This window comes from Ammospiza nelsoni, chromosome 1 (assembly GCF_027579445.1).
Source record: "Ammospiza nelsoni isolate bAmmNel1 chromosome 1, bAmmNel1.pri, whole genome shotgun sequence".
Classification (NCBI taxonomy): domain Eukaryota; kingdom Metazoa; phylum Chordata; class Aves; order Passeriformes; family Passerellidae; genus Ammospiza; species Ammospiza nelsoni.
Window position 1 is genome coordinate 709072 of NC_080633.1, and position 121403 is coordinate 830474.

The window sequence follows — 121403 nt, forward strand, 5'->3', positions numbered from 1 at the left end:
CCATGCCTTTACCTGTCCTCATCCCACCCTTTCCATTGCAGTGTCCACGTTCCCAGTGCTTTATCCATGCCTTTACCTGTCCTCATGCCACCCTTTCCATTGCCGTGTCCACGTTCCCAGTGCTTTATCCATGCCTTTACCTGTCCTCATCCCACCCTTTCCATTGCACGTTCCCAGTGCTTTATCCATGGTTTTACCTGTCCTAGAGCTCCCGTCCTGCGCTGGAAGGGGCTGGCAGAGCCCACACCCGCCGGTTTCTTGCAGCAGTTTGTGGCAGGTGATGGAAATGCTGCAGCCAGGGAGGAGATCTGAGGATCCCACACCGGTGAGCCCGCCGGGGTCGGCTGCCGGTCCCAACACCGCTCCTCGTTCTTAATGTCCCCAGCAAGGCGCGAATTGATTATTCAGCGGCTCCCAGGACGCCTCGGAGCATCCGTGCCCGCGGGGCTGTGGCTGCCCTGGCCCCGAGGTGCCGCACCCCTCCCTCCGTGCCGTGATGGATGGATTCGTGTCGGTGATGGATGGATGGATGGATTCGTGTCCCCTCTCCAGGGAACCCCGAGCGCTGGCACGGGGCTGAATCCCAACCCAGGAGAGATCGGTTCCTGCTGGAAGCAAGAGGGAGCCACGAGGGGAGGGTGGTGGCAGTGCTGGGGTCCCTGGGGAGATCCCTGTGCCATGCTCGGTGCCAGGGGATGGCCACAGGGACCTGGCCTTGCCAAAGCCACTGGGACGGCGGCACCGGTTCCTCTCCATGCAGATGGAAACTGGGAGCTGGGGGGGGATAACCCTGGGAGAGCCCAAATCCGACCCTGGGCAGCTCCACTGAAGGAGGAGCAGGAGTGGCTGGGAGCCATCACCCCGTGTGCAGCCACCTTGTTTGGGGGTACCTTATGGGGACAGGGCTGGAGCAAAAACCCCTGGAGCAGCCCAGGCACCTCCACCAGGCATCCCAGGGTGTCCCAGCTGCTCCCAAGCGTGTCCAGGGTGGCAGGATGGGCTGCACCCTGGCCTGGCAGAGGCAGGAAGGTGCCTGCAGAGGGTGACAAGGGGGGACCAGGCACCCACACCCCCGGTGATGCTCAGATGGGACCCTGTGGAAGCAGGGCCTCAATCCCCATCGGGAGACATGAATGGCCATGCTGGGAGATCGCAGGCACCGGCAAGAGGCTTAACTTTAAAAAAAAAAAAAGGTTTATTTATTTCAAGATCTTACTTTTTTTTTCACCTTTTTTGTTGGTTTTTACCTGTATTTCAAAAAAAGTGGGGCAAAAGTACAAAAAAAGTCAGTTGCGGGACGGCAAAGGTTTAGAAATCACAGCGCGGAACGAACCCAAGCGAGAGACACGGAGCACGAACCAAACACCCCCACGACACGGCCGAATTATCACTGGAATTTTTGTTTTCCTCGGTACAAAACACACCAAAGCATGCCACGGAGCGGGAGGGACGCGGGGCGGAGGGGAGGCTGCGCTGTGGGGACCCGAGCGCGGCTCCCCGCTCTGCGCCGCCCCGGGCCCGCCGCTCACGTCAGGTTGTTCTGGAGGCAGTTCAGCTCCCCGGCCTCCTGCTCGCCCTTGCCGCCCTCGTGCTTGGGCGACGTCGAGTTGTGGATGTTGAACGGCTCCTCGTCCTTCAGGCAGGATTTCAGCGAGTCCTGCAGCTTGTGGGGAGCGCTGGGGTCGTCCTGCGGGAGAGAGGGGGGTCAGGGCAGGGCGGGCATGGGGCGAGGCACAGCGAGGGCACCACGTCCCCTTGCAGGGAGCCACCGGGGGGGACAAATGTCCCCTCCCAGCCCGGATGGCGGCACGGGGGGCCCGCGGTGCTCGCAGCACAGGGACAGGGTCCGACCCCCCCGCGGTGGCGCCGTCCCCAGCACAGCCTCCCCACCTCGGCTCCCAAAGCGCCCCGGAGCTGTGCCAGCCTGGAGCCCGTGCCAGCCTCGGGCACCGCATCCCCCCGGCCACCCGCCACCGTCCCCGCCCGGTTCCCGCTGCCGTTCGCATCCCCTCGTTCCCGCGACAAGCAGCCACCGGCGGCTTTGGCAGGAGCCCAGAGGGGGCGGCTTTATTGCGGTTCCTCAGCGTACAGCCCGTGCCCCCGCGCCGCGCCGCTGGCAAAGCCGGGCACGCCTCTTCCCGGGGTGCCCCCGCTGCAGCATCCTCCGCTCCGGGGCCGGGCCCGCACCCCCGGCAGGCACGGGCGGCACCGGCACTGGCACCCGCTGTGGGCACCGGCACCGGCTGTGGGGCAGGGCAGGGCTGGGCAGGGCAGGGCAGGGCAGGGCAAGGCAGGGCAGGGCAGGGCAGGGCAGGGCAGGGCAGGGCAGGGCAGGGCAGGGCAGGGCAGGGCCGGGAAGGGCAGGGCAGGGCAGGGCAGGGCAGGGCAGGGCAGGGCCGGGCAGGGCAGAGCAGGGCAGGGCAGGGCAGGGCAGGGCAGGGCAGGGCAGGGCAGAGCAGGGCAGAGCAGGGCAGGGCTGGGCTGGGCTGGGCAGGGCAGGGCAGAGCAGGGCAGGGCAGGGCAGGGCTGGGCAGGGCAGGGCTGGGCAGGGCAGGGCTGGGCAGGGCAGGGCTGGGCAGGGCAGGGCCGCGCAGGGCAGGGCAGGGCAGGGCAGAGCAGGGCAGGCAGAGCAGGGCAGGGCCGGGCAGGGCCAGGAAGGGCTGGGCAGGCAGGGCAGGGCCGGGCAGGGCTGGGAAGGGCAGGGCAGGGCAGGGCGAGCCCGCCAGGCCGGGCCGGGCCGTGCTGGTTCCGGTGCTGTCGGTGCCACGCAGAGAGCGGCAGATGGACGGGGACACCCAAGGGCCGGCGTCACACGGGGACAGGAGCCCATCTCCTGGGCAGTGACCAGTCCGGAGCTGGTGCCATTGGCTGCAGGACCCCCAAAAACCCCTTTCCGGAGGGCGCTGACCCTGCTGACCCCTCCTCATCCTCGCAGTGCTGCCGCGTCCCAGGCACCGTGTGCCGAGCCCCCAGCCCCGGAGGGCCGGGGACGCGCGGGGAGCGGCACCGAGCGCATCCCGAGGCTGATCCCGTCTTCAGCGGGGACGGAGCCGGCCCCGGAGCCTCCTGCCAGGGCGGCTAGGGCTGCTAAAGGCGGTCGTACACGGGGAACACCGGCCGTGGGTGGGGGAGGCTAAAGGGACCTACGCTCCTCCTCCGGCTCCGCAAAGCCCTTCGCTTCTCTCTGTTCCGAGTCAAAGACAGCAGGTTGGGTGCCGGGGGTGCCGGGGGGCGCCCCAACGAGGGCAGCACCCGGAGCGTGTCACCCTCCAGCACCCGCGGCCATGCCACAGCCAGGGAGCATCGCCTGCCCCGCTGTCCCCTCCCTGAACGTGGCACAGCCACCCCCGCCACCCCCACACCGAGCCAAGGCCTTCGGGAGCTCGGGATGGCGGCTCCCGGGGAGCCACACGGGCAGCAGGGGACGGGGAAGGGACAGGGGGTGACACTGCCCCCCTGCCCGGCCTGGGCACAGTGTAGGTCAGCGGGGACCCAGCAGCGAGGGGACAGAGCTGTGACCAGGGCAGGATGGGGACAGGAGCGCATGGCTGGGATCCGGGAGGGGTCAGAGGTCACCGGACAGAGGGACAGGGATGGGACAGGAAGAGGGACGGGGGGACGGTGCCACACAGCTCCTTACGTTTGGGTGGGAGCCCTCGGCGATGGTGGACAGGGAGAAGTTGTCGTTGTGCAGCTCGGACGGGGTGCGGTATCTGTGGGGCAGGAGAGTGGGGTGAGAGCAGGACCCCCCCGCAGCCCCACCCGCGTTTTGGGGTCACCGTGGGTTGGGAGGGGTTAATTGTTCCCAGCCCTGGAGGTCTGGGGGGGTAAATGTCCCCAGAGATGGAAGTCTGGGCTAAATACCCAAATCTAAGGGCTTTGGAGAGATAAATCTTCCCTGCCCTGGGGGTTTGGGGGTTTGTACCCCCAGCTCCGAGGATCTGGGGAGCTAAACGCTTCCAAGTCAGGGGGGCTTGGAGACTCAGTACATCCAGAGATGGAGATCTACGGGATTAAATGTCCTGAACTCCGGAGGTTGGGGACTAAATGTCCCCAGGGATTGAGCTAAAGGAGCCCAGTGTGACATTTTGGGGGGCTCGGTGCCCCCAGCTCTGGGGTTTGGGGGTAGCTGGGCTCTGGGCAGCAGCCCGGGGCAGGGCTGGAGAGGCAGACCCGGGAGCTGGCACGGAGCCTCCCTGCTAATTGCACTTGGCATTTCCAAACACTAATTAACAGCTCATTAGGGACCGGGCTGGGCAGGCTCCCTCCTCCCTGCTCCAGGAGCTGGCCAGCAGTGGCCGGGGCGGGGGGGTGACCCCGAACCCTTCCCCGTCACCCCCAGCCCTGTCCCCAGCCCTGTCCCCAGCCCTGTCCCCGATGGCCGCCCCGGCGCTGTCCCCAGCTCCCAGCGGAGCAGATTAACCGGTGCCGGTCAGGAGCGGCTTGGAGGGATTACCGGCGGAGCAGGAGCCGCGTCCCCGCCTCCGGCAGCTCTGCCACCCACCGTCCCCGCGTCCCCGGGGCACCAGCAGGGCAGGGGGGCGCGGGGCCGGCCCGGGGGTCCCCAGTGTCACTCACTTGGTCTTGCGCAGCTTGCTGTTCTCCGTCTTGAGCAGGTAGAGCTTCTTGGCGAAGAACACGGTGAGCATGAAGAGCAGCAGCACCACGAGCGCGGCCGAGCCCACGGCCACGCACATCACCTGGAAGTCGGTGACGATGGACTCGCAGCGAGTGCCCTTGTGCCACGTGTAGTCCTGCGTGTTGCACCTGCCGGGGGACGCGCTCAGAGGCGTCCCCCGCCCCCAAACGCGTCCCCCGCCCCAAAACGCGTCCCCCGCCCCAAAACCTGCCCTGAGCATCCTCGGGGGATGCGGCGTTTGTACCTGCGGGGGTTACGGGGGTCTGGGGTGATGGGATGAGCGGGTGACACCCGAGGGGGTGACACCGACCGAGATGGGGACACTGGGGCAGCCGGGAGCGGGCTCGGGGTCTCCGGACGGTGCTGACGCCCCGCAGCAGCGGCTCCCAGCCCCGGCGGGAGCAGGGAGGGTCCCGCGCCCCCCGCGTGCCCCGGGCGCGGTGCCAGCCGGGGGCACACCCGGTGCGTGCGGCACAGCCGGCGGCGCCTCCCGGCGCAATCTGCCGGGCCCGATTAGCGCGGCCGCCCCGCAGGCTCGGCCCTGACCTAATTCCTGGGCAGCCGCCGCCCGGGGGCAGGGAAACAGGGAAACGGGGAAACAGGGAAACCCCGCTCGATGCCGGGAGTGGGGCTGCGGGCACCCAGAGCCCGGGAACGGGGTGGGCAGGGGGTGGAAAAGGTGCAGAATGGAGTGAAAAAGGATGGAAAGGCTGGGAACGGGATGTCAGGGGCATGGAGAGCCCAGGGATGGAGCACAGAGAGTGGAGAGCCCAGGGATGGAGCACAGAGAGTGGAGAGCTCAGGGATGGAGCACAGAGAATGGACAGACCAGGGATGAAATACAGAGAATGGAGAGCCCGGGGATGAGGAGCATGGAGGATGGAGAGCCCCGGGATGGGGCAGAGGGAATGGAGAGCCCAGGGATGGGTACAGGGGGTGGGATACACCAGGAATGGGGTGAAAGGGGTGGAGAGGCCAGGAATGGGTTGCAGGAGATGGAAGCGCCGGGATTAAGGTGCATGGGTGGGGGAGATCCCAGGGGTGGGTACAGGGGGATGAAGAGCCCAGGCATGGGAGGCATGGAGTATGCAGAGACTGAAAGTGGGGGCGCACAAGGGCTGGAAAAACTGGGAATGGAATACATGGGAATGGAGAGCCTGGGGATGGGAGCACTGGGCATGGGGTATAGGGGATGGTGAGCCCAGGGATGGGGTACAGGGATGGTGAGGAGGGGATGTGGTGCAGGGATGAAGACCTCAGGGGTGAAGTGCAGGGGATGGAGAACCCCAGGATGGGGTGTAGGGATGGTGAGCCCCAGGGATGGCGAGCCCAGGGATGGCGAGCCCAGGGATGACGAGCCCCACACCCCAGCCCAGCGGGCCCGTCCCTTACCGGCAGAAGGCCCCGTGGCTCTCCACCAGGTAGCACTGGCCGCCGTTGTGGCAGTAGCTGGGGACGAGGTCGCACAGGGAGCGGCAGGAGCTGTTGTGCCGCACGTAGCCGCTCCGGCACTCGGAGCCGTTGTCGGGCGGGCCCCGCTCCCCGGGCCGCGGCCAGGCCGTGGGGCTGCCCCCGGGCAGCCCGGGCGGCGGCGGGGCGGCGGCGGCGCGGTGCCCGGTGGGCCGGGGCTCCGGCGGGGCGGGCGCGGCCGAGGCGGGCGCTCTGTAGCCGTTCTCGTCCTCCAGCCCGCCGTCTTCCTCCTCCTCCTCCTCGTCCTCCAGCTCGTCCTCGTCGTCCCCGTCGGCGTAGAAGGAGGTGGTGGGGTAGAAATCGGCGTCGTCGAAGGGCGTGAAGTCGTCGTAGAGCTCGTGCAGGGCCCAGGGCGTGGCCGCCCCCTCGGGCTCCCGGCGCCGCGCCGAGCCCGCCGCGCCCCGGCCGGCCCCGGGGAGGGCCCCCAGTCCCTCGCCCCCCTCGAACAGGTCGTAGTAATCGACGTCGATGATGTCGGAGCCCGCGCGGTCGGCCGGGGGCTCGGGCGGGCCGGTGGCGGCCGTGACCGGCTCCCGCAGCCACGTCAGGTCGGTCCAGCCGCGGGCGCCCTGCGCCGGGGCCGGGCTGGAGGCGGCGGCCCAGAGCTCGGGGGCGCCCCCCGAGTCCCCCCCGGCGGCGCCGGGCCGGCCCAGCACGGGGGTGCGCGGCGCGGCCGAGCCCCCGGCCGCCAGCAGCAGCTCGGACTCGGACTCGGCCGGGCCGGTGGCGAGGCGGGGCCCGGCGGGGCTCGGCGGCGCGGCCGGGAGCCCCCCGGAGCCCCCCGGCGTGGGGCGGTCACCGCTGCCCGGCTCCTCGGGGCTGCCCGGCGCCACCGGCACCGCGCCCCCGGCCCCGGCCCCGGGCCAGGTGACGGCTCGGGGGGGCGCGGCGCTGGCCTCGCCCTCCGCGCCGCAGCCCGGGCACCCGTCGGGCACGGCCGAGGGCTCCGTGGTGGCCGTGCCGCCCCCGGGGGGCTCTAGCTGCGCTCCTGCCGCCGCCCCCCCGGCGCTCGTGCTGTTGCTGGGTGCCCCCGGGGGGTCTCCGCTCGCCAGGTCCCATTTCGGGGCGCTGCTCTCCAACGAGCCCTCCCAGGCTCTCCCCTCGCCAGCGCTGGAGTTCTGGGGGGGCCACGCGGATCCTGGCGGGGAGCAAGGAGAGAAAGAGGTGTCAGAGGTGCCCCCGCACCCCTGGGAGGATGTGACAGTCTGGGGGGGTCCAACAGGTCCCCGACCTGCTCCACCTTGCACCCGCCTGGATACACCACAAGGACCTGGGGGGCAGGGGGGGCCGCACCCCCAATCCTTGAGCCTCTCCCGGGGACCGATGGGGGGAACCCCAAAGAAGCCCCCCAGCTCTGTGGGTGCCCTCACACCCAACTCTGTGATCCCTCCTTCTCAGCACAGCCCCCCCAACACAAGCTGTCCCCGGCCCTGCCCCCTCAGCTGCCCTTCAAGGGGATCCATCCCCCTGCAAAGGGATCCAGTCCTCCCCCAAAGGGATCCAGCCCCACTGCAAGGACAGCCAGCCCTCCCCAGAAGAAATCAGCCCCCCAAAAGGGGATCCAGCCCCCCCCCCCCCCCGGTAGATCCAACCCCCTGTGGTTCTCGTGAGTGCTCTGCACACACACAAGGGGCTGCAGCTCCCCGTGCTGGGATCCAGCCCCGCTCCCGCCCCATCCCCGCGAGGGGATCCAGCCCCGCTGCGGCTCCACACAACGGGATCGGCCCCTGCGGCGGGATCGGCCCCTCCGCAATGGAATCCGGCCCCTTGCGCGGGGATCAGCCCCGTGTGCCGCCCGCCTGTCCATCCGGACACACGGAGCAGCACCCAGCCCTCCCCACGCCGGGATCCAGCCCCCTGCAAGCGGACCCAGCCCTCTCCCGGTTCCTGCGAGTGCGCCCCATAGCCAGCCCCACATCCCGCCCCTGCAAGGGGATCCGGCCCTTTCCAAGGGTACCCGACTGCCCCTGCAATGGAATCCAGCCCCTTCCAAGGGGATCCACCCCCCTCCGGCTCCTGCAAGTGCACCCCGTAATCCCGAGAGGATCCAGCCCCTGCAAGGGAATCCGCTCCCTCCTGCTCGGGCTCCAGCCCTTCCCTGGCTCCTGCAGATGCTCCCCCTGCACACGCGGGGATCCAGCCCTGCCGCAAGGGGATCCAGCCCCGGCAAGGGGATCCCGCCCGCCCTGCAGGGAGATCCAGCCCCACGCACGGGATCCAGCCCTGCCGCAAGGGATCCGGCCCCGGCAGGGGGATCCAGCCCCACGCACGGCATCCCGCCCGCCCTGCAGGGAGATCCAGCCCCACGCACGGGATCCAGCCCTTCCGGCAAGGGGATCCCGCCCGCCCCGCAGGCAGATCCAGCCCTTCCCTGGCTCCTGCAGATGGCCCCCCTCCCCATGAAGGGATCCAGCCCCGGCCGCAGGATCAACAGCATCTCCCCCCCCGCACTGGGATCAGCCCCCGCCCGGGGGGATCCTCCTTCCTTGCCCGGGTGCAGCCCCCCCGGCGGCAGCAGCACCGGGATCCGGCCCCGGCGAGGGGATCCCCCCGCCCCCCCCAGCCCGCAGCCCCCCCGGGACCCCCCCCCCCGCCCCGGATCCGCCCCCCGCCCGTGCCCCGGCCGCGTGTCCCCGGTCCCGGTACGCACCGAGGGCGCCGATCGCCAGCAGCAGGGCCAGGGCGCGGGGGGCGCGGGGGGCGCGGGGGGCCATGGCGGCATGGAGGGACCCCGGCTCCGCCACGGGGCCGGCACCGGCAGCGGCTCCGCCCGCCCCGCTCCGAGCGAGCCGCGCCGCGCCGAGCCGAGCGGAGCCGCGCCGAGCCGGGGGGCCGGGCCGGGCGGCGGGGGCGGGACCGCGGACGCGGCGGCGGCTCCGGGCACGGGCACGGGCACGGCACCCCCCCGGCACCCCGCGGGCAGCGCCGGGGAGCAAATCCCGGGAGCCCCGGCAGCGGGGCGACACAGCCCGGGACCCCCGGCTTTGGGGGGACACAGACCGGGACCCCCGGCATCGGGGGGAACACAGACCGCGACCCCCGGCTTTGGGGCGACACAGCCCGGGACCCCCAACATCGGGGGGAACACAGACCGCGACCCCCGACTTTGGGGGGACACAGCCCGGGACCCCCGGCTTTGGGGGGACACAGACCGGGACCCCCGGCATCGGGGGGACACAGACCGGGACCCCCAGCATCGGGGGGAACACAGACCGCGACCCCCGGCATGGGGGAACACACAGCCCGCTACCCCCAAATGGGGGGGACACAGCCCAGTACCCCCAGCATCGGCATCCCCGGAGGGGGACACATCCCGACAGCCCCCAACACCGAGGGACACACACACCCTGGCACCCCCAGCATGGGCATCCTGTGGGGGCACCGGGGGGCACACCCTGGCACCACTGTCCCTGGGGGAACACAGAGGGCACACCCCACACTGTCCCTGCGGGGACACCAGGGACACATCCTGCCACCCCAGCATGGGCACCCCTGGCGCAGGACACCGGGGACACGTCCTGCCCCCCAGCAGAGGGGGAGCCTATCCCGCACCCCCCCACAGCCCTCATCCCTCTCTGACCCCCAAACTGCTCCTGCATAGGGCGGGGACCCCCCTGCTCCGGCCCAGGACCCCCTCCCCGCACCCCCAGCCCGCTCCGAGGGCACCGCGGGGCTCCGGCCCCCCCAGCAGGGTTGGACCCTCCTGTGCCCAGGGCCTGGCATTGCTGGCCAGTGCCAGACTGGCCCAGATGCCACCAGCTGCCACCACGGCCGCTGTCACCGCTGGCCTGTCCCGGGGGCACCGCGGGCAGGGGGGACAGGGGTGGGCAGGGGGGACAGGGGGGGCTCCAGGGGCAGGGTCCGCATGGGGCCGGGGAGGAGCCGGGATCGGAGCGCGGCGCGGGCTCGGCCCCAGGTGCGACCGGCGCAGGGTGGGGATGGCACTGGGACAGCGCCGGGGACAGCCCGGGCCGCCCTGGGGACAGAGCCCGGCCCCGCGGTGGCACAGCGGCTGCTCCCGGGCTGTCCCTGCGCCGCGGGCTCCATGGAGACTGCCAAGGTCACCCAGCGTCCTTGGGCACCTCCACCTGCAGCACGGCGGGAATGTGTCTGTGATGGCTGCTCCACAGCCTGCATCCCACCCCGGGCATTCTGCATCCTGCACCGGGCACCCTGCCCTGGGCATCCCAAACCCTGTGCTCGGCATCCCACCCTGGGCATTCTGCATCCTGCACCGGGCATCCTGCCCTGGGCATCCCAAACCCTGTGCTCGGCATCCCACCCTGGGCATTCTGCATCCTGCACCGGGCACCCTGCCCTGGGCATCCCAAACCCTGTGCTCGGCATCCCACCCTGGGCATTCTGCATCCTGCACCGGGCACCCTGCCCTGGGCATCCCAAACCCTGCACCAGGCATCCCACCCTGGGCATTCTGCATCCTGCACTGGGCATCCTGCCCTGGCCATCCCACATCCTCTACCAGGCATCCCACCTCGGGCATCCCACATCCTGTACCGGGCATCCCACATCCTCTGCCAGGCATCCCACATCCCAAATCTCACATCCCACATCCCAAATCTCACATCCCACATCCCAAATCTCACATCTCATATCCCAAATCCCACCTCAGGGTCCCCCATCACACTTCCCTTACCCCACGCCCCGCACCAGCGCGGGACTCTGGGGCGGTGCTGGGGGCTCCCAGGGTCCCCATTGCAGCGCCCCCAGGGCCACATGGGACCCCCTCATGTCCCCCCTGCCCCCCGGGCCGTGTGTGTGGGGCTGGGCTGGGGGGCTGGGGCCGGAACGGGGTCCCCTCTCCCCCAGCAGCGGCTCCGGGCCGGGCTCGGGCTGGGAACAAGGGAACAAGGGAAGAAGGGAACAAGCCCCGCTCTGTGCAGCTCTCACAGGCACGGAGGGGCTGCACCTGCTTTGCATTCCCCGCGCTTCCGCCGCTGGGTGCGTTTCCAAGGGGACCGGCCCGGGGCTGCCGGACGGACAGAGGGACACGGCCCTGGCGGCTGGGAAGGGCTGGGAAAGGCTGGGAAAGGCTGGGGGTGCCACGGGATGGGTGTGCCATGGGCTGGGGGTGCCACGGGATGGGGAATCCCAGTGCCAGGGCCTGGCCGGGCAGCAAGAGGCCGAGGGAAGATGGATGGGATGAAAGGAGCTGGATCCAGGCATGGGGATGGGGATGATTCTGGGATGGAGGCTGGGATGGAGGCTGGGCGGGGCAGCAGCCCTGGAACCTTCCGGCCCATGGAAGTTTCCAGCCCCCACAGTAACCCCTGGGGGCAGGAAGCTCGTGGGGCTGGCAGGGTCACCCCAGGATCCCCGTTCCAGGCCTGGAGCCACCCAGGGTCACATCTGGGGCACCTCCATGGCTGGAGGCTCCCATGGCTCTGGATCAGCCAGGGTGTGCAGGAGGGTGTGACCCCACGTGGGGCAGAGCTCAGGGGGCACTGGGTGCTGTGTGCCTGCCCAGGGGGCACAGGGGGGCACTGGGTGCTGTGTGCCTGCCCAGGGGGCACAGGGGGGCACTGGGTGCTGTGTCCCTGCCCAGGGGGCACAGGGGGGCACTGGGTGCTGTGTCCCTGCCCAGGGTGCTGTACCGAGCAGGAACATCCAGCTGGGACCATTCCAGAGCCTCCCTGTTCCCACAGCCCCGGGGCAAAGCGGGGCTGAGCCTTTCCAGCCCTGTGCCCAAAGCTGGAGCAGCCCAGCCCAGCCCAGCCCAGCCCGGGGTCAGAGCCAGATCCCCCCAGATTCCTACAAACCTGCCCTGGGCCGGCCTTCCCCAGCAGCACAGGGTGGGGAGAGGGATGGCAGGACAGACAGACAGACAGACAGACGGACGGACAGCCATGGCTCTTCAGTCCCGAAGGAGAAATCCAGCACCAACTCCCTCACTCGGGAAGAACCAGCTGCTGCTGCCAAGCCTGGGTTTTCCTGGGGGAATTACTCAGAATGTTAAAGATGATTTTAAAGACAGAATTGCAGCCACCATTTGGGGCCCTTCCAGAGCAAATCCCTGAGCCCTGTCCATCCTGCAGGGGTCTGGGCAGGGATCTGGGCCGGGATCTCATCCCAATCCCCCTCCCTGCCCATTTCAGCACTGGGGGTGGCTCCTGCCCTGCCTCGGGATCCCCAAAACCCCAGGGGAGAGGCTTTGCTCCCCAGTCCTGCTCCTGCCAGAGCTCGGCTCAGTCCCACCTTGGGCAGCCTCAGCTCCATCCCTCAGCCCATCCCAGCCCATCCCAGCCGGCATCTCCCCATGTCCCAGGGCACCTCCCTCCTCCCTCGGGGCACCACTGGCTGCAGGTGCCAGCCTGGATCGTGATCCAGGATCCCGTGGGGATGGACAGACAGACAAAGGCCCGAGGGAGGCCCGGGCTGGGCTGGGATCCCCACCTGCCCAGCTCCCTGCCCCAGCTGAGCACCAGGAATTGCCCCATTCCTGTGTCCAGTGGGGATCCCGGGGGCATCCAGAGCCATGGGATAACACTGTGGGGGATGATATTTCCCCCCAGCTTCTGCTCCTCCCTTCTCCTCTCCCTGGGCTGCCTTTCCCAGGCTCAAATCACCTTTTACCCGCATTTCTTTCATTACCAATATTGGAAAAGTGCAAAGAAAAGGAAGAACTGGAACAAGGAGCCAGGACTGAGGTTGGCGTTTCCTGGGTGCTGAGCTGAGCCCGGCTCAGCCAGGCGGGGTTTGGGGACGGCTTCGTCCTTGATCGGGGCTGGCACCGCCCGGCCTGGCTCCGAGGTGACGATTCCCGATGCGACACCGATCCCTGGGGGAGCCGCTGCCGCTCCGACCCTCGGCCTCGCCGGAGCCAGCCCGCACCTGCCTGGGGCTTCCCGCAGGAACAGAGAGCCCTGCCCGACCAGGCACGGCCAGGCTGATCCCACACCGGCTGATCCCACACCGGCTGATCCCACAGCTCCAACCCTTCCCGCAGGAACAGAGAGCCCTGCCCGACCAGGCACGGCCAGGCTGATCCCACAGCTCCAACCCCTCCTGCAGGAACAGACACCCTCTGCCCGACCAGGCACGGCCAGGCTGCTCCCACACCGGCTGCTCCCACACCGGCTGCTCCCACAGTTCCCAACCCCTTCCTGCAGGAACAGAGACCCCCTGCCCGACCAGGCACGGCCAGGCTGCCCCCACACCGGCTGCTCCCACACCGGCTGCTCCCACAATCACCCTAATTCACAGTGCCCGGAGCCGGGATGTTTGGGATGGCAGGAGCAGTTTGGGGAAGGAGGCTGGAGGCACAGAAATCCACAGATCCACATCCTCCGCCTGTCCTGTGGTGCTGGAGCTGGGATCTTCCCAAAAACCCTTCCTGAGCTGCCCATGGGCTGGGACATTGGGTCTGCAGGGGCAGGGCCCAGGCAGGGGCAGGGTCCCGGTGTGTGAGCCTCCTCCAGCTCTGCTGGACCTGCCCGAGGGGCAGAGCCCCTGCATCCTGCAATCCCTGCCGTTCCCGAGCCACATTCCCCGGGGCTGAGAGGGAAAAGGGGGGAGAGGTTTGATAATCACCTGTCACAGCTCTGAGCTGCAGGGAGCAAGGGGAACCCTGAGGAAAGCAAGGGTGAGCTTTGGGGAGAGGAGCTGGCAGGGAGCTGTACATCCAGGGATGGAGCAGTACATCCCAGGATGGAGCTGTACATCCCAGGGATGGAGCTGTACATTCCAGGGATGGAGCTGTGCATCCAGGGATGGAGCTGTACATCCCAGGGATGGAGCTGTACATCCCAGGATGGAGCTGTACATCCCAGGATGGAGCCGTGCATCCAGGGATGGAGCTGTGCATCCCAGGGATGGAGCTGTACATCCCAGGGATGGAGCTGTGCATCCCAGGATGGAGCTGTACATCGCAGGGATGGAGCAGTACATCCCAGGGATGGAGCTGTGCATCCCAGATGGAGCTGTACATCCCAGGATGGAGCTGTGCATCCCAGGGATGGAGCTGTGCATCCCAGATGGAGCTGTACATCCAAGGATGGAGCTGTACATCCCAGATGGAGCTGTGCATCCCAGGATGGAGCAGTACATCTCAGGGATGGAGCTGTACATCCAGGGATGGAGCTGTGCATCCCAGGGATGGAGCTGTACATCCCAGATGGAGCAGTACATCCCAGGATGGAGCTGTGCATCCAAGGATGGAGCTGTGCATCCCAGGATGGAGCTGTGCATCCCAGGGATGGAGCTGTGCATCCCAGATGGAGCTGTACATCCAAGGATGGAGCTGTGCATCCCAGATGGAGCTGTGCATCCAAGGATGGAGCTGTGCATCCAAGGATGGAGCTGTACATCCAGGGATGGAGCTGTACATCCAGGGATGGAGCTGTACATCCCAGGATGGAGCTGTGCATCCCAGGGATGGAGCTGTACATCCCAGGATGGAGCTATACATCCCAGGATGGAGCTGTGCATCCCAGGATGGAGCTGTACATCCAGGGATGGAGCTGTGCATCCCAGGATGGAGCTGTACATCCCAGATGGAGCTGTACATCCCAGATGGAGCTGTACATCCCAGATGGAGCAGTACATCCCAGGATGGAGCTGTATATCCCAGGATGGAGCTGTGCATCCCAGATGGAGCTGTGCATCCCAGGGATGGAGCTGTACATCCCAGGGATGGAGCTGTGCATCCCAGGATGGAGCTGTACATCCCAGGATGGAGCTGTGCATCCAAGGATGGAGCTGTACATCCCAGGATGGAGTTGTACATCCCAGGGATGGAGCTGTGCATCCCAGGGATGGAGCTGTACATCCCAGATGGAGCTGTGCATCCCAGGGATGGAGCTGTGCATCCCAGATGCAGCTGTACATCCCAGGGATGGAGCTGTGCATCCCAGGATGGAGCTGTATATCCCAGGATGGAGCTGTACATCCAGGGATGGAGCTGTACATCCCAGATGGAGCTGTGCATCCCAGGGATGGAGCTGTGCATCCAAGGCCACATCCCAGCTGTGCCAGCTGCTGTGTCTGAGCAGGTGCAGCGTGCCCAGGTGACACATGAAGCTGTCCCCGAGCAGGATCAGCCACCCTGAGTGCCAGCACCGCTCCCACGCCTCCCTCCTCCCGCCTGGAGGAGCCGCTTTAGTTCTTGTGATTTTGCCAAGAGGGCACCAAAGGCCCTTCAGAGAGGTTTTCACCTCCGAGGCTTCGCTCTCATTAACGCGGCTGAGCCAGGGCGGCTCTCACACTGTCGGGAGGAGCAGTGGAGACAAAACTTCCCCCGGGATGAAGGGAAAGGCTCGGGACAGACTCAGCCTCATCCCGGGATGGAGGGAAGGGCTCGGGACAGACTCAGCCCATCCCGGGATGGAGGGAAAGGCTCGGGACAGACTCAGCCTCATCCCGGGATGGAGGGAAAGGCTCGGGACAGACTCAGCCTCATCCCGGGATGGAGGGAAAGGCTCGGGACAGACTCAGCCTCATCCCGGGATGGAGGGAAAGGCTCGGGACAGACTCAGCCTCATCCCGGGATGGAGGGAAGGGCTCGGGACAGACTCAGCCTCATCCCGGGATGGAGGGAAAGGCTCGGGACAGACTCAGCCTCATCCCGGGATGGAGGGCAGGGCTCGGGGAGGGCTGGGCTGAGCTCGGAGGGTGAACACGAGCCCGTCCCTCCCAGGGCTGTTCAACCTCCACAGGAAGGAGCCCCAAATGGAGCAGCGGACAGAGCCGGACCTGCAGGGCACCGAGGGCACCCGGAGCATCCCCCGAGGGCAGTGCCCAGGGCACCACAGCATCCTGGGGAATTCAGGGAATGGATCCCGGGGGTCTGGAGGCTCCCCAGCAGCAGCTGGAGCACAGCCCAGCCAGGAGATGTCCCTCAGGTCCCTCTGGGCTGGTGCTGTGCCCGGAGGTGGCCCCAGCTCTCTGTGGGCTCGGTGACACGGAGCTGGCTGGGCATCCTTGGTCCTGGCACATGGGGACACCAGCTCCATCCCAGGGCTGGAATTCTGGGAACAAACCCGGAGGGCTGCTGGCTCTGACGGACACCAGGTTATTTACATCAGGCTGCAACTTAAAAAGACAGAAAATGAGAGATTTGGGGGGGAAAATTCCCAATAACCAGCCCTCAGTTTGTCCAGGTGCTGCTGGAAGGGTCCCTGGGGTTCCTGGGGAAGGGGCAATTCCCAGCACAGGCAGCTGGGGGGGAGCTGGTGCACACAAAGGGGGACAGTGAGTGGGCAGGGATGGCCCTGGCACGGCCCTGGCACTGCCCAGCCCTTGGCAGGTCACCCAGAGCCACCATCAGCCCTGTCTGGGGCTGCTGCTCGGGCTGGGATCGGGGGGATTATCCAGGTGGGCACCGGGGTCAGCCCTGCACTGGTTCCTGTCAAACCCGGAGTGAGAGAAGGAGCTGCCAGCCTCCAATCCTCCCTGTGGAGGTTTCCGGTGCTAAAGGCACAGGGTTGGAACAGCAGTGAGGGGACAGCGAGCACTCTGCCACCTCAAACTCTCCATGAGCCCCAAGGTGCGTTTTGGCTTTAAATCGGCCTGAAAAGGACAAAAACGCAGCTTTCCAGGCAGCTGGGGTGGACTTGGTACCCGAGGCAGGACGGGGAGGTTGAGGGTGGTTTTGGGATGGACAAAGGCTGTGCCAGTGCCTGAGTGGTGCAGAGAACAATGCCGGATCAGGATCCCTCTCCCCTGCACACGGGATGAAGATCCAAACCCCTCCCAGCTGCGCGGGCAGGAGGGACCGGGAATGTTCTGGAGCAGGGAGAGGAGCTCACCCTGAGCAGGTAATTCCCTTTGTCTAAGGACATCTGGGATTGACGTGACCCCAAGGGAGGCTTTGGAGCAGACACTCAGCCAGCTCCGAGCCCTGTGAACCCCCCTTCCAGTGCTGTACCTGCACCAGGAACTGAGAACAGCCACAAATTCACCCCTAATCCACTCCCTGCTCCAGCCCCAGCCCCACCCTGTGCCAGCCCAGCTGTGGGGATCCAAACCCCCAGGATGGTTTGGGTGGGGTTGGAGGGACCTCAGAGCCCACCCAGTGCCAGCCCTGCCATGGCAGGGACACCTCCCACTGTCCCAAGGTGTCCCAATGTCCAGCCTGGCCTTGGGCACTGCCAGGGATCCAGGGCAGCCACAGCTGCTCTGGGAATTCCATCCCAGCCAGGAATTCCCAATGTCCCATCCATCCCTGCCCTCTGGCACTGGGAGCCATTCCCTGTGTCCTGTCCCTCCATCCTTGTCCCCAGTCCCTCTCCAGCTCTCCTGGAGCCCCTTCAGGCCCTGCCAGGGGCTCTGAGCTCTCCCTGGAGCTTCTCCTCTCCAGATGAACATTCCCAGCTCTCCCAGCCTGGCTCCAGCTCCCTGTGCTGCTGGCTCTGGGGCAGCTCTGCAGTGGGGTCTCACCTGAGGGGCACAATCCCCATTTCCTGCTGCCCAGGCTGGGATCAGCCCAGGCACAGGGGGTCTCTGGCCACTCCCTCAGCCACCAGCATTCCCAAACTGGACCCCAAAGCCCACCCAATGGGCCCCAAAGCCCATCCATTCTTCCCTCTCTCACCCCAGCCCGGCCTCGGCAGCTGCTCTGACCATGAAGATTTGAAGTCTGTAAAAAGAAAACTTCCAAACCTGCCATTTATGATTTAGCAGTTTCTGTGCATCCTTCAGGAAAACGATCTTCAGGGTGAGGAGGAGAAGTGACCATTGCTGGGACAAGGCTTGCTGGAACGCAAAGATCCAAGAGCTCCTTCCCTTTTCCTGCTGCCCCGAGTCGAGCAGCTCCAAGCAGCCCAACCAGAGGGTGTTGAGCAGGAGAGCCCAGCCCTGGAGCCCCCCCAGCCTGTCCGAGGGGAATGTGCCTTTCACGGCACGTCCCGAGCCCAGGACACAGCTCTGCACCCCGAGCACATCCCCAGTGTGGGAAGGGTCTGTTGTGCTCCCCTGTGGCTTCCATGCCTCCCCCACGCTCAGGGTTTGTGTTTGCTCCTCTGGAGCTCACACCCAGCCCAGTTCCCACACAGCAACAATTCCCAGCTCTTCCCACCACAGAGGCAAAGGAGACTCCACAAACTCCACAGGCTTTGTACAAAAACCGCTTTTTTTTCCTTTTATTTCACAAAATTGGGTGGCTGCTGCAGGAATCAAACCGGCCCTATACAGAGATCAGGTGAAAAAGTGGGCACAGGGATTATTTATACAGAAACAAAACAGAGTCCAGGACCCAGGTCCTCGGCAGGATCAGCACTAGGACAGTAAAAAATAGTCTCCACCTGGATCCTGGGAACTGCTCACGCTAAAAACAACCTGAGGTTACTCTAAACTGGACTAAGGGCTGCACCAGAAATCCCACGCTCACCCCAAAGAGCCTGGAGGGGAAGGAAGCCTTGGGAAGGGGAATGGGAAGGCCCCTGTGCTGGAAGACCTGGCAAAGCCTGAAGTTTTAAATGCTGGAAGCAGCTCTGGAGGTTCCAGAGGTTTTGGGAGCCTCTCTCCAGCCCAACCTGGACAAAAGCCACCCCTGAGGTCAAGGAGCAGCGTCCAGACCCTCAGCAGGAAAACCCCAAACATTCCTGGGCCGGGAGAGGGCAGAGAACCCGAACCATGGGCAGAAAAGGACTTTTTGCAGGAATTTTCCCCAAGTTGTGGCAGCCTGGAGGAGCAGCAGCAGCTCTGGAGGGCTCCCAGATGTGCCAGATGTGCTGCAGCTGCTCCCCTCCCACCCTGCAGCTGCCCTGGGGTGACAGGAGCTGTCCCAGCTGCTGCCCTGGCCGTCCAGAGGTAGTTCTGCCATTCCCATCCCAGCCATCCCAACCCAATCCCAAATTCTAGCACTTCTTCGCTACCTACTTTAATTTTTTTTTGTTTTGTTTTGTTTGTTTTCTTCATTTTAAAAAGTACAAAGTATATGCTCCAAAAAGAGGGACTAAAAACGGGGGGTTATTCCTCAGTTGGCTACTGCACCAAACTACTCAGGGAAGGTCCAACTACCACCTCCAAAGGCAAAGGGAAGGTACAAACTGGAGCAAGAGAACTCCTACCATTGAGTGGTTTTATTCTGATTGATTCACTCCTGGTTTCACTGCCATGGATCAATATTTCCTGTAATAAGTTAGAGGCTGCAGCCACCAGGAATCCCTGCAGGCTTGGCTGCTGGGCTGTGCCTCCCCTGCTCTGCCCCAAGCTCTGGTTTGGCCTCTCCTCTGGGGGCTTTGCTCTGCCCAGAGACCCCAGAACACCCAATCCCCCGGGGTGGGCACGTCCTAAAGCTCAGCTCCTGCCCTAAAACCTGGATTGTTCTGCCCCAAAGGAGGAGCCCAAAGCACCAAGAGGAAGGAAACCAGCGTGGAGCTCTGCAAGGCCAGCAGCAAGGTGGAGGCGCTCCTGGCACCCGTACCTGCAGCTTTCCCTGGGGACACCGAGCCCTGGGGGCTGCAGGGGACAGGGGACACCAACCGTGCCACCAACCATGCCAGCTGTGCCCGCGGCCGGGAGGGGAGGGGACGCCGCCCCGGGGACAGAAGGGAACTGAGGAATTCTCTTTTGGTCACCACTCCGCTGCTCGGGAAGCTCCTTCTCCTCCTCGGGGCTGCCTTAGGGGGCGGCTGAGGCCGGCGGGGCCCCGGCCGGGGGCGGCGTCACTCCTTCGGCGGGGGGCGGCGGCGCCGGGCCGGGGTCTGCGGGGCACAACGGGACAGTCAGGGACGGGAGGGGACACAACGGGACAGGGAGGGACAGCAAGGGACACAACGGGACAGGGAGGGACAGCAGGGGCGCTGCACCGGGCCGGGGTCTGCGGGGCACAACGGGACAGTCAGGGACAGCAGGGGACACAACGGGACAGTCAGGGACAGGGAGGGACAGGGAAGGACACAACAGGATGCTGGAAAAGCAGTGAGGGGGGACAGCAGGAGGGGCTGGACGCAGAGAAGGGATGTCACAGACATCTTTTATGAGAAATCCTTTCCTTAGGATTTTTCCTCCTGAGAAGCTGGGAAGCCTCAGGAACAAAATGCAAACATTGATTATCTGCTGCTGTGGAATGCAACAGGTGCATCTGTGATTGTGTGTGGTTGTTTCTAATTAATGGCCAATCACAGTCAGCTGGCTCAGACAGAGAGTCCGAGACAGAGCCTTTCTTATTCATTCCTTCCTATTCTATTCTTAGCCAGCCTTCTGATGAAATCCTTTCTTCTATTCTTTTAGTATAGTTTTAATGTAACAAATATCATAAAATAATAAATCAGCCTTCTGAAACATGGAGTCAGATCCTCGTCTCTTCCCTCATCCTGGGACCCCTGTGAACACTGTCACAAAGGGACACAACACCCGTGTCTCCAGGCCACAGGACAGTCTGTCCGAGGGCAATTCCTGCAGCCAGGACCCAGGAATGGCTCCTGAAGCTCTGCTGCACCTTCAGTTTGCCTTTCCACCACCCAGCACCACACGGACTCGGTGAAAGAGCAAAAAACTCCCATATTTTTATGGACAAGATGCCAGGGATGCAGCTCAGCACTGGCAAACCCATGCCAAGCAACTTGCAGAGCTGGAATTGGCACCTCTCACCTGCCAGCTCTGTGTAGAGCCCAAACTACAGCTCTGCTCTGTTTAAAACAGATGGAACAATAGGTGTGGTACCAACAGAGGCTGCTCCTGCCTCTGAAGGATGGATGTAGGTTAAAGCAGAGCAATCCATGGATGCAGAGAGGAGGGAAGGAAGGAGGGTACAAAGGGCCAGCCTCGTGCCCAGAGAGGAGATGCTAATAGAACACGACTGACTTGTTTAGCAGGGGAGGAAAAAAGGAGAAATTAAGGGAAGGGAAGAGAGCAAACAGGAATACAACCTGACACAAGACATTCCCAGTGGTAAAGGCCCGGGGAAAAGCAGGGAACAGGAGGGCTGGGGAGCAGAGAACAGGAGCAGTGCCCGAGCAGAAATAGCACAGAGCTCTCCTGCTGGGGCTGGGAACGCCCTGAGTCACAGCTCACAGCAGCTCCTGCTGCTCAAGCCAAAATCTAAAGGGCTTTTCCCAATTATTTTTTGGGAGAGGTGCTACAAGTGATGGCAGTTCCTGCTCGTCTGGTGAGAACCACACTGAGCATTTTGGGGTGAGGATTCCTGAGCAGCACTGAGCTGGGCCAGGCTGCAATTAATAATGGCAAATTTATTGAGGAATTCCTGATGGAGAATTCCCCAGTCATTCCTCCCTGTGCCAGCTTGTCTGCTGCCTTCTGGGCTTGGCCACACTCTCACACTCATTCAAGCAACTCCCACACCATGGCTCCTGATCCAGCTGCTTTTTTGGCTGCCATAAATCAGCTTCATTTGTGGAGGTACAGATTTTATACTGGGAATGTTCTTTACATGGTTTATCCTCTCCTTCCTCCTAATCATGATTTCCATGCTCCAGTTCCAGGGTGCCAAGTTTTCAGTATGGAATTATTGAACTGGATCCTACTCTGACCTCCACTACTTATAAATTACAGTTAATTCCTGACCCTCCACTTAGTCAGGAGAGGCTTTTGATCATCACCACCAAGCCTCTGTATGGTTATAAATAAAATAAGGGATGTTATAAATAAAATAAATGACAATGGGATGTGTTGGGATGCCCAGAGGGCTGAAGAGCACTTAAAGCTTCCAGCACATCCCTGGCAGCACTCTGGGGCTGGCAGTGTGCTTAGATCCTGATATTCCCACAGGGAGAAGGGGTTTGCAGGGCAGGGGAGCCCAGGATTGTTCCAGTGTGCTCAGATCCTGATATTCCTGCAGGGAGCAGGGGTTTGTAGGGCAGGGGAGCCCAGGATGGACCATCCCAGTGTGCTCAGATCCGGGTATTCCTGCAGGAAGGAGGGGTTTGGAGGGCAGGGGAGCCCAGGACTATCAGGATTACCCTTTCAGTCTGCACTTACACATCCCACTGGGGGCTGTCAGAGGGTTTGGAAAGCAAGAGACCCCAGGATTACCCTGTCAGTCTGCACTTACACATTCTGTTGGGGGCAGCCAGGGGGTTTAGGGGGCAGCCAGGGGGTCTGGGGGGCAGGGGAGCCCAGGATTATCTATCCCATCCCATCCCATCCCACCCCTGTCAGGCTACACTTACACATTCTGTTGGGGCAGCCAGGGAGTTCGGGGAACAGGGGAGCCCAGGACTATCAGGGTTACCCTTTCAGTCTGCACTTACACATCCCATTGGGGGCAGCCAGGGGGTTTGGGGGGCAGGGGACCCCAGGATTACGGGGATTACCCACCCCTTTGTAGGCTGCACTTACACATTCCGTGGGGGGCAGGGGACCCCAGGGTTACCCACACTTACACATTCCGTGGGGGGCAGGGGACCCCAGGGTTACCCACACTTACACATTCCGTGGGGGGCAGGGGACCCCAGGGTTACCCACACTTACACATTCCGTTGGGGGCGGCCAGCGGCACTCTGGGCCCCAGCAGGTTCCCGGCCATCGGGGCCATGCCGGGCGGGGCAGGGATCATGCGGCCTGGCAGGGGCTGGCCCGGCAGCAGGGAGCCGGGCAGCTGGCCTGCGGGGAGGGAGGGACACGGTGAGGGGCCGGGCAGGGACGGGCGGCAGCGCCGTGCCCCCAGCGTGGCACTGCCCGGGGGCACGGGCGGCTGCAGGGGTGCCCACAGCCCGGGGAACGGCAGGAGAGCCCAGGCATAGAGACACCAGCCATGGGGAGCACAGCCATGGAGACACCCCCCAGCCATGGGGAGCACAGCCATGGAGACACCCCCCAGCCATGGAGAGCCCAGCCATGGAGACACCCCCCAACCATGGAGAGCCCAGCCATGGAGACACCCCCCAACCATGGAGAGCACAGCCATGGAGACACCCCCCAACCATGGAGAGCACAGCCATGGAGACACCCCCCAGCCATGGAGAGCACAGCCATGGAGACACCCCCCAGCCATGGAGAGCACAGCCATGGAGACACCCCCCAGCCATGGAGAGCACAGCCATGGAGACACCCCCCAGCCATGGAGAGCACAGCCATGGAGACACCCCCCAGCCATGGAGACACCCCCCAGCCATGGAGAGCACAGCCATGGAGACACCCCCCAACCATGGAGAGCACAGCCATGGAGACACCCCCCAGCCATGGAGAGCACAGCCATGGAGACACCCCCCAGCCATGGAGAGCACAGCCATGGAGACACCCCCCAGCCATGGAGACACCCCCCAGCCATGGAGAGCACAGCCATGGAGACACCCCCCAACCATGGAGAGCACAGCCATGGAGACACCCCCCAGCCTATCCAAGGGGGAATTCCCTTCTCACCTCCAGCACATCCCAGGAAACACCTTCTCACTCCCCCCAGCACACCCCAGGAAATGCCTTCTGACCCCCCAGGAAATGCCTTCTCACCCCCAGCATACTCCCCAGCAAACACCTTCTGACACCCAGCACACCCCCAGGAAATGCATTCTCACCCCCCCTAGCACATATCCCAGGAAATGCCTTCTGACCCCCAGCACACCCCAGGAAATGCCTTCTGACCCCCCAGGAAATGCCTTCTGATCCCCCAGGAAATGCCTTTCTGACCCCCAGACACCCCCAGCAGGGCCAGGGGCACCTGGAAGCTCTCCACAAGGGATAAGTGGGACACAGCACAGTAAAACCCACTGCAGGCAGGATGGGCATCCATGGAATGCAGGCACTGGGAAGCAAACGGAGTCACAAGGCAGCAGAGGAAGAGCCTTGATGGAAAGGAGCAGCCATGGAGCCTCCTCGTGGATAGATTTCATGGGAGAACTGAAATCATCCAGTTAAAACTGGGCTGCACAGGAATCCCTACCATGATTCCCTGCTTTACTGTGAGGGAGGATTCAAGGCTCCTCCTCACAAACCAGCTCTGTGGGAGAGCTCCCTGCTCCAGGGAAGGAACAGGTTTCCCATGCTTTAAAATCTCATTTGAGGGGTGGTTTGGCACAATCCAATTCCATTTCCTTCATCACACTTGCACGGAGGGACAGGGTTTTAATGAGACTGGGATGGAAGCAGCTCCTGCCCCCTAACCCCAGGCAAAGGGGGAAGCACTGAGAGCCAAAGGGGATCCAGGAGAGCTGGAGAGGGTCTTGGGACATGGGACAGGACCCAGGGAATGGCTTCTCACTGCCAGAGGAATGGGGTATTGGGGAAATCACCCAGTTCCAAGCTCCCAAACACTCAGAGGCTTTGTAGCAGGAGATATTCACAGCTACGAGGGGTGTCATTCACTGGCAAAATAAAGGTTGATCAGGGAATAAAACTATAAAAACTGGAACAATAACAATACAGCTGTGTTTGAGAGGCCCAGGAAAGGTAGGAACTGAGGAATTCCCAGCCTGGGAGCTGCCACCTGACAGGAGCCTCAATAATTTGGCCATCCCTGAACACCACAGGCGTGCGAGAGTCTCTCTCACTAATGAAGTGATTAATATTAAAATCCCTCTCCTGAAACACCTGAAGCTGAATCAGACTTTGCTGCAGTCTGAGTGGCTCCAGTGAAACTCCAGCAGTGGGCAGGACTTCCTTCAGGGAAAGGCTGCCAAACCCACAGCGACGTGAGGATTCAAGGATGGTTTATATGCACATCAACCCCAGCTGAGCTAAAACCACCACTGAACAGAAACTAAATCTACTTTATAAAGTGTCTTTTCCTCATAAATGCAAAGTGTGCCCCATCCCTGGCAGGGTGCAGGGCTTGGAGCAGCCTGGGACAGTGGGAGGTGTCCCTGCCATGGCAGGGGTGGCACTGGATCATCCTTAAGGTCTCTTCCAGCCCAAATCAACCCCAAATGTCCCAGCAATGCTCACTGGGAAGCTCCTCCTCCCTGGGCCATGGAGTGTCCTGAGCTTTTCTCTCTGTTAAACCTTGAAGGGTTAAAACCAAGCAGTTGAAGCTGAAGTTGTGCAGAAGCTGAGAGGCTCCTCTGTGTGGGGCTTTGGCCGCCCATTTTTCCCCTTCCTGACACAGGATGCAACATTTTCATCCCAAAATTAACTGAGGGGGCTGGCAGAGGAACAAGCCCATCCCACCCCAGCTCCAAAACACCCAGCTGAGAGCACCCAGGCACTGACACCATGCTGGTGGGATTAACAAGGGGAATCACTGCTGCCACCACAGCACAGCCACAGCCCTGCTTCACAGAGATGTTTTTCTTTTTTCCAAGAGAAAGCGCTCCAAGAAAGCGGCTCAAGCAGAAAATGTGCAAGTGTGACCTACATAGGGGGGAGAGCTGAGGAGCAGCAGCTGCAGGAAGAGATCCAGCCCAAAGGTTCAACACAACGAGATTGAACTGACTGAAAGCCCCTCACCCAGAGGGACAGGGCAGGTTCACCTTCCCCTGCAGCCAGAGCAGCTGCACAGCCCAGGGACACGGGCAGGAGCTGCCTTCAGAGGCTCTCCAAGGTATTTATCTCCATTAAAAAGCCTCTCCCTCTATTAAATCAGCACTTGAGGAGCGCTGGGCTGATAAGCAGCCAGAGGGGTTTTGTTTTGATGCATGAGGCTTGGAGCTGGTCCAAATCCTCCAGCACCTCTCCCTGCCCAGGCTGTGCAGGGGAAAGCTGTGGACACAGCCAGGGCTCAGTGCAGGATGGCCTGGGGAGGGCAGGGAGCAGCTCTGGGCTGAGCCTGGCTGACACCCTGCCCGCTGCTGCTGCTGAGGAGCTGCTTCCCAGCCCTGACACGGGACAGGCACAGGACAGCTCCAGGGAACGGCTGCTGGCACCCCAAGGTGTGCTCCTGCCCACTGGGAACAGGCTCCACAGGCTCTGGGAGTCTGGAATGGTTGGGGTTGGAAGGGACCCTAAAGCTGATCCCATCCCACCCCTGCCATGGGCAGGGATATTCCAACAGCAAACCCACCTTCCCTCCCCCTGCCCAGGCAAGCAGTGTGAATAATTAACCACAACAACTCACTGAGCCTGTGTCTGGGGAAGGAGAGGCACAGTTTCCACTTCACTGGCACCCAGCACTTCTGTTCCTGCCCCTCCCTCCAGAGCCAGAGCCAGCCCTGCTTGGGGCACCATTCCCAGGGGCACCATTCACAGACTCCTGAGAGGCATGTAGGAGACACGGGAACATCTCTGGGGAGCTGCTGCTGTCCCCATTCCACAGAAAGGATCCTGCCCCCAGCATCCCCAGGAGAGCTCAGCCCTCAGGAGGGGAGGGGAGGGCAGTGCTGGCTGTTCCAGAGGAGCCACTGTCCTGGGGTCACTCTGATTGACTGCTTGGATTAGATCCTTCCCTGCATCCAGGAATTCTGTAATGTGTCAGGTATTTACTGCTTCTGTTCACTACTCCAGCCCCAAACAGCCCAACTGCAGCAGAGGGAGCCCAAGGTGGTGTCACTGTTCCTGTGTCACCAACCACCCTGACAGCTCCCATCCCAAATTACACCGGTGTCACTGTTCCTGTGTCACCAACCACCCTGACAGCTCCCATCCCAAATTACACTGGTGTCACTGTTCCTGTGTCTCCAACCACCCTGACAGCTCCCATCCCAAATTACACCGGTGTCACTGTTCCTGTGTCACCAACCACCCTGACAGCTCCCATCCCAAATTACAGCCTGCTTGCAAGGATCAGCTCCAGCCCCTTTCACCACCCCTGACTTGGATTTCCTCTCATCCCACTGCTCCCTGCCCCTCCCCAGCAAGCTCTGCACATCTGATGGAGAAATGGGAGGCACTGACAGCTGACAGGGAATATTTACCTAAAGGAACTGAGCTCAAAATCCTTTTCTGTACCCAAAAAGCCCCTGGAATCATCACCAGTCCAATATGGAAGCAAACAGCATCCAGCAACTCAATTTAAACCCACAAATAATGAAATGCTCAGCAGCTGAAAAAACCCAAGCCTAAAATTCCTGACAAAGTCTTTTTTTTTGAGTATTTCAACCACTGACAGAAAATGAGGTAAAATCTATCAGGGAAAAGTTATTAAAGTTGCTAATCCAGCTGTGGTGGGAAGTGTATCCTGCCCTCCTCATTCCACTTCTGCCTTAGGTGAGAAATTATTTACCAGCTGAAAATCCCACCTGAAGGAAGAGTTAACAATGACAGCTGCTAATTCCCAGCTATCTCTTCCTCCAAGGATTTCCAGAAGTTTCTCCCATTCCACACCATGGGTATCACCAGAACCAGGAGTTCTCATCCCACTGATCACCAGCCCAGAGCTTGAAGGGAAATCAATGCAGGGCCCAAAGTGGTACCACGGGAAGGAACTGGGAATTTGATTTCCTATTGCAATGACAAGGGGCAGCTTTTCACAGTGAAATCGGAACTCAACTCTGCTTTCCTATTCTAAAAGTTTTCATTCCAGGGCAAAGGAATAAATAAGCTCAGGGAAAATGAATTCTATGGTCCAGCAGAGCCAGGCACAGCCATGCCAAGGAGAAGTGGGTGACCCTTGGCTGGAGTTGGTCTCCAGGTGGCTCCAGCACTGGAGATGTTCTCCACCACCACATCCAGACTGACACCTGAGCTAAAAACCAGACTTCTGGGAAAATCCTCACTTTTAACTCTTAGGTAAGAGCTTGACTTTACTGCTCCTGCCCTGAGCAGGGATTTATCCTCCTCTCTTCCCTCTCCAATGCCATCTCAGATCCTTCCCTCCCTTTGCTTCCCACCATCCCTGCAGCTCCTGCTGAGCTCAGAACCTGTCAGGGACCAGCACTGAGCACCAAGGTGAGGTGTGCAGTGAAACCTGGCAGGTCTTCCCAGCCCAGCTGCTCCATGGTGCCCCTGGATCAGCCTCAGGGGTTTGGGGGGTTCTCCTCCCCACCCCTGGCAGTGTCCCAGGCCAGGCTGGACATTGGGGCTTGGAGCACCTGGGACAGGGAAGGTGTCCCTGCCATGGCAGGGGTGGCACTGGGTGATTTTCAAGGTCCAACCCAAACCATTGCAGGACTCCACGATCTCCTCACACTCACCAAATTTTGGGATCTCCACAGAGGCTGCAGGAGACTTGGGGGCAGATCCACTGAGGGAACTCACAGGTGTGGGGTGACCAAGCTGAAGTTCACCAGTTTCCCATTTCCTCTCCATGCTCCCAAGCTGGAGTAACTCTGCTGTGCAGCCAAAGAGCTCTGGCACCCCTGGGTTTTCCTAACCCCAGGAATTACTAACGAACTTCCTCTGGAGAACCCAAGGCAAGGAGCCTCCTCTGCTTTCTAGGCAAGACCAGCTGGGCTCTGGCTGGGGACACAGGGGGGTTGCTCCAAGCTTCGAGTGGGCCTCAAGTTCTTCCCTTTACAAGAGCATCAAAGCAGAGAAGTGTCAGAGGAGGGGAGGGCAGATCCTGGTCCTGGGGGCCAGCAATGAGATGGCACTCCAGCTCTGGATGCTGCTGGGAGCCAGCAGAGCTGAGCCTCAGCCAGGGGAGGTGCTGCTGGGAAAGTCAATCTATTGAGCAGCTTTAATCAAACCTGGAAGGGGGACGTTGTGACTAATGAACACACCCCATTGCCTGTCCCTGCTCTGGGACTGCAGAGCCTGGAGGGCCCCGAGGGGCTGCAGGAACACAGGGCAGTGTCAGCCTGGGGAGCTCTCAGCCCCCAGTGAACAAACACTCCAACCAATTAACAAATGCTTTAACCTTGTCCCAGTCCCCACAGCTGTGTGTGGATGTGCCAGGGCTCCCTCTTTCCCTCTGTTCTCATTTGTTTTCCCTTCCCAGGTTATTCCTTCATGTGAGCAGCCCTGAGCTGTGCACAGCCCACAACAGGCTCAGATGTTAAATCTGAGTCTAAAACCACACCCTGTTTTATCACACTCCCAATCTAATTCCAGCAAAATGAAAACCAGCTCCCAAAAAACCCCAGGGATTTTTGTCCACAGTAAACCCAGGAACTCCCTGAGCCCGAAAAGCAGAGTGAGCCTGAGCCCCACCAGACACCAGAACTCTGCCCCTGCTGAGGGAACCCACTCTGATTACCCTGCAGATCCACTTGGATTAGATCCTTCCCTGGATCAGACATTTTCCTGCTCACCTGCAGATCCTGCTGTTTTCCTGGGCCCTTCTGCTCCCTCTCAAACCAAACACTTTTTGTCTCAAGAGGAAAACCCAAGTTCCTGCAGCTTCTTGTTGCCATGTTCTGTGTGGACTATGACACCCAAACTTTGCAGCTTCTTCAGCAGCTGCCTATGAAAAATCTTCCCAAATATTTTTGGCTAATAACTGATCAGGCTTTCTTCTGGAGCAGGTTTTGGTAAGCTCCTCCTTGGCTGTATCCAGTCCCACAGCTAGATTCCTACATGCCAGGCACCATTATTTGATTTTAAAACACCATTTCAATGACCTTTAGCAAGTAAAAGCTGCCAATTCACATCTCACCTGATCACCCCAGGCTCTGGAATCAGCAGTAGCCAACCCTCAGCAGGACAGGGCCCTGCCAGCAGGACAGACTGCACTGCAGACTTCCAGGTGACCCCTCTGACCCTCCCTGGCACCAAACCATCCAGGCAGGACCCAGGAACCCCTCACAGCCAGGTCTCCTGCCAAAGAAGGTCCTTAAGGAGCTCCTGCTGCTCCTCCCAGTCCTTTCCCTGAATTTCTGCACATTTGGTGTGCCATGAACTGGAGAACTGGAGGAGTGATTGTTTTTGAAGGAGCATCTGCTCAGATCACCCATTATAAAACAAGTCTAGGGAAATACAAATAACCTAAAAATGCCTGGAAGTGCTTGGGGCAGCTTCATATTTCACATTTCACTTTACTTTAGAGCCTGACTGTCCCAGGCAGGGAACTCCCAGCCCTGCTGGACAATCTGCTCTGGGGCTGGTGAGTCCCTGAAGGAGAAAAGTGTTTTCCTGGGGCTGGAAGGAATTTCTGCTGCTGGTGCCCACTGCCTCCCACCCTGGCACTCCCCCACTCCTGATCTTTGGGGTTCCCCCCTCCATAAAACACCTCCTTCCCCACATCTGGAATGGGAGCTGTGCAAGGCTCATCTTCGCAGCAGCAAACTGTGTGTGACAGTGGCACCAGTACAAACCAGTAACCCAGCCCTGCCCTGGCAGCCCCTGTCCCTCTGGGCTCCCTGCTCAGGCTCAGGGCAGCAACTCCCTGCTCCCAGCTCTTACCTGGCTGAGGTGGGTGAGGAGGTGGCATCTGGTGGTGCATCATGGGGTAGGGCGGGGGCTGCTGGTGGGGCAGCAGCCCCGGGTGTGCTGGTGCCCCCAGGGGGGTGATGCCAGGCCCGCTGGGGTGCTGCTGGTGGGGCTGCTGGGGGTTCTGGCTGTGCTGCTGCTCCATTTGCTGGCGAGCCCTCAGCTCGGCGTACTTGAGCTGCTCCATGTGGAAGTTCTGCCTCTCAGTGAGCAGCTGCTGCCTCTGCTGCTCCAGCTGTGCCAGGGAAGGACAGATCTGAGTTAGCAATGGAGCATTTCAAACATCTCCTGCCTCTGCTGCTCCAGCTGTGCCAGGACAAAGGGCAGAGGTTAGCAATGATCCATTTCCAGCTGTGCTGCTGCCTCTGCTGTTCCAGCTGTGCCAGGACAGAGGGCAGAGGTTAGCAATGATCTATTTCCAGCTGTGCTGCTGCCTCTGCTGCTCCAGCTGTGCCAGGACAGAGGGCAGAGCTGAGTTACCAAATATGCATTTCAAACACCTCCTGCCTCTGCTGCTCCAGCTGTGCCAGGACAGAGGGCAGAGCTGAGTTACCAAATATGCATTTCAAACACCTCCTGCCTCTGCTGCTCCAGCTGTGCCAGGACAGAGGGCAGAGGTTAGCAATGATCCATTTCCAGCTGTGCTGCTGCCTCTGCTGTTCCAGCTGTGCCAGGACAGAGGGCAGAGGTTAATAATGATCTATTTCCAGCTGTGCTGCTGCCTCAGCTGTTCCAGTTGTGCCAGGGCAGAGGGCACAGCTGAGTTACCAAATATGCATTTCAAACATCTCCTGCCTCTGCTGTGCCAGGACAGGACAGAGGGCAGAGCTGAGTTAGCAATGGTGCATTTCCAAGTGCTCCTGCCCATCAGTGAGTTGGGGTGGAAGAAGCCTCTCATCCCAACCCCACCAAACCCAAAGGAGCTGCTGCCCTGTGGATGTTTGCAGCAGGTTCTGGGAAAGGCTCTGCAGCTTTTTCTAGCCGGGACACATGAACTCACCTTGTTCTGTCCTAAAAGCTCTCAGCAGCACAGCTCGTTACTCACTGAGCTCTGCACTGAGAGCTCAGCCCTGGCACAGCTCTGGGAGAAACTGGGGGTTTTCCTCTCCATTTCTGCATGTTGGGATGAGAGAGAGCAGGAACCTCAGGGGATTTTCTAGGGAAGCCTGAAGCAGAAGGTGTGGGCAGCTGCAGGAGCTCAGGGATCACAGGCAGGATCCTTCTCCATCCTCTGAATGCAGGAATTGGATGTCACAGCAGCCAGACACAGATTTGCACTATTAAAAGTTTTATGTAAAAAACTCATGTAATTTAGGCCGATTAACATCAAATAGGTTGCTTTGATTAATTGTGAAGTCACACAGAGAGTGAGACCTGAGCAACCTGGCCTAGGGAAGGTGCCCCTGCCCTGGGTGGAGCTGGATGATCCAGAAGATCCTTCCAACCCAAACCAGTCTGAGATTCCATGAAAAGACAAAAAAAGCGACAGAAAGCATTTCCTACCACGGGGCATTTGTGTGATGGGGCAGGCTCCGGCGAAGGAAGTGATGTTTGACTTATTTCAGGAACACTGAGCCATCACTCCCACATTATTACATTAATACAAACAACAATCCAGTGTTACATGCACGGACAGCCAGCCCGGGGCTGCGTGACTGGGGTACAAACACTGCAGCAGCCCTTTCAGGTAGGCTGCACAGCTCAGCTGAAAGCAGGTTGCCAAGGAGACTCTCACCTAGCAGGAGCTCTCCAAAACTCCCCGAGCTGCTCCGTGGAGGGCCGGCAGCCAGGGCAGGGCAGGCAGCTCACAGAGGCGCCTTTGAGCAGCCCCAGCTGGGCCGAGCTCATGAATTAACCATGAGCAGGCCAGGGAGCCCTCCCGGCCACAATGGCATCCTTCACGCTGCCCTGGCTCCTTTCTGCTCTCATCTGCTCAGGGAAGCTCCCCATAAACCCTCCCCGCCGGGGAAATGGGGTGTGTGGGGAAACATTCCCGAGGTGGCAGACAGCTGGGAGAGGAATTCCTGCAAATGACCCCAAACAAAGGCTCAGGCAGCACTGTTTTGTTCCTTTGAGACCCTTCTGCGGCCCTGCTTTGCTCTCTTCGTGGCACCCCATCCCGTTACAGTTTAAAAGAGCCTTTACAAGGATGCCCAAACAGCAGCCGGTGCCTGAAAATTCACATTGGAGGAGGAAAAGCAGGGAAAACGTCCCTTCTACACAGTCCCTGTGCTTGGGATGAGGAAAGACAGAGGAAAAAAGGCACAGAAAGACAAGTTACAATGTGAGCTGGCGCTAAAGCTGAGCCTAAGCCTGGGCTCTAGTGCAGACCCAAAGCCCCGGTTCTGCAGCAGGCTCTGTCCCACATCTCCAGCACAGAGCTTCCTTTCAGGGCAATTTCCCCATGGAAAGGGGGCTCAGGCCTTGGCAGGGGCTGCCCAGGGTAGTTTAGAGTGCCCATCCCTGCAGGTGCCCAAGGATGGAGGTGGCACTGAGTGCTCTGGGCTGGGGACAAGGTGGGCACAAGTGTCGCAGACATCTTTTATGAGAAATCCTTTCCTTAGGATTTTTCCTCCTGAGAAGCTGAGAGGCCTCAGGAACAAAATGTGAACATTGATTATCTGCTGCTGTGGGATGCAACAGGTGCATCTGGGATTGGTCCGTGTGGTTGTTTCTAATTAATGGCCAATCACAGTCAGCTGGCTCGGACAGAGAGCCGAGCCACAAACCTTTGTTATCATTCTTTGCTATTCTATTCTTAACCAGCCTTCTGATGAAACCTTTTCTTCTATTCTTTTAGTATAGTTTTAATGTAATATATATCATAAAATAATAAATCAAGCCTTTGAAGCATGGAGTCAGATCCTCATCTCTTCCCTCACCCAAGAACCCCTGTGAACACCATCTCACACAGGCTGGACTCCATGGGCTGGGAGGGCTTTTCCAACCTCAGGGATTCAGGAATTCCTCCCTGGACAGAACCAGCAAAGCTTCAGGTGCCAGTAGAAATTGTGGTGGGCAATGTTCCACCAACAATGCCCTGGATTCCCACACTCAGCAGTGGCACTGCTGACACTGCTGAGCTCCAACACAAACACAATAAATGAGTTGTGCCTGAGATGTTACACCCTGCAGGCTGCAGCACTGGCTCCTGCCAGCACCCCCAGCCCTGCTCCCTCCCTGCCAGGAAAGCCAGGGCAGCAGGAGTGACAGGCCCAGGGTGCAGTGGCAGCAAGGAGGCTTTGCTGCTTTAATTATTCCACTAAATACCCACAATGACAGGTGAAAAGAGCGAATTTAACCACCAGGAAGCCAAGGGGAAAATCTGTATGCACATTTTTAAAAAGGGAAATGTCATATGCCTCAAAAGGGAGGAAAAAAACCCTCCCTGTCACTAATGGAATATATCCCCCAAAGAAAGAATCTGCAGGGAACCTTTCCAAAAGAGCTGGGTCCATTTCCTGAGCTGCCACTCAAACACAGACTGAAACACTGGAGGATGTGGAGCAATCCAGAAATTCCTGCTGACAGCCTGCTCCAAGAGGAGGCCGCATCTTGTCAGACTCCATCAGTGTGATTAGGGGAACTCTGGATTGGAGAAGGTTCTGCATGGCTGTGGCCATGGCATCAGGCCTGGCAGGGCTCAGGGAGTGCCTGCAGGATGCTCCTGCTCACCTGGCTTAGTTTTGGGTGCTGTGAGGGGCAGGAGCTGGACCTGGTGCCCTTTCCATGAATGCCAAATGGGGCTGTAACTCCATTAAATTCACACAGAAGGGCAAGTGCAGAAATTCCCTGCAATTATGAATCAATATAAGCCAGTCTGAATCTTCAACCCATCCATAGTAACTGTCTGCTCACAACAATGAGGCAGCTACACACAGAAAGAGAAATTAAAACTGATAAAAATGAGATTTTGATTAAAAAAAAAGAGATTTGGAGTGATCTTTCAAGCAGCTGCAGAGGAAACACTTCTCCAAAGCCTCTGGCACTGCATGTGACACAAGTGCTGGTAATTCCTGAGTAATCCAGGCCCAGACAGCTCCTCTCCATGTCCTGACCTCACTCCCTTCCCCTCTCCTGAAGCTGCTAATGGACCAGAGAAGCGCTGGATGGAGCAGGGCTCAAGTGCCACTGTGGGAGGGAATGGTGGGCTCCAGCTGAAGGACACAAAGGAGAGGGGAGGGGCTGCTGCTGTTCCAGGTGCTGGCACACAGAACTTGCAGGGAGAAGCTGATCCCCAGTTTCACTTACTGCCTCCTTCTCCCGGTCCATGATGGTTTCCAGCTCCTCAAAGTGGCGAAGCTTTATCTCCAGCTTCTTCATCTGGGTCTCCACCAGCAGGGCCACCAGGGACTTGATCTTCCTCTCCTCCACAGCTGCCAGGTGCTGGGGATGAAACACAGGGGGTGTTGTGTGACCCTGGGCACAGGAAGGGGCTGGGAGGGAGGGAACCTGCCAGCTCCAGCAGGAAACAGGGAATTCAATCATAAATCTTATGCCGGGAACCAGAGGCCCTTGAAGATGATTAATCAAATAAAAGGTGGGAAGGTTTCATACAAGAGGTGTGGAGGATGCTCAGAGCTTTCCCATTCCAGTGGGATGCAAAGGAGGGAGAAGGAAGGGATTTGTCAGAGGAGTCAGCTGAGGGTCACCCAAAAAGCTCCCAGCAGGACACACACAGGAGGCTGTGACCCAGAACGACCCCAAACCAGGGAGGTGGCACTGCCACGTCCTTGCCATTAAAATAGATTTCTCTCAAGCAGAAGGCAAACTGATTTTTATAAGGATTAGCTTCGTGCCATTTATATCCACACATAAATAACAGCAGAGATCTGTGCATCTATATCTGATGCATGAGGCAGCCATGGAAGGGTTTCACACCCTCAGAGTGTGACAAGGGTGCTCATGGTGCCTCTCCCTGTTCCTGTTAAACCTGAGCTCAGCAGGAGAAGCCCCTGAGTGCAGACTGGGGGGCTGTGTGCTCGCAGATGTGTCACAGGACACAGCCCAGGGCTGGGGGAGCAGGAACAAGGAGAAGCTGGAAACAAGGAGAAGCTGGAAACAAGGAGAAGCTGGAGCTCATCCAGCTCCAGCTGCAAACAGACCCTGCTGAGGGAGCCGGGCCCCAAAGTGGGACAAACACAGACTGGGGGAAAGCAGCATCAGAAACCTCCCTGGAACCCTGAGCACAATCTGAATTCCTCAAACCCATGTGACACCGTGCCACTGACAGTGTTCACCTCCTGACCCAGCAGCAGTGAGGGAGGGCTCAGTAAATGTGGGCAAATGCACTCCTGACTCTCCAAAGTGAATTTCAAATCAGGTTTGAGAGAACCACGGTGACCCCAAACCTTCCAACACCACATCCCAGAGAAATTCCAGCAGCTGTTCCAAAACTGACCAAAGTGCTGCACACAAAATAATGAAACCAAGCTGACAGAACAGGAAATTTCACATTAAATAGCACTGTTTAGGAAAATTAACTCATTCGTATGAAAATTCAGAGTGAGGGAATCACCTGGGGATACACAGCCCTCTACCAAACATTTCACTCTGTTTCACATGTGCAATTTTAATAATGAAATGGGATGAACACCTGATCAAAGCATGTGATTAGGCAAAGGACAGGTCTCCAAAAACACCTTGGAAAGGAAATTATCCCTGAAGCTTTTCCTAGACAGACTCAAAGAGGCTCAGCCTGGCAGTACCCAGGGCTTCCATGGGCAAAGGACAAATCCCTGCAGCTGAGGAAAACCAGGAACACAAATTCAGAGGTAATCTGAAATGTCTGATAAACCCATCACTGCACCAGCCTGGAGTCAGAAATGAGCAACTGATCCTAAAGGGCTTTTCCAACCTAAATGATTGTACAAAAAAGAATCATGGAATGCATGAATGTTTTGGGCTGGAAGGGACCTTGAGGACCATCCAGTGCCACCCCTGCCATGGCAGGGACACCTCCCTCTGTCCCAGGTGCCCCAAGCCCTGTCCAGCCTGGCCTGGGCACTGCCAGGGATCCAGGGGCAGCCACAGCTGCTCTGGGCACCTGTGCCAGGGCCTGCCCACCCTGCCAGGAAACAATTCCGAATTCCCAATGTCCCACCCATCCCTGCCCTCTGGCAGTGGGAGCCATTCCCTGTGTGCTGTTCCTCCATCCCTTGTCCCCCTTGTCCCCAGTCCCTCTGCAGCTCTCCTGGAGCCCCATGGGGATCAGCAGCTCCCAGGAATGGTCTCTCCAGTGCCAGGCACCTCCACAGGGATTTGGGGAGGCCACGAGATCAGTGTTTGTCAGAGGTGAAACTGGGACCAGGACGGCTCTGGGAAGGGAAGAGATGGACCAAGAGCAGGAGCCATCAGGGATACTTCTGCACAGAAAGGAAACCCAGCTCACATTGGGTGTCCATTGAGAGGAAAATGAGCAGAAATGCTTCAATTCTAATACTCTTTGTTCAGAAACCAGTATCTGTGCAAACATTTCAGTTGTTGGTCTGTGTGAAATGCAGAGTCTCACCCTGAACATTCATGTTCACCATTCCTCAAACAGCACAACTCAACTTCTGGAAGCCACTGATCCCAAAAGAAAAAAATAAACCCAAAAAACCAATAACAAGGAAAAAAACCCCAAACAAACAAACCCCCCCTTTCAATCCCTTGTCTTTAATCCTCATTGCAATCCCTTGTCTTCAACCCCCATCTTCACTCAGATTCCATCTGCAATATTGCTCTGATATGAAATCCTTAGGATAACAGCTTTTCACATGAGCAGGCCCAGGGTTTATGATGAAAAGTTTAATTTCTCCCTCAGCCACAGACCACCCAAAGCTCCAATATTGTCTGGCTTTTTAAGGGAGTGGGAAGAGAAATCCCTGCAGAACCTGAATTCTATCTGAAGTGTCAGCCTCCTAATTACAATACATTACTCCCTGCAATGGGAAGCTGAAGCTCTTCCAGAACATCATTACTGCCATAATGAAAAGTGCCATCAGCCAGGCCCTGCTCCCTCCAACTGCTCATCTCCAGAAAAATGGAGCAATGGAGCAGCAGTTCATCTTCACTTGGAGCAAGGGGCCTTCCATAAAACACAGGTTAAACCTCATGTCTCCTCACACAGACACAGGTTTGTCCATCTTGGCTGAGGATATCTGTGGGTCTGATGAACTGAGAGCCACTCTGGGCTCTGCACTTCACCAAAACACTGAACATCAGCTGTGCTGCAATTGGGGATTTGAATGGACAGGGAGCTGTCTGCCATGTGGGGTTTCACAGCCTGCTTTGAAAGGTAAGAACTGAAACATCCTCCATCTCCTGGGTCAGGAGGAGGGACTGCACAGCACATCACCCACCAGCCTGGGGGATGCAGCTGGGGAAGAAGTCTGAACTTAAAGAGTCAAAGATCAGAGTGGAAAAGTTAATAGAACACACAACACCTCATTCAATCCACAGAAATCCATCAGGAATAAACAGCACCCAAGCCTTGCTCTTGGTTTTATAAAGCAGGTGCAATGTGATACTGAATCCAAGAGTGATTAAAAAACCCAAATTAAAACTTGAATCCAGAGGGATTTGTAAAGAGAAAACAGATTTGAGAAAGATACTCTAAAAGCAATGAAAGCAGTGTGGCTCCTGCAAAAGGAAAGGCAAGACAACGTGCAATTAGTAATTACAGGGTAAAGAAAAGCTGATTCAACACAGCTCATTAGAGACCACACACAAACAGGATTTAAGGGGACACACCAACGTGCCTTTAACACAACACAGGATCATTAAGGTGCCCGAAAGCTGCAGTGCCAGGAGTGAACATCCCCCTGTGTCTGCCCCAGGGGTTTGTGTGGAGCCCTGGGGCAGCAGGAGAGGCCATCAGAGGGTTTGTGCCCCCCAGCACCACCCAGACCCTCATTAGGGATTATTCCTTAGGGATGCTCAACCAGTTCATAATCACCCAGGAGCTGCTTAATTACCCCTGTTCATTATCTCCCCCAGGGGCTGAGGCAGGAGCGACGCAGGCAGCGCTGGTGCTCCTGTGAGGGCTCAGGGATCAGAGGGTGAGCCCTGGGAGCCTGGAGCACCGCAGGCTGTCCCTGCTGGCACAGCACCAACCTTGGCTTTGGTGGCAGCAGAGGCCAGGGCAGCAGCTGCAGCTGTGGCCACGTTTCCTTCCGAGATCTCGTGCTCCACTTTCTTCTTGCCAGCCTCAGCCTCTTTGTCCTTGCTGCCATCAACGTTCTCCTTGTTCTCCTCTGCCTCCTTTTCCTCTGCAAGACACCCAGCCCAGGCTGTTACACGTGTTCCCGGGGTGGCACCACACTAATTAGTCAGGCACTAATTAACTCGTCCCCATCCAAATGCTGACAGGGAGCCCCAGTTTGAGAGGATCTCATCCAACAAATGGGGCAACATTAAATGCTTTTCATTCCCATCCTCTCAGTTCAGCACCTGCCATCGGCTCCCCCTCATCATTTCCACATCAACTCCATCAAATCCAAGCACTCCTTATTCTACATGGGGCTAAAATCCTGAATCCTGGATTGCAGGAAAAAAAGCAATATATCCATTCCCATCCCTGGAGTGCCCAAGGCCAGGCTGGGCAGGGCTGGAAGCACCCTGGGACAGTGGAAGGTGTCCCTGCCACGGCAGAGGTGGCACTGGATGATCCTTACAGTCCCTTCCCATCCAAACAATTCCACCATGACTTTAGGAGACACAGGGGATATGACAAAAAGAATAAGGTTTTATGTAGATGTTATTACTCCTCAGCCTGTCAAAATCCAGGCTCTGCATCACTACCCAGGGAAACTGAGCTGAAATATTAACTTCCAAGGGGAGAAGTGAGCAGAGAATCCCAGAATGGTTGAGTTGGAAGGGACCTTAAAGCCCATCCAGTGCCACCAGAGACACCTTCCCCTGTCCCAGGCTGCTCCCAGCCCTGTCCAACCTTAAATACCTCCAGCAGTTCCACTCACTTCCTTGCATCCAAAATGCTCAGATGTTGTGGAATTTGGGCAAACCCCTCCCTTGCTATGGCCCACAGGCACTTGGGGGCTGCAGCTCCTTCCCCATGCCCAGGGCTGGGGAGCTCAGGGAGGGATTTGGTGCCCGAGCTCTGCAGGGAGGCTCAGGGGAACCTCTGTGGGCACAGAGCACCAAAGGGGAAGGGGAAGGGGAAGTTCCCAGCTGGGCTGGGCTCTCCAAGCCCTCTGGGGAGGAGCTGGGCAGCAGGGACAGCTCTCCTCACCTGTCTTGGGCTCTGCAGGCCCCTCGCCCTCGGGCTCCTTGTCCACGCTGCGCTCGCTCTCCCCTTCCGGAACCTTCTCCCCTTCCTCAGGCTCGCTCTCGGCTTTGCTCTCCACCTGAGGGGATGGCAGTGGGGGACGGGGGCAGGGAGAGGAGATTCTCACTGTTAACTCTGGGCATGGCCTTCCCGTGAATTCCTTACCACACTGGAAGGGGTTACATTTTAAAAAGGCTGCTGCCTGAGCCAAATTTGACAGACAAACCCAAAATGTGAATAAAAGTAAATGTAAACTGGGCCGAGAACAGTGACCCAGGCCAAGCTGGGTTACTCTGTGGGCACAAAAACTCCTGAACTGGGATGTCTGGGAACATGCAGATTTCCAAGCCCTGAGTGAGTGCTCCCCACTTTTCTCTTCCCAAATGTCCCTGCTGATCAGGGAGGCAGAACTACCTGAAAACAGAGTGGGAAATAACCCCAAGGCTGCACTGATCAGCCCCAATTAGTCTGAACTCATCTGGTGAAGGAGGCAACAAGAAATATCTCCTGTTGCTGCACACTCCAGAAAAAAAATCTCCATTTATTTGTCAGGAATGCAGCAGGAATTAAACAATAAATAAACAAAAATTTAAAAATTTAATTTACATATATAATTAAAATATTCATTTTATTAAAATACATATTAAATGTAATTATATTAATACATGAACAAATAAAATACTAATAATTTAAATTTAGAGCAATTTAGCAGTAACTAAACTGGTATTCTGGAATTGCTGGTTCAATCCCAGCTCATGTCTGAAACCCCCACTGCAGTGTGAGGTGCCTGTCTGTGGACACAGCTTATGAAAAAGCCACAAACATGTTCTTGTGGTCATTACCAACAGGCTGAAGGATAATGATAATCAGTGATCTTTATGGGCAGGGTGTATCACATCCATGCCCAAGGGCCAGCCCAGAATTGCTGTGGGGAGGATTCTCCCGGAGCAGCTCAGCCGGAGGCCCCTCAGGCAGAAAGGGCAGTGAAATAACTGAGGGTGTTTCAAAGGCAGCATGTCCTGTCTGGGGCAGGCATTGGCCCAGAGCCCTGTCCCAGAGCCCCCCAGGTCAGGGTGCCCCCACTGCAGCTCCAATCCCAGTTCCCACAGCATCCCCTGTCCCCAGTCCCTTCCAGAACCCCCCCTGCTCCCTCCCTGCTGTCACTCCACACCCCAGCTCTGAGCTGGAGCTCTGGGGAGGCTGGGAACTGTCCCTGTGGGGACACAGACTGTCACAGCTGTCACCTGTGCCACAGGCACCCCAAAACTCCTGGATCCAGGGTCTGATGCCAGGAGCCTCCTGCCAGCAGCCCCAAACTCACCTTCTCTGCTGGCTGCCCCTCTGCCTCTGTTTCCATCTTCTCCTCCTCAGCTCCATCTGAGAAACAAACAGGGAGGGTTTAGGGTTTAGGATGGTCCCCCACAGCCATTCTCTATTCTGGGCTAACTAAAACCTGCTGCTCTCCAGCAGTGGCTTCAGCAAAGGGCCAGCACAGAACTGCCACAGCCCAGGCTGCTCCAACCCTGCCCTGGGGCACTTCCACCCCCCCAGCCCTAAACCAGACCAGATAAAGCCCAACTGGTGTTGAAGTGAGACCAACATGAGGACAGAAGAAGGAATAATAAAGATGATGGTTAAGGAGTCTCTGTTCCAGGTGCTGGATGGGTGCACCTCATAGCAGGAGTGCTGGGAGAGCTGGGAGAGCATCCTGTGTTCAGGACACAGCCCTTGGAAATTCATTTATTGCTTTATAAAACATTGATTTAAAATGTTCCTGTAATGACAGCTGGTTCTAGAGATCAGGGGATAACAACCAGCCATGGAAACACCATGGAGGTGCCTGCATAATGTTCTAGAATCTAGAATATTTTGTGAGACTGTTTAGAAGTTCAAGAAATCCTAATTTATCCACAGCTCTGCAGGACAAACAAGAGGAAGCTCATGGTCCTGGTCAAGGATTTCACAATTTATCTAGAGGCATTAAAGGAGCTTATTTAGATCCTGGACTGGGGTGATGCAGAACTGCTGGTGACAAGCCCTGATCCATCTCTAAGCTTCTGAAGACATCAGCTGGTGCTGGGGGTTCATTTTCAGTAATCCTCATTTTCCTGCTAATTCCTGTGTGCTACACTGAGAAAAACAAGGTACAAAGTGTTCTTCTTGAACAGCAACAGCTCTGTAGAGAAATTTTTACACAAGTCCCTTCCATATATAAGAAAAACCAACTAAAATGTCTGACTGAAGGGTAATGGTTTTCCTCTTGGCCTATTTTAAGATGATAAACCCCCTTATCTGAACTATCTGCCACCATAATTCAATTTAGGGAGGCTGGGGACGTTCTCCCTCACAGGTTTTATCTCAGAGTAAGGATTTAGTGACCCAATAATGTCACAGGGAAAATCTCGATTAGATTTTGTCAGACAGCTCTTTCAAGCCTAGGAGCAGAGTTCCAGACTGGGCTGGAAAGTGTCATTCCTCCAGGAAAGGGAAGGGCTCACAAAGAAAGCTGGATTCAATCCTTTGAGACAAAAAAGGGGAGACAAAGTGCACAACACTGAGCGTGCCCAGCCAGGTGGAACTCAAACAAAAAAATACTGCATAGAAATACCTAAATTTAGGTGTTATTATTCTTGGGTGGGGAGGATCATTGAGATCATCCAGTGCCACCCTGCCATGGCACGGACACCTCCCACTGTCCTGGGGTGCCCCAAGCCCCTCCAATCTGCCCTGGGACACTCCAGGGATCCAGGGGAGCTGCGGAGGGACTGATGCTGCTGCTGCTGTGGAGAAATGCACAGCATCCCAGATCCCTGAGCATCAGGTGCACCCTGTGCCTGATCCCCTCCTTGTCCCCAGCCCAGAGCTCTGAGTGCCACCTCCAGGAATTCCTGGGACACCTCCAGGGATGGGCACTGCAAACCCCCCTGGGCAGTTCCAAGGCCTGACCACCCTTCCCACGGGGAGATTCCTCCTGGTGTCCTCCCCTGGCCCAGCCTGAGGCTGTTTGCTCTGTCCGTGTTCCCTGGGAGCAGAGCCTCACCCCCCCTTCAGGCTGTCCCCTCCTGTCAGGTAGGATCTCCAAACAAACAGGACATCCCACAAAGACAAACTGCTTCCCAGCCACTCTTCAGAGAGGATTTTCTCAAGGAAAAACACACAGAGCATCTCCAAGTGCCCTCAGATCCTCCTGGATGTCAGGACACACTGATGGACACCACCCAAACCCAGGTGCACCTTCCCAAGTCCAGGGTCACCTGGAAGGAAGGGATGTGTGACACCAAGATTATTCCAACATCCTGATTATTCCAACATCTTCCTCCTGTGGTCCTGGCTGCAGCAGCACATGTGAGGTTGAAATGAGGCTGACAGCTTCACACAGGTTGTGGTCAATGGGTTTTGAAAAGCGTTTTCCTGCATCAGCTGCAGAGCCCTGACAGGCAGTGACAGCAGCTCCCAGGGCCACCAGGTCCCAGGGTGGGACACACGGGACAAGAGCTTCAGTTATCCATTGTCAGTCTGGGGGAAATGAGTTTGCCTGGCTGGCAGCAGGTTTGGCTCTAAATCACAGGCTGCTCAAAGGATCCCAGGGTCACTGAGGTTGGAAAAGACCTCCAGGACCATGGAGGCCAAGCTGTGCCTGATCCCCACCTTGTCCCCAGCCCAGAGCACTGAGTGCCACCTCTGGGACTCCACCACCTCCCTGGGCAGCCCCTTCTGATATTTAACACCCTCTCCATGAAGAATTCCTCAAAACAGTAGAGTCTGGTAAAACTTATTCCCTAATTCCAAAATGCAAGGATGACACAAAGCCCCAAACATGCCTGACCTGCACAGCCATGGCAGAATTGCCTCTGGCCCTGGCACAGACACAAACACAACTGCACTGATTTTCCTGAGTGATCTAATGAGCTAAATGAAAATACATCCCAGAGGAATCGATCAGCCTGGGACAAAGGGGAAGGCTTGACTTTAAGGAAAGAGCTCCTGAAATCCCTTTCCCTGCCCCAAAGATGGGGACTCTCTTCAGCAGAGTTGATACTGCACCTTGCAGGATGTGGGAATCAGGGGTCAGAGAATCCCAGAACCATTAAAGCTGGAATTCACCTCTGAGACCATGGAGTCCACCCTGTGCCAGTGCCCACCCTGTCCCCAGCCCTGAGCACTCAGTGTCACCCAGCCCTTCCTGGGACACCTCCAGGGATGGGCACTGCAAACCTCCCTGGGCAGCCCCTGCCAATATTTAACAACCTTTCCATGAAGGAATTGCTGCTGATGTCCCTGAGCTCCCCTGGCCCATCCTGAGGCTGCTCCCTCTCCTCCTGACCCTGTTCCCTGAATGAAAGGACATTTCTTAGGTCAGGAAGAGGCAGATGGTTGTGAGCCACCCCAGGACAGCTCTCAAGAGGGAAAATCCACTGGGAGCTGAGGAATCATCACCTCCCCAAGCCCCTCTTTCCACCTGAACCAGCAGCTGTTCTGTTTCTATGGAATTTTATTCTGTTTTTCATATTACCTCCAAGAACACTGAGCCCTTTTTACTAACTCAGAGCTGAGTTCTGCCCAAGCCAGTGACTGTACAGAGAACTCAAATGGCCTTCAGGTCAGCAGGGAAACCTGTGAAACATCTCCCTGCTAAGAGCTCCCTGTGTTACCAGAGAGATGCAGGAGCAGCAGATCTGGAACCTCTGCTGCAGCGAGAGGAGCAAACAAAGCTCTGCAAACAGCAGTGGAGTCACCTGCCTGAGCTGCAGCTCTGCCAACAGTTTAAGATGCCCTCCAGACAGCCCAGACTCCTCTGCTCTCACTGAGGCAACACAGCCTGTCACAGCCAGGCTGGGACATGAATATTTAATTGAGAGGAAATCCACGATAGCTGAGGAAACATCCCAGCCCTGGCTATGATAATGATGCTGTTATCTAAACCATCATTTACATTTCCCACCATAAATCAGGGCTGCACAGCCAGCAGAGCTCCTGCCTCACACAGCCTGGGGGCTCAGCAACAGGGGGGCTCCAGGGCAAGCCTGGGGAGCTGGGAATGCCACAGCAGCTCCTGTGAGAGCCACAGGATTCAGCAGGAGAGGAGTGATGGGCTCAACCGCTGGGGGTGCAGACCCAGCCCTTGGGACACACTCAAAGCTATACTATTATTATATTATAACATTAGTACTATATTATATTATTATAATTATTATTATATTATTGGCACTCTGGAATCTATTGGTTTAGGAATGTTTCCATCACCCTGGAGAGCAGCAGAGGAATCTCCCTGCCAAACATGACTAAATAACTGTGTGTGCGTGCCCTCCTTGTGTGTGGTTTTCTAGTGTGTGTGTGTTTGGGAATGACTCAAACCTGTGCCCAAAACGGTGAATTTAACCCTCCCCAGCACCATTTACAGGTGATGAGATGCAGGAAATCAAACTGCAGTCCCTCACTCAGTGGCACAGAGCAGCTCCAGCTGAGGCCCCCAGGATGGTGTCAGGGGAAATTCCTGTGGGACTGAGACCTGAAATGCTCAGGTAGCTCCAGCACAGCCCCTGCAGAGGCTGCACTGAGAAATCACTGTCATTAACCATGGAAAGACATCAACAAAGATTTCCTAGAAATCATTAACCACCACAGGTGCGCTGGATATTCCCCTTCTCTGGAGCTTAATCCCAGCCCAAAGAGGGGATCCTCCTTTGCTCCTTTGCCCAAAGAGGGGATCCTCCCTTGCTCCCCTCTGGCCATTGTCACTGACACAGCTGCAGAGCAGCCCCAGTCATTCCTTCCACAGCCTGCACTGGGGCAGGACTCAAAGCTCTTGGTATTTATTGGTATTTACTGTGGGGGACTGTTCTAAAACCTTGGAGCAGATTGTGCAGAGCAGCTGTGGCTGCCCCTGGATCCCTGGCAGTGCCCAAGGCCAGGCTGGACAGGGCATGGGGCACCCTGGGACAGTGGGAGGTGTCCCTGCCATGGCAGGGGAGGCACTGGGTGGGCTTTAGGGTCCTTCCAACCCAAACCTTTCTGTGCCCCTACGAAAGCAGGAGACAGAGCCCACCACACTCACCACAGCATCTGAACCACTCCAGTCTCCTCCTAACTCCACTATAGCCTCACTTTATCAACTTAAAAGGAATTAGCACCAGCTCTTAGAAAACCTAACAATGAAGACTTAGAAGAGGAGATTCTTGGGTATTAACTTAAGCTCCTCCAATCTGTTCCAGTCATTTTCCCTTTTCACATTCCATATTGACTATAATTCACTGATATGAAATAGTTTTAAAATTATTATGGAGCTCTGATATAATTTTACTTTTGAAATATATCAACTAATGAACTTTAATTCTAGTACGGAACCTTAGGCAGATAGCTGCATTGCAGCCACGGTTGCATTTAAATACAAAACCAGCATTCTGTGGTTCCATTATAGAATGGATGGAGGGACAGGACACAGGGAATGGCTTTGAAGAGAAAGAGGGCAGGGTTAGACTGGATATTGGGAAAGAATTGTTCCCTGGGAGGGTGGGGAGGGACTGGAACAGATTTCCCAGAGCAGCTGTGGTGCCCCTGGATCCCTGGCAGTGCCCAGGCCAGGCTGGACGGGGCTCACCTGGGACAGTGGGAGGTGTCCCTGCCACGCAGGGCTGGCACTGGATGGTCCCCGAGGTCCCTTCCAGCCCAGCACCCTTTCATTCCATGCCAACATAACAGCCAGTGGGCTTTCATTCCCACCTGGAAGCCCCAGCAGGTGTTCCCAGCCCTGCCCAGCTCTGGGGTACAAACCTCAGCGTCCGAGCACAGCCCCAGCCCGTGGCACAACCTGTGCACGGACACTGGGGGTCCCTGTGCCCAGCTCTGGGGGGTGGGAGGCACCACAGCTTGCTGAGTGACCCAGTTCACTCGGGCTGAGCAGCTCCCCCAGGGAGAGCCATCTGCTCCTGCCCTAATTTACTCCATTAGTCACAGCCCAGCACAAATCGCATTAACGCCGCGGGGCCGGGCCCAGCTCCCCTCACTGCTCACCCAGAGCTGCTGGGCTGGCACTGCCCAGGGAGCCCCAGAGCCACTGACGGGCACCTCACATCCCCTGCCAGCCTGGGCCCACACAAAAGGGCCAATCTGCCCTGGGAGCCCCAGAGCCACTGACGGGCACCTCACACCCCCCTGCCAGCCTGGGCCCACACAGAGGGCCACCAAGGGCCAACCTGCAGCCTGGAAACGGGGAAAAGTCCAAGAGCAAATGTGTTACACGTTCAGGACAGGAGGGCACGGCCTCAGGATGGGCCAGGGAAGGCTCAGGGTGCACATCAGCAGAAATTCCTTCATGGAAAGGGTGGTTAAACATTGGAAGGGGCTCCCCAGGGAGGTTTGGAGTCCCAATCCCTGGAGGTGTCCCAGGAAGGGCTGGAGGTGGCACTGAGTGCTCTGGGCTGGGGACAAGGTCGGGACCAGGCACAGCTGGGACTCTGTGGCCTTGGAGGGCTTTTCCAACTGAAATGATTCTTAACAACCCACAGTGACACCTGTACTGGAGGAATATGGGAAAGGGGAACAAAGACTGGAAGAAAAATTTAACTTAAGCTGACCTTATTGTAAAACAGCTATGAAATTAAACTCAGCCCCAGATGGAGTAACACGGAGATTTGGTTTATAGCTGACTTGTAAATAAACCCAAAGCTTGTCCTTCCAGCACAGCTTCAATGCCTGCTGTCAGCTCTGAGGAACAGGAGCAGCAGATGTTCCAGATGTTTCTCTTTCCCTTCCAGCACACAATGCCCACCATCCCAAAGCACCGAGCTGCCTCGTGGCAAGTCTGTCCCGCTGAGCGCACAACTGAGATGTGTGACAGAAGGGCTGAGTGGTTTGTTTGCTTCTTTCCTAATTAAAAACTATCTTGGTGATTTAAGTGGCATTTTGCAATCTGATTTACTGGGTAGTTCTGCAATGGCCATTAGGAGCTATAAATAGCAGCCCTCTGTGGGCAGCAGCTGATAAGCGAGGAGCAGCGGGCACAGCCCCTCGTGATGCCATCCCACAGTCTGGCACCTTGCTCGTGTCCCTGCACAGGGTGACAGCAGGGAGCTCTGCAGGGCAGGAGCACGTCCCAAACCAGCCTCCCAGTCAGGCTCCATCTCATCCTGCTCAGCTTCACCCAGAGCCAGACGTGCCTGCTCACGTCCAGTCACTGAAATCAACTGTGATAAGCTGAACAAAGCAGGAGCCAACAGGGCTGAGAGAAAGCAGCAGTGACAAGATTGTGGATCTGTAACCAAACGAAGAGCAAAAGCCCTGGGGATGGAGTAAACAGAGTCTGCTCCTCCTGCTGGGCAGAGCCACCAGGGCCAGCAGAGAGGGGCACACACGGCTTCACTTCCCAGGGAACTGCTCTGACACTCCAGAGCAACCAGGAACCAATCTGCACCAGGCAGGGTTTCAGAGGAGAGACTTAACAGCAGAATATTTGCTGAACACCACAGAAATTAAACCAGAGCTTGTTAACACACACAGGTAAAGCCCAGCAGAATTCTAGCCCAGCCAGAGCCAGGGCTGGATTATCATGTGCCAGTCCAGCACTCCATCAGAAATGTCTCTGCTGCTGCCTCCACAGTGAGCAGCACACTCAGAGTACCAGATCCACCCTAAAACCCACTGCCCAAACCCCCTTGTTTGCTTTAACACCACAAAGGCAGAAACAAAACTGTAGCTAAATGCACAGTATCATAAGGAGACAACAGATTTGTATTAATAATACGAATTAATTGCATTACTTTAGCAGAATTAATACTAAATTTAGTCACTTTAGATTGAAAGTCTTGCACAACTTTCTATGCAAAAACTTCATGACTATCATTTTGCCTTGAATTCTCCAACACCCAACCAATGGAATATCCTGCTCTGGTATTTTTGGTCAGCCCACTCTGTGCACCCCAAACCACAGGATTTCCACACAGTGAGAGCAGGAGAACAAACTCCTAGAACTCAAGGTAGCACTGAAGTCCTTAGTTCAGTGTCTGAGTCAATCCTGCTGTGAGCAGAATGAGCCATCTCTTTCTCCCTCCCCACAACTTCCATCTCCTGCTGGAGGAGGAGAATTTGGAGGAGAATTTGGGGTTTCTCAGGAGGGGATGCAGCACTCACCCATCTTCTCAGGCTCCTCGGGGCCCGTGCCTGCAATGCAGCTGCTCTCCAGCCCGTAGGTGGGATCCACCTTCCCAGAGGCTCGAGCTGCTTCCTGCACCTTCTTCACATGGGCCTCCACCAGCTCCAGGGGCACCTCCTCTCTGACCCGGGAGAACTCCTCTGGGGGACACGACACACAAAATGAGACATCCTGGCGCTTCTGCAGCAAATTAAGTCACATTTTCTCTGATCAATGTGCAGGTAAGCCCTGGGACAAAGGGGATTCTCAAATAGCTGAGTTCCTCTCACACGAGGTGGCTGATTCTGCCTTTCAGGTGTGGTAGAAGAGTCTCTTCCCAATTACACAAAATTGTGTTTTATGTGGAAAAACAAGGCAAAAATTGAGATGAACTATCTTATCGAGTGGACACATCCAACGTCCACTCAAGACTTGGACCTTCTAGAGCAAGATGTCCCTGCCCATTGAAGGAGGTGGAACAGGAGGTCCTTTTAAGGGCCTTCCAACCCAGTCCAGTCTGGGAATTCTAGGATCTCTGGCAAATAATTTCACACAGGCAAAACAGGAAAAAAGCAAGATCCACACTGAATTTACCCAGAGCTGCACTGGTGACAGTGCTCAGAGGAACACAACCACCAGGTACAAACACATCAGGAGCAGTGAGGGCAGAAGGCAACACCAGCAATTCCTGGGCTCTCAGTGGCCTTCTGGAGCCACTCCAACTTCACACAGAGTGCCTGGATGTCACCCAGGGCAGCCCCTGCCAGGGCAGGGTCCCTGGGCTGTGCCCAGGGGGGTTTGGGATGCTCCAGAGAGGAGACTCCAGCCCCCCTGGGCAGCTGTCCCAGGCTCTGCCCCTCCATGGACAGAGGCTGTTCCTGCTGCTGGGGTTTGGTTTGTGCCACTGCTCCTGGTGCTGTCACTGAGCAGGGCCTGGCACCTTCTCCTGGCACAGTTTGGGAGATTTGTGTGCATTGATGGGATCCCCTGTGAGCCTGCCCTTGTGCAGGCTGAGCAGGCCCAGCTCCTGCAGCCCCTGCTCATCAGAGATGCCCCAGAGCCCTGAACATCCCTGTGGCCCTGCTGGACCCTCTCCTGCAGCTCCTTGGGCTGAGGAGCCCAGAGCTGGACAGGACCCCCCAGCTGTGCTTGGCCAGGGCAACGTGGCTGCAGATGGGATTTTGGGAAAGCAGAACACAAACCTGGAGAGAGCAGAGCTTCTCCTACATAACTGTACCCCCAACTCCTGTGTTTTACTGCTCACTGAGGAGTCTGCACCCCTGTGGCTGGAGGGGCAGGCACACATAGGGTGGGGGACGTGGGGTGAGCAGGACAATGCAGGGGGCGAGGGACGCGGGGTGAGGGACATGAGGCAAAGGGGGTGAGGGACGTGGGGCAAAAGGGGCAAGCGATGTGGGGCATGAGGCGAGGGACATGAGGCAAGGGATGTGAGGCGAGGGACGTGGGGCAAAGGGGCGAGGGACGTGGGGCAAAGGGGCGAGGGACGTGGGGCAAAGGGGGCGAGGGACGTGGGGCAAAGGGGGCGAGGGACGTGGGGCAAAGGGGGCGAGGGACGTGGGGCCAGGGCTGTGCCGTACCGAGGGCAGCCTTGGCAGCGGCCGAGGCCACGCGCGGATCCACCACAGAGGCCAGGAAGGCCACGGTGCTCATGACGGGGTTCCCAGACTGGCTGAAGGGCACGGGCTGGTAGGCCAGGGGGCCCAGGGAGGCGTCTGAGTTCTCCAGGTAGGGATCCTCGATGGGCAGGCGCAGGAAGTGCAGGATGCACTCGTCCTGCGTGCGGCTGCCCACGTGCTCCGACACCTTGTTCCAGTCGTCCTTGTACATCTCCAGGGCCTGCAGAAGGCAAAAGCGGCGGCTACTCGGGGAAAGCAATGCTGCTGTGGGCTGAAGGGTTATCCATACTGGTTATTGTGTGATGGAGCAGTAAATGGGGATCAGACAACTACTGAAAATGGGTGTTTTCTGGCATCAAAATTATCTGCGTAAGAAATGTGAGAATTTCCCAGAGGTATCAGTGACGTTGAAGCCACAGGGATCATCATAGGAGTGGATGCTGGTACTGCATCAGAATTACTAATATTTGCATAGTAGGTGTTTCCCCATTTTGCTTCCACAGAGAACTAAATGTGCCTTTCCTACCAAGTTTCACAATCCTTTAATTCCCAGCACTCCCCCCAAGGACTCTCTCTCTGCTCCCTCTCTGAACACAGAAAGCTCTTTGGGGCAGGAACAGCATCTATTTCTCTATTTCTTTTTCCAAATGTGGCCTGGCTGTGATGGTGGAATCCAGTCTTTAGATCCAACAGATGCTATGGAAGTGGAAAAGCATCAAACCAATAGACCAGGGGAAAAGAGGGAAATCTATCCCACACCCTGAAGCCAGGAGAGATCAGCTCTGCAGGAGCTGTGCACAGTGTAATTTCTGTTAAAGTCAGGGCTAACAAATCCTTACTGGCTAGACAAGACACCTGATAAAGTAAGAACTTGCAGATCATATCAAAGACATAATTCTGAATTCCAGTTATTTTTAAAATTCCTCAATAAAAGTCTTAAAACAATTCAACAGCAAGGAGCTACTGAAGGCCTGCACTAGGTTCCTGAAAAACCAACACATTAATCCTGTAAAACTGTCCAAGTCACAGCCTAATAAATTATTACTCCTTAACAAGACATTTTTCTCCTTGAAAATTGTTTTAGTGCAGTATCTGGACAGTATAAAATAAATACTGACATATCCTGAACCATTAACTTTTACATTTCTGAGAGGATTCATGGTGCAGTCACCCAGAAAAGGCAAAAAAACCCATTTGAGTTTCTGGCAGAAGATGTTCAGTGTGAAAATTAGTTTTCCCAAGTAAATCCCTCCCACAAGCTGAGAACTCCCAGAAATCTCAACCTTCCAGACTGACTGAACTCTCGGAGAGGGAGGGAGAGCTTGGAGCTGGATCTGACAGAGGTCCCGAGGAGAACACGCCCAAGGTGGGAGAGCAGAGCACACAGGGACACAACGTTCCTGTGCTGGGGTTTCAGAAGCTCCCAGGGACAAGAGGAAGATCCAAACTGAGCCACCAGCCTGGTGCTCAGAGTTCCTCCATCTGGGAAGGGCCCAGAACACACACCAACTTCTGTGGAACACCAGGACCAGGCTGGAGAAGACTTGGAGCTACCTGGAATAGTAGAAAGTGTCCCTGCCCATGGCAGGGGTGGGGTGGGATGGGCTCTAACGTCCCTTCCAAACACACTGCTGTCTTCAGAGCAGCTCTGAAGTGGTTTAGTATTTGTTCAGCTATAACAGAAGCTCTGAGAATTCCTCAAGGACAAAATATTGACCTGCACGGGGCCCTCAGGCACGTTGCGGCTGCAGAGGGTCAGCTGAGGTCAGGAAAATGTTTGCAAAAATGCTCCTGTTTGCAAAGACGTGGAAGCAAACTGGCTGCAAGGACAGATAATTCAATCCAAAGGCATCAGAGATCCACCATGGATCAAACTGGAGGGACATGCCCAAGCTGCCTCAGCGGCAGCACTTCCCAGTGTGATTTAAGCTCAAACCTGGCTCAAGTTCCTCTCTCCCAGCCAGGTCTCAGTGCTTAACTAGGGTGGAAGAGGAAAACCCCCAGGTTGTCTCCAGAAAGCCTCTGGCTCGCTGCTCCTTCCCTCCCAGCAGCAGGTGGGGTCAGCTGGGACACCCAGCTGGGTGGGGAGAACACCCAGGAGCTGCTGAAGACCCCGAGCAGCACCAGGAGGGGTTGGAGAGCTCCAGGAGAGCCCTGGGCTTGGGAATGACCTGGGACAGGCTGCACTGGCCAGCGTGCTCCCCAGCAGGGAATCACCATCCCCAAGCCCTGCTGAGCCCTTCTCCTGCCCCTGGGGCCTCCAAGGGCTTGAGCAGAGGACAGACCGCTCAGCTCAGTCACACTCAAGGGAGATATTTATTCTCTGCTCAGCCCTTATTTCCCTTTCCTTGATTTCACCTCTGGGCTCTCAGTCCCCATCTCCATTTTTAACCCCACTGGCACACAGAGATCAGCTCTGCTTCTCAACTCCCAAATTTCTGCTTTCTGCTCCTCCTCCTTCCCCGTCTGTTGTTTTCCTGCCAGACAAACCCTCGCTCGCAATAAATGTCCTTCCTAAAAATAGCTGAAAATGCATTTAACTCTGCCTGAGCCGTGGGGACACGGACAGGGCTGTGCAGGGAGGCTGCTTTGGGGAGGAAAGCTCTATTTCCTTCCCCAAATTATTCAGTCAACAGGCAGAAGGCCAATAATTATATTTCAGATACGATTTATTATTTGGAACTTCGCTGCCTATCTATTTGCCCAAAGCTACCCTGAGGATTTAATTGGACTGAGCTGGCTTGTTACAGCAGAATTACTTATGCTTGAACTGATATACTCTTTACTGATTTATTCATGGAGCAAGTCCATGAAAAAGGAGGAACAAAAACATTATTAATTTAAACTCATTAAACAGAATTGCAATCTCAAGGTTTAGGGGGGTTTTGGTTTGTTTTAAACACAGGATATGTCACTGGATTATTTCATTGGGCTATAGCATGAAGTGTATGACCATAAGCTAAAAACATACAAACCAATGAATTTTAAATAACAGTACTATTAATATTAGATATTTAAATTATATACTTAAATAAATAAAAAAGGAAAGAAGTCAGTATATCAAGACATTAGCCTTGTTTCTCCTTACAAGAATGCCATGGAAAACAGCTGTTTACACCCTATAAGCAAAATTTTTCCACATGCCAATAGAAAAGTATTGGCTAAACAGTGAATATCAACCTAAAATAAATAGGACAAAAGGGGAGATTTTGGCTGTTTCATGACCACACTCCATATGTGTGAAGACTGAATCACAGCTGCTCATTTGGCACTGACACAGGTCCATCCTCCAGGCTTTTCCCCAGGAAATTAACTTTTCAATGGGTTTATTGACACATGGGAAGACAAAAAAGCTGTAACAACCAGGCAATTGCAGTTTGCTCTGAGCTCTGCAAACAAAACCCAACAAAAACAGAGCCCCAAACTAGAATTCTCAGAACTCTGAATTACCTTAAAAGAAAGAAATCAGCCATGCAGCCTCTACATCAGGAAAATGTTCCTGTGAAAGCAAAGCTGGGGAGAAGATATTTTCTTTGCAGAAGTGGCAGCACTTTAAATTATTTCAGGCCACTGAGATTGTTCTTGTGCTGAAGCGGAGAGAAACTGTCCTGATGTGAGAGCCCAGAACCCTCTGCAGCTCCTCGGAGGGTTCCAGCCCCACTGAAGTTCCAGAGATCCACCCATCCCCATGTGCTCCAGAGCTTCCCTGGAAGCCACCTGGGGACACCAGCCTGCACCATAAGGCACCTCATGGAGTCATCTCAGGATTTTTTTTTTGGTAGACTTCCAGAAAAAGCTCAAAGAACACCCCAAGTTGAGCTACAGGAAAACAAGGAGGAGACAGATGGGAAGAAGGAGCTATCGAAGAACTTCCCTTCTCCGTGGCCTCAACTGTTTCCCAACCACTTCAGCTTCCAAAATGACCTGTTTCCCTGAGCTATGGCATAGCTTGGAAATCAAAACTCCCAAGTATTTATTTGAGGGCCAGGCAAACCTTTACCTGAATTATTTACCACTATTTGAATTAGTGACATCAATTCACACTGTCAGTGAGTCCTGCTGAATGAAAGCACCTCTCTGCACTACAAAACCTGTTCTTGACTTATACAAAATTCTTAAATGCTTCATTCTGGCTTGCAGGTCCACGTTTGAAGCAAACCTCAGACACAGGCAGCCCCTCTCTCACAGAGATGATCCTGCCATCTCTTTTTGGTAGCAACACTCTTGTAGCCACAATGGCAGTCATTCTTTAACCCCAAAAAATGCACATGTGGATTTTTAAAGCCTGATCTACCCCTCCTGGCTGGGCCTCATGAACTCACCTCCAACAGCAGCAGTGTCTCCTGCTCTGTCCATTCTCTGCCAGCACTTGCACCTTTGCTCTACAAAAGACAGGAGGGAAAAAAAAGCAGGTGAAACACAGGATCTCTTTCACAAAACCTTGTAGAAGAAAACACTGAGGAGGAAAGGGGAAGAAGCTGTGATTTGATCCACCCAAACCTCCCCCTCCAGCTGCTCACCCCATTCAGGGGTCCATGATTTACTCCTCAGTGAAGGCACAGCTGGGTTTACACACCCCAACTTCCACTACACCTTCTGAGCTAAAGCAAAGGGATCTGCACCCTGCTCTCCCAGTGATCTGTGCCTGCTCACACAGCACAGAGGGTTTTCCTGAATAATAAACCCCTCTGAGAGCTGGAGGCAGAGTGGGCTGGGCACAATGTGGGCTGGTCCAAAATAAGTGAATTTATCTCCAAGTTCATCAGTAACTCAGTAGAGAAATAACAACTCTGTACAGGGGGGTGAGCTATGTGAGAAGGGAGAGTAACTCCAGCAGGATCATCTGCTCCAAGGGCTGCTGCTCCCAAATCTGCAGCTCCTAATAAACTGCTCAGCCTGGATAAAAGTTCTAAACTCATGGTGGAGCCTCCCCTCCTGTGACACCCTGACCCAGCACAAAAGCAGCTCAGGATCTGCTCCCAGGGAACACCAGCACCACTGGATGGCTCTGTGCTAGACTGAGAGGAAGAGGCTATTTAGGATAATAAATGTTATCTCCAGATGCATTTCAAACAGCTCATTAACCCACACAGAACATTAATCAATGTGAGTCACCCAACTGCTGCTCTCCACAAAGCCCCAGCACACAGAAACCAAACAGGGCAATCAGCCAACAAACCTGCTCCAGTTCACAGCCCCTGTAAACAGAGCCAGAGCCCACAACCACCAACAGATTTATCAATTTGGAGAGCATTTATACCTCCCCTAACATGTGAGACAGTCAATCCATGAAATGTGAGATGGACCAACCTTACAAAAAATACCTCGAGAACTGGTTTGGGTTTGTGGGGTTTCTAAAGGATGGTCTGAAGTGGTAAACAGTGTTTAGATAGTTATTTTTTTTAGGTTTAAACAGTGATCTCTGAGGACAATGAACCAATGGCATGGAATTAGCCTGATGTCACCCATGAGGGGCATTGCCCAGCTCTGGAGAGTTCCAGTTCCCACTGGAGGCTGTGCTGAGGCATTCCCACAGCACCTCCAGGGACACACAGGGAACAGGGAAAAGCAGGAGGCTGTGGAATCAACACCCCACTGCAATGATGTCCCCCAAGTTTCATTATCCTGTGTGACACCCTGCAATGACAGTGCCCAAACACCCCCTGCAACTCCCCCAGGACACCCAAGCAGTGGGCACTGGGGTCCCTGAGTGTCACCCTGGGAACCAGGAGAGGCAGAGATCCTGCTGGAAGCTCTCTGTGTCCCAAATCCTTGGGTGGCTTGCTGCTGCTGAGCCATTCCAGCAGGACATGCAGGGACACAGTGAGCTTGGCATCTGAGGCTGGCAGTGTGCACTGCTCTGGGATGCTGTCCATGGCTTTATTCCCATGAAATCAGAATCCAGCACAACCTCCCACCATAGTGTCCTGCACAGGGATGGGAGACATCCAAACCAGGAGTGGAGGAGCAACACAAGTCACCTCAGGGACAGCGTGGGGGACACCTGAGGGACAACAAAGCTCACAGGGAGCTGGAGGGGACACTTGCCTTGGCCAGAGTCTTTTTGGAGTAGATGTCAGTGCGAAGGCCAAAGTTCTGCAGGTCAGTTGGCTTCTCCTTGTTTTTCTCAGGGAAGCTCAGCATCTGCTGGGCAGCTGGAACCTGGGAACAAACATTACAGGGGAGAAGGGCAGCAACTGAAAGCTATCCAGGGTTTCCAGACCAATACCCCACAGAACATGGACTGGCAGAGAAGCTGAACACAAGCCCAAGACACTGAAACAATGTCTGAGCAATGTGGGAGTGGTTCTGCACAGAACTGCCCCAGATGCTGGGCCCAGCTGGCAGCAAGGGGACATTTCCCCAGATGTCCAGCAAAGGTACATTGTCCCCAGCTGGGCAGATAGGAAGGGGACATTTCCCCAGCTGCTCAGACAGGAAGGGGGACACTTCCCAGCTGTCAGCCAAGGGACATTTCCCAGGTATTCAGCAAGGGGACACTTCCCAGCTGTCAGCCAAGGGACATTTCCCAGGTATTCAGCAAGGGGACACTTCCCAGCTGTCAGCCAAGGGACATTTCCCAGGTATTCAGCAAGGGGACACTTCCCAGCTGTCAGACAAGGGACATTTCCTAGCTGCTTGAGCAGCAAGAGACATTTCTCAGCTGTCAGACAAGGAACGTTCCCCAGCTGCCCAGCAAAGGAACACTTCCCCCAGCTGGGCAGGAAGGGGGACAGTTCCCAGCTGTCAGGGGACAGTTCCCAGCCGGGCACAGCCCTGCTGCCAGGGCAGCCCCAGCCCCAGGCTCACCTGCGGGGTGCGGATGTGCAGCGGCATCAGCCCCGAGGGGGTGTCGGCCAGCACGTTGAAGTGGGGGGTCGGGGGGGGCCCCATGGCCATGGGGCGGCTCTCGGGGTCCACCTGGTAGTTGATGAGCCCCCACTGCTCCAGGAAGGCGTGGACCCTGAGAGAAACAGCACAGATCCAGCCTTTGCCGCCAAAGGTTTGCTCATGCTTCGTGTGGGAGGGGACAAAGGATGGAGCTGATATTGCTGGATCAAATCAAGACCCAGGAGCTCCTCTAGTCCTTCCTTAATCCCAAAGAGCAAAACAAATCCCAGAGCAGGAGCTCTGTGCACACCTAAGTGTGTGCAGTGTGATGGATAAACCAAAGCCTGACTGTGTCCAGTTCTGCGCAACAAAGAAAGACCCTGAGGGGCTGGAGTGTGTCCAGGGAATGGAGCTGGGCAGGGGCTGGAGAATCCCTGAGGGAGCTGGGAAGGGGCTCAGCCTGGAGCAAAGGAGGCTCAGGGGGCCCTTGTGGCTCTGCACAGCTCCTGCCAGGAGGGCACAGCCAGGGGGAAAGGGCTCTGCTCCCAGGGCACAGGGACAGGAGGAGAGGGAACGGCCTCAGGCTGGGCCAGGGCAGCAGCTTGGACAGCAGCAGGAATTTCCCCATGGGAAGGGTGCTCAGGGTTAGGGCTGCCCAGGGAAGTGACCTAGAAGTGCCCAAGAAAGGCCTGCATGTGGCACTCAGGGCAGTGCTGGGCACAGGGCATAGGCTGGGCTCAATCTTTGGAGAACTTTTCCACCCTCAGTTATTCCACAATGCTGCTGATGCCTGGAAATGCCCAGAAGCTGCAGGCCCCAAAGACCCAGACCCCAAAGGTCCCCAGAGGGCAGGCTGTCACCTCATGACAGCACAGACATCCCCGGTGAGGTTCCTCCTGCAGGCAGTGCTGGTCAGGTACTCCTGCGGGTTCAGCCGGTACGTGTCGATCATGAAGTTCCTGTAGGCCAGGTATCTGCAACACAACAGCCACAGCTGTGTCCCCCAGCTCCTCCACAGCTCAGGGCAGCCATTTCAACACTCACACCCTCAAACACCCATCTCTGACCAGGAAACACCAGCAGATCTCTTTCATTGGTACAATTTCAGAATCAACACCAAAACCAATGGTAAAGTGGAATTCACACTCTCACACTCTTCCAGACTGCTTCACTCTGGATTTTCCCCTGTGTTTTGATCAGCAGCACATGGAAACATGTTGAAATTGTAAATCACACAATTATCTGTTGCAGCTTGGTCACTGAGCAAATATCCCCACAACAGAATAGAAGCTGCAGGATGAAAATAAAGGCGTCTGGTCTTCACACAGGAACAGGATAAATAATCCTGCTGCATCCCTGTGTGAAGGAAAAAAGCTGCACAGAAAAGCAGAAGTGGATGGAACACCGCTGTGGCTGCATGTGGAGTTTTTAATGGATGAAGGGATGAGGCAGAAAAGGCTGGAGAACAGCAACATGGAAAAGAAAAAACCTTTGAAAAGCAGAGGACAAGAGCCCAGAGCCAGCACAGCTGGGAACGGCTGGAGCAGAAACAATCCCTCAGAGGTTCCCCCATTTCAGTAAGATTCTGGAATATACTGATGCCTCCTAGTATAAATTATCCTGAAGAAAATAACCTGCCATAAAATTATTGATAGCCCTGCTCTTTAGAGGGAACAAACCCCATCTGCCACAGACAGGCTGGCACCATCAAGGCTGGATGGGGCTTGGAGCAACCTGGACTATGGAAGGTGCCCCTGCCCATGGCAGGCAGGTGCAGTGAGATGGGCTTTAAGGTCCTTTTGTACCCAAATTACTGCAGGATTCTGTTTAGTGAGTATCCAATGCAAAGCTGTGTTTAAAACAGTGGTTTTAAAGCAGATTTCTGCCTTTGGAAAATTCCAGGGGGGAATGTTTCACATGCAGTGTGTGAAGCAGCTGGGAACCAAAAATATAAATCATCCAGGCAAGGCCTGAGCAGGCAGATGCTGCAAGCACATGTCCCTGCCAAAATCCCACATCTTCCTCCTGACCAGATCATATGTGCAACTGGCTGGAAGAAAATTGCTGGAGTAGGTGTTTGGCTCCATGTGGGATGCTTGGGAGGCAGGAAACAAAAAGGAGCTTCTTCCACAGAGGAACACTGAGAACATTCCTGAATGCTCTGGGGAGGAGGGGAAGAACCTGCCCAGAACAGGTCTGGGCTGCAGGAATTAGTATTGATTAGCAAAGGTCACATCAGGAGGAGGAGAGAGAAGCACGAGACAGAAACATCCCCAGGTTGGTTCTGAAGGGAGATGGTTCTGAGCCAGGAGCCATCAGCTAAACCCTGGCAGCAGTGAGAGCTCCAGCAGGATTTATCTGAATCCCTTTCCAGCCAGGGCCACCCCAGGCACTGCTGTCACAAGGATGAACCTGTGTGAGCTCCTCCAGCACGGTGCTCTGGCCTGAACATTCAGCTGAGGCTCCATTCAGGGGGATGTTCCTCTTTTATCCCAAAAGAAATCACAGAGCCAGGACCATGTGCTGCTCCTACAACCCCACAATGGCCCCACAACCAGATCTCCAGGGTGACAGGAGGAGTGGCAGGAGTGCCCAGGCTGCTCCCATGGCAGGCAGAGAGCAGGGGCAGCCCAGGGAGGAGCAGCAGGAGCACTGATTGGTGATGCCAGCTGCAGGAGGGCACCTGGGCCTGCAGCGACAACCAGGAGAGGAACATTCCTTCCCCATTGCAGCTGCCTGCTGCCTCTCACTCTGAGAAACCCCCAAACTGCAAAAGCTGCTGGAACAGAGGCAGTGCTGGATGAGCCTTGGAACAAACCCATTTTGGAATGGCAGGAGTGGAACAAGAAGATCTTCACAGCCCCTTGTCCCCAAGCCCTGCTGGGGCTCTGGGCTCCAGCTGTGCTTCCCCTGCACTCCCACATGCAGAGAAGCTGGGAGGGCAGAGCAAGGACTGGGAATCCTTGGGGGTGCCAGGAGCCTCAGGGGTGTCTGAGCCAAGCTCCTGCTCAAACCAGGAATTGTCACCAGGTTCCTTAGGGCTTTGTCCAGGCAGGCTCCAAGGAGCAGCAATCCCAACTTCCCAGTGCCTTGCCTTGTTCAGAGCTCAGAACTCCCCTTTTCTCCAGCCAGAAGCTGCTGTTCCATGCCAGCCTGAGCTGTTTCTGCCCTGGCACAGGCCCAGGGACAGCCTGGCTGCACCCCAGGGACCTCCTGGGGCAGAGCACAAACACCACCAGGGCCCCAGGAGAAAGGACAGTCCCTAATTCCTGTTTCCTTATCAGACCCAAAGCACCACAGACCAACAGCCACACCTGAGGTGGGAGATTCCAGCACAAGGACAACTCTGCAGGGATTGCAACCTCTGCAGGGCTGGAGCCAGGCTGGGAGAGCTGGGAATGTTCCCCTGGAGAGGAGAAGCTCCAGAGAGAGCTCAGAGCCCCTGGCAGGGCCTGGAGGGGCTCCAGGAGAGCTGGAGAGGGACTGGGGACAAGGATGGAGGGACAGGACACAGGGAATGGCTCCCAGTGCCAGAGGGCAGGGATGGATGGGAGATTGGGAATTCCTGGCTGGGATGGAATTCCCAGAGCAGCTGTGGCTGCCCCTGGATCCCTGGCAGAGTCCAGGGCCAGGCTGGACAGGGTTTGGATCACCCTGGGACAGTGGGAGGTGTCCCTGCCATGGCAGGGGTGGCACTGGGTGTTTTTTAAGGTCCCTTCCAGCCCAAACCATCCTGGAATCCCATGGAATGCTGTGTATGAGCAATGAAGGACCAGGTGACATCAGGACAATGAGGGGATACCTCAAACACTTCCTGTAGTCCTTGATTGAAAAATCACCTTCTAAAACGCCCAAAAGCTGCTTTGGAGCCAAGGCAAGATCTGACACCAGGACAAAGTGACCCCAGCCAGGCCAGTCCCACTGCCCACACTGGCCAGCACACACTGGTGTCCAAATCCAGGATTTTCTGGTGTGAAATCTCAGGTTTAGGATCATTTTAATAGAAACAAGCATATTGTTCAAAAGCCTTTGAACATCTTTCCTTTATCCATGGCCTTTCAAGATCACTCTGAACAACCAAACTCAAACCAGAGAATTCACTCCACAGCCTGAGACAGGATCTACAACACACAGAAACACAGAAACAGAGCATGGCATGAGGAGAGAGGGAGGAATAAGCAGGATTGTTCCACTTTTACCCTTTCATGACATTTTAACATGACTTTGGAAGTGATCACCTCTTGTACCACACAGACTTGAAGAATTTGTTCCAGTATTACCAGGGGGAAAGTAGTTTTATTTTACCTGGATAACCAGTGGTAAATACCACTTTGATGTTTAAACTTTTATCTCTACCACCACAATGAACAAACACTGTCAGTGGCTCTGTACCTACAGGAAGTATCAGGCTCACACACACCCAGCTGTGGCCACAGGATTTATGGGATGGGAAGCTCCTTTATCCTGCCCACATTCCCAGGTTTCACTCACATTTCTGGAGTCTTGGACTTGTTTTTCCCATTGAAGAATTCTGGAAGCGCTCGACGCTCAATGACGTGAATGCTGCAACAGAAGTTCAGTGTCAGACCCTGAAACAGCCTTGACTCCAAGGATTCCAGGCTGCCACAAGTGCCCTCCCTCTAGAATCCCTGACTTCTCCTCAAACTCAACTTCTGAAGCAAAACAAAAAAGGCTTTCAGGAGTAGAGATAAACACAGAATGGTCAGACAAGGACTAGAGAAGAGAGAAAGGAATAAAGGTGAGAATTGGAGGAAAATCAACATATGCAAAACCTGTCTGAAATCCTCTTCCTCATTCCCAGCCCCTGAGAAGGGCCAGAAAGATTTCAGCACAAAGTATGGGAACCAGACCTAAACAAGAGTCACTTCCTCCAGCTCCCAGGCTGATTGGTGAGAAAACAGAACCAAGTGAAGCCTGCCTGTGGAATCCTCTGAATGTTTCCCCCTTCCCCCTCAGGGGAATCCCAGGGCCTTGCCTTGGAACAATTTCCCACAGAGTTTTCCCCACCTAGGCTGAAGGAGAAGACTTCCCCATGGAGTCTTGCACACCACCATGAACCACTCCAGTTCCTTTCCCCATATGTCCCAAATTCTGGTGGTTTCTCCTTTCCCTGTCCCCTCATTGGCTGTGGCACCCCTGGTTGCCTGCCCTGCCTTCCCTGTAGGGCAATGCCACCCCCATGTGTGCCCATCCTGAACCCTTTGTGCCACCCCTGTGCCCTCCCACACCTAACCTTGTGCACAGCACATGGCCAGCTCTTTTGTCCCTGATGTCCCTTGGCTGTGCTGAAATAAACCCTGCTGGAACTGGCCCTACAAAAGGCCCTGCTGCCTCTCCCCACTGAGCTGGCCACGGTGAGTGTGGTTGACTGCTTTCCCTGAATGCCTCCCCAGCAGCCTTTCCACAGGAGATCTCACTGGGGAACAGGATCCAGACACCAGCCACCATCCCATGGACCCCCCTGGCCCAGGGCCCCTCACCATCCCATGGACCCCCCTGGCCCAGGGCCCCTCACCAGTTGTAGTCGAACCAGGAGGCGTAGCTGGGGATGATGATGTGGTTGGTTTGCTCGGTGACATTGTCCTCTCCTGCGTCCAGGGAGCGGCTCTGGTCACCCTTGTTGGGGTCCTCGTCCTCCTGGGGCACAGGGGACACAGTAGGATGAGGGACAGGGGTCCCTGAGCCGACAGACATTCTGTGACACCCCCATGAGCAGGGACAGCAGCACAGGGTCCCCACAGACACTCTGTGACACCCCCATGAGCAGGGACAGCAGCACAGGGGTCCCACAGACACTCTCTGACACCCCCATGAGCAGGGACAGCAGCACAGGGTCCCCCAGCTCACATTCTCTGACACCCCCATGAACAGGGACAGCAGCACAGGGTCCCCCAGCTCACATTCTCTGACACCCCCACGAGCAGGGACAGCAGCACAGGGGTCCCACAGACACTCTCTGACACCCCCATGAGCAGGGACAGCAGCACAGGGGTCCCACAGACACTCTGTGACACCCCCACGAGCAGGGACAGCAGCACAGGGTCCCTGAGCCCACATTCTGTGACACCCCCACGAGGAGCAGGGACAGCTTTGGGCCCCCTCCACTGACCCTCCTGTGAACAGCTGTTGTTCTGCAACTCAAGTTCCAACTGCTGAGCCCCAGTGATGATGAGGAGGGCACAGAGGAGGCAGCAAAACAGGGTCAGGACGTGACAAGAACTGTACAAAACACCTCAGGTGTTGATTGAGTGGCATTAAAAATAGCCAAGTGCCACAGGCAGAGCCTGAGGAGTCACTGGTATCAATAATGGATCGTTATCTGTGATCAGATCTTTATCTGAGCTCCCCCAAAGACAACAAGGTATCACTGTGAACACATTCAGGGATCTGACATCTGTTAAAAATAGTGCCTGGCATGCCACAAATGCAATTCAATACAGAAACTACCCCTGCAGCTCTACTGAAATGATCCGGGAGCTAAGGCAGGGTTTAGATTTAATGCTAAAACCAAAAAACAAAGCAAAACCTCTCTCTGAAAAATGCTTCTTGGAAAATACTCAGCATCTGTCTCCTCATTCTCCTTTCTGATACACCAGATTTAAAAATACCAAGTCATCCACAGAACCTGGAGAGCTCTGTAATAACAAACCCTCCATCCTGTCAGTCACTGATTTGATCTTAATCTCATAGACCATTGGAAAATGAGTTCAGGTGAAGTTACTGAAGGTCAGACTAAGGTATTGACAGGACACAGGGAACGACTTCAAAGAGAAAGAGGGCAGGGTTGGGTACTGGAGGAATCGTTCCTGGTGAGGGGCCAGGATGGAAATCCCAGAGCAGCTGTGGCTGTCCCTGGTCCCTGGCAGTGTCCCAGGCCAGGCTGGACAGGGGAAGGTGTCCCTGCCATGGCAGGGCTGGCACTGGGTGCTTCCCAAGGTCCCTTCCAGCCCAAACCATCTGGGACTGTACAATCTCAGCTGTTACCACATTCAGGAAGCAGCAGGTGCTGTTACCTTTCCTCCAGTCGCCACTGTCTCCTCATCCTGCTCATCTGAAAGGTAAAAACATTGAGAATTACACCAATAACCTCATTTAAATGCTCAGGAGCCTTTCCAGCAACACAACTGTTTAACTGGAAAGGACATTTAATTTCTTTGGGAAGGAAAGGGAAGGGAGGAGGGAAACAAAGTGGATCCCACATCACTAAAGCAATTACACCTTTACCTATCCCAGACCAGGGAACAGGTAAGAATACAGAGGAAGGATAATTAGACTTTCTCAACACTTCAGAATCCACAATTAATTACTTCCTTTCCCAGTGTCTTAGATGACTTTTGCTTAATAACTTATGGGATACAGGTTTGTATCTCATGTCAAGGCTCAGCAAAGCTCAGGGAACCTGTGATTTACCCTGATTCCCTGTAAAAAAAATAATTCTGCTAGAAAAGAGCTTGTATGTCATGTTAAAAAAATAAAAGTAACAGTAGCCTATGAGGGAACAGCCTTGCAGTGAAGAGCTGGTATACACTGGAACATGCATTTGTATGAAATATGAATTAATTCAACAAAACAGCAGAAGTAGAGATTGCTTTTTAAATGAAGAGATTTAGAAATATTTAAGATATACGCTAAAACATTGGCTGGAAGCAGGATTGAGGGTGAGGGCTTTACCCAGGTCTGCCACGGTTCCTCCTTTGACGGGCGTGTTCTCACTGTCCTTCTTTGGGTTCACTGCAAGAACAGAGGGGTGAGAGAGCAGCAGAGCTGCAGAGCTGCAGCCTGGCCCCGCTCCCTGGGCCCTGCCTGCACTTCAGGAGGTCACAGCAGCACAAGGGCCCGTTTGTCCCATTGCCCTGCACTCCCAGCTCCTCACAGCCCTGCCCGACACACAGCAGGGCTCCAGTGCACATCCAAGGATCACCCAAACAGAGAGACTCCCAAATTATTGCTGCCAGGGATGCTGAAGGAATTCTTTTTCCCAGAATTATTACTGCCCACACCAACACTGCCCTGAAAAGGACTAAAAGCACTTGACACTAGCACATTTTCCACTCATTTAACATCCTTCTTCTGGGGGCTTGGCAGGGAAATACTTTGGTCCAGAAAACTCCATTTCCCCCAACACGAGCCAGTGAAAGGAAACATTTCAGCAGATCGTTGCAGATCTATTTTTAAAAGTGTCTTTTATAAACGTAGTTTTGTATTTTAAAAGGCCAAAAGGAGGTGACACAGCTGCCCTTTTCAGCTGTTACATGCCTGACTAGATAAATTTATGGGCAGAGATCCATGGCCACGGAGCATTCGAAGATTTGACAAAATATAGACACAATTTTAATGCAGTTTCACTTCTAACATTCAAAGAGCCCCAAGTGTTCCCACATTTTACCGTTTTTGGGAAGTACCACTTCCTCTATGTTGGGCACTGGGGTGGGATCCTCCATGTCCTTGGTGAGATCCTCCTGCTCATCCTCCTCCTTCTGCCCCCTCCTCTTGCCATAGAGAGCTGCTTGCCTGGAACAGAGCAGACACAGGGGCTGTGCCAGGTGCTCCTGGACAGTGCTCAGTGCCAGGACAGGGGCTCAAACCCTCCTGAAACCACTCTGGGAACAGGGGCAGAATCAGCCCCATGTTTCCTCACAGACCCCAACTCAGGCTTTACACTTGGGAGGAGGAATTCAGATTATCAACTCATTCCTGATAAAGTTCCAGTTTTGTCTCAATAGAGCCCCACAGGTCCATAAACAACACCTGAATTTTTAGCTTTGAAGTGCTCTCCTCCATACCCACAAATAATACCCCATAGTTAGTAATTAAGTTTTTAATTACTATTAAAAACTTCCTAATTGCTATTTAAGTAATAGTAATTAGGTTTTTATTTGGGTAAAATATTGGTAGAATAAGGAATTGCACAAACTGCCCAGGAATAATCCCTCAAGCCTATCCAGAAATAATTCCAGAATTCCAGGTCACAGAGCACTCCCCATAAGCATTTCCTGGATTTCTTCTCTCCCTCATTTCATTTCACCTCAATTTCCAGGCCTCTGGACACTTGCAGACACTCACCCTTTCTTCCCTGTCTTTTTCCTGGACTCCACAGGAGTGGGGGGTGGAGAAGGGGAGTGTTTCCTCTTCCTTGTGCTGGCTGCTGCTTTCCTGTCCCTCCTCTCGGGGCTCCTCACGGGCTGGGAGGGAGCAGAGCTTTGAGTTACCCCCAAATTCTCCCACTGCAGGGCTGGAGGCTGCACCCTTCCTTAACCCACCCCAAAACAGGATGTCACAGCTGCTCTGGGCACCCTGTGCCAGGGCCTGCCCACCCTCCCAGCCAGGAATTCCCAATTCCCAGTCTCCCATCCATCCCTGTCCTCTGGCAGTGGGAGCCATTCCCTGTGTCCTGTCCCTCCATCCCCAGTCCCTCTCCAGCTCTCCTGGAGCCCCTTCAGGCCCTGCCAGGGGCTCTGAGCTCTCCCTGGATCCCTCCCTTTCCCAGCTCTGTGCATGCAGAGCTAAAGGACACTGCTGTCCCCCCTCACCTCCTCATTCTTCATGGAGATCCTCTGGCGGAAGCTGACGGATTTCCTGTTCTCATCCACCTCATAATCCTCCTCATTCATCCACTCATTGAACACATCCGTGTCCAGAATCCACTTGGCATGAACCTGCACACAGGAGACAGGGACAGGCTGATGCTTTGGGGAGAAACAGCTCCATGGGAGACCTCCCAGGGTTAGGGACATTCCTGGAGCTTCACCAGGCCTGAATGTCCCAACCCCTCTGGTGTCACACACACTCCTGCAGTGTCCCAACCCCTCTGGTGTCACACACACTCCTGCAGTGTCCCAACCCCTCTGGTGTCACACACACTCCTGCAGTGTCCCAACCCCTCTGGTGTCACACACACTCCTGCAGTGTCCCAACCCCTCTGGTGTCACACACACTCCTACAGTGTCCCAATCCCTCTGGTGTCACACACACTCCCGCAGTGTCCCAACCTCTCTGGTGTCACACACACTCCCGCAGTGTCCCAACCCCTCTGGTGTCACACACACTCCTGTGTCGCAGACATTTCTCCACAGAAATCCTTTATTTCACATTTCTGTGTCTTCGGGAGGCCAGAGGCCCCCGAAGAGAAGGTAAACAATTATTATCAGCTGCTGTGGAATGCAATAGGATTCACCTTGATTGGCTCATTTTCTATGTTGATAATTAAGGGCCAATCATCAGTTCAAGCCAGGGGACTGAGTCCTTGGCCACAACTTTGTTGTGGGTTCTTTTCTATCTCTTCTTAGCTTAGCTAGCTGCTCTGCAAACCTCTCTTTATATTCTATTTAGTATAACTATAATGTATTATATCATATATTAATAAATCAAGCCTTCTGATCAAGATACAAGATTCACCGTCTCTCTCTCACCAGCAGCGACCCACTCAGGTCGCTGTAATACTCCTGCAGTGTCCCAACCCCTCTGGTGTCACACACTCCTGCAGTGTCCCAACCCCTCTGGTGTCACACACTCCTGCAGTGTCCCAACCCCTCTGGTGTCACACACACTCCTGGCAGTGGCACAGGGCAGGACCACAAAGGATGAACAGGACCCAGACCTCAACAGTCCCAGGACTCAACCTCTGTTCCTCAACCATTTTCAGTCCTCCAGGAGTGGGAGGTCAGTTCTGAGAGCTGGGTCAGCAGCTCTGGGTTACCAGTGCTCTTTGCATGCTGAAAATCGCCATCAAAACCTCCTAAATACACACAGCCCCTTGGCAGGTGTGCCACAAACACCAAATGTGAGCAAGAGTTGGCCACTCCCTGGAGGGACAAAGCCAACTGCCAGGATTATAACATCCACCTTTAGAGAGTTTGGTTTACACAGCTGAGAAACCTTCTGGTGCTTTACAGTAATTTATTACTGATTTATTAATACTTCACACAATTCTGACTATTCCTAGTAAGGTTTATACCCCAAAATCCTGTTTTCCAATGAGTTACAGGTGCTGGAACAGACTGCAAAGTCCTTTCAGCCTGGGCTGCTGAGACTCCAGGAGCACACACAGAACATGGCCAGGGTAACACAGTGAGTGCAGAACAACCAGAGCAGGGCCAAAACAACTGCCCCAGCACAGGGATCCTGGGAAGGAATAAGCCACACTCACTCACCCTCCAGGGCCTGAGGCACACTCACTCACCCTCCAGGGCCTGAGGCACACTCACACACCCTCCAGGGCCTGAGGCACACTCACACACCCTCCAGGGCCTGAGGCACACTCACACACCCTCCAGGGCCTGAGGCACACTCACACACCCTCCAGGGCCTGAGGCACACTCACACACCCTCCAGGGCCTGAGGCACACTCACACACCCTCCAGGGCCTGAGGCACACTCACACACCCTCCAGGGCCTGAGGCACACTCACACACCCTCCAGGGCCTGAGGCACACTCACACACCCTCCAGGGCCTGAGGCACACTCACACACCCTCCAGGGCCTGAGGCACACTCACTCACCCTCCAGGGCCTGAGGCACACTCACACACCCTCCAGGGCCTGAGGCACACTCACACACCCTCCAGGGCCTGAGGCACACTCACTCACCCTCCAGGGCCTGAGGCACACTCACACACCCTCCAGGGCCTGAGGCACACTCACCTTCCAGGGTTTCTCAGGGATGGGAGCATCCTCGATTTCCGCCTCGATCTCGCTGGCATGGACCCAGGTGTCGTAGCTGGGGAGGGTCAGGAGAGAGCAGCTCAGGCACCAGGAATGGTTTTCCAGCAGCCCTGGCACGTGCAGCCCTCATTCCCACAGGGAACAATCCTGCTTTGTGCCACAGAACCAGGCACAGGGCGGGCCCTGGGGCATCCAATGCACGTTAAAAGTTAAAATCCTCTCAGTGAACCACTCCAGCTCCAAGTGCAAGTCTGGAGGGATGCAGGGGGTAAAAGCAGCTCTGAGTCACCCAACCAAACCCTGCCATTAACTTAATCCACTTCTCCCTGTTCTTGTGATTTCAAAGCAAGAGCTACTGGATTCCTGGAAGGGAGGAAGCTGCACCCTGCCCTAGAAACCTCTCGTTATTTATATTCACTCTTCCACATTATTCCCTCAAAAGTCTATTTATTAACAAACTGCAGTGAGGAACAGCAAAAGCCACAGTCCTTTGTAACCAACACCAGGTGCTGAGGAACAGGAAGGAGTCAGGTGCAAGGAAAGATGTGCACAAAGCATTCCTGGCTTTACACTGTTTTGTGTGTACCTGGTTTAAAAACACCAATACAAGCCTGACTACTGATAGAAATATAGAAATATTGAAAGGCTCTTCATCTGTATGAATAAAAACCTTCAGTGTGATTACTGTTTGCTGTCCTACATTGAAAGCCCCATGTGAGACAGATCCTAGGAATTTAGTGTGTGAACAGATTTCAGTGGCCTGAAAAAGTTAATTAAATAGAAGTCAATACTGGGTTATCAATGCTTTGATTGATCTTCCATAGCCTGGGCTTAGAAACCAGTTATTGCAAATACAGTGAAGTTTCTATCAGCCCACACATTGAATTTCAACATGTTCCAAGAGCACAGGGCAGGCTCCTCAAAGGATGCTTTAACAGTCACTTGCACCTGACTGAAGACAACTCTTGGAGTAAATCTCTTTGTCAGAGCACAGCCAGGTTCTCCCTTTAAAAGTTCGCCCTTTAAAATTTAAGGAAAGGCTCATTCCAGCTTTAAAATCATTTTCCAACCAGTTCCTTGTGGCTCTGCAGAAGAATTCTTTTGCCAGCCTCACCCACCTGCCAGTGTCACAGATGGGTGTGGATATTGCAGTTTTACATCAATGGTTAATTCCTTTCAAGCTTTGCACATTGGGATAAAGACTTTTCCATCAACAAACAGTTAAAACTCAGGGTTTGCTTCCCCCCAGCCATCTTTACCTGTCTGGAAAAAAGCCCCAATGTACCAGCACCTGCTTGTCCTTTTTCATCACAGGTCTCAACCACTCATCTGCAAAGGGAACGAGATCCAGGTCAGATGTGGAGGGAGAAGCTCAACAATTCACTTTCCACAGTGAGTCAGAGGGAAGTTACTGCAAACCCTTCTGCTAAGGTCTGGGAAGGGACCTTAAAGCTCATCCCAATCCCCCCTGCCATGGCAGGGACACCTCCCACTGTCCCAGAGACACCTCCCACTGTCCCAGGTGCTCCAAGCCCTGTCCAGCCTGGCCTTGGGCACTGCCAGGGATCCAGGGGCAGCCACAGCTGCTCTGGGCACCCTGTGCCAGGGCCTGCCCACCCTCTAGCCAGGGAACAATTCCCAACACCCCATCCATCCCTACAGCTCTCAAGTACCAAACCCTGCAACCCAAACCCTGAGCACAGAGCCCAGAGAAGCACCACAGGAGAAACCCCCAAGGATGTGAACCTGCATCTCCAATCCCTGCTGGAATTTTGGGCTGCGGACCTGGGGCTCAGAGCCTGAGACACACAGAAGGCTGAGCCTGCTGCTGCCACAGGGACAGACACACACCATCCCTGATCCCTGCAAACTGCAGGGAGCACTTCCATCTAGTGGCCAGCACAGGCCAGGGAACATGGGGAAGGGACTTCTTTATGTCTGTGCAACTTGGGCTTGAGGACAATGACCTCCCAGGTAATTAAATTTTATTTAAGATGAAAAGGGAAGAAATATTTTTGGCTATTTGCAGAAAGAGGCAGCAGTGAAATTGCTCTTTTTGGACCTTGCGCTTCATGCAGGCAGAGTGAACTGTAACACAGCCAAGGCTCATGGAGGAGCTCTCCTTGCCCCCCACACACAAGGGTTGTACCAGCATTCCCTACAGAATCCCTGGAGGGCCAGGAGCTCAGAATCAGGGGATTGCTGAGGCTGGAAAAGCCCTCCAAGATCAGAGTGCAGCCATTTTCAGCACTGCCCTGTGTCCCCAAGTGCCACAGAGCTCTGAAATCCCTCCAAGGCTGGGAGGAACTCCCCCAATATCCAGCCTAAAGCTCCCCAGGCGCATTATCCACAATGCAGCAATGTCCCTGAGGAGCAGGCTGGGACCAGTCCTGGTGAACACTCCCACACTTCTCATGGCACTCAGTACAAGAGGATTCCCACTGAAAAGCTGAACCTCACCATCATCCACTGAGGTAGGACTTGGATACACGTGGTGGGTGGCCTTGGATTTTTCTTCAGTGACTGTTCCCTGTGGGAAACACAGGAGAAACTGCATGAGAAACCCTCAGCACATCACCCCAAAAGGCAGATGGTGCTCAAAACTTACATCCCATAAACGTGTAAGGGATTGATTCAACAGCACAACGAGCTGCAGATCCCATCCCTGGATGGCAGCAGCAGGAATAGAACAGCATTGTGGGGTGGGATGTGGGACACTCTGGGATCAGGGGCTGAAGGGCCAGAGCTCCCACAGCTCAGGAAAGGACAGGGCAGCTCTGGAGGGAGCTGGAAAATAACAAAAATTGGAGCAGGGAGGACTTGGGACAGCAGGGAGCCACGGGCACTGGGTTGGGGTAGCAGGGAGATGACAGCAAGGGGTTAAAAAATGAAGATAACCAAGATATGAGGAAGCAAAGCCAGTGACAAAATGAGAATTCAGAGGCAGAGCAAAGGAAAGCCCAAAAAGCAGAATTAGAGACAATTTCTGTTTTCATCTCCTCACATCCCTGCAGAGACAAAGCTGCTTTAAAAATCCCTTAAATCACTCATGGATACAGCGTGAAGCTCACTACAGACTTCCTTTATGAAAGGAAAATCGACTCATTCACTCTAATTTAAGCAATAACACCCATCCTGAATCAGCCAAATAATTAAGAGCAACTTGTGAAAATCTGCCCAAGTGAGGCTGAGACAATGGTTCATAATCACAACACAAGAAATACATTAAATCTGGAAAAGAAACTCTCTGGCTACAGCTGTGACTTGTCCTGACTCAAAAGCCACCAGACCATGCAGAGGTCACGTTCCAGGATATGTCTCTGCAGACAAGTGAGAAGACTGTTCATGTTTTTAAGGATGAAGCCATTAATCCTGCTCAAGTCATCCTGGAATTATATGGGCAAGGTTCCCTGAGGCTGCCTGGGCTCTGCTCAGCACCAGCAATCAGAGTGAAATAAAGCACAAACCAACAACCATGTCAGCTTCCTTCTGCTGTCCCACACATCTGGAACAGCTGCCTCACTCCCTGCTTCAGACCCAGTTTGGACACACCTGTGCTGAGCAATAAACCAGCTGGGGCTGCCCCAGCTCACCCAGAGCCACCTGGCAGCAGGTCCAGGAGTGCTTTTAGAGCACAGCCAGGGCTCAGCCTCCATGGCAGGGTAAAAACCATTCCCCCACTGCCCAAGGGAGCTGTGCTGCTGCTGCTGTGTGCTCAGGCAGGGCTGGGTGCAGCTGTGCTGTGTGACACTCACCTGGTGACGCTTGACAATGTCCTTCAGCTTGTTGGCCAGCTTCAGCTCCATGTCAGGAATGAGGTAGATGGTTGGTCTGCTCAGACAGTTGTTCTGGGAGAGAAGAGGAGGTGGAACAAGGAATTAGAGGGTGATCTGTGGCAAAAATCAGAATATTCCTATAAAATCCCCAGTGTTAGAACTCCAGTAGAACCCAGAGCAGAGCAGGGGGTGACTCAGGTCAGTGATCCCAGCTCCAGGAACCCCGGGACAGGGACATTCCCTTCTCACAGCCCCCCAACAAAGCCCTGCCCAGGTTTTTATCATGCACTGAAACCACTGTACGTGGGCAAGGGTTTTTTGTAGTGGGAATATTGTTGTGTTCTGCTGTTCTTCCTGTTTCCATTGCTAATGGACACCTGAAAGTTATGTTTTGAATACATCATACACTGAACTTGGCTTCACAGTTTGAAAAAAAAAAATCACACATCATTGCCATGCAGCAGTTAAAAAAACTAAACTTCAAATGAGACTCCACAGACCTGCTTAAGGGTACAGATAACTGGTTTGACAAAGTGAGAGTAAAATGGATCCTAACCTGAAAAAGGCCAGTTTAAATCAAACTGGAAGTCAGCCCTGGAATGGGTACAGGAGAGGTTACTGAGCCCCAGGGGTGTCACCTCCACAGGGACATGGGGACACCTGGGGTGTTTGCTCTTTCCTTAGAAGAGGTTTTCCTCACGTAAATAAATAAAATAAAAACTTCTGCATATCCATAAAAGGCCAGTGGAAATATTCTGCATTTTTCAAGTGAAAATGTGGAATTGTGACTGAGCTGGGTGGGAGAGGGAGGGGAGGGTCCCCCATTGCTATAGAGGGCCAGGGTGAAGTCCTGCCCTGAGTGCCCAGGGAGTGGTTCCTGCACCGGGCTGGGTTCCTCCTGCCCTGGGCTGGGTTCCTCCTGCCCCAGGGAGTGGTTCCTCCTGCCCCGGGCTGGGTTCCTCCTGCCCTGGGCTGGGTTCCTCCTGCCCCAGGGAGTGGTTCCTGCCCCGGGCTGGGTTCCTCCTGCCCCGGGCTGGGTTCCTCCTGCCCCAGGCTGGGTCTCTCCTTGCCTGCACCAGTGTTTTCTCAATGGTCATGAACATCTCCACGTTCCGGTCCATCCGCGAGGGATTCTGCAGGTCAAACCTCCTCCTGTCGAGGGAAATGATTCACAAATATTAACTGCACACCCCCAGCTGCCAGCAGTCCAGAACCTTCCCTGCTCCACACAAACTCTGGATCGTGGCAGGGGTGCCAGGACACTCCAGCACAGCCACAACTATTTCTGCTGCGCTTGGCACCCTCAGTGGCAAGAAAACCACCATGAACCACATCGAGAAATGCAGCTGATTTGTGAGATGTTCAGGGAGAAAAAGGAAGGTTGACAGTGTCCACCAGACCCTGCAGCAGGGCCGTGCGTTCCACCACAGTCACAGGGGGTAACAGAACACACAACCACCATGGATTTCAACATCAGATGAGAGAATTCATGGATGAGCCCTCATGGTTCTCTTACTTCTGGCTGCCCCATCCAGCAGTCCTGCAGTCCAGAGAAGCAGCAATTCCTGTGCCTGGTGTGAGAACAAACCACCCTCCAGGGCACAGGCAGCTAATAACCCATGGCAGCATTGTATCACCACCTTTACTGGACCCTGGTGCTCTAATTTTGTTATTCCACAGACAAATCATCACAATTATTGCAATGCCAATGGAGAACCGTCCATCACAAATGGGGGAGGACACAACACCTGAAAAATCCTCCTGGGAAGCAGCAGGGGAGCCCCCAGATTCCCTGTGCTGTGCCCTGAACATGTCTGGAACTCAGAGATGGGCCAACCCAAATGAGGGATTGGGGTGGTGACCCCAGAGCCTGAGCTTGGACAACCCCAGCCCCAAAGCAGCCCCAGCAGCTGCAGGGAGTGCCACAGCCCAGCTGGGGCTGAGCCCTCAGGATCCAGCCTGCCCCAGAGCTCCAGCAGGTGCTGAACCCTCAGGATCCAGCCTTAGGAGCTCTTAGGAGGTGCTGAATCAGGATCCAGCCTGTCCCAGAGCTCCAGGAGGTGCCCAAGCCCTGCATACCCAGGGCAGTGCCAGGTGTGAGACCCAAACCCTGCATACCCAGGGCAGTGCCAGGTGTGTAACCCCAAGCCTTGCACACCCAGGGCAGTGGCAGGTGTGAGACCCAAACCCTGCACACCCAGGGCAGTGGCAGGAGTGAATCCCAAGCCTTGCACACCCAGGGCAGTGGGGGATGTGAGACCCAGTTTTGCACACCCAGGGCAGTGGCAGGTGTGAGACCCAAACCCTGCACACCCAGGGCAGTGGCAGGAGTGAATCCCAAGCCTTGCACACCCAGGGCAGTGGGGGATGTGAGACCCAGTTTTGCACACCCAGGGCAGTGCCAGGTGTGAGACCCAAACCCTGCACACCCAGGGCAGAGGCAGGTGTGAATCCCAAGCCTTGCACACCCAGGGCAGTGCCAGGTGTGAGACCCCAAACCCTGCACACCCAGGGCAGTGCCAGGTGTGTAACCCCAAGCCCTGCACACCCAGGGCAGTGGCAGGTGTGTAACCCCAAGCCCTGCACACCCAGGGCAGTGCCAGGTGTGAGACCCAAGCCCTGCACACCCAGGGCAGTGGCAGGTGTGTAACCCCAAGCCCTGCACACCCAGGGCAGTGGCAGGTGTGTAACCCCAAGCCCTGCACACCCAGGGCAGTGGCAGGTGTGTAACCCCAAGCCCTGCACACCCAGGGCAGTGGCAGGTGTGAGACCCAAGCCCTGCACACCCAGGGCAGTGGCAGGTGTGTAACCCCAAGCCCTGCACACCCAGGGCAGTGGGAGATGTGAGACCCAGTTTTGCACACCCAGGGCAGTGGCAGGTGTGAATCCCAAACCCTGCACACCCAGGGCAGTGGCAGGTGTGAATCCCAAACCCTGCACACCCAGGGCAGTGGCAGATGTAAAACACAAGCCCTGCACACCCAGGGCAGTGGCAGGTATGTAACCCCAAACCCTGCACACCCAGGGCAGTGCCAGGTGTGTAATCCCAAGCCCTGCACACCCAGGGCAGTGGAGGCTGGCACACCCTCCCCACGAGGCACTGAGGCTGCAGTCACTCCCAGCTCACAGCAGCCCTTCCCAGCCAAGGGCAGCTCCCCACAAACACACCCCTGTCCCAGCACAAATCCCTTTCTCCAGGGCACACAGGCTCAGAGGAGGCTCAGGAACGCAAAGCTCAGCCCCAAGGCTTTCAGCCCCAAGGCCTGTGACCCCACTGAAGCAAACATGACACCCCACTGCGACCTCCAGGATCTCCTGGGATTCTCAGGAGGGAGGAGCCCAGGCAGGGGGCTCTGTGGGAGCACCTGAGGTGCTGGGCAGCTCCACCAACACTCTGTCAGGGGAACGGTTTCTGTCCTTAAGAAATTACCCTTCACCCTGAGAACATGGCAAACAAATCAAATGTGAGATCCTGGCACATTTATTGGAACCAGCCTTTTAGAGAGGAATTTATGACCTTGTTGTATGCTTTGGGAAGTTCACCCTGACTTGCAAAAGCATGGCCAGACATCAAGACTGTCAGGTCACTGTTAATAAGGTATTTTACACCTCTAATACAGAGGATTTTGAGTCAAGACTGAGCCCCTTCTCCAGTATTCAGCCATGATTTGTATCCAAAACACCCAGAATGGCTCTGTGGGAGACAAATGCCACATAAACACCCACAGACCTCTTGGTACCTGTGGCACAGAGACACCAGGGCACGAGCAGGACGTTGCCACTTTTAGCTCTACACCTGCACCGTGCATCCATGGAATGCTGCACGCCCCAGCTCCCTGCCTGCTCCAGACAGGCAGAGAAGGACATGCACAATGAGTAACAGCGCTGGTTCAGCTGCCCATGAGGACAGAACGGCACTAACTGTTCCTGGGCCCAGCTCAGAGGCTCCCTGGCCAGCCTGGGCCAGGGCTGTATGTCCAGCTCCCAGACATACCTATTGTGGCGAGGAAGGGGACTTCTCCTATAAGACAGATCAGTCACAAACAGGTTAAGCAGGAGCGACAACGCAGACCAAAACAAAAATCAAACCGAGCACGGGGCAGGCAAGCAGCACAGATCACTTGGCAGAGTCAGTGGGGACACATTCCAGGCTCTAGGGCTGAGCTCAGAGTTAAGTGCAGGACTACTGCCCACATGCACACACAGCAGGCACTACCCACCTAATCCTGGGCAGCAGCAAGGCAGGGACAGGGGAGGAGGCAGCTCCAGAGCCCTGCTGGGCTGCCCAGCTGGCTGCAAACCACGTTTGCTTATTGAAAATAGGGGACGCTCATTCCATTCAAATGGTCCTGAAGCTGGAACCATTTCATTCCTGTGTGTTAAGGCAAAGAGGCAGCAGGACACTGCTGACAAACCACACTGCAGACAGGTGCCTGTCCCAGGTGCTGGTAGGATTGGAATAGGAAAGCCCCTGAGAGTGGGTTATTCCCGATAAATCCACCTCAGACAGAGCAGATATGAATACAAATAATTCCTAAAAACAACCAACCATCCTCAAACAACTTTGTTTTGCCTTTAAAATGGCTCTTGTGTGTAAAAACAACTCAGTCAATTCCAGGAATGCTGCTAGATTGGAAACATCACATCCAAACTATTGAAATTTGTGGACAGGAACAATCTCTGCTTAATTTTTTTAATTGTTTACTTTTATTGACTTTTGATTCTCATTTTTTTGCCTAGTGTTCTCAAAAATAGTGATTTCAAGGCCAAAAATAGTGATTTCAATTGGACACTGGGGCTTGGAGCAGCCTGGGACAGTAGAAGGTGTCCCTGCCATGGCAGGGGTGGCACTGGATGATTTTAGGGGCCCTTCCAGCCCAAACCACTCCAGGATTTTATGCTCCCATGCTGCTGTTCCCTTGGGAAGAGGATTGTAACTTTAAAACACCCAGGTTAAACCACTCCTGGGATGTCACAGGGATATTTTCATCCCAGTACCAACAGCTCCAGGGGCAGTTTCTAAGTGCTTACACTCCCCATTTTTGGAGCAATGGAGAGCTGAGCATTTACTAGGATCTGTAGTGCCTCATGCTTTCCCAGTCATAACTAAACCAAATAATCAATACAGCAACAAAGATTTATGTTTCACAGATGTGAGACTGATCCTGGTTCATTTTCTCAGTCAGACAGCAAGGAAATAAAAAAGGAGCCTCAAACTTGTAATTAACTCCAACTACAGACCCAAAACCTTAAACTTGGCCAACTCCTCTTTAAATTTAGAAGTGTGGGGGTGTCTCTTAAAAAAGCTACCATCAGCAAAACAGGAAAAAGTTCCCTCTTCCCATCTCCACTGCCTTGCCTGCCCCAGTCTCCAGGAAGGATTAAACTTTAGGTAGTTTGCACAAGCAATTCATGTGCTTGGTTTCATGCAAAAGGTGTATAAATAAAATAAAATACAAATAAAAACTTACCAGCCCTGTTCATTCTTATATTTGTAAGCAGCACCAAGAATGTGACATAATGTACCTCCAGCTTTGAAATCCATGAAGCACTTTGCCTGGAACCCAGAAAACAAGGAAAAACAGTGACATTGACTTTTATGCAATTATTTTAAACAAATACAAGGGTTAGCTGAGTTTTAGACATAGAACATAGCAAATGAAAAGTTAATTTTCAGATGAAACACTTCTGGAGTTTGAGGTTTTCCTTTCAGAATGTTTCCTGAAGATTAAATGTATTTGGATTAGGCAGAATTCTTTGTGTTTGCAGGAATTTGATGTATCTGAAAGCTCCAAGCAGAGCCGTAAAAATCCAAAGCACTCTTTGAACACCCATTTCATAGCAAATTAAACCTCACATTGTAGCTGTCAGGGAAGCAGCTCTTCATCTGTGTGAGAGCATCAAACCAGATCATGAGGAATGAGCAGCTGAAGCAGAGCTCAGCTATCCCACACTCCATCCATCCATCCATCCATCCATCCATCCATCCATCCATCCATCCATCCATCCATCCATCCATCCATCCATCCCCAGGGAAAGCTGGGTGTCAGGAGCTGCACACCTGCCCTAAAACACCAAACCCAGCTCATTTCTGCCCATTATTATTATTATTATTATTATTATTATTATTATTATTATTATTATTATTATTATTATTATTATTTAATATTATTACTACTGTGCTTCCCAGTAAATATAAAAAACCTGTACAAGGCACAGGGCAGAATGTGGGGAGGTGCTCCAAGGCCAGGCTCTGGTTCCCACCAGGGCTGAATGTTGGGAGTATGACAGACCCCCAAAGAGCAGCAACTGCTGAGGATGCACTGAGGAGCTGTGTCCTGCTGGAAGGAACTGAGATCCACGGGCTGTAAATGAACCTGAGCAAATTTGGCCAGATTAGAGCTTTGAAGCAGTGAGAACAAACACAGGAACAACATCTTTATGATGCCACTGCAATGTTTATGGCCCATTTTTAAGATAAGACAAATTGATTTAAGGCTCAGGAGCACTCCAGTGGTTTATGCACTTGAGGAACGTGGGCAGGTTTATGGTTTGTGCTGCCACATCCAAATAAAGCTCTGCAAAGCTCCCCCTGTCCCTGAAGCTTCCCACCAGCACTGAGGCACCAGGAGAGGTGGTGAGATCCCAATGGCACCTTGGGGTGCTCCTGGGTGCTCTCCAAAGCACCAGGAGAGCCACAAAATCCCAAAATTATTTGGGTTTGAGAGAGCTTAAAGTTCAGCCAGTACCCCCTGTGCTGTGGCAGGGGCACCTCCCACTGTCCCAGGCTGCTCCAGTGTCCAGCCTGGCCTGGGCACTGCCAGGGATCCAGGGGCAGTCACAGCTGCTCTGGGCACCTGTGCCAGGGCCTGCCCACCCTCAAAGGGAAGCATTCCTTCTAAAATTCACCTGGGAATTGTTCTGGGATTCACCCCACAGGTGAAGGAGTGTGCACACCCCGCCCTCATGGAGAGGGTACAGGGGCAAACACCTGGGCACAGCAGCACAGAACAGAACAAGGACTGTCCTGGCACGTGCACCACAGCTACAGGAGCTCTGCCAAGTTTCCAGGCCAAATTCAGCTTCCATGGGCTCCAGCCTCCTCACTGGCTGGAAATGGCCCCAGCTTTGTGCTCCCACCCCAAAGAGGCACAGCCCCAGTGCCAGCACACATCTGTGCCAACGCTGAGCACACCCTGACACGATCAGGGCACTGTCCTGGCCCACAGACCCCCCCCAAAGCACCCAGCTGGCACCAGGCTGGCACCCTGCCCTCCTCTGGGGCTCACACTGCCCAGGACAGGATCTAGGTGTGGGCAGGGCTCCCGGCTGGCACCCTGCCCTCTTCCCAGCTCTGTGGGGCTCACACTGCCCAGGACAGGAGCCCTGGGTGTGGGCAGGGCTCCAGGCTGGCACCCTGCCCTCCTCCCAGCTCTGTGGGGCTCACACTGCCCAGGACAGGAGCCCTGGGTGTGGGCAGGGCTCCAGGCTGGCACCCTGCCCTCCTCCCAGCTCTGTGGGGCTCACACTGGCCAGGACAGAGCCCTGGGTGAGGGCAGGGCTCCAGGCTGCCCTTGGGGAGCAGCATCCCCACAATGCTGATGTTGTTTGGCTCCCTGGATCCCAGGGCCTGAGAGCCACCCCAGGCCAGCAGGACACTGCCTGCTGCTGCTGCAGAACGTGGCAAGGGCACTTCTCAGCCCTGGCAACCTCCCAAGTCTGGAGTTTAATCACCAAAACACCTCACGGCAGCTTGTTTGCCCTGGAAAGTGCATTTTACTCACTCAGTTTAGGATGCACCAGTCCAGATTTGACTTAAAACTGATGAACTACACTGAGTTCTAGCAGAAATGGAAATGTTCCCACAGCATTCCAGAAACCATTTCAAATATAGAAAGAAGCTGTATTACAGTGCAATCGTGCACTAAGGAGGGGTGTGCTACTCCAGCCCCTCCAGAGGGTGCACAGGAGGAGTTTGGGCTGGGGCAGGGATGTCCCAGTGCCCTGGACACGTCCCCAGAGCACACACAGAGCTGTGGCAGCAGCGAGAGCCCCAGCAGAACACAACACAATACTCACAGGAAGCTTTGTGAAGGCAGGATTGGTGACATGTTTTCCAAAGGCATCTTCCTGGAATTGCAGCAGCTGCACCACCAGCCCAGCCAAGGTTTTATTGGTAGGAGCATCTGCCTGAACGTACTGCAAGACAAGAAACACAGTTTGTGGGGACAGGAATGCTTCCTCCTGCACCTGCAGAGCAGAGCTGGAGCATTTTGGGATCCCTGGGAAGGGCTGCAGGGGGGTTGCACAGGAGGAGCACCCAGCAGAACCATTTTCCAGCTTTAGGCTGAGCCTCCAGCACTCACCTGAGGCTGAGCTCCCAGCTGGCTCCAGACAAGGATTAACCACTCAACCCCCAATAAAGGACCAGGCTCGTGCTGCCCACACACACACAGAGCCTCCTGCTCTAATCAACTCCCAGTTAATCCTCAGAGCAGCCCTTGGTATAAATAGGATGTCCTGCACAGAGGGAAAAGCTGAGCCACACAAAGGCACTTGTGATGTTTTGGGATAGCCTGAGCAGCTCCCAAGGTTCAATAAAATTACATTAACATTGGGAATGTAAAATCACAGCATGAAGCATTAAACCCCTCCCATAGTGCTGAGTTTTTGTCACCCCTGAATTCAATGTTCACTCACTGGATGTCACCTCCTTGCTGTGCCAGGTGACAGCCAAGAGGAGAACAAACATCACTTTTCCAGGTAGAACATGGAGCAATTTGAGCTGCCCCAGCCTCTCAGCTGGGTAACTCTCAGCTTTTCCTCTTCTCTCAAATCAGATTCTGCTAAAACCCCTTAAAAAATGAGTTTGAGACCCAGACCCTCAAAGTTTTAAAGCTGTGGTGCCAAATACCAGTCAAACCTCACTGAGCTTTGCAAAGCATCAGCTGCAAAGCCAAAGGCACCACAAAGCCACAGAGCGAATGGAAACAATTACAATGTCAGTGTCTGACCACCCTGAGAGGTGAATTCCCCCAGCACTTTCTCAGGAGCAGGCACATAGCTGAGAAATTAAATCTTCCCAGCTCAAAGGACACAAATTCCCTCGAGGCTCCCCAGTGTCCTGTCCTGGTATAAATCCTGAACCAGAAACACGAGCCTGGAAAGGACTGAAGGCTAACATTTCAAAGCTGCATTTCAATTTGCCCTCTTCCCTCCCCCAGGAACTCATGTTTTAATTACATCAAAATCACAGAATATCCTGAGTTGGAAGGGATCCACAGAGATCACTGAGTCCAACTCCGGGCTCTGCACAGGACTTTGGACAAGGGGGAACGGCTCCCCATGGCCAGGGGGCAGGGCTGGGTGGGATCTTGGCAAGGAATTCCTGCCTGGCAGGGTGGGCAGGCCTGGCACAGGTGCCCAGAGCAGCTGTGGCTGCCCCTGGATCCCTGGCAGTGCCCAGGCCAGGCTGGGCAGGGCTGGAGCACCCTGGGACAGTGGGAGGTGTCCCTGCCATGGCAGGGGTGGCACTGGGTGGGCTTTAAGGTCCCTTCCAGCCCAAACCAGTCTGCGATTCTAAGAACCTCCTTCAAAAAACAAATCCAGAAGAAGTGGCATCCTTGTACTGACTTAATATATATTATTTTTTTTTCAGATATTTTCCTTCAGAAGGAAAATTACATGAGAATGCACCTTGCAGAGCCTATTCTTAGACAGGTGAACTTTTCCAGGCAGTCATTCCTTTTCCTGCAGCTCCCATTTTTACCTCCTGCAGGAGGCACTGACAGCTGGAAGCAATAAAGAAAGACAACACCTTCTCATCCTGCCTTGCACTGCCACTATCCTGCAGATCCTTTTAATGAGGAGCCCATTACCTTGCCTGAGGTTCCCTGAACAATAAGGGGGAAAACCCTTCAAAAAGAAGCCCAAGACTCCCCTCCATCATTTCTGCATCCTAATGAGCAGCACAAATGGGTTTTTAAGCAGTAAAACACAGCAGACAATTTCCCAATCAGTTCACAGGGGTTTGAAGGATCACAGAGGCATCAAGTCTAACACACCTCCAGGTTCTCCCCTCACGTCCACAAAAAATGATCCTGCAGCAAATAAAGGTTTCTAAGCAGTGAATTCCAGAGGACAGAATGATGCCCTGTTCCATAAGAGGATTTTGCTCTCCTGCTGAATTGCCAAGCCCCATGGACACAGCAAGTTTTCCAACCTTTCCACAATAATTAGAAACACAAAGCCACCCCCTATCTTTAAGCAGAAAACGTGTGCTCGGGAAGCAGAGTGCGAGCAGCAGCAGAGGGAATCTCTGCAGCCAGAGCTGCACTGCAGCTGCCCTGGGAGCATTTGTCACCGATGGGGGACACATCCAGGCTGGCTCTGATGTGGGCACTGACCTCAAACACCCCTTCAGCTCTGCTGTGCACACACCTTCCCCACACAAAGGGCACTGCAGCCACGCAGGAGCCACGGGAAACCCACACTGAAAGGCTTTGATCTGGTCAAACAAACCCCTGCTCCCCTCCACAGGGGAGACAGAGACAGACCCCTGCTCCTTCCCAAAGGGGAGACAGAGACAGACCCCTGCTCCCCTCCACAGGGGAGACAGAGACAGACCCCTGCTCCCCTCCAAAGGGGAGAACACAGCAGAGCTGCACACAGACCCTCCCTGGATCCAAGCCCAGGGACACTGCCAGGGCAGCCCCTGGGGACAGCAGGTGGTGCCAGCCTGGCACGCTGATGGCACAACTGTCCCCAGCAGCTGCCAGTGCCAGCCCGTGCCCTGCTCTGGGATATTCCTGGCAGGGAGGAGGAGATGCCAGCTCTGCCTGGAGCTCTGCCCTGCAGACCCTCCCTGGGCAGCAGCCCCAGCTCAGGGATGTGATCAGACCTCTCTCCCTGGGCCAAGGGCGTCCCAGCTCTGCCCCAGAGCTCCCCGTGCTGAGCCATGCCCTGATCCCTCTAACCAACATCCCACCTGCTCCTTACCAACCTCAGCACCCTCCTCCTGCCCCCCAAAAATCAACTGCTCCAGCCTCGTGTGCCAGAGGGACAGAGCTCCCAGGGCCAACAGATGGATATGGATTTGGATGTTGCCCCGGACATGAACAACACACCAGGAGGGCTCCTCAGGGAGCTCAGCTGCAAGGCCAAGGCCAGGGGCTGCACTCTTCATCAGGCAGCTGCTAAACCACTCCCAAACTACCCTAGAAATAGGTCTTACACACAATAAATAACTGCTTTGGGACACCCCATTTTGACATGAGGTATGTGGCTTACTGAGAAAGGAACTGACTAAACAATGCACAATGTTATAGGTAAATGTGCATTAATACAACAAAAAGAGAACTGCCCAGTTTACCTCTGAAGTGTGAATTTCCAAGTAACTATGGTGACATCAAGGTGCCCATTACAGTCTGCCCAAATTCCTCTGAACAAGGGATGGAGGGACAGGGCACAGGGAATGGCTTCCACTGCCAGAGGGCAGGGATGGATGGGAGATTGGGAATTGGGAATTGTTCCTGTGAGGGTGGGAAGCCCTGGCACAGCGTGCCCAGAGCAGCTGTGGCTGCCTCTGGATCCCTGGATGTGTCACGGACAGGGCTGGGAGCAGCCTGGGACAGTGGGAGGTGTCCCTGCCACAGCAGCGGTGGAATGGGATGGGCTTTAAGGTCCCTTCCCACCTCAGCCATTCCGGGATCCTGTGAGTTTGTTCTGTTGCAGTCTGTCAGAAGCCCCAGGACCCCAGACCCATTCCCAGCTCCCAGGGAAGCAAGGCTCCAACATCCCCACTGCACCCACACTGCTTGGGAAGGAGCTGGGCACCTCCTGCATCCCCTGATGCTCAGAAACAACACAAACCAACTTTCAGACATCACACACACAAACTGGGAGCAGGAGGGAGCCTGGAATAAATCAGCTCAGCACAATATCAATAATTACATTTTCGGTCATTGTGCTTGGTGCCTCTCAGTGAGTTTTTCAAGGTGCAGTGTGAGTCTTCCACGCTACTACTGAAACCTCTTTTGTTCTTAGTTGTACATTGGAGACACACAGAGCTCCCCAACATCTGCTGTTTTCTAGAGGCACAGAGAGCTCTCCACCAGCTGCTGTACTCTGGAGACACAGAAAACTCTTCCATACTAAAGTCTTGTCTAATCTAGGGACAAAATGAGCAGCTCTGTAAATGCAGTGCCCCAACTCTCCCTGCCCTTCAGGACCTCTGGATCCCAGCTGAGCTCAGTGCTGCTCAGGGATTCTCTCCAGCTGGTCCCCAGTGTCCCTGGAGCTGGACACACCAACTGCTGCTGACAGCTTCCCCACTGAGATGCACCAACATCTATTTTTAAGAGCATATACTGGACAAAGGCCAGTTAAAATCACCATGCACCTCTCTGGAAGGAGCCACGCACCCACAGCAGGATGAGAACAGAACAAGATGAACCAGAGTGCATTTACAGCACATCCAAAAGGCAACCAGCCTTCCCTCTGCAGTGTTAAGGCTCTATCTCTAAGCATTGGTATCAACTTTCTTGTTTCCTCAAGCCAAAATCACTTTTCATTTTTTAAAAGGATTGTTAGGATTGTCACAGCAAACATTCCAAAACTCACTTGCCCTACAGAGTCTCCTTAGCCCAACTCTAATTACCTTCCAGAGCCACAAGAAATAAATATCTATTTTTACAACAATTTCTAACATAATAAGATAATTTCTATAATATAATAATATAATTTCCATAATATAATAATTTCTATAACATAATTTCTATAATATAATAATAGTAATAATAGCAATAATTTTATAAGCAATTTGAAAGGAGGGGTTTTTTCTCCCTTGGCTCCCATTGCTGCACCACACTCCCCTGCCCAGCCTGGCAGGGTTCAGAGCCACACAAACACTTTCTGTGCTCAGCAGGGCACCTGGGCCGGCTCAGAGCAGCGATTTCCCGGAATCCCGGGGCTGCTCGGCCCGGACAGGGAAAGGGAAAACCACGGCTCCTGCAGGGCGTGCGACAGCCCCGCAAGCGGAACGAGCCACACCGCACAGATATTCTGTTCCATCGCCTGTCAACACAAAGAGCCCGAGCTGCTGCTTCAGAGCGCTCCCCACGCCCCGATCCGAGCTGGAAGGACTGGAAAAACAAAAACACAGCCGAGCCCCAGCTGCCTTCACCCCGCAGCGCCCAGCTCAGATTGCCAGGTCAGATTGCCGGTCTCAGATCGCCGGTCTCAGATCCTCCGCCACACAAAGGGCCCAGCCAGCAGCCGGTGCTGCTCCGCGGGTGACGGACACCGGGCCGGCCCCGGAACCGGGGGCACGCGGAGACTGTGCAGCTGGGGCCGTGCAGCATCCCCGGTACCGCTCCGGGCCCAGCAAAGCTCCTCCAGCTCCGCTGCAGCGCCGGGCGGAGCCGCTGCAAAGTTACACCGGGGCATTCCTCACCGCACCGAAATGAAGTTATAGAATCAGCACATGGGAAAAAACCAAAACACATTAAGAAAGCGAGGCAGCCGAGGGGAGCGAAGCGTGCGGGGAGGAAGAGGAGCCCAAGGGCAGCAGCGGCGCTGCCGCGGGCGAGCTCGGGGCAACACGCGGGGCCGAACGGGGGCCCGAACGCGGCTCCGGGGGATTTTCCTCCTTGTCCTCCCTTTCCCAGCGCTCCCGACACCGCCGGGCCGCGGCTGGAGCGAAACCCAGCGGGGCCGGGACCTGCCCGCACAGGAAAGTCCCTGCCCGGGGCGGGCGGGCCCCGGCCGGGCCCCCGCGGGCAGCGGGAACGTCCCGGGGCCACCGGGGCTGCCCCAAACACGGCCGCGGGCAAGGAGGGAGCGGAAACGTGCCCGGGGCTGCCCCCGGCCCGGCCCCGCGCCGCGCCCGCCGCAGCGCCGAGGCCGCGGGTCACAAAGAGCGGCGGAAACCTCCGGCCCCCCCGTCCCGTCCCGTCCCCCGCCCGCCCGGTGCCCGCCGCCCCCGCCGGGCCGCACCTTCTTGTAGTGCTTCCCCAGCCACACGCGGACCGAGTCGAGCTGGGACACGGTGTCGGGGCTCTCCCAGAACTTGCCGGCGGGGCCGCCGTCCTTGCGGCGCGCCGCGGCCAGCGCGGGGCCGGGCCCGCCCGCCGGAGCCGCCGCGGGGCCGCTCCCGGGGCCTCCGCCCGCCGCCAGCGCCGCCGCCGCCATTGTCCCCGCGCGCCCCGCGCCGCGCATGCGCCGCGCCCCGGCCCGCGCCCCGCCCACCCCGGGAGCGCGCCCGGGACCGGAACGGGAACGCGAACGAGAACGAGCTCGGGGGTCGGAATGGGAACGCGCACGCGATCGCGAGTGTGCTCGGGGATGAGAACAGGAACGCGAACGGGAACGTGAACGTGCTTGTGGATGTGATCGGGAAGGCCAGCGGGAACGCGCGCGGGAACGCGCACGCCGCTCATGCGAAGCCCCGCCCCTCCTGGCCCCGCCCCTGCCCCGGGGCGTCCTCGCCCGAGGCGCTCCCCCTGAGGGACCCCGGTGGCTCCGGACCGCGAACGCACCGTCCGTGCCCTCGGCATCGCCCGGGATCGCTCCGGGTCCTGAACGCGCCGTCCGTCCTCTCGGTACCGGCCGGGATTGTTCCAAACACACCGTCCGTGCCCTCCGTACCGGCAAGGGAGCGCTCCGGGCCCCGAACACACCGTCCGTGCTCTCGGTGCCGCCCGGGACTGCTCCCGCCCCCGCCGCTCAGAGCCCAGTGCAATTAGGGAATAAATTGGGTGCTGCCATAATTACCTGCAGGTGTCTGCACCGAGTCCTCACCGCTGGGTGCCTTTACCTTTCCATAATCACACCTACACCCACGGAATGGGTCATTAGGAAGCAATTTCCCCCAAATTTCCCGTATAGAAACCAGTTCGTTTTGAGTCTCTACTAATGTTTTATTTGTGAGTTGAACATAACAGAGAATTTTTTTTTAAAGTGTATATAATTAAAAAATACAACACATTTTAGTTCAAACATTATCAAATAGAGTGTCAAAAGTCTGTTATTAAAATCACAATCCCCGGTATGAAACCACCCCTTGCATTACTGTAGTTTGTAAATGTTCCCTTGTCCCTGAACAGTCCAAACAGAAATAAACACCTGCAGGAAAGGAAACCTCTGGAGATACAGGGAATAACAAACCCACCAAACATCCAGAAATCTGAACTTCAGAATTTCAGAGCTGCCACTCTGAAAAGGCAGAAAAGTGAGTCCGGCCAAGAATTCCAGAAGGGTTCGGGTTGGGAGAGCCATAAAATCTCACCCCATTCCACCCTTGCCACGGCAGGGACACCTCCCACTGCCCCGGGGTGCTCCCAGCAACAACGTCCAGCCTGGCCTGGGACACTCCCAGGGATCCAGGGGTAGCCGCAGCTGCTCTGGGCAGCTCCCCGGTCGGGATCGGGGTCGGGGTCGGGCCTAGCCGGGTCCCAGGATCGGGATCAGGGCTTGGAAAAGGATCAGGGCCGGCAGCCGAACGGTCCCAGGGCGGGCCGAGGCTACAGCGCCCCCACAGGCCGCGCCCCGCTTTGGCTCTGCCGTTGCCATGGGGACAGGCCCCGCCCAGCGCCCACGCCAGGCTTCGCTCTGTGGCGCCGCCGGCCGGAGGGAACGCGGGGGCAGTCTCACTTCCGGGGAAGGGCCGGAAGTGAAGCGCGCGCCGCGCCGGAAGCGCGCGCGGGGGCTGCCGGGAGCTGTAGTCCCGAGGGGCGGCCCGGCGGCGGCAGTCGCGGTGCGGAGGTCGGTGCCGGGCGGGCGGGGGTCGGACCGCGACCCCTGGGGCGAACCGGGGGGGCCGCGGAGGCGGGACGGCGGCGGGAGGAGGGGCGGGAGCGGGGGATGGCGGCGAGCAGCGCGGGGCGAGGCGGGGAGGGCCGTGCGGGGCCGCGGCCTGTGCGGGCGGGGCGGCGCGGGCGGGGATGCTCGGCGGCACCGGGGATGCTCGGCGGCACCGCCGGGGCCGGGGATGCTCGGGAGGCCTCGGGGTGCTCGGGGGGGCTCGGGGCACCGCTCCCCGCGGGCCCTGGCCGAGCGGGCGGCGGGGAGAGCCCGGGAAGCGGCCCCGGGAGCGCGGCAGCCCCGGAGCTCCATCGCTGTCCGGGCAGGCTCCGCTCCGCCCGCACCGAGCCGCTCTCCCGCCGCCTCTGCCCCTCCGTGCCCGCCCGTGGCTCGCCCCGCCGCCGCCGCCGGGCCCGTTCTGCCCCGCGGCCGCGGGAACTGTGGCTGCCGGTGCCCGTGTGGCCCGGGGCTGCCCGGAGCCCGGTGCCACCTGCAGCCCTCCCCTCCCTGCCCTCTGCGCCGCTGAGAGCCCGCGGGGCTGCCCCGGCCGGGGGTTCCTGCCCCCATCCGCTGCCCTTGGCACAAATATCCAAAATAAAAGCAAATCTGTGCTGCAGGGGCGTGCTGGCTGTGCCCGAGCCGGGCAGGGATCCTGGGCCGTGCAGCAGCAGGATTTCTCTCTCTGTCCTTTGTTCTCCTCACAAAGCAGCCGGGGCTCTGCCCCTTCCCACACCGCTGGAGCACCCCGGCAGCCAGTGATCACAGCTGCTGGGAGTTCCCCGTGTCTCTCCCGGGAATGGGGTTTTCCCTCGTGTTTTCCAGTGGATGGAGGAGCCCCCACAAAGGCCCGGTTCCTTCCCATCCTTGGGGATTTGATCTGACAGTTTCTGTGCTGCCAGTGCCTGGTTCCACTCTTTGCCTGAGTCTGTTCCTAACAAACTTTTAGTGCTTCTTGTGCCACCCGGGTCTCTGGAGTTTGCCGGGTGTGAGGCTCCAGGCGACCGTGGATGCTCATCCCAGCTGTGCCGCTGCCTGTCCTGTGTCATCCTGGGCCATTTCATCCCAAATCCAGTGTCCTCACAGCTCCCACATCTCTCCTGTCATCAGACAAAACACATTTGGAATGTTCCAGTGCCCCTGTCCATGGTGGTCCTGCATCCCTGTGCTTCCCTGGGGGCTGCAGCAGCTGACACAGCTGGACACTTCTTATTTGGGACCAGGATGTGCAGGAGCAAACCCTGGCATGTCCCCCAGGCTGCTGGATGTGCTAAAAGTGATTCCCAGGTCGGGATCCTGGTGCCAGGTTCAGCAGACCCTTTATTCTTCTCCCTGCCATGCCCTGTGCCCCAGTCTGGCTCTGACTGGTCCCAGTGAGGCTCCCAGCCCAGCTGGGCTCTGCAGACAGGATCACACCAACAGCCGGGCTGGAATCCCGCTTATCCAAGGGGATCTCAGTGTTCATCTTGGAACCTCATCCCCAGAGGGTTCTAATTTTTTATTTCTTTGTTCTTGAGCAGAAAAGACCGTTTCCATCAACTTTATATTGTGTTTACCCATTTGGGTTGGAAGGGAGTGTAAGGACCATCCAGTGCCACCCCTGCCATGGCAGGGACACCTCCCACTGTCCCAGTGTCCAGCCTGGCCTGGGGCATTGCAGGATCCAGGCTTTGCAGCGCCTCAGGAGTGTTCAGGCATTGGCTCTTTCCTCTTGGAGCAGTGCTGGGCTCACCAACTCATCCCAAATCCCCTTGGCTTGGGGCCGTTTGAGCCAGGCTGGGATGGTGCCCATGGAAGGGGGCACGGGCTGCCCTGTGCCAAGCTCCAGCCTTGGGCATCTGCCCCCCAGGACCACAGGAGAGCTCCCTGACTTTGTTCCCTGCAGTGCTTTATCACACCAGGGACATTGCCCTCCAGGATTCACCACAGCACACGCGGGGTTTCAATTTTGCCAAGTCAGTTTGCTCTGTTTTTATTGATTTCATCCTTGGAAAAGTCCAGGTGTGGGCCTGGCAGCCAGGGCAGGTTGGTGTCCGTGTGTCCATGGGGAAGGAACCACGGACAAGGTGTCACATCCAGAGATGTGGCCAGAAAATGGGGTGGGTTTATTTTATTTGAAGCCTTTTTTTTTTTTTTTGCTATTGAAGTAATTTTGTCTTATTGAAAGCAAAAGTGAATAATTGGAATGATAATTGCAGGCTATTAATTGCATGCCCAGGAAGTCATTGATGGGGACAGTTCATGCCCACAGGATCCCAGAATATCCTGGCTTGGGAGGGATCCACCAGGATCATGGAAGTGCAGCTCCAAACCAACTTTGTGTGTAAATTCTGACCTTCAGTCCTCACCCATCTGATCTGAATTTATAGAAAATCCTTGTTACTGTTTCCAAGAATCCCTACGGTGTATTTAATGCTTGGCATGACAGATAAAACACCCCAAAACAAAGTTGGTTTTCTTATTTGAATGAAAGTTATAAATAGGAAATTTAACACAGGTTTAGTAAAGAACATTATCAGAAGTACAGTTCTCTTTCTTCTCCTGTTTTTTTTTTCCCCTTTAAAGAGAATAATGGCCATAATCTACTTCATCCTGGCCTAAAAGGCTTTTAAACCCCCTCATTTTCACCCCAGACCAAAGCAGAAGCATTTGAAAGGAAACAGCCATTCTAACCCGAGTTTCTTTGTCTCCCCGCTGCTGTCCCAGGAGCGCCCTCCCTTCCCGCCGGGATGGAGATGTTCTCGCTGAATTCCCTCAAAGGTAGGAGCCGCCACGGCCCGGGGGTTCCTGTGCTCCAGGGGAGATGGAGCAGGAGGAGTTCTTGGTGTGAGGAGGAGCTCAGCTGTGTCCTGGTCCCTGCAGCATGGAGGGGACAGGGCAGGAAGCTGGGACAGGGCAGGATTTCAGAGCAGGAGGAGTTCTTGGTGTGAGGGGGAGCTCAGCTGTGTCCTGGTCCCTGCAGCATGGAGGGGACAGGGCAGGAAGCTGGGACAGGACAGGATTTCAGAGGAACAGGAGTTCTTGGTGTGAGGAGGGAGCTCAGCTGTGTCCTGGGGGGTCAGCACAGAGTGGACAGGGCAGCAAGGTGGGACAGGGCAGGATTTCAGAGGAACAGGAGTTCTTGGTGTGAGGAGGGAGCTCAGCTGTGTCCTGGTGGTGCAGCACAGAGGGAATGTGACAGCAAGCTGGGACAGGGCAGGAGGCTGGGACAGGAGAGGATTTCAGAGCAGGAGGAGTTCTTGGTGTGAGGAGGAGCTCAGCTGTGTCCTGGTCCCTGCAGCACAAAGGGGATGTGACAGGATTTCAGGGCAGGAGGAGTTCTTGGTGTGAGGAAGGAGCTCAGCTGTGTCCTGGGGGGTCAACACGGAGGGAATATGACAGGAGGCTGAGACAGGGCAGGATTTCAGAGCAGGAGGAGTTCTTGGTGTGAGGAAGGAGCTCAGCTGTGTCCTGGTCCCTGCAGCACCGAGGGGATGTGGCAGGATTTCAGAGCAGGAGGAGTTCTTGGTGTGAGGAGGGAGCTCAGCTGTGTCCTGGGGGGTCAGCACAGAGTGGACAGGGCAGCAAGGTGGGACAGGGCAGGATTTCAGAGCAGGAGGAGTTCTTGGTGTGAGGAGGGAGCTCAGCTCTGTCCTGGTGGTGCAGCACAGAGGGAATGTGACAGCAAGCTGGGACAGGGCAGGAGGCTGGGACAGGAGAGGATTTCAGGGCAGGAGGAGTTCTTGGTGTGAGGAAGGAGCTCAGCTGTATCCTGGTCCCTGCAGCACCGAGGGGATGTGACAGGAGGCTGGGACAGGGCAGGATTTCAGAGCAGGAGGAGTTCTTGGTGTGAGGAAGGAGCTCAGCTGTATCCTGGTCCCTGCAGCATGGAGGGCACAGGGCAGGAAGCTGGGACAGGGCAGGATTTCAGGGAAGGACTGGGACTGGGCAGGGAGGAGCCCTGCAGTGTTACCCAGAGACACTTGAAGCTGTTTAGCTTCAAGTACAGTTTCTTTGCCTTTTAATTTTGTCCTCCTAAATATTCCTGTATCCCTCAGCACCAGCTCCATGGGCTCTTTGTCCTTGGGATTTGATCCTGTGATCCTGTCACTGTCACCATGGCTCTTTTCCCTGCCATTGCTTTGCCAGCCTTGCTTTCGATCATATTTTGTCCTCAGAAATCCCTCCAGTCACTGTTTCCTGTTTTAGCTTGTGGATCTTTCCGGAGCTCTTGTTCTTAGTGGATAGAATGGACTAAAATATTCCAGCTCTGGTTGAGGCAGAGGGACCCTCCCTCCATCCCAGGGAATTCATCCTGGCACTCAGGGAACCCAGCAGTGACCCCACCACTCCTGTCACTGCCCTGCTCTCAGCCACCAGCACTGGGATTTAGCTGAATTTAAACTAAAAATCCCAGAATTCTTCCCAGTGTGGGGCAGGAATTGTGTACAAAGTCACCTCAGCTGGGAGCAAAGCCCCTCTGCTCCCCCAAATCCTGCCATTGAGGGTGGAGAGATGGAACTGCCCTGCTCAGGGCTGGTGGTTTGCCTTCTGCTCCCCCAAATCCTGCCATTGAGGGTGGAGAGATGGAACTGCCCTGCTCAGGGCTGGTGGTTTGCCTTCTGCTCCCCCAAATCCTGCCAGTGAGGGTGGAGAGATGGAACTGCCCTGCTCGGGGCTGGTGGTTTGCCATGGCCAGGCTGCCTGTGGGACTCTGGGATGCTCCAGCCCCGGGGATAAATGAATTCCTCAATGAAACTTGGCTCCTTAAGCCATGGCTGGAGGGCAGGTCCAGCCCAGCCCCTCACCTGGGATCCGTGGCTTCTGCAGTTCTGTAATGAATTGACTCTGCACTGCTGCTGCTGTGCCCACAAGATAATTTTTGATATCATTTTTGGTGACAAACCACCAGCCCTCCCCAGCCCTGACTGTCCCTGCACACTGGGACTGCCTGTCAGACTCTTCCCCCAGCTTTTCCAGCCCCCTGCCTGTGTGTTTCTGAGGTTTTCCCAGCTTTTCCAGCCCCTTTCTGTGTTTCTGAGGTTTCTCCAGCTTTTCCAGCCCCCTACCCATGTTTTCCAAGTTTTCCCCAACTTTTCCAGCCCCCTGCCTGTGTGTTTCTGAGGTTTCTCACAATTTCCAGCCTGTATGTTCCCAAGGTTTCTCCAGCTTTTCCAGCCCCCTGCCCATGTTTTCCCAAGATTTCCCAGCTTTTCCAGCCCCCTGCCTGTGTGTTCCCAAGGTTTTCCAGCCTCCCTTTCCTTCCCGTCCTCCTTGAAGATTTGATTTCCAAACCAGCTCAGTTTATTCCTGAACAATTAGTAAAAATCACAGTAAAACAGTAAAAATTATAGTTTGTGCAATGTGCTGTCACAAGATTAACCCAGGATTAATTCCCCTTAAATTGAATGAGTTGTTTTGCTTTTTAGTGGTCTGAGTTATTTTTGGATGATTTTTGACAATCAGTTTTGAATTATTTTTCCCATTTTAGTGGACCAATCCCTTAAAATTTGTAATCCAAGTGCCAGAATAACTTCATGTCTTTCAAAAAAACCTGGGTTTTTTTTTGTCATCTGGTGCTGATTCAAGATCTGGGTTTGTGTTTACATTTGGGATTTTTTTTGTTTGTTTGTTTAGTGAGTTTTTTGTTGTTGTTGTTGTTGTTTTAAGTAAAAGAACCTACAAAGACAAATCAGCAGCTAATTTTAGAGGTTTTAAAAAGTGAATACAGGAGAAGGCAAACTTGGTATAATAAGACTTTTTTTGAGTGTTCAACTCTTCCTAACATTGGTTTTCTTTTTTCTTTTTCTTAGTTTGTTTTGTTTTTTCTTTTTCCCTTTTTCCTAAAGGGTTTTATTTGATAACTTTTATTTGTCTTGAACCTCTTCTCATGGAGCCCAGGCTTTGTAAAACTGAACTGTGCCATTGTATTAGTCAGTATCTTTTGCCTTATTGAAGATTTTTTTTAAAATCAGAAAAGAACAAAACCAAACCAAAACATAAACACCTTTTGCATCATGATGCTTAACCAGCCATTCATGGTAATTTTCACTTTACACACAAAATACTCAGAAATAAAGTCTTTGACATAAAAATGAGACCCTGGTTTAAAGAAATGCAAAATTTAATGGTAATCCCAGTACAGCCAGGGCTGATACAGATTAATTGGTTAGGAAAAAAAAAAGAAATATCAGATTTAAATAAATCATCCTGTAGGGTGGGAATTTCAACCAGCTCCGCAGCCTTAAGAATTTTATACCTGAATTATTATATGAAATAATTAATGTAGAACTGAGTAAAGGAGGAGTTGGAGAAGTGGGGAAGCGCTGACTTATTTCATGAAGATTCTAAGATCTTTGTCAAAGATTTTCATTTTGGATTATGTAGATTTAAGATTTTATACAGATTTGACATTTTAAGTTCTTTAAAAGACTTAAAGCTTATAAAGATTTCAATTTTTTTCAGTGTTTATTTCCAAAATTAGCAAATAACGAGCTGCAGGAGCAGCTGCATTTCAGGGACTCGCGCTTGACCGTGAGGGTGGGACATGGCTCTGTGTGCTCTGGTGTTCCAGGCCGCAATTCCTGATGTTCCCATGGCCGCAATTCCCGGTGCTTTTATAGATTCTACCGGGATTACCTACTTTATTCTTTATAATAATCACCGTCTAGCCTCTGTTCTAAGTCAGCCTTCCCAAGGCATCACTCCCACGGCCGCAATTCCCGGTGCCCCTGGCCAGAATTCCCGGTGCTCCCGGCCGCAATTCCCAGTGTTTGCCGGCCGCAATTCCCGGTGCTCACGGCCAGAATTCACGGTGCCACACGGCTCTGGAGCCCTGGGAATGCCGCGGGCTCCGGCCACGGCCAGGACAGCAGCTCCCTGTCCTTTCGCTTGTCCATCCAGGACAGCAGCTCCCTGTCCTTTCCCCCGTCCATCCAGGACAGCAGCTCCCTGTCCTTTCGCTTGTCCATCCAGGACAGCAGCTCCCTGTCCTTTCCCCCGTCCATCCAGGACAGCAGCTCCCTGTACTTTCGCTCGTCCATCCAGGACAGCAGCTCCTTGTCCTTTGCCCCGTCCATCCAGCACAGCAGCTCCCGGTCCTTTCCCGGATGGACAGCAGCTCCCTGTGCTTTCCCCCGTCCTTCTCCCCCTCTCCGGTGCCTCTCCCCGCTCCGTTCCCGCCGGGCCGGGCTCTCCCGGCCCTCCCGCCCGCCAGGGGGCGCTGCCGCCGCGGCCCCTGCGCTGCCCGCGGGCAAGGGGCGGCCCAAGATGGCGGCGCTGGGGCTGCTGCTGCAGGCGGCGGGGCCGCTGCGCCTGTGCCGCGGCCCCCGCGGCCCCTGCGCGGCTCCCCGCGGGCTCTGCTCGGTGCCCCGCGGGCCCGCCGAGCCCCGCCGGGACGAGGAGGACGAGGAGGAGCCCGAGGCGGCGCAGGGTGAGCGGCGGGCCCGGCCGAGCTCGGGGCCCCGCGCGGCGCTCGCGCAGCGGAAGGGAGGGGCGAGCCCGGGCCCGCGGCGGGGCGGGGGAGCCGCCACATCCCTCCCTCCCTCCATCCCTCCCTCCCTCCTTCCCTCCCTTCTTCCCGCGGCTCCGCCGGGAGCGGGATGCGCGGCCACGGAGAGGAGCCGCCGAGCTGCGCAGGTACCGGGGGGCGCCGGGGGCACCGCGGAGCCGCTGCGGGGCCGCCCCCGCCGGCCTTTGTTGGCCGCGGTTGGGTTTCCCCGGCGATTCCCCTCAAGGTCGCCGAGCCGGGCCTGGGCCAGACTCCGGCCGCCTCCGGTGGCTGACGCGAGTGGAAAATCCCCGTGGAGCTGCGGCAGCAGAGCGGCCCGGCCGGGCGGGCCGTTAGGGCCGTTCCCCGCTCTCCGTGCGCGGCATCCCGCGGGTCCGCCCGGGCAGCGGGAGCCCCGGGCAGCGGGAGCCCCGGGCAGCGGGAGCGCCGGGCAGCGGGAGCCCCGGGCAGCGGGAGCGCCGGGCAGCGGGAGCCACGGGCAGCGGGAGCGCCGGGCAGCGGGAGCCACGGGCAGCGGGAGCCCCGGGCAGCGGGAGCCCCGGGCAGCGGGAGCGCCGGGCAGCGGGAGCCCCGGGCAGCGGGAGCCACGGGCAGCGGGATTCCGCGGATCCACCCGGGCAGCGGCTCCGGGCGGGAGCCCTCGGACGGGAGCTCCGAGCGGGAACCTCGGGCAGCAGCACCGGGCCCGGTCCCGGCCCTGCAGCTGCCCCGGAGCCCGCCGGGACTCACGGCTCTGGCCGCAGCCTGGAGGATGGTCCCGGTTGAGTGTCAGGGCTGAGCGGCCCCGGTGGGAAGGAAGGAAGGAAGGCTGAATGCCCTCGGAGCTGTCGCTGCTGTAGAAGAATGTTCAAAACTCGCTTTCGGTGCCCTGTTTTGAATCGCTTTTTGTTGGGTTATGGAGCGTGGAGAACACTCGGAGCTTGGAGGGATGCGAGGGGTTTTGTGCCAGAGGTTGTGACTTGAACCATTTTTCCTTACAAAAACCGCTGGTTTGGTTTCAGTTTTCTTTCGAGGGCTGCATTTTGGAAATTTGGAGTGTTACTATATTTGAATATTTTAGTTTTCTTTTCTCGGCCCTCATGCTTCTGTGTTGGGTGTTTTTTCCCCCATGCTCCACCATTATTAAAGTTATTATTTTCTCAGTAATTTCTGGATTCTTTGGGCCTTGGTTCCATTTGTCTTTCAGAAGCTGCTGAGTTTTATCTTGGAGTTCAGAGTGGGATAGTCGTTCAGTTGTTATATTCAAGCTGTTCAACAGAGCAAATTAACTCCCTGCTAAAGCAAGTGCTGAACCACCTCAAATTTTTGTTTAATGAGCTGCTTCAGGTGTTGCCTGAGAAAAGGAATAAACCAGGATTTTTTTTCTTTCCTGTTTTGTACTTCATCTCTCATCACTTTTTTCCTAATGTGTTTTCAGGCAGTCCCTGAGTACTTTTATTTTTGGTCTTCAGTTCACTCATCCTCCCAGTTTTTAGGGAGGATTGACCATGGAAGGCTCTTGATCTTGAGATGGGAGCGTGGTGATGCTGGAATCGTTTCCAATAATAGATTTGTTTTGGATGAACAAATAAAAGCCCTCAGGGCTTTGTGAACCTGCCCTACCTGTCCGGCTGCTCCTTGAACACGGGGAGATCATAAATGTCATTTGAAAAACCTCTTTCTGAGGTGGGTTCTGAGCCCTCAGCTTGTGGCCTGATGTCTCATTAGCTGTCATCATTTGGCCGCTTTGTTATTGGCCTTGGATGCAAATATGGAAATCCACTCAGACCCAGGCCAGCTTCAGAAAGTCGCTGTTAGATCCATGTTGTTATCTGAGGCTTCAGGTTTTTGGCTCACACATTGGGTTTGGGGAGCTCATCACTTCCCCCTCGTTCTGAGGCTGACGAGGCAGGCTGCCCCTGCCCTTGGCTTTGCTCCAGGAGCCCTCCCGTGTCACTGATTAAATTTGGCCTGTAGAACTCGGCAGAATTTGGGCTGGAGCTCTGGATGGATCCCTTCCTGGAGCAGGGTCCTGAGCAGCCCCCGTGGCTCCAAGGGGGAGCTTGGCCCCTGCTCCTCCTCCTCCTTGCTTTTGGAGGAGCCTGCTCAGCGTTCCTGAGCTCTCCTCCAGCCAGGAGCTGCCCGTGGGGTTTATTCTGTGTGTGTTGAAAGGGGCCCTGATCAGGATGGCTGGGGATGGTGTAAAACCCCCCAAATTCCCCAAAAGCTTTGGTGTACTCCAAGCTGAGCTGCCAGGTGGAACTTTCTGGTCTCCCTCCATCTCTGCAGTGGGACATGTCTGGGCTAATTCCTTGTGAAATGGATATTGTGGAGCCACAGGGCTTTTTTTTCTTCCTGGGGGATTTTTGATGTCTTGGAAACACGTTTGGATTTATTACTTGAATTTATCCTATCTTGAGGACTCTTGTCTTTGACAGTTTGTCCTTGGTGCTCATTTGTTGCTTTTCCAGGGAGTAGAATTGGAGGGAAGAGAGAAACTGGTGGGTCTCCTGTGTCCTCCTTGAAGAGGACTTTGGGCTGTTTGGTTTGTGCTCTGGTACCTGAGTGTTGTTTCCACTCCTCAGATTTCTGGGGTTTGGAGGAGGCTGGGCCACTCCAGCTGGGTGGTTTGTTGGTTTTGGGGTCTGCTCTTTGTGGCTTTCAGTCTAGCTTGGAATTATCCTGGACTTTCACAATCAAATTAAGCTAAAGCACTCACTGGCTTTGAGGAACTTTAATTAGTTAATTGGCTTCTTTGATAGCCCCACCCTGACTTGTCTGCTCTCCAAGACAGGCTTTTAATATTCCTTCCTGCTGTCAGGGCTGTGGTTTGGGTGTCGTGTGTGGCTGTTTGGGGAGTACTGGGTTGTGCTCCTGGTGCTCCCCCTGACACAGTTCCCAGCCAGACACCCACCCTCAGCTGTGGCAGACCCGAGACTCTCCTTGCTGCAAATCCCTTTTGGCAGGGAAGGGAACATTGTGCAGACCCAGCTCTGCAGCTGGGGCTGTTTCAAAGCTCCAAGGGAAGGAAGGATGGCTTCCTGCAGGGTGAGAGCTCTGGAACTGGGGCAGGAACGGGCTGAAGGTGATCCAGCAGCCTTGGCGCAGTCAGGATGTGCTGCTGGATGTGGCATTGTCAGCTGGGGAGAGAACTGCACCTTGCTGGGAGTTCCAGGCCTGAGCTGTCACCACAACTGGGCTTTGTTAGTCAGAGATCCCATTTCCCCCTCTAGAGCAGATTCAATATTTAATCTTCACCGAGGAGTCACCTCAGAGTGTGAGAAACTGCCTCTGTCAGAGGTAATTGCACTTGGGGGGCATTATAAAATGTGCTTCTTGCACCTCTTATCACAGAATTTCCCAGGTTATTGTTGTGAAAGGGGAAACAACTGGAAGCCAAATCACCAGGCTTGTGCTGGAGATCTGCTTTTTGCTTTTATTTTTAATTAGTGAATTGAATGGTGCATTTGGGAGTTGTGTTACTGCTCCTCCCTCTGTTAGTCCCACCAACGTGGAATGGAATAGAACTGCAGAGTGCCAAAATCTTGGACACTTTTCCAGTTTTTCTGAGCAGGCCAAAGTCTGAACGTAGAGGAACTTGCTTCAGTAGATAGAAGTAGCACATTTGCTGTATAATTACAGAAAATTGGCTCATAGCTTTTCGTAAGGCTGAGACCAATTTCCTTCTCCCTTGGCCAATATATAGAAGGTAATTCATGGACAAATCGTGTTCATAAATCAGAGTAATTCCTGCATTTCCCCTGGAGTTATCCAAGGCTACTGCAAGCATTTCTCAAGATCCAGGTGGTTCTTCTGTGGTTTCCAAGAAGCAGTTTCAAAACTGAGTGTCACCAGTGCACGCTGTGTGTCACCAGTGTGTGCTGAGCTGTGGGCCAGGCTGCTGGGTGTTGCTGGAGAGGGTGATGGCATCAGCAATGGCTTTTTGTTCTCCTTAGCCAGTGTCCAAGGCAGTGTCAGGCCTGCAGTAGCACAGCAGAGCTCTGCTCTCTCTGAAGCTCCTGTGGTTTCCCAGTTGTTCCCTGCCAGCTGGGCCCTCCTGGGACAGCATCATGGTGAGCAGCTCCCCAGAGAGCATCTCCTGCCCTGCCCGTGGGACAGAGCCTTTCCCAGTTCTTTCCTGCCAGCTGGGCTCTCCTGGGACAGCACCACGGTGAGCAGCTCCCCAGAGAGCATCTCCTGCCCTGCCTGTAGGACAGAGCCTCTCTGAGCTCTCCTTGCCTTGAACATCTCAGGAAGTGTCCCAGGCCAGGCTGGATGGGCTTGGAGCAGCCTGGGACAGTGGAAGGTGCCCCTGCCCAGCTGTTCAAGAAATGAATGAAAGATCTTCAAGGGTCTTTCCAGCACCGTTGTGGGATTATCTGCAGTTCTGTGTTTGTTCATGGCAGTAACTCCAGAGTCAGTTCCCAGCAGGCCATGGTGGCACATCTTGGTGCTGCTCAAGTGAGTGACTCTTGGCTCCTCGTTTCTCCTTGCACTTGGTGGCTCAGTTGGAAATTCTGGTTTCTGATGGTACCGGTGGTCTCTGAGCTGGCTTCTGATTCATTGCTGAAACTTGCCCTGGATCCCTGCAGGGGATTTAGAAGCTCTCTGGAAGGGAATGCTCACCCCAGGGCCCTGTGCAGGGAGGTTACCCAAGCCCTGGCTGCCCAGGGAGGGTGTGTGGGATGAGGCTGGCTGTGGGATGAGCTGTGCTTGCTCCTGCAGAGAGGAGATCCCATCCCTGTGTTCCCTTGTGCTGCCTTTGTACCTGCAGGACTGTGCTGGCTGATTCACTGTGAGCCCAGCACAAACGTGTGGGTTTCCTTTCCCTGCCTTGGCCTTCTGTGGGATTAGGGCTGCAGATTGGCTCCCTGCACATCTGGCTGGAGCTGTGAGACCTCCCTGCTTGTGAGCTGTAGGAACATCTGGAATTGTTATCACATTGGGCTGATCTCGCTGGACCCAGTGCTGGCCATGGCAATGGTGCAGGTGAGAGCAGCTGGAGCAGCTCCCTCACTGCCAAAGCTGCTGGATTGGTCAGGGGGGAGGCTGGGACAGGAGGTGGGTGTGCTATGGCTCTGTCTGGGCCAGTGGGATTATTATTATATATTTCTGTATTTTTTTTTAATGAGTGATTTGCTCTGACCATGAACACCCCTCCCTGCTGTACCCTGAGCAGTATTTCCCTGTGGGGGCAGGGCCAGTCCCTCCTGCCCTCTGTCCTGCTGCTCCTGGGGCTGCTGTGTCTCCCAGCACCATTGGCAAACTTCTTTCCAGGAGGTTCTCTGGGCAATTCAGTACTGAACCTCATTCCCAGGCTCTAATCCAGTCTCAGTCATTTCAGAAGAAGTCCTCAGGCATTTTTGCATGTTCCTCTGCTGGTTGGATCTGATGTGTACCTTGTGAGACCCTGGATTTAACCCATGGCTGGGGGGGCGTTGCAAACACCCAAATTGTGCAAAGTCATTACTGCTCAGTTGGGTTTGGATATTGAGGAGTGACAAACAGAGCTGGTGGGGAAACAGAACCTGCTCCATGCTGGTGCCAGTGGCTGGACACAAGGGCAGGGATTGTCCCCTGTGCTGGCCCTGCTGAGGGACCCCAGGGAGTCCTGGGGGCAGCTCTGGGCCCCTCCAGCAGGAGAGCCCTGAAGGGGCTGGAGAGAGTCCAGGGAATGGAGCCGGGCAGGGGCTGCAGAATCCCTGAGGGAGCTGGGCAGGGGCTGCAGAATCCCTGAGGAGCTGGGCAGGGGCTGCAGAATCCCTGAGGAGCTGGAAGGGGCTGCAGAATCCCTGAGGAGCTGGAAGGGGCTGCAGAATCCCTGAGGAGCTGGAAGGGGCTGCAGAATCCCTGAGGAGCTGGGCAGGGGCTGCAGAATCCCTGAGGAGCTGGGCAGGGGCTGCAGAATCCCTGAGGAGCTGGGCAGGTGCTCAGCCTGGAGCAAAGGAGGCTCAGGGGCCCTTGTGGCTCTGCACAGCTCCTGCCAGGAGGGCACAGCCGGGGGGATTTGGGATCTTATCCCAGGGAACAGGGACAGGAGCAGAGGGAACGGCCTCAGGCTGGGCCAGGGCAGCTCAGGGTGGGCAGAGCAGGAATTTCCCCATGGAAAGGGGGTCAGGGATTGGGAGAGACTGCCCGGGGAGGTTTGAGTGCCCATCCCTGGAGGTGTCCCAGGAACACCTGGAGGTGGCACTCAGTGCTCTGGCCTGGAACAAGGAGGGCATTGGGCACAGGGTGGGTTTGATGATCCTGCAGGTCTCTCCCAACCTCAGGGATTTGGGAGCTCAGTGGTGCCTGGAGATGCTGCAGGTGAACCCTGGGCCCTCTGCCTGCCCCCCATCCTCCCCTCTGAGCCAGTGCTGGAACTCACCTCTGGATGGGACTGCACAGCAATTGGGAGACATTTAATTCCTCTTCTTTTTTTGTTCTAGATTCCAGAGATTTGCTAAAGGAATTTCCACAGCCTAAAAACTTGCTCAACAGCGTGATTGGCCGAGCCCTGGGCATTTCCCATGCCAGGGACAAGCTGGTGTACATCCACACTAACGGGCCAAGGAAAAAGGTAATCCTTGCTGCTGGGAGGGTGGGAAGGGAGCCACAGAACTGCTAATCCTGGAAGTAACTTCCCAGAGAAAATCATAGCAGAGTTTTAATTCCACTTAAAAGTTGAGTGATAATCTTTCAAACAAGAAATATTCTCAATTCTTCCTATTTTTCCTGATCTTCATGTGCTTTAAAGGTGTATAAGTGCAGGTGCTGTTCCTCTTTTTATGTGGATATTTTTATTTTAAGTGACTTGCTGTATCTGGCCTTTCTCAGCAGAAGGACACACAGTCTGTTCTTAAAGGTGTCCTACTACCTTAGAAAATTAAGATTTTAAAGCTGTATTTTAGCCCTTAGGACCCCTAGATTTGATTGTAAATTCCAAAGCCTCAAGTCCATTTGTGAGCAGAGGAGTTTCTTTGCAATGGAGGGAGGCTTCTAATAGTATTTAAGAGCAGAATGAAATGCAGCCTCTTTGTTTGTTTGGTAAATGAAGCAGAGGTGTTCCAAGCAAATTCCAGGTTTTCCAGGTAGTTTCAGCTGTCACTGTCAGTGGAGTTCCTGAGGCTCAAATCTGGGTCTGGGCTATGAACTGAGCAGGAATTCTTACCTAATGGTGCTCCATGGTCAAGGCTGTGCCTCCTCCTGTCACAGGAGCTCATTCCAGAGCTGAAAGCCCTTTCCAGCTGAAGTTTAGCTGTAAACTACATTCCAGGAAAAGACTCACTTCTGATGGCTTAACATTTTCCAATAACATTCTGTCTTAAAATTTCCCAGACAGTTTTTATTGCCACATCCTTTCTAAGCATCCCTGGATTTTAGGGGATACATTAGTAATGTTACTTCAGAGTTCTTCATTATTTGTATTTGTTTTTCTTGCTCTTTCTCAAGCAGTAGTGCAGTTTCCCAACCTAAATTTTGGAATACCATAGCCAGTGCCTCCTCCCTAAAATTTGGAGTACCCCAGGCAGTGCCTCATCACTTTAGTTTGTGTAATTGGTTCCCACTCTTGCCAGCACTTAAATAAATTAATGTGGAGAGTAACTTCAGATTAAAACAAAAAACTAAACCAGGAAAATGATAAAGGAGATAAAGGAGCCCTGGGAAAAAATGGAGGTTGGCTCACAAAGAAAAAGCAACCCAGCAAATGTAGACAGAGGACAGGTGAGAGCCTGGAGAGTTCTTGTTGGATGTGAACAGGGGTTTGTGAGCACTTGGCCTTCCTGAGACACCTTTTTTCCCAGCAGGTCTGTGCTTTCCAGGCTGAGCCCGAGGCAAAACCCTCTGTGAGCCAGGTTCAGGGGCAGGAGGGCAGCCAGCCAGGTGCTGGGGAGTGAGGAGCCTGTGCTCCAGCCTTGGGGGATCCACTGCTGCCTTTCATCTGTGCTGCACAAGCAGGAGAGAATCCCCTGGGCATTTCCCTCTTGGAGCCTCGTGGCATCTGCAGGGCTGGGAGCTGAGCGAGCTCTTGATTTGGAGCAGTGCTTTGAGGAGGGCAAAGTTCAGCTCTCAGCATTCTCTGCCTCTGCAGGTTTTCTGTGCTCCCTTGCAGGAGCTGTGGTTCTGCCAGGGTTGGGCTGGAGCTGGGTGCTCCTGTGAGTGCTGGGGTGCCTGGGGGCTGAGGCACTCCTGTGCTGCTTCCATCGCAGGGCGGAAGCAGCTGGGAAGGGGGTGGAGAGGGGATCTGCTCCAGGGCATGCTCTGGCTGCTGCAGTGAGCAGAGGGACAGCCCTGGGATGGAATTGTTCTGTAATGTGCTCCTGGCCTCGTGCTGGACCTCAGCCCTGCAGCTCCTGTGGGGCTGTGGCACCCCTGTGCCCTGTTCAGCCTTTTCCTGCAGAGCTCCTGCAGTGGAGCTTCCCCTGAAGTGACCAAGGCAGTGCTTTGTTCAGTGTTCTTCTGTATTTCTCTTTGCCTGAGGTGCAGTTGGTTCCCCTGGAGGGACCAAGGCAGTGCTTTGTTCAGTGTTCTTCTTTTTGCCTGGAGTGCAGAGATGGGTGGAGTGGGTGTGCTCTGCTGGAGGGGAGAGCTTGCCCAGCTCACCCTGTGGCTCTCCTTGCCTTTCAGAAAGTCACTCTCCATATAAAGTGGCCCAAGAATGTGGAAGTGGAGGGCTATGGGACCAAGAAGATCGACGCGGAGCGGCAGGCGGCGGCTGCGGCGTGCCAGCTCTTCAAGGTGAGCCCTGCTGCTGCTGCCCTGCTGGCCAGGCTCACCCTGCCCTGTGCAGCCAGCCTGGCCTGCTCTTGGGAGCTTTCTCCTTGCCTGGGCACTCCCTTAGTGGGCCCCTCTGGTAGTCAGGGGTAGAGGGTAAACACCTGGGTCTGAATCCATTGAGCTTAAAATCCCACTTGCTGCAGGTAGTCCTGGTCCTTGTTCCTTTTGTCCTGGACCTTAATCAGCTCCTTAACATCTACAGCGAGCAGTTTCCCTCAGGTGGTCACTAACTCCCACTTCTGCCAGCACAGCTGGGTGTGTTTGCAGTTGTAGAACCTTCAGAACCTCCCGTTTCCTCTTCATCAAAGCCAGTGGGGCAATTACATGTAGTAATTTACTATTACTCTACAGTTATGCTTTGTTTGGCACTTATTTATGGCTGGAAATGGGTGTGTGCAGCCAGTATCAAACAGACATAGTAAAACTATAAAGGTCACTCTTGAAGGTGTTTTATAGCTGAGAAAAGATGCAGTTTTATCTCCAGCTCTGCCCCTGGTGGTTCTGTGTTACCTTGAGCGAGTCAGACTGATTTTGGAGTTTCCTGTTAATCTATTCAGTGGGAACAGGGATATCTCTGTGCTCAGGAGAGGATGCTGTGGATGCTCTGGCAGTGAGACAGCTTTTGATTTGCTTGTAGATCACAATGCTCTTTAAGGAAATAGCCAGCCTTCAGAAATTCAGGAGGACAGTGTGAAAACTCAGCTTCTTCAGCTGCTTAAGCTGATCCTCTAATTCTGTGATCAGCAAAACTTGTCTCACTCACTGACTTCATTTCACCTCACTCAGTCAGCATTCACTGGGAATATATCCTGGTTTTATCCTCTGTAGTCCAGTTCCCTGCTTTCTTTCAGACCCTGGAAGTTTTCAAAGGAAGGAAGATACCCTACTGATACATTTTCCCTGGATTTTGGAAATGGCTGAAGTGCATTTTAAAACTTAAACCAAAACCCAACCACCTAAAACCACAGATTGAATATGCAAAGCTTTCTTTGCCAGCTAAACTGGAGCCTGGCTGAAGACCCTTGTGATGAGAGGCCTTGTGTGATCACGGCTATAGAAAGAGCTACAAATGCTGCCTTAAAAAGTCATCAGTTCAAGAAAATTAATAGTGTCTAATTAGTGCAGAGAGTGAATAGAGAGGCTTTGACTAGAACAGCAAGCCAGGTGAAATTTGATGTCTTAGGCACTCCCACAGCACAAAATAATGCAGCTTTTTCTAATACGGGGCCATTAAATGGCCTAAAACTGTAACTTTTAATTATTAAAATTAAAGCTAGAACTTATTGCAGCAGTCTGGTAATTTTGAAATGGTGTGTGCTGCACTCTGGATATGTCTGGAGCTTCCTGCAAGGTTCAGTCCTGAATGGTGATGGTAGGAAAGCTTTTCGTTACTGCAGGTTTGCTCCAGAACCTGACAGGTTAGGGACATTTTCCTGCTGCTTGCACAAAGAACTGTTTCTGGGAAATGGAAGGAGATGAACCATTCCCTGAATTCTCAGCCTGTATTATCCCAGATTATGCCAGTTCAGACTAGCCTTCCCAGAAAGATGCATTTCCTGCTCCCAGGGTGCTTTCAAAACTTGAGTGCTAAATACAGCCAAGAGTTTGGTGGGCCAGGGTTTACTGGGGTTTTACATTCTAAGGAGCTGTGTGGGGCAGAGAGCCGTACCCTGGGAAGGGAGGGAGGGAGGGCAGGGAGCAGATTCCCCTTGGGACAGAGCAGTGGTGGGGGAAGTTCAGATCTCCCGCAGGTGCCTTTCCTCGCTCTGTCTTTGCTGGGGGAAGGATGGGGAAGGATGGGGCCGCTCCTGCCCCATCCCCAGCAGGCTTGGGTGGGTTCCCAGAGCTGCCCTGTCTCCCTGCAGGGCTGGGGCTTGCTGGGCCCTCGGAACGAGCTCTTTGACGCCGCCAAGTACCGGCTGCTGGCCGAGCAGCTGGGCTGTCCCGACGAGCGCTGGTGCTCCGAGGGCAAGTGGCGCTCCAAGTCCGGGCCCTCCCTGGCCGACCTGTCCACCTGCTGGCGCCGCATGGAGCCCGACGACGCCATCCAGCCCATGGAGCAGGGCAGGATGCCCAAAGCCATGAGGAGGGAGGAGCTGGAGGAAGGGGAGCTGGAGGAGGGGGAGCTGGAGGAGGGGGAGCTGGAGGAGGAGGCCATCGATGTCTCGGACTACCTGCCCATGGCGCACCAGGACGCCCGCACCCCCGGCAGGGACGCCAGGTGGGTCTGCCTGGAGTGCTGAGCCAGGGCAGGGGAAGGGAGGGTTATCCTGTGGCTGGGCAGGGCTGGAGATGGGCCAAAGGAATAGCGGGGCAGCCTGGTCTGGTACCTGGCTGCCATCCAGGGAATGCACAGACTTGTTCCCTGCAGCTCTGCCCTCTGGAGACACTGCTGCCAGTCTTGTTACCTGCCTCATTCTTCTGTGCCTCAAGACATTTCCATCCCCAGAAGTGGTGCATGTGCACTTACACCAGGTTTTGACCACCCTGGTTTTGAGGGCAGTGTTAAATCTGCTCCCTTCCATCCCCATAGCTGCCTGCTTGACTTTATGAGCACAGATCTTGGATTTTTAATAGGCAGCAGCAGCAAGATCTGTAAGAGATATGGGTGATGGTGGTTATTTATTATTGAGGATATGGGTGATGGTGGTTATTTCTGTGATGTGATTTTAAATTCAGAATTATTTATTAATTAAATCTGTTTCAATCTGTTTATTCCATCTGGTTTGTAGCCTTGGTGTAAAGGTTTGATCCCTCTGTAGTAGTTGGCTTTGCTGGTCTGGTTGGTTGTGACTGACAGATTTTAGTACCAAGGGACAGCAGGACTCTGCCCATGACCAGAATTACCTGGGCTTTAACAGAACAGTTTCAGAGCTCAGTAGCACTCGTGGAGTGGGCCAGGTCTGAGCACGAGTGGGCATTTGCACATCCAGCTCTGCTTTTGTCCCATGCAGCCGAGGAGGGGGTTCCATTGAAATGACAGACGACAACACTGCCATCCGTGCCCTGACGCAGTTCCCACTTCCCAAAAACCTCCTGGCCCAAGTGATTCAGATTGCAACCTCTTCCTCCACAGTCAAGGTAAGGTGCTGTCTGACCCCTGCCCGGGAGGAAGCTCAGGGGCTCCAACTGGAATCACTTTGGGTGCTTCCTTTGGGCAACAGAGCTGGGGAGAGGAGAAAGATAAAACTAGGCCTAGAGAAGTCAGTGTGAACAGCAAAGGAAAGACTTTGTGGTGAGAGCTGAGGGAATGTCTTAACAGAACCATGAGGAATGTTGCTCCTGAGGCCAGGGCAGTGGAGGAGCTGCTTTCTAAGGTTTCCCTTCCCCATACACCTGCAACAAGCACAAGTTTGTGTTGCCGGGAGCGATGTGTAACTTCTGTGCTGATAGAATCTTTCCACAGCTTCATTCTTGCCCGTATCCGATGATCCTCCTTCCCAGGATGTGTCACCCACCTCCCAGAGCTCGTGTGCTCAGCAGAAAGGAGCTGAGCTCCACCCTGAGGCTCTCAGGATGTTTCCCACAGTTGTCTGCTCTCACTTTGGCTTAGACAGTGCCTTGTGAGCTGGGAGGTGGAGTTCAGTGCTCCGTTAAAAGAAAAATCCAACAAGTCCAGAAAAAAAACCCGCGGTGAAAGGTCAGAGGGGCCACATGAGGATGGCTGAGGTCACTGGGTTGGTCCAGCTGGAGCAGAGCAGACTGAGGGCAGAGCTCAGCAGAGGCTGCAGCTCCTTGTGAAGGACAGCTCCCGTCTCTGCTCCCTCTGACAGGGACAGGATCCAGGGAACAGCTGGAGCTGGGCCAGGGCAGGTTTAGGTTGCAGATCAGGGAAGGGTCTTCCCCAGAGGGCACTGGGCACTGCCCAGGCTCCCCAGGGAACGGGCACAGCCCCAAGGCTGCCAGAGCTCCAGGAGCGTTTGGACACTGCTCCCAGGCACGGGGGGGTTGTTGGGGTGTCTGTGCAGGGCCTGGGCAGGGCTGGCTGGTCCCTGCTGCCCCACAGAGCCCCTGCTGTTCTGCAGGAGTACATGCAGTTCCGCACGGTGGGCACCAAGACCAAGATCTGCAAGCTGACGCTGCGCTGGCCCTGCCCCATGACCTTCGCTGCCAAGGGCCGGCGCAAGGTGGAGGCCGAGAACAAGGCAGCAGCTCTGGCCTGCCAGAAGCTGAAGGTGAGTGCCCCTGGCTGCTGATCCCCTGGGATGTGCCTCTGGACATGGGCTCCTTCTGCCTCACTCACTGGCTTTGAGCCTGCCAGGGGATGCTGGAAATGTCCTGAGCTTTGGCTTGTGTAAGGGGCTAATGCTTAATAAACATCTGTTTCCAAACCTTGGGATTCACAGCGTGCCAGAATCACAGCAAGGGACTCAACAAGAGGGTTTGGCAGTCATGGCTGCTGTTCCTCTGATGGGTCTGTTTGAGACCTTGCAGGTGTAGTATCAGGACAGGTGGTTGGTTCTGGTGTGTCTGGTCCTCTAGAGCTGGGGTCATGTCTGGTTTCTTGCTGTGGCAAGAAAAGCAGGAATTGGTGGGTTTGGGATGGTAGGGAGTTGTCCTGTCCAAACATGAGATCCAAGTGCTCTGTATCCCAGCCCGTGGTGTGAGCAGCCTCAGACCTGATGGTGTTGTTTGCCTGTTCTCTGCAGAGCCTTGGCCTGGTGGACAAGAACAACAACCCCCTGAGCCATGCCATGTACAACATGACTTCCCTGAGGGAGCTGGGGGAGAACCAGAGGAAGCCCTGCCACATCAAAGTCCCTGAGGCCACCCTGCGCAAGATCGAGAACTACCTGAACCACGTAAGGCTCAGCCCCTGAGGATCCCCTGGGCCTGATCCCTTCTCACTTTGGGAATTGGATGTGTCTGACAGCTTCCTGTCAGAATGTTGGAATTCATGGTTTGACCGTTGCCACAAAACCTGATCACTCTCTGCTGCCCTTTGGGGAAGGAACTCTTCCTGAGCAGGGACCTTCCCTTTTGGAAGACTGGGATTCTTAAGGTTGAATCCAAAAGATGTGATTGATTAAAAGTTCAGCAACTTTCATCCCATGAACATCTGGGCCAATGCTTTGATTTGTGTTCTAGGCAATTCCTGACCTCTTGCTCCTTGTAGTTCTTCCTGTGGGATGCGGACTTCAGCTTTTTCTTTTGCCAAGACAGAATATTTCTGGCTTAGCCAAAAGCTTGTGTTTTGCTTAAGTTATGTGTCTGGGTGGTGGTGTAACTTGATAGTTTCCAAAAGTTGTCTTTGAAGGGCTGTTGCATTGCATTGCTGAAGTTACTGGTCTGTGCCTGTCAGTTCAAGCAGCAGCACTAATACCCCTCCTAAAATAGGGAACGCAGCAAGGAGCAGCCCAAATTAGTTCTCACTTTAAATAACCTCAGTTCAGAACAACACTGAGTTACCTAAGATCTGGGGAGACCTTGGCAGAGCCTTGGCCTAGCCAGACTGGCTGAGTCTGTTCCAGGCATTTGTTCCTTTCTGTCCTTCCGAGGACCTGCACTAACCTTGCTGTCCTTGCCTGCTTCCTCCCCCAGTACCCCGTGGACATCAGGGAGTCCAGGCCCCGCATTGCCGACGACATGATGAACCTGACCAAGGAGTCCGGTGCCATCAGCGACGCCATCACGGGGAAGACCTACATCCCCATGCTGGAAGCAGAGGAAGTGCGCCTTAGCCAGAACCTGCTGGCCCTCTGGAAAAGGAGAGGAGCCTCCTGGCAGGAGAGCCACCCGCTGCCGGTAGACCCCCACAAGGACACCATCCTGTCAGCCATCGAGCAGAACCCCGTGGTGGTGATCGCGGGGGACACGGGCTGCGGGAAGACCACGCGGATCCCGCAGCTGCTGCTGGAGCACTACATCCTGGAGGGCCGCGGCGCGCGCTGCAACGTGGTCATCACGCAGCCGCGCCGCATCAGCGCCATCTCGGTGGCGCAGCGCGTGGCGCAGGAGCTGGGGCCCAACATGAGGAAGAACGTGGGCTACCAGGTGCGGCTGGAGAGCAAGCCCCCTGCCCGGGGAGGGGCCCTGCTCTTCTGCACCGTGGGCATCCTGCTCAGGAAGCTGCAGGGCAACCCCAGCCTGGAGGGCGTCAGCCACGTGGTGGTGGACGAGGTGCACGAGCGGGACGTGAACACGGATTTCCTGCTCATCCTGCTCAAAGGCATCCAGAAGCTGAACCCCGACCTGCGCCTGGTGCTCATGAGCGCCACGGGCGACAACCAGCGCTTCTCGCACTACTTTGGGGACTGTCCCGTGGTCAAGGTGCCGGGCTTCATGTACCCGGTGAAGGAATACTACCTGGAGGAGATCCTGGCCAAGCTGGGCCGGCACCGGCACCGGCACTACGAGATCAAGGTGGGTGTGCAGCGAGGGGGGCTGTCCCCATGGATGGGACACCGGCTTCTGGCCTGTCAGCGGGGGGACACTCCGGGCCTGGGACTGCTCCTGCTTCCCTGTGGCTGTTGGACATTTGCTTAGCTTTAACTCCATGCCAGTCCTCCTGAGGTGAAGTCAGCTTAGTAGAACCCCAGAGTATTTTGATTAAATTATGCATAAAGATGACTTTGCATTGGGGTCAAGTTGCTTTTGTCTCCCTTTAATGGGAAGTTTGATGTTTGAGTAGGCTGAGAGCTCATTGCTGTGTGTACATAGCCACAGAGTTGAATGTTTGCACACCCTAGGCAAGCTTGGCCCAGGACTGGGATGGTTGTGGCTTCCAGCACTGTTACCTCAGTGCTCACCGTCCTGCATGACTGAATCCCTGACTGCTGCTTTTTGCAGCTGCTCTGGCCCTCTGGAAAATGCCCTCCAGACGTGTGCAGTGCTCTGGGTAATCCTACACCAGTGATGGGTCATGGCGTCACACAGTCAGAGGTTGGCCAGCGTCTGGGTCTCCAGACGTTTTCTGGTCCAACCAGCTGGTCTGGAGTTTGTCAGCTCATTTTTCCAGCCTGGAGAGATCCCTCCCTGTGGCTGAGCAAGTGTCTGGAGTATCAGCCACCTCTCCCAGTCCTGGATCATCAGCAAACTTGCTTGGGGTATCCCATTGCCCCCAGGGCATTCTTCCTGTTTCTGTTGTGGCAGGGATTTTATCTGAGCTTTAATAGTCTGTTCCAAATTCCTGAGAGCTACAGAAGCTCCTGCTCAGAGCCTGATGCATTTGAACTCCCAGGTGCATGTGGCAGTTTTGTCCACAAAAGTCTCGTGGCAGTTCTGTTGCTTGTGAGTGCTGTTCAGCAGAGGTGCACAGATCTGGACATTGGGAAGGGACTGTGCATTCTCTCTGCACAGCCGGGACACTGGCAACCCTTGTGACCAGAGCAGGCTGCAGATGGAGCCCAGAGCAGGCTCCTGGCTCCAGGTCCTGGGCAGGCTGTCCAAACGAGGCCTTGCTGCCTGCAGAGGGTGCTGTGAGTGCCCCTGTGCTGTGCTGACGCCCCCTGAGCCCCTGTCCTGTCCTTCCCAGCAATCTGATGATGAGTGTGTCCTGGACCTTGACCTGATCACCGACCTCGTGCTGCAGATCGATGCCCACGGAGAGCCAGGTGGGTCCTGCCTCGCCCTGAGCTCTTCCTCTGCTGGGGGGAAGGAAAGGGAGCCCCTCCAGAGCCTTTGCAGAGACACCACAATGTGAGCCTTTAGCTAAGACAGGATTATAGGAAATCAGGGCAACCCCGACAAATGGAGTAATGACGAGGAGGACTTTATTGATATCAGAAGGTTAATTAATTACTCTGTTATATTAATTAATTACTTTATTATATTATATTATATTATTTTATACTATATTACAGTGAATCTGTGTAAGTGTTTAACTCTACTGGCTAGAATTTTGTGACTGTCTCTTGACCAACAGTCTGGATACGCACTTGGCCCTGATAGGCCAAGGAAACAAAACACTATCACTTTGGGTAAACAATCTCTATATTGCATTCTACTTTGGCACAACACAGGTGCAGTAAATGAGATGAGAATTGTTTTCTCTCTTTCTCTGAAGTTCCTCGCTGTGCTTCCTAGAAAATGTCCTTAAGAAGTTGTGCTTTGCTTTTCTCTGTAAAGAGAAATGTAGCTGCACAGGGTTGGACTCCTCAGTGTCCTGGGCAGCTGTTCCAAGCTGTGCTCTAGCACTGGGAACCTTGTGCTGCATAATTACCTTTTCTGTTGGAGCCCCATCCCTGTCAAATACCCTTGCCTGGACATGATGTGTTTGGGAACAAGGCAGGACTCTCAGGTGACTTGAAGAGATTTAAGTGTTTCAAAGCTCGTGGGTATTCACTGTCAGACTCGAGGTAGCCTGGTAGCTTTCTGCCCCAGGAATGTGTGTCTCCAGCTGGGGAAGAGCACTTGGATTTAGAGGCTGTGAGTTCTTAGCTGCTGTGTGTTGCAGGTGGGATCCTGTGCTTCCTCCCTGGCTGGCAGGAGATCAAAGGGGTGCAGCAGCGGCTGCTGGAGATGCTGGGCTCGCAGAACAGCCGCTACCTCGTCTTGCCAGGTGAGAGGGCAGGGCCAGCCCCTTCTTCCCAGGGTTCGGGACAGTCTGGGCCACTTGGCTTCATGTGCCCCTGCAGTTTTGCTCTGCTGCAGAGCCGGTGAGCTTTGATGTCCCAGCTGTGTGATGGTGTGTGGTAAGTGTGAGTAACTCCTCCTAGCAGAGGCTGAGTAACTCCTGCGTATGATCAAAGAGAGTGGCTTCCCATTTGCCTCCAGCAATTTGGAATTAGGCAAGGGGAAAGCAGCTCAGTTCTGCACTGCTGTAGCTGCCTGCTGAGCCTGCCCAGGAAAGATCTCAGGACCTGTTCTGTGGGATGCAGGTGGACTCTGGAGCTGAGCTTTGATCAGTGAATTTAACATTCCTTGCCCCAGGAGGAAATTTACAACAAAAGCTAGCTTTGCTCCGCAAAGCTCTTAAGGGTTTTGGTATTTTTTTGGGTTGTTTTGGGCAGCTCTGCCTATTCAGTGTCAAACCAGGCCCGGCAGGAGCAGAGCTTGGAGCAGCTGGGCTGTTAATGAGTGCAGGTGTAGTTTGGTGGAAGGTGCCTGCTGTCCTCTGCCCTGCTGTGCTCTGCCAGGAATTCCTGTGTGGTGCTGAGCTGTGGCAAGGATACAGGACAGCCATGGGCCCTCCACGAGAACCCCTTCTGACAGAATGGGCCCATGGGCAGTGAGAATCCCTGCCCCAAGGGACTTTGAGGAGGGGCAGCTGCAGAACTGGACTGTGGGAGGGAGTGGGATTTCTGCCAGGGATATTCCTGGGGTGCCACCAGGCTCTGGGACAGGAGGTGAGCAGAGCTCCTGCTGCTGCTGAGCACAGGTTGAAGCTACGGAAGTGAGGCCTTCCCAAATGACTTGTGGGAAGTTTTTCCTGGGGTCTGGCTGGCAGGAAGCTGCTGGCTGTGCCCGCTGGCAGCTGGTGTCCCCATTTCTGAGAGAGGTGACAGTACAAGGAGAGGCTCAGCTGGGCGGGTGTGACTGTGGTTTGGTTTCCCAGTGCACTCCAACATCCCCATGATGGACCAGCAGAACATCTTCCAGAGGCCTCCACCAGGTGTCAGGAAGATCGTCCTGGCCACCAACATCGCGGAGACCTCCATCACCATCAACGACATCGTGCACGTGGTGGACAGCGGCACGCACAAGGAGGAGCGCTACGACCTCAAGACCAAGGTACTGCTGCCGTGCTGCCCCTGCCCCCCTGGGACACACACTCTGCAGCACAGGGCTGTGCTCAGAGCAGGATCTGAGTGCCAGTAATGGCATGATGGAGCTGCTTCCCATTCGGCCCCTGGGGCACAGGCGTTGTGTTGTTTATGGAGAATGACTCCTCGTCAGCATTTGCTGTGTTCAAGCTCTGGGCCAGGCTCCCCATCAAATTCTGAGTTTTTTTCCAACAAATTTAAGGCAAATCCTACCTCCTTCTCAACTCTTTTACTATAGAGCACCGTAGGTTCTCTGTTTTGCTTTCAACTTTTTTCTATGATTTCATCAAAAACCTCTTGCTGGCCCTCTCAGGGCAGCCCTGACCTGTTAGACCCTGCTCTTGTTTGCAGTTCTCCTGGCCCAGTCCCTGTTCCTCACCTTTCTGAGGGGGATCTGCTGCCCCCTGGCCTGTTCCTGGCAGTGCTGGGCCCTGAGCCTGGGAAAGGCTCTTGTTTGTACACCTTAGCAACAAAGTGAAGGCAACTGTGCTGCTGTTGCTGTTGGGAAAAGGAATTGTGGCACCATCCCTCTGCCCCTGTTGTAGAACATCATCTCCCAGGGCTGTTCACACCTTGGAGCAGTTCTGGTTTAAACCCAGCCCTTTGGTGTTTGCCCAGTTTTATCCCAGTTCAGAATGCAGACCCCGAGGCAGGGCTGGGATGGGATGGGGAGCCCCGGGATGGGACAGGGACAAGTGTCCAGCAGGTGGCATCTGAGTCCCATCCATGCAGCCAAGCTGCTGCTGGACAGAGATCAGCACTGCATGAGGCAGGAGAGTGGGAAAGGCTTCCCTGGCCCTTTGGGACCATTCATCAGTTGTGAGAGTCTGAGTTCTCTTGGCTGGGTGGAAAGATGGAAAAGGGAGGGACTTTGGGTATGGGCCTGGAGTGACAGGACAAGAGGGAATGGCTTCCACTGCCAGAGGGCAGGGTTAGATGCGATACTGGGAAGGAATCCTTGGCTGTGAGGGTGGGGAGGGGCTGGGATGGATTTTCCAGAGCAGCTGTGGCTGCCCCTGGATCCCTGGCAGTGCCCAAGGCCAGGCTGGACAGGGCTTGGAGCAGCCCGGGACAGTGGGAGGTGTCCCTGCCATGGCAGGGCACAACAGGATGGGCTTTAAGGTCCCTTCCAGCCCAGAGCAGGCTGGGGTTCCGTGCTGTGAGCAGGTGAGCTGTGGGAGGGCTCACCCTCTGCTGTCCCCACAGGTGTCCTGCCTGGAGACCGTGTGGGTGTCCAAGTCCAACGTGGTGCAGCGGCGCGGGCGCGCCGGGCGCTGCCAGTCGGGCTTTGCCTACCACCTGTTCCCGCGCAGCCGCCTGGACAAGATGCCCACGTACCAGGTGCCCGAGATCCTGCGCACGCCCCTGGAGAACCTGGTGGTGCAGGCCAAGATCCACATGCCAGAGAAAACGGTGAGCAGGCCCTGGCTGCGGGCACTGAGAGGGTTTGTGGAGCCCCAGGGGCAGGAGTGGGCAGAACCCAGAGTGCTGATGGCTTGAGTTTGTGCTTTGCTCAACATGGTGCTGTCCAGGGAAGTTCAGAGCAGGAAATCTCCCTGAGATCACAGAATGTGTCTGGAAGCTTGAAGGAATGGAGAGGGCTGACTCATATCCCTGGAGGCAGACAAAGAGGGAATTGTGCTGCAGTCTGGGTTCCTGAGGGCTCTCACAGCTGTATGGGAAACTGGCTCACTTTTCCCCTCTTCCCTTCCCCTGCTATGTTGCAGGCAGTTGAATTTCTCTCCAAGGCTCTGGACAGCCCTGACATCAAAGCTGTGGATGAAGCTGTGATCTTGCTGCAGGAGATTGGTGAGTTAATTCTGTGTCCTGGAAAAATGTTTGCTGTCTCGGCATGGGAATAGGACTTGGCTGCTGTGGGGCAGACTGGGCAGGATTGTCCTGGATGGGAATAGCAGTTGACAGTGACTTTCCCAAACCACATACCCTGTGCTGTTTTATTTCCCACACTACTTTGCTTAGAAATTGGGGATAACTTTCCAAGGTTTAAAAAATAAAGCGGAGGCTACAGAAGGAAGTGGTGATGTGGAGTTCAGAGGTGGGTGACAGAAGGAAAGGAAGTGGTGATCTCGAGTTCAGGGCTGGGGGAGAGAAGGAAGGGAAGTGGTGATCTGGAGTTCAGAGCTGGGCCTCGTGGATTGTCCTGTGGCTGTTTCTATGTCCTGAGCTCAGTGAGACCTCGGGGGTTCTGGGTGCTTACTGCAGGCCCCTGTGCCTCTTCTGGAGGTCACCCCAAGTCTTCCCAGCCCTGGCAGTTCCCCATCCCCAGTTTTGGCTGAGCTGATGGATGTGCCACGTGGGTGTCTCTCCGGCAGGAGTGCTGGACCAGCGGGAAGCGCTGACCACCCTGGGCAAGCGCCTGGCGCAGATCTCCACGGACCCTCGGCTGGCCAAGGCCATCGTGCTGGCCTCCATCTACCGCTGCCTGCACCCGCTGCTGGTCATCGTGTCGTGCCTGACGCGGGACCCCTTCAGCAGCAGCCTGCAGAACCGCGCCGAGGTGGACAAGGTGAGGAGCGGCCCCCCGGCACGGGGGCGCGGCTGGCGCGGGGGCTGCCCGTGGCTCAGCCGTGTCCCTGTCCCAGGCCAAGGCCGTGCTGAGCCGGGAGAGCGGCAGCGACCACCTGGCCTTCGTGCGGGCGGTGGCGGGCTGGGAGGAGGTGCTGCGGCGCAGGGACAGCCGCGCCAGGGACAACTACCTGCAGGACTACTACCTGTACGGGCCCAGCCTGCGCTTCATCAACGGTGAGTTCTGAGCCACCCTGCCCCTCCCTGGCCCGGGCGGGTGCTGTGCAGGGAGGGACACGGGGCACAAATGGGCTGTTCTGGGCTGGTGACTGTGGGACCAGGCGGGGGCTGGCTTTGGCCCAGGACAGGGCTCCTGTCCCAGCCCGGGCTGGTGCTGCCCTGCTCGGGTGACTCATTCCGTGGGGGAAAGGAGAGGGTGAATCTCATCGCTGGGGCTGTCTCCTCCCTCCAGGCCTTGTCAAGCAGTTCTCTGAGAACCTCTATGAAGCCTTCCTGGTGTCATCCCCGTCTGACTGTACCATGCCCTCGTCCGTGTGCAACCAGTACAGTGAGGAGGAGGAACTGGTCAAGGGTGTCCTCATGGCTGGGCTCTACCCCAACCTCATCCAGGTACTGCACTGCCATTGCTCTCTGGGGATGGCTGTCACAGCAGGTGGCACTGAAGTGCTGAGGTGCCAGAGAAGCTTCTGCTCTCTTGGGAGTGAGTGTCCAAGCCAGGCATCCTGCTCTGGGCTCCGGCCTGTGCTCCAGTGCTGTCCCTGATCCCCATTCACAAGGAGTGGCCGCCCCAGCTTGCGTTAGGTCCATGTTTAGGTTCTCATCGCTGGGTTTGGGAGCCATTGAAGTGGCATTTTTCTCCTGTTTGCTGCCTGAGGTGGCATCTTCCTCCTTGTGTTGTCTGTGGTGGCACTGGGTGACTGCCAGGTGTGGTCACCCCAAGAACATTCCACTAACCCCTGGAGATCCTGGGAGTGCAGGGACATCATCCCCCTCCCCCTGTCAGAGGGGGGCTGTGGCTCTCAGGGCTGGCGCAGGTGTGTGACAGTCCCCTCCCGTGGCAGGTGAGACAAGGCAAGGTGACACGCCAGGGGAAGTTCAAGCCCAACAGTTACGCGTACCGGACCAAGGCCGGCACCGTGCTGCTGCACAAGTCCACCATCAACAGGTGGGTGATGGGGAGGGGTCCCGCGGGGCAGCGGCTGTGCCAGGGCCTGGCCAGGCTGACAGAGCTGCTCCTGCAGGGAGGCGTCCAAGCTCTACAGCCGCTGGCTCACCTACTTCATGGCCGTCAAGTCCAACGGCGGCGTCTTCGTGCGCGACTCGTCGCAGGTGCACCCGCTGGCCGTGCTGCTCATGACTGACACTGACATCCACGTGCGAGGTGAGTGCTCGGGTGCCCAGCCTGCTGCAGCTGCTCCCTGGGCCCAGTTCCTGCTTCCCAACGCTCTCGGGCTGGTCATGCATTGGTGGCAGGGCCATAGAGGCGATGGTTTATGAGCTGTTCCCAGCTGCTGCTCTGCAGGGAGACAAAGCCAGCCTTGGCAGGCTGAGCCTGATCATCCTGGGGGAAGGAGCTGAGCTGGCAGGATCCCACTTGTCCCTGGGGATGTGTCTGTTCAGCCTGTGGGGTTTTGGCAGTGCTGTAGTCGGTCTCTAGCCCATGAGCACAGTAGGGCTATGCCATCAGTCACCTCCTGTGGGAAAGCAGGAGGATCCCAGTGTGTGCTCAGAGCTGCCTGGCTTTTGTGGAGCTGTCAGCCCAGACCGGCTCGAAGGAGTGTGGGGAGGAGCTGCCTCGGGGGCAGCAGAGGAGCCCCAGCAGCCCCGTTTTCCCCTCACACGCTCTCCTCCCCCCAAGATGACGGCTGGCGAGCGACGGTGTCCCTGACGGACAGCGACCTGCTGGTGCTGGAGGGGGACTCCTACACCATCCGCCTGCTGCGCGACTTCCGCGTGTCCCTCTCCAAGATGGTGGAGACGTGCCTGTGCTACGAGATGGCCGCGATCCCCGGGGACCTGCACCACCAGCACAGCCAACTGCTCGACATCCTGGTGGATCTGCTCAAGGGCCCTCCCGGCAGCTTCGGCTCGTAGGCAGAGCTGCAGCCTCGTGTGGGGACTTGTAATTTGTATAAAGATGTTCACAAATGTTTATTTAAATAAAGTTCTATTTATCCCTTGTGAAGTCATCTCTCTCCATCCTAGAAGATTAATGTTGTCTGAATCTCCTGCTGTCGGCTCCGTGCATGGTCACCGTGTGGGAAGAGCAGCGCAGTCCCGCCGGGAATGGACTGGGAGTGCCGACGGACCCCGGCTCGTGGACGCCCACCCGCCTCCTCCGCCCGTCCCTGACTGGGAGCAAGGCCACGGCTGCTGCGGGCCCTCCTCTGCCCCCTCCCCACGGGGCCAGAGCTGCTCCGGGCCCAAGAGGAGCACGGATGTCCCGGCTGTGCCAGGATGGTGGATGCAGCAGCTCCGGCAGGGAGGGGATCGCTCATTGTTGTCTCTCCGCTCTCCGCATGGAGGAAGCCCCGAAAGCGCCGGATGGAGAGGAATTCCACGCGGGATCCGAGGGGCCCTGCCAGCCCCGGCACAGTCGTGGCGTCTGAGTGTGAGATGTGACTCGTCCTTCCCAACCTGCCTGTACTTCTCGTCCTCTTGCGTTGTTCCTATGATTTTTTTTTAAATTCCTGTTCTCCCCACGTGGAGGAGGCCGGATCCCTGTCCCTTGTGCAACACAGGACGTGATTGTAGCTGCCAGGCTGCCTGTGAGCGCCGCTCCTGCGGGAAGCCAGGAGCAGAGGCACAAAACCATTTGTTTTCTATGAACAGGGACCATATTTCTGTGGAAGGAGGATTGCGACAGGCACAGCACTCACTGAGGAATCTGGAGTTTAATCCCAGCTTTGCCTTGGATTCTCTGTCCGAAGAAGACAGTGACCTACCTCACAGGGCTGTTGTGAGGGTCGGGGTTTGTAATGGGAGCCCTCGGGCCCAGGGCTGTGCCCCCAGGCCCGGGCTCCTTTCTTTTTATTCCCATTTCTTACGCTCTTTGTACCTGCAGCCGGGAATGGGAGCGAGGCCGTTTCCATGGCACAGGGGCTCCTGCCCCGGGGCCACCCTTTGGTTCTCCCAGTTCTACCATTTACGTTCCTGCTCATGGGCTTTAGGGCACCGTGGCTGTGCCAGCACAAGGCCCGGGGGGCCCTTCCCAGGCCCCGCTGCCCCCGGCCGAGGGGGGCCCTTGGAGTCCTGCAGCCTGGGGTCACTCCAAACTGCTCATCTTCATTTCACTTGCTTGAGGTTGTCACTATTATTTGACCAGTGTTTGTTTCTTTTGGCCTGTATAATGGGCAGTATGGTTTTCCCTTCCAGCAGGTTTAAAAAAAAAAGAAAAAAAATACAAAAAAAAAAAAAGACTAAGCTATTGTCTAAATGGTTCCGAACTAGTGTGATATTGGGATACTTCCGTGGCTGTTATGTGATACTGGATCTTTTTACAACATAGATAAAGACAATAAAAAGGGATAGAGTAGGAACTGCCTCTGTCCTCTTCATTCTTTTTTTCCTTTTTTTCCTTTTTTTTTCCCCTGCAAAGGTTGGAATTTTGTGCTTTTCCCTGGGTAGGGAAGAGCAGCAACAGCTGCCTCTCTGCTGGGAGAGGTGCAGAGCTGCCCTGGGGCAGTGAGGGGCTGCAGGGCCATGCTGTGCCCCCATGCCAACCCCAGCCACACTGAGGGGATAGGGGGCTGGCACTGAGGGAGGGCGGCTGGGGGGACACGTCCTGGTGCTGCTGGTGCCTGGAGAAACCAGCCCAGCGTGTGCCAGAGGTGCCCACGCGTGAGGAGGCCAACCCAGGCTGTCCTAGAGCTGTCCACGCGTGAGGAGGCCAAGCCAGGCTGTCCCAGTGCTCCCGAGTGTGAGGAGGCCAGCCCAGGCTGTCCCAGTGCTCCCGTGGCTGGGGCAGCTGAGGGTCAATGGGGCTGAGGCTGTTTCCACAGCAGTGCTCAAAGAGGGCACAGGAGCAGCTGCTCCAGGCACGGGGACCTGCAATTTGGGTCACAATCCTGTTTAGGGTCTCAGGTCACGTCCAAGCCAGGATGGGAAACCTTTATCTGTGTGAGTGGCCGGGGGCACCTCCTGGTACCTCTGGCTGTGCCAGCTGTGCCGTGGGCACTGAGGCTCCCACAGGGCCCATGTCGCCCAAAGCCCTGTCCCCTCTGAGCCCAGGCTTGCGGAGCAAAGCCAGGGATGGGAGTTCTCCTGTGGCTGAAATCAAACACCCAAGTTCCTTCAGCCCCTTCCTTTGACATCCCCACATCAGGGAGCCCCAGGCTGTGCCGGTGCCCCCCGCCCAGCCCTCCCGCCCCACAGATCCACAGCAGCCTGAGAAGGAACATCTAGAAGCTTTATTTCAACCCTTTACAATAGTAAGAATCACAACATCAAGTCAGGAAATGTTGCTAAGGAGACGACGCTCGTACAGCCCCCGGGGTGGGGAGACACAAAGGCAGAAGCAACCGCTGGGCTCCCCCCTGAGCTGCTGCCTCACACCGAGCACTGATCTCCCCTCACAGCCCCCGCCTCCCCACCACGGTGCA

The 121403-nt window shown here is 55.6% G+C and overlaps 3 protein-coding genes across 5 annotated transcripts; 1 reads left to right on the plus strand and 2 right to left on the minus strand.

Annotated features, from left to right (window-relative positions):
* Positions 1 to 1176: 1176 nt before the first annotated feature.
* Positions 1177 to 8823, minus strand: CSPG5 (chondroitin sulfate proteoglycan 5). The gene is given in 8 exon segments (XM_059481557.1): positions 1177 to 1687; positions 3641 to 3713; positions 4579 to 4767; positions 6032 to 7247; positions 7733 to 7808; positions 8162 to 8207; positions 8238 to 8394; positions 8631 to 8823. Coding segments are annotated over 8 exon segments (2112 nt in total). The 3' UTR covers positions 1177 to 1525.
* Positions 8824 to 18176: 9353 nt separating this feature from the next.
* On the minus strand, positions 18177 to 86769 carry SMARCC1 (SWI/SNF related, matrix associated, actin dependent regulator of chromatin subfamily c member 1). The gene is made up of 28 exons (XM_059491086.1): positions 86521 to 86769; positions 80605 to 80724; positions 77997 to 78082; positions 73596 to 73677; positions 72505 to 72597; positions 71210 to 71279; positions 70009 to 70078; positions 68729 to 68804; positions 66620 to 66745; positions 66153 to 66271; positions 65476 to 65600; positions 64761 to 64820; positions 64103 to 64140; positions 62605 to 62726; positions 61560 to 61631; positions 57929 to 58042; positions 57048 to 57201; positions 56286 to 56399; positions 54560 to 54619; positions 50199 to 50457; positions 48600 to 48761; positions 40795 to 40850; positions 39438 to 39552; positions 38303 to 38457; positions 34457 to 34591; positions 30179 to 30440; positions 22499 to 22630; positions 18177 to 19770 (listed from the first exon to the last, which is right to left on the minus strand). Exons 1-28 carry the CDS (start codon positions 86740 to 86742, stop codon positions 19688 to 19690), a joined length of 3282 nt encoding a protein of 1093 aa, XP_059347069.1. The 5' UTR covers positions 86743 to 86769; the 3' UTR covers positions 18177 to 19687.
* A 1485-nt stretch (positions 86770 to 88254) lies between these two features.
* Positions 88255 to 120341, plus strand: DHX30 (DExH-box helicase 30). Of its 3 annotated transcripts, XM_059490537.1 has the most exons (20): positions 88255 to 88287; positions 91030 to 91083; positions 102223 to 102353; positions 104402 to 104512; positions 106417 to 106772; positions 107506 to 107632; positions 108577 to 108726; positions 109201 to 109353; positions 110093 to 110914; positions 112026 to 112104; positions 112947 to 113051; positions 114048 to 114223; positions 115462 to 115668; positions 115983 to 116064; positions 116589 to 116782; positions 116859 to 117018; positions 117254 to 117411; positions 117864 to 117967; positions 118044 to 118183; positions 118661 to 120341. In XM_059490537.1, the coding sequence occupies exons 2-20, from the start codon at positions 91053 to 91055 to the stop codon at positions 118894 to 118896; spliced, it is 3522 nt and encodes a 1173-aa protein (XP_059346520.1). In that variant the 5' UTR covers positions 88255 to 88287; positions 91030 to 91052; the 3' UTR covers positions 118897 to 120341. The 3 variants fall into 3 exon arrangements, with proteins under 3 accessions (XP_059346520.1, XP_059346382.1, XP_059346456.1); XM_059490399.1 differs by lacking the exons at positions 88255 to 88287; positions 91030 to 91083 and adding an exon at positions 95571 to 95734; XM_059490473.1 differs by lacking the exons at positions 88255 to 88287; positions 91030 to 91083 and adding an exon at positions 95797 to 95940.
* The last annotated feature ends 1062 nt before the right edge of the window (positions 120342 to 121403 follow it).

What these genes read in the sequence shown, in the direction of transcription:
- SMARCC1 (XM_059491086.1), bottom strand. Translation starts at nt 86,742, where the DNA reads ATGCGCGGCGCGGGGCGCGCGGGGACAATGGCGGCGGCGGCGCTGGCG. An exon ending in TATAAGAATGAACAGGGCTG is followed by an intron (nt 73,678 to 77,996) that starts GTAAGTTTTTAT and finishes TTCCCTCGACAG; the next exon opens with GAGGAGGTTTGACCTGCAGA. An exon ending in GCCTGCAGAGCCCAAGACAG is followed by an intron (nt 38,458 to 39,437) that starts GTGAGGAGAGCT and finishes GGTGTCTTGCAG; the next exon opens with AGGAAAAGGAGGCAGAGGAG.
- DHX30 (XM_059490399.1), top strand. Translation starts at nt 95,572, where the DNA reads ATGGCGGCGCTGGGGCTGCTGCTGCAGGCGGCGGGGCCGCTGCGCCTG. An exon ending in CCGCTACCTCGTCTTGCCAG is followed by an intron (nt 113,052 to 114,047) that starts GTGAGAGGGCAG and finishes TTGGTTTCCCAG; the next exon opens with TGCACTCCAACATCCCCATG. An exon ending in ACCGCGCCGAGGTGGACAAG is followed by an intron (nt 116,783 to 116,858) that starts GTGAGGAGCGGC and finishes TCCCTGTCCCAG; the next exon opens with GCCAAGGCCGTGCTGAGCCG.